Source organism: Gavia stellata, chromosome 15 (genome assembly GCF_030936135.1).
Source record: "Gavia stellata isolate bGavSte3 chromosome 15, bGavSte3.hap2, whole genome shotgun sequence".
Taxonomy (NCBI): Eukaryota; Metazoa; Chordata; class Aves; order Gaviiformes; family Gaviidae; genus Gavia; species Gavia stellata.
In genome coordinates this window covers 9096390-9240568 of record NC_082608.1, presented here as the reverse complement: position 1 = coordinate 9240568, position 144179 = coordinate 9096390, and the positions used below count along the sequence as shown (strand labels likewise).

The window sequence follows — 144179 nt, the reverse complement described above, 5'->3', positions numbered from 1 at the left end:
TGTGCTCCTAAATAATTCACTTAACTCTAATGCAATCACATTTAAAAAAGCAACATGATAAAGTAAGGCCAGACTGCTATTTCTGATAATGACCAATAGCAAACAAAGAAAATAGAATTAGCGATTTTATACAAAGTTTTGTAGAAATAGCATTATTACAGTTGCAAAACTAAGAGTATGATTATTTGTAAGACGATACAGCTTAAATTAAACTGGCTAGCCAACCTACAATGAAATTATATTCTAAGAAGAATCCAGACACCACATGAAACATAATAAAAGGTGGATTCTGAGAATGTTTTCCACATTAGCTGTTTCTGGAATTAGGTTGGGAAGAGAAATGGTGAATTTCACCATAACAAAGAGCCCTTATACATATTATTGGTTTCACCAAGATTCTATCACAGTATTGTATGTACTATAATATGTATTTATCAGAGTGAAAGATAATTTCCTCTATGCCTTTACTATCATTTCCCCATACCATTAGAGTAGTCTTAGATGAGTTTTCCCACTAATACAGCAATACAGACAAAGAAAATTTTATACAGCGCTAACAAAATAATTATTGGTTTGTTCAAATTACTCACAGTCAGTAAAGGAAGATAAACACAGATGATGTTTAATTGAAAACAGAAAAGTAACATCCTCAAACAGTAGGAATGATCCAAGTTACCTTGCATTAAAATTGATTTGTTATTAGGAGTAAAAATACAAGTACCTCACATACCTAATGAGAAAAAACAAAATCAATGGTCATCTGTGTGGGGTTTTATGGCAAATTCTTTATTGATTTGAAATAAATTGAAATTTAAGAAGTCAAAGAGATTAATTTACTGTATTACTTAACTACTATTCAGCAAACAGCAAGAGTAAGACTAGTGTACATGGCCAAAGAGACAGAATAAAAATTATCCTAACAGAATGTCCATGTATAAATGGATACACTGAAATAACAACCTAAATCTGGTTAATTCAGCAGCTCTCTCTGAATTTAATTATTCTAATTAAAATCATCAAGCATCTACCTGCCATGAGACAATTACAGGCTTGCCTCTTCATATCCAAAAGAAAATGCAAAGCTTCACAACTGAAAAGCAATCTATTACTACAGGATACAAAACCAAAAAGAAAAACATTATTGTCTCTGAAACTATGACACTTCCCCAAGACTGGAAATGGAATATAAGATAGATGTATTTGAACAGGTATATACTTGACGCAGTCGTGTGTTTTACAGTATGTTTCCATTTAATCAGGTAGCACAAAGGAAAGACTTTAAAGACCAAAAAAGTAGTGAGAGGTAAGACCTTTCACACCTCCTGTCATCCCATTTTAAGGGAAAAGGTTCTTGCTTTTTATCCCTATATCTCAAGTCTAAAAAGGAAATGCTTAAAAAAACAGACAAAAATAATCAGGAGTTCTGTCTGCCCCCAGAGTCAAATACCAACACCCAAAACCAGGGAAAGGATGGCACACTCTCCTAGGCTGCTTTGTAATTGAAGATGCAGTCTTGCAATACCTTATTCTTTTTCCACATGTTCTGTCTTGCTTTCTGTGTCTCGTATCATCACGAGCACGAGGCAGACTTTTTGAATTCAAAAAGAGTAACATAATACAAAAGCTATAGCTGTGAGGGAGTCATGAAACCCAGTGATGCATGAACATGAGTTTGTAAACAAGCATCAAGAGCTGTGAACATCATTAGAAGCACAATCCAAAAAGAATTACACAACCACTGGTATAACCCCTCAGAGAACTTAAATAGGAAGCAAGTCCTATGTCACCATCATGCCTCTAAGTAAATCATCCACATTTTCATGTTACCTTCCTCTGTCTATATATGAACGCAAATGCAAGTGAAGTATGAAGATGTATTATGTCCCCTATATAGAACATTCACTTGGTACAACCAGTAGCAAACATTAATTGCAGATGGGCTCAAAGAATGTGTTTGAGACATCCTGAAGACAAAAACAGAACCTGAATCTCATTTTAGGAGGTATTTCTAGAAGGACTTGTCTCAAAATAACCAAGTCCAAAAATCCAGAGGGTTTTAGATAGAGGAATGTTAACTACAGGAAAAGCGGAGATGCTAGTGCTGCAACATCTTGCACCCCACACAGAAAAAAGTATATCAAGCTTCCTTTTTATGTAAGTGCATTACACTTTGAAATATTAATTTCTACATTTATATAATCTGCTCCCAGGCCCTAATGACAATAAAAATTATTGTATGCTACTATAATAAAGTGTAGAAACTAGGATAAACTGAAAACCATTGTTGAACAGCTGAATAAGGCAACACCACTACAAGGAGGTTCCAGTAAAAAGGAAAAGTATTTGCAGGCTGCAAAGAGCCTGAAGACAGACAGCTTGACATGCAGTTATGCACAAGTCTACATTGACAGAGATGTAGATAGGAGTTAAATAGACTCAGGTATTGGAAGTACCTTCCTAGAGTCATGAAACATTATTTATCATTTAAATACCATTATGTAACCAATATTCCAGCCATGATCTCATTTCTGTTTCAGAATAACAAGAAAGGGATTGGAAAGCTTTAGAAGCACTGATCATTTCAGAGAAAAGGTACACTGCCAGCCGAACACGAACTTTAACCCACAGTACTTCTCTCCCAAACTGCAGTAGGCTCATCAGTGAACAGCATTTCCTTTAAAAATAGCTGCACAGCGTGACTTTGTGAGGACTAAGAATGTGCTAATGCGATAAATACCTGTGACAAACATGTTTCACACTATTAAACAAGCACACCAAACCTGGAGAAAAGTGTTTGAACAAAAGGGCATGTTTTAAAATAAGCTTTTGAAGGAAAGATCTGAAAGACTCTTTGAGGACTCTCAAGTGGTACTTCTGTTATACTACTGCTTTCAAGTTTTAATTTTCTGCTGAGATAAGGCATTACTAGAGTGGGTTAAGACCACCCAGTCATCTACCAAAAATTCAAGTGCATCATACAGTGCTGAGTGACTCAAAAACTGCAGTCTGCAGACTATGAAACATGCCAGTGGCCCTACAGAGCAGTAATCAATCACAAGAGTCTGTCAAGAGCAACTAGAAACAAGCCTGATGAAGAAGCTGAAATCAGTCTAAACACTTCGCTGATGTTTCTGTATGAGCTACAGGGATGAAAGCATTTTTAAAAAGCAGGAAAGGGTAACTATTCCTGCTAGAATTGGATGGTCAATTCACTAAGTAAACTAAGAAATCTACTTGTCTGTGCATAAGGAAGAACTCTGAGTTGAGGAGCTTTTCAGAAAGTTAATCTCTCACTGCTGAGCACTGAGAAGTCCAACACCTCCAGCCTATTATCCTGAACATGTGACATTGAGAAGTGCATTGTTGAGTTGCCTCGATATCTATCAAGATCCGGCCTGTTACACATTTCAGTGATGTGAGCTTTGTCTTCAGAGGCATTTGTAATATTATAAGTATTTGGACAGAGATATTAGGATCTGCATTGAAATGATATCTACTGGACACATACATTAATTTTCATTTCCTCCATTTCTTTTTTCCCCCCCAATGGATCAATGAGGTGTTTAATTTATATGCTATCCTCTAACCCACGAAAATTACTACCCTTCTCCATCTTCCCTCTTCCGTCCCCTTTCTTTTTAACAAAAAAGAATAAAACGTGAAAACCAACAGGTGCCATCTAAACTGAGACTACACAATCACAGGGGTTTGTTTTGTTTTTTTCCATAAATTGGGCCAGGGCAATCACATTTTGTAATTGTTTCAGATGCAGCTCTGGCTGAAGCTTTGGCGTTTTATTACAAAATCCCAATTTGGAATAATTATCCTCTCTGATAATTTTTTTTAATAAAAATGGAAGGTTGAAGTTAGAGATGCTATTAAAAGTGCAGTTTGGAGCCACATAGCACTAAAATGCCAAAGCAAAATATTTTTTGCAGATCCTGCCTTAGCAGAGGCAGAAGTGCATCTAGAAACAGCTCTAACATCTTCGGCCGTGACATTCACTTTTAATGGCAACAATTACCTCTATTTACAGTCAGTATCATTTTGACATCTTCCCACAGAGCACATCTGCAGCTTTAGAATTGCTAGCTCAGATACCTATGACAACGTAGCCACGCAGCATGGAGATCTCTGCAGCCTAACAAGATCAATCTAGGGCATTGCGTATTGAAGCAGTTAATAGCTGAACTGCTGCAGCTACCCTAATATCCCCTACAGGGATATTAGAAAGTGAAAATAATACTCCATCAGCCAATTCACCAGGAGTTGTAATTGCACATTTGATTGCCCACAGCCATCACCCAAGGAACCTTCCTACATCCGGGCTGTCACCATTTTCTGCTTGCAGTGAGACTCAAGCTCACAGGAATGGGGCAGCCCATTCCCTAGGCCAGCTCCTCAGCCCTCCGCTCAGATTCCCAGGTTTTCAGTCTTTGCAACAGCAATTGCAGGCTATAAAATTCCTTCTCACATCACCGCACTTGCACCTAACCAGAAATGAGGCTAGGATGGGATGTGCTGCTAGCTTTCTAGCAGAAGATGACACACAACTACTAACTGGCATAAGAATGAGCTCAGCTAAGTCTTGCCCTCCTTACCTTCCTGTAGGCATTGATCAATACCTTTTGTCTGTTATTACTCCTTATCCTGCCTTAACGAGTTCTAATATGACTCTAAAAAGTGGACTTCCAGATACACCAAAAAGGTTTTAAGAAGCTATAATCCATCCTTGAAAGCAAGGCAGCTCTCCTCTTAGAAAATAGCTAGGTCACCCAGAACAGTATTCACTTTAAAATGTAACACTTTGGAACATTGACCTCTCAACTCCACTTGCTACCAGCATGATAAATACAATGATTTATATTATTACTAAAAAACTTTTAAAAACCTTATCAGACAACACTTTCAAAGCAAGCACATTGAAAAATTTAATCTCAGAAATTCTGTAAACAATGCTTCTGCTTTATTAGTAAATAGATGAAGCAAAACAAAAAAAATTGCATGACCTTCCTTCCAATTGCCCTATACAGAAGCTATATCCAGCCTACAAGACATGAAAACCTGCCAGTTTCCTTTCGATTCCTGTGTTTTAACCCTCATTGTTTTGCATATTACCCACAAAATCTATGCTTGCAAACAAAAGCCTTCATTAAGTAGTTTCAGCAGAAGATGAGGCAAAACATTACTCGAAAAAACCCTCCAGCCAGCTGGCCAAATTTCTTTGCAATGGAAAAAAAAACCTTTTGACACACAGTAACATGCTGCTGCTGGCAAGCCTGGTGCAGTGTAGTACCAAATTACCACTTTGACAAAATAGATAGATGTCATATTATCTAAAGGACAAAGGCTAGATTTATTTCAGCCCTCCTTTATTTTAGAATAAGAAACAGGCACCTTACAGCATTGATTGCTCCTCTAATTGAGCCTTAGATTAGTGTTGGTTATGCAGTAACTTTTTTCTTTGTTCCAAAAGTTAATTTTGTTGAGCTGAGTTTTATCCCCTTTTTTTCTCCATAAAGCAGGTATGAAGTCTGGGCCCATGCTCTACTCTGACTGATGAAAACAGCATGAAAGAAACTTTAAGGACAAAAACATAAATTCTCAGAGGCATTCCAGAAATGATCTTTTAGATCCTAATTTCTTTTATGAAAAGCATTTCCAGATTACTTGCAGATTAAGTGCTGAGATAAAGCATACTTACGTGAGCGTATTCCAACTAGGATATTTGTGAAGTAATGGCAATTTAAGTGTGAAATTCCAGAGAAACAGCTTAGGGAAAAGAAAAAAAGTATTCTCTGTTCCTGCATAGATCCCCCCTGCCCCCAAGGGTGGGATGGGTGGAACAGGAGCAGAGGAGATGACATACAAAAGCAGAGAACAAGACAGACCTCAGACCAGTCAGTGGCACTAGGAACAAACCACTCACATTAGATGTACTTACCTTTTACTTACCTTTAGATTCTTGCTCTGTTCAAACCAGACCTCTCCTGTGACCAGCCAATTGCCAAACCCCTTAGCTACTCACTCCAAGGTTAAGATTTCAGTCTCTTGCTTAAGGATTCTATTTTGTATAAATAATTAAATATTTATTGGAACAGAGCTGAATGTGATTCTCACACATTGCAGGTGAATGTAGTAACCACTGTTTGGACCATTTTGGAGGCAGTCTCTTTAATTTTATACTTCTGGTTTACTAAAACAGGCTTGTGATTTAATCACATTATCTGCAGGAAAATGTGACTGCTACAAGGCATAGATAAACACAAAAAAAACCTCCTGTGAGGATGAAGGTAATAGGGAAAGATTGTTAGCATTAAAAAAGTTTATCTCTCTAGCAGTCCAAGTGTATAAAACTGCAAGTATTCTTCAGACTAGGAACACGGTGTTCTGTACAATAGCTGGCTGGGTAATTCCTGATACTTTTGAAACCAGCCTGAAGAGTGAGAAATAAGGCAGTGTGGTTATCTGTAGCAAATGTAGAGCTTACCTGAAGCTCTGCAGTTCCCCTCCTTATCTGAAGTGCTGCAAGGGGCACACTGATTGATTACAGGGAAAGGAGGTAGTTATGTCAGACTTGGCTTTGCACCCCCTAATTAACGCTGAGGGGTTTCCTCCTGTTGTAACTCTCCACAAGCTCCAGGCACTGCCTCATCTCAGGGAGGAGGGGACTGCCTCTGCTACATCAGCGGCTGGTTGTGCCACAAAGGGAGGAAGATTTAAAATTAAAAGAATAATGCTGTTGAACAATGATGTAATTTTCTGACTTGTTAGGAGATGACTTCGCAAACAACCTAGCTGCTACACAAGACAGCACTTCAGACATGCCTCCCTGCTCCCTGGCACCAGGGCCTTCATCTTCTTGCCTGACTACAAGCATCTGCCTGTAATCTAGTCATCAAGGCAAAAGCTTGCTCACCACAAAAGCCCACAGGAGTCCAGCCAAGTGGCCAGGCACACCAGCAGGTCCCTGGGCCTGTAGCATCACAGCCACAGAACAACTCATTGCACCTATGCAAGGTGCCAAGAGCACCACGACAGGTGAAAGGCATGGCTAAACCCCGTCCCTGTGGGCTTCTCAGGTAACCTGAGACAGCCCTTTGTCTACATGTACTGCAGCAATATATTCCCATTTGGCAGGTACAGGAGTGGGGCATGGAGCCATTGTATGCCATTCCCAGAGAAAAATCATGGGAAAGTCTAGTACTATAGCAAAGAACATTTTCAGTTGCTCTACTGCTTATGAAGTATTCTAGGTCTTTTTCCTCCACTGATGCAAATTCAGAGTTCACAGTCTGGTGTATCTTCCCTTACACCAATAAAGTTTATCCCAATATTAAAGAATTTGTACTGGAGCAGCTCTGCAGTTTAACATAGCTAATAATTATTTTATGAAAAAAAAGGAGGTGGGTGGTGAGCTAAGAGTAATGACAAAGCTTGCACCACTTTAGCTTTACCTCCCATGTGTTTTTTCATGAAAACAAATTAATTTAAATATTGTTTAAAGTTAAGATAATATATAACCAGTTATTAATCTCTCTTTGTCTAATTAATCATTTAGTGAGTTTTAAACTAGAATCTCCAACTCAATTGATTTGCCTCAAAAGCCATTTTATATACTCTAGGCTCACAGCTACAGTTGTAAAATCTTTTGCATAGAATGTATAATTTTTATTAACCTAGATGAAGACATGAAAATATCAATGCTTAATTACCAGAATCTGTGTTGTCTAGGAATCCTTTGGGAAAAGTGGATTCAGAAAACAGGAATATAAATTCAATCTGCTGTCAGAAAGGTCAGATTAATACAATTTGTCATACATTACTGTCCAGGGTTCAGGTATGATAAGCAGGGACAAGACATGCTGCATGCAGTTTATTCCTCCTGGAAATATTTGTATGGCAGTAATTTATCTACTCAGTAAAGACATGAAGAGACAGGGAAAAGGTTAAAGACAAAGCTCAAGGTTGCCGAGCTTTGAGAAAGAAATAAATAGCAGAAAGGCTAAACAATAAAATGGGGCCAAGGCCAACTAGGTAAACCATGGGGTAAACTTAATTGCACATCCAATAAGCATAAAATGTAGTACAACAGACTAGATGCATAGGGAGAATTATTTTGCACCTGCTTAAACATTTCTTGAAACAAAGTGTTTTTACCAGCTTTTCTTTGACAGCTATGCAAGAAAGCATTCTGGAATTAGTTTCTCATTTAGGAGGCAGGGAATCAGAATTATTTAGGTTGGAAAAGACCTTTAAGATCATCAAGTCCAACCATAAACCCAACCCTGCAGAGTCCACCACTAAACCATGTCCCTATGCGCCTCAGCCACACGTCTTTTAAACACCTCCAGGGATGGCGACTCAACCGCCTCCCTGGGCAGCCTGTTCCAGTGTCTGACAGCCCTTTCAGTGAAGAAATTTTTCCTAATATCCCATCTAAACCTCCCCTGGTGCAACCTGAGGCCATTTCCTCTTGTCTGATCACTTGCAACTTGGGAGAAGAGACCAGCACCCACCTCACCACAACCCCCTTTCAGGTAGTTGTAGAGAGTGATAAGGTCTCCCCTCAGCCTCCTCTCCTCCAGACTGAACAACCCCAGCTCTCTCAACCGCTCCTCATGAGACTTGTGTTACAATGTTCACAGAGAGGCAAGTAGATCATTAGTCATCACTATAACATCAAATACCTTTAAGAAAAAATTAAGAAATTTAAGAAAATTCAAAAATGTAAGAAAAATTAAAATTTAAGAAAAATATTTAGAAAGGACAAACTGAATCTAATTTCAAACATATAATCTGCTAACAAAATGCATCACTCCGAGTTGAGTGCACAAACCTTGTGTTAGTCAACAGTTATTTCCCTTTGTATTTAAACATTTCTCCTTCTGCACTTCAAAGGGGAATTAAAGCTGCAAAATAAACTTACATTTGTCAATGACGTAAGTGATTGGAAGGACAAAACTCTGAGATGAGAAGGGTCCATTCAAAGCTTAGTCCCTTGAGGCTCAAGTGTCATCAAGACTTTAAGCACAATTTTATAATACAATTCCTGCACAAAGGAGATGACTGGAAGTTGTGCTAGCAGCCTCATCTTTTCACATTTTGCTCCTTAACCTACTGACAACCTGCACAATAGAATCACCGTTGGCGTCTGGCACAGGAACAGGCAAAACTGTGCTGGTATTGAAAGCAGAAGAGTTACATTTTTATTGGTATCTTCATAAATGTAAAGCTGAATTTTAAAAAAGGGAAGTAAGAGGCTGTCAAGAGATAAGCTAGCCTTAAAATGAAGTGCAAGAGAAAAATGCTAACTAACTACACATCATGAAGGCAGCTCGCTCAGAATTACAGTTTTGCAAAGATGACAGAGAAGAACCAAAAAATTACTTTTTAGCCCCAGTCCTTTAATAAGGATTACACTCAGGAAATAAAGGCATAACATCAAAGAATGAAATATGGCATGTGACCTGATGAACAGCTTAGGGATACTAAACTACTGCCAGTCTTAGCATTAGGCTTTCAACTTGACTCAAGTATTTCTTTATAGTCACTAAGTAGCAAACATTTATGGGTTTGTGCATGTGGAGATACTGCAATGGCATTTATGTTCATCAAAACGCAAAGGTTTGTCCTGAAGTCAAGTGTCCTGAGCAGAATAAAACGGAAGCAGAGGGCTAGGAAAGCTGCAATGAATTCTGTGGTTCACATAATGGAAAGAAATGCTTGTAAATTTCACCTTCCTCTTTCTTTCTATCAGCTGCTCACACTAAAACAAATCATGTAGTGAAGTGGATTTTCATTGTCATCTTAATGTAAGAATGGCTAGAGTGAAAAAATCTGGAGCAGACTATTCACATCCACTTCTAGGCAACGCACTCATTTCCAGTGAAGGCATACACCTGCCAAGCTACTTTCAAAAATTATTCCAAAATCAAATGGCTGTCAACACGCTTCCCTTCTTAACACCATATTTGATCCCGTTTCATAGGATGTCCCGAATCACTTAGGAGTTAGTATTTTCCTACGTACATTTCACACAACAGTTCAAAAACTGACCTACAACTCTTGAAGACAGTTTGAAGAAGGCATCTGGATTTGTAATTAAAAATCAGAGAGGCACTGAGAAGGAAGAGTCCTCAATCAGACAGTCCTTCCAATTTTTCCCTCAAAAACTAAAAATGTGCAACAGTGAGCCACTGAAGTGCCTTTGTTTTACTGAATGTTCCACAGCTGTGGGCTGGTAAGACTGCAGTGGAAAGTAATTTATTACATTTTCCATTAATTTCCAAAACTTCAGCTACCACAAGTGGCATACAGTTTTAAAAACTTTAGAATAATGCACTGAAAGGTACAGTACGAATACCACTAATAGACAGAGAGACATCTATTTTGATTTCTCTTTATTCAGATTAATGAGTTTAGTTAGATGCTGTCCTCCCTAAGGAAAAGGTGCACAGGCACTGGTAGCTGTTGGAAGTAAACAGCTGGGGACAGAAAGACACAGAAGACTGAGTGATGCTACCCTTCCAAATGCTAAGTTTTCTAGAAAATCCTTCAAGTATGAAACATGGCAGCCAACCACTACATTCCTAAGGAGAAGCATTTCACTAGCTTCTGTTCAATGTGAAAAATTAAAAAGTATGTCAATCTCTTATAGCAGTCAGCTGCAGACTAATGACACTTAAAAATATGGAGGAAAATGTACCACTAATTGCTGCACATTTGTTGTCCACTCTTTCATGACGAACCCTATCTATATTTTCTTTCTTTGAAGATTTTTTTTTTTACAATGAGTAGTTAAATAAATACACTAAAAACATGAATCAGAGAGCTAGCAAAAAAGCAGCACGTAAATTAGTAGAATACATGCACAGTCTCCATGCTAGACTTCTGTATTCTACCGTGTTATCCATACTTGCAGCAAGGAAGCAAGGTTTCCGCATGCAGTATATATCCTATTAATAAATATTTATCACATTTTAGTAACATTATGGAAGGCTAATGGAACAGGTTAACTCCTTGGAAAGCAGCAGGGAAAATAACAGCTTGTGCAAATCTCTTATTGCAATGCCATTAGGAGTCAGAACAGTCAGAAAAGAAAGGTACCAAAACTTCCTTTCCCATTCCATTTGAACTGATTGCCCACAATAGAAACAAACATTTCCTGTGACATTAAGTTGTCATCAGCTTCTGTGATTCCCAGTTCACTCAGTCTTTTCTTGTGCATCTGGCTCTTCTTTGCAGAAGTAGCCCCAAGTTCATTTGCAATTTCATAATTGCCTTCAGTTTGTTCAGAAATATCAGCTTGCTCATAAAGCTCCAACTCATCAGTTACACATTCAGGTAGTTCTTCTTGAAGGAAGTCCTCTACACAGGCTGTCCCATCACCTGACCGGGTAGGCTGTGTATTCCCTAAGTCAGGAAACAATAAGAATATCATCAAGTGTCACGCAAAACAGCCAAATCATTTAAGTCCTGGAATTAAATTTTCTTCAGGCTTAACATTTTCACCACATCCGACGCACTTTTTGGATAACTACTTAGCAACAGCCACATATTCCAAATACAGTGTAAGATGCTTAAGGAAAAGGTTTCTTCTTGAGCTGACTTCAAGTTGCCAAGCGATAGTGATAGCAGAGAAAATTACAGTGGGTTTACACATTGCACTTAGTGACAGTTCTTGAATAAGACATAATATGAGAAATACAGTTGTCACATTTTATTTACTGCACAGAAAAAATGCTGTACTGGGAGCATGTCTCAGCTGTAATGCATGAAAAAAAATGAGCAAAGAATTATCATGAACTAGAAGAGCTGTAAGAAAAGCCATATCTGCTTTCTTGCTGGTCACACTCCTGTTTCTGTATGACCCAAAGAGGCCATCAGTCATACAACTCTGTTTAGTAGGGAGCACAGATCAGATATGTAAGGACTTTACAGTGAAAGTGCACACACACCATGAAGCACAGACATTCACACTATTTCACTACTTCTCTGCAGTAAGTTCATCCGTTCGGAAATTCCAGTGTTCTGAGAGTTATGAAGATTTATTTCAGTTAAATCAAACTAGACATTAGAAAATTTAAGAGACTTGATTGTGAATTATGCAATCCAAAAACCTGGGTATACTACATTTACTAGTTTTAGAAATTTCTTATAGGAAGAGGAAAATACCTTTTGTTCTCTCTGCTGAAGCATCCTTTACATCACAGGGCATTGTTGGTCTAACCAGGACCACACCATATCCTTCGTTATTATGGATCATATTATTGACCATGGTTATCTTGGGGATGTCATAATGTTCATCTAAAAAGTTCTACAGCAAAGAAATGGAAATCCAACATATTATCTCCAGCTAAAGGGATGCAAAATATTCCAGTTTTAGGTAGAATCAGTTCTATGTATTGGCTAGAATTTTATTATTTGCCTATGCAAGTGACATCGCAAAAGGCATTTTCTTTCTGGCAGATAAGAAAACAAGTATACTGCTTTGGTGGACCAACCCAAGGCAAACAAGTACCATCATCATCATATGTGACATGTAAGAGTTCTAACATAAGGCAGCAAGGTTATAAGCCAATCTAAATGCAAATTATTTGCATTAATTCTAGCAGCTATAAGCTTTTGAAAAACAAGTACATTCTGCCTTGAACTGACCTTTATAAGTATTCCCTCCTTGCAGTGGTGTATGCCGTTGTCTAACAGCGTGCATGTACTACCTGGATATATTTCCACACCAGCACCCTACAAGATAAAATTGATGGCAGTTCACAAATAGTTCGGGCACATTTCCAATTTATCTTGACAACTCCATTGCAGATCTTTGTGTTCATCTGCCAGTTTGCACAATGCAAAATTGTGTTTACACTCCAGCTCCATGGCTTTGTTAGCCAACTTAAGCAGCAATATCCAAGGTTGAGGCCCCATGGATAATATTATTGCTGCCAGTCCATAAAAGCTCTGGTAAAGAGTAACTGCACAGCCTTGCATTACTTCCTTGTTCTTTAGTCATCCACCTCAGCACTCAAAGCCCCAATATTCTTCAACATGTCCTAATCAGAGTTCAGTTCTGTGTTTATCATCTTTCTGTAAGAATCAATGCACAAGGTGTCCAAAAAGGGCATTTCATTTGCAGAACAAATGCAAGGTTTAATAAGAAAATTATTTATGGGCAGAGAAAACAGAAAATCTCTTTAAAAGTATTGCAGAACATGAATCAGTCCAGCAATGCAATAACAATTATTTCACAGATGTTCCCTGTTACTACATCATTTTCATATCGACACACACAAATCACCATGAGACACTTCACTGGATACTACTGGAGGCTACAAGACCCCTGGGACCAATTTCTTAAACTCAGTAACATGCAGCTGTCCAAAATGAATTTGTAAACGTTCTCTCAAGAGCGACAGAAGTCACCCTGTTACTGACTGTATTATTTCCAAGCAGAAACCTTACCTTGGCACCATACAGATCTGAGTTCTTCATTAGTAGCTCAGCTGATGTTCGTATTGTTATGCCTGTAGTTTCACATTGTAACACACAATTCTCCAGGGTGGTTTTCCCATGATGGACATCTACGTACACGGAAAACAAATATTGTTAAATGAACCAGTTATGCAAAGGCAAACCCCTCCTACAGACAGATGGACTTGTAGCATTTTTGCAGTGTGATAAAATTACTATTTTAATTTTATCCACTTCAGGTTAATTTTACTGATTTGTTCATGCATGGTTTGAACTCGTGCTATTTTTCTAGTACAAGCAGGAACACTGCTGCAAAGGAGCACTAGGCAAAGATTTGTCTTAGAGGTTTTTTGGCTTTTTTTTTTTTGAAAGTGACAGCAACTATTCTTTTCATTGCATTCCTAAGAGACTTTTGAATTAATAAGATATTAAATACATATATACAGGTGTTAATAAGCATTTTAACATGTTCAAAACCAGATGTCTGTTGAGGCAAAGTATTAATTAGCCCCTTCTGCAAAGACAGAAGGCCATGGCCAATAAACTCGTTGGATACAACTTAGGATTATTTGAGCCTCAATTTGAACGTGCTGTAAGCAAAGTTCTGCACTACTTCTACAGCCCATGCCATTTCTCAGTGGAGAGCTGGCTGGGTTCAACTACAACTGAATATTGCCATGGGGGTTCTTTTGTGGAAAGAGGAATTATTTCCTTTTCCAGGTAGCCTGACACAGGCTGTGCAGCAATCAGAGTCAGGTTGCCTTAACAGCAGAAAAATGATCAAGTCAAATGATCTTACCCAAGTATAAGAATAATATACAAGAGCTACAATAGCTTGAAAGTACAAGGAGTAGAAGTTAGTTTGATGTCCACATTATAAGCAAGTAAAAAAAAAGGGGGAAGCCTTCATATTTATACCTGTAGGCCTCCTCTCTACAACATTTTGTTAAAACTAGTAAACTCTAACACTGGGTCCCAGCTTTAATTCTAACAGTAAATTATGAAAGAGTCACAAAAAGGTCAAGATGCTTTCATACTTACTTAAAATACCCTCCACAGCATCATGTTGCACTAACTTCAAACTGGAGATCCTTATATCGGCTCCTGCACAGTCAACAAAGTTGTCTCCTTTCCCTTGTTTTTCTATCACAATATCATCTGGCAGGCCATAGCCTTAAAGCAGAGGTGAAAGATGCAAGTTTCATCAATAACTGGTAACAGTCAGGTGGTCAGTACATAACAGACATTTAAATTAAATATGGAGGTTTAAAACTCGAGGTCTAATATCTTGAATAGGATTTTCCACTCAGTGGCCAGGCTACACCTTACATCCCCTCTGTACAAAGGTACAGGCACTCAAAACCAAACTCAAAAGTTACCTTACTTGAATGACACACAACAAAATGGAAAGTTATTTTAGACAGTTGAACAAAAGGGTAACTGAGCTCACATTTGCCAAGGCCAAAGTTCTCACTCCCAAAAGTTACAACAGAGCACGGAGATGCAGTAACCAAGGACACAGAGGCACCTGCAGTCTGCTTTCAAAGTACAGAATTTCACTAGAGCAGGCAGAGGTTCCAAAGAGGAAGGAAAAAGCAGTCACCACCACAATACAAGGAAGCAAGTGCAAAGCACTTCATGTTGTTAGTAAGCTTCACTCAACTTCCCTATTTAGATGAAACTTGGGTCAAATTTTAATGTTCCTGTGTTACATGGGCTTCCAGATTAATTCAGATTAAAACTTTCACAAGTATATGCCAACATTGATTTACTAAGCCATCCACAGTTGTCAGCATTCGACCACTTACAGGGAAATTTATGAGCATGTAAAGCTTTTATTGGTTGTCACTGACAAGAATCATGATAACGAAAGCAATAATGCAACGTCTATTAAAGCAGCATGAGTCCTATCGTTTTCTGAAAGCACACACAAACTCAGATAAGTGCCTGAGCAAGATTTTTAAAAGCAACCTTTTAACCAAGTACATAAATAAATACTATAAAGTGCAAGTAGAAAGGTTAAAAAGGAAAAAAAAAATCTTTGAACAAGAGTTGGCAGAAATTTTTAAAGACAGCAGATTTAATGCAAAGTTAAGTGATTGATACTTCAACACACTATACTATATAGAAATCCTTTCCCACTGCTACTGATTTATAGCCACCCCTGGAGAGGAGGTGGCATGGGGCAATTTACTTCCAGTACACAAAAAGAGAGCACGATGGGACAGCAAGTGGCTGATCTAGTTTAACTTCACACCATTACAGAAAGAGGTTGTTATCCAAGGCAAGAATTTTAGGAATAATTGTCCCACAGACTACCTGTAGTTTTTCTAACCATGGTTTTAGCTTGCTTTACACTTCACCTCTGAAGCAGCAGCTCTAGTAGTAAGAAGGAAGCCGGTGACAAGACAAAGAACAGAGAAGGAAAGAGTCACCTGCTATCAAGTGGTGTTCAATACACAACGTGGTCACGGCTGCATACCCTGCCTGTAAGCTAAGTGACTCCACAGGAGCTAAAGGCAATTGGCATCCAGTAACACTGATCACAGATTTTTAGATGGGCTGATGCTACAGGCTCCCATCCAGCTTGAACAGCTACTGTACAAGGAGAAGGGAAGTTCTTAGGTGCCTTTACTACACATTTTTGTAAAGTGTTAAAGTTATCCTTACCACGATTTCCTGCAGCTGCTACTGCTTTAACCTTATTTAGTTCTTGTAAATTTTTATTTATTCCCAACTTACTAATCCTTATACTTTCAACCTTAGTACTGACTGGCACAGCGGCTGGAAAAAAATAAAAGCTCTACTAAGCACAGTGACATTATATCTTTGATGGGTCACCCCTTCATCCCACGGAAGCCACCAAAACGGCCAGCTGCTCACATTAGTGCCAGCAAAATTTTTCTTGACGCTCCTACTTCAAAAGTTTTTGGCTGCTACGATGACACTGAAAACTTCGCTAACAGGAGTCAATAGAAGAAAATTAAATACCCTGACACGTACTCATTATTCAGAGAGTGGTTTGTACTGAAGATACATTTTTATATGCCTTGCTCCTTGAAATACAGCAAGTCATCCTTTAATAGGTGTGCTATTGCACCATTTGTATCACTGTTTCCTCAAAGCTAGTAAAGCAATAAATACCACCACACACAATTTTAGAACAATGTCATTCTTGCAGATAAATAAAGCACTTGATTGTGGTCCTTTATCCTGCAGGTGCATTGTCTATCAGCATGCATATCTATATAAATCAAACATACACAAGAGAAGGGTGAGAAAGAAAATGACACTCAAAACAAGAAGGGTAAGAAAAATAAAGTCCAGTACAACAGGAAATTAAACTCCCAGCCTTCTTCCCATTAGGAAGTTTTAACAAGATAAAAATGCAGCTAAGTAAGTATCTGAACAGCTGCACAAACCCCAGTGATATACAGATGATTACACTGCAACAGAGTGCACGCCTAAAGCATAAGAATTACACTGAGAAATGAAGACTTGTGAGGAAGAGATAACAATATATCCTAGACAAAGCAGAATTATTTCAAATATTTTGCAAGAAAAATGGGATCACATATGCTGTGTCTGTTTCTACAGAATAAATACACGTTAAATCAACAGCTCCCTCCTCTACCCATGCGCTTCACATAATGCTGATTCACATTGGTAGCCCCCACATACATCGCCGACATGCAGTAAGTGCCATACACTAAGTTCTAAGAGCACTTGGCTCTTTCCCTCTGTATTCACCAGTGCTGTACTGGCAGTGAGTCTCAGAAGATACCTCTGAAGTAGGTTAAGACATGCAAAGAAGAACAAGGACATCTCTCAAGTACTCTTAAGTTACTGGCTCTAAAAACTGAAGCCTCTCAGAATTACTTTTTTGCTTCCTAGATGAAAAAAAAAACCAAGTCCCTCATATTTCTGTTGAATCCTCTCTATTATCTATGTAATGAGGATTTATCCAGACAAATAGTTAGGAGGAAATGATGAATTTGCTATTAAATCAGCAAAATTTGCAGTTTATTGGCAGAAGTAACAATGGCTAATGAAACAGCTTACTCCATCCTTCATTAGACATGGCTCTACAAGCAGAAATAAGAACACTTTAAGGAAAAAAGCAAATGCTCCTGCCAAATTCTGCAAAAAGTAAATCCTTATGCAGAGCTAGTTTAAGACATTCAGTTTACTTTGGTTTAAGGACCTTTACGCTAGCAAACCTTCTACCTTCTAGTTCAACTGAATCAGCAATGCAGAACACGCCATCTACAACATAATGACCAGGACAGATGATGACTGTGTCTCCTTCATAACAGGCATTTACAGCTGCCAGTGGATCACTGTGAAACTGTAAAAGACAAGCAATATAATCAGCTCCTGAAGAATGCTATAAAAATGGATGCATCTATGCCCTTAAAGCTTGCTTTTCAATTAAATGTTGCTGCTTTTACTTAAAAGAAGCCCTTTTTAATGGCACCTGTAATACACAATTTCTACTTTGAATTCAAGAATCATAGCACTCTGGACAAAAACAGCCTTAAAACATTCCTTTGATGTTTGTATCCTGCCCATTCCCCCATGAGAAAACTAGGCCAGAGACACAGATTGAAGAGCATATGCACCAAAAAGCAAACCTCAATATGGCCTTGGTTTCAGGCCAACATCTGAATTGTGCCTCATGTGACTTGCCATGAATTACTGAAGAAATAGGTGACAGAAAGTAGAGAAAATGAAAACCACAAACAACTCAGCAACTAGATTTGAGCTGGTCTGAACACCCACATAACCCTTCGCTCCTGGTGCAAGTCACCCCAAAATAGAGTTCAGATATTACAGTGGCAAGTATGGGGCCCACATGGTCCTTTTACTTGCCCAAAGAGGTCAGGCTAATATCCTTCACAAATATTACTGGTGGATTCTGTCCTGACAAATAGTTCAGAAAAATTGCACATTTATTGCTTCCCATCAAATTCCAGGGTAAGCATAGTGAGAGCATTTTTCAATTGCCAAGTCAGAAAATCTGATTTATAGCTCAAAAGTTAATCCAGGACCTTCCCTGTGGCTCCATTTCGGCCATCTGTAATTCATGAACTTGATCAGAATACAGCAAGCAATTTCATTTGGGCCCAAAGAATCTAGACTATTCTTAACTGCTCAAGTGGTAAGTCCTGTCTGAATTCACTAAAACTAAACATAACTGCTCTAAAATAAATGTATCTCCTACGCAGAACTAAAGCAACAGAATGACATTTCTTTCTTCAAACTCTAGATCATTATCAGTAGCATCAAAAGACATAGATATTTCAAAACTAAATATAAATATTATGCCTTACCACGTTTCATTATAGAATTATTACAGAAGGTTTATCTCATTACTTCACACACAGGAATGAAACTGCTTGTATAGAGTACTCAGCAGACACAAATGAATTAAAAGAAATTTGTATAATCCAGTCTTAGCACCTATTGTTTAAATTACAGTGCTTTTTTTGAACTGACAAAAAATAACACTGTGCAAATATATCTTGCACATGATAAATTAACTTATTCCTCCACACTGTTTCTTGAGGAGAAAAAAGCATTAGCAGACAGACAATTGCTGTTACTGTACCTGTATTTCTAGTTCTTCACCACAAGAATCAGGGCAAAGTTTGTCCCTTATCAATGACTGCAGCAGACCTGCCATCATGGTTGAGGATACAACATGAGTGATCTTGGTACCCGTTGGTCTCAGTCCTTTAGCTTGGAGACCACTGTATTTTTGGTAGCCAAACACATACCTGAAACAAGAGCAATAAAGCCACCAGTTCTTTCTTCAGTAAAGAACATCCATGTATAGTTTTCCATATGTCCCTCCCTCCTTGCACAAACCCACAAGTACCTCAGCAGAGGATTCTCAATTAGTTTTAGCTTTTGTTTTAAGTGCTCTACTTTCTCATACAATTTTAGTCCTTCCACCATGGAGACGTTTTCTACTTCTGAGTCCGAATCACTGCTTGATATGCTGTTCCTCACATTTAAAAACTTCCTGTAAAGCTCTTCACATTGAGACAACAAGTTCTGGTAATCAGCTACAAGCCCAGAAGGCACACGGTGTTCAAGGATGTCATAATGCCTGTAATTCAGAGCAAGGGGTCAATATATTTCACATTTACAATTTTGAAAGATCAACTACAAACCCAGAGAGAACCTGAGGAGTTCTGCATCAGTACTTTAGTCAAGATTCTCTGCAGTCTGTATCAACACTGCTCAATTGTTTTTAAAAGCAGCAAAACCAAAAAACTGAAGACACAAACATATTACTTTCTAAATAGTTGCCCATCCACATTGAAAAGTTATACACAATTATCACAAACTCATTCTAAAAAAGGCATAAGCACAGCTGTAAAAAAAATAGTAAGACTTTAGAAAGTAATTAGATATAAAAATTAGCCTATTTTTAAGTGTTTATTAGCAAAACTGAAAAAATCATGTCTGAAATACAAAAATCCTATAATGTGAAGTCTCTATTAGCAACAATCTAAACAACTACCTGGACAAAAACAACAGAATGACCGAGAAAGGCATTATCAGCACGAGACGAAGATGTGAAGGCACCACATAGTAAATTTTGCATCATCCCAAGAGTATCCTCTACAAATGAAATTGGAGGCCAGAAAATGCTAGCCCAAAGTTGCATTGCCAAAGTCAGAAAGATGAGGACATCTGCCAGCTAGGTAGTGCCAAGAACTCCAGGGCCAATGATGTAGGACCAATCATGGTCGCTACAAAAAAGCTGGACAGCAATTAATGATACAAATAAAACAAGATTTAATTATTTTGCACCATTTTTGTAGGGCACCAATTGAACACAGTATAAACAGCTCCATTCAAGAGGCTACATGAAATAAGCGCAAAGACATTCCCTCAACTTTCAGAGGTTCTTTAAAGGGTGCACTTAAAGCATACTGCAAAGAGCAAGAAAATTTGTAGTCAGAGCAGTCAATATCTATACTGTTCCAATACACAGGGTGTACAGAAACACAAAGAGCTTCACAAAATTTTGGCAATGGGGTTATCAGAGGCAGAGTAAGTCAATGCAGTGTGATTAACAGCAAAAGAATTTATAGCAATATAGAAATATAAAATATTTGAAGGAAACTGAGTGTTGTACATAGTTTCGCCCTGAATGAATGATCTACATTTTAGAGCTGGTCACTATGAAAACGCATAAAACTATCTTGTTTTCTGAAGCTTTAGTTAAACAGTTCTTACAGCTTTACTTGCCTCGGAAGACTAGCACAACTTAATGTGCAGTGTAAAGATACCGTCTGTTCTCATTAAAATAGTGCACATCAGACACCTGAGAAGTTTAAAGCATCGTATGTTTCCATGCATTGAAGATTAATGTTATTTCTGAACTCACACATCAGTGCTTAGATCACAACACAGGATAGCACCAACATCCGTGTAGCTTGGAGGACAGACTTTGTATCAAGCATGGTATGGAAGAATAAGGATAACATTTACTTTTCTGCTTGAAGACATTGTTTAAGCATTTTGGATTCTCGCTAAAATGGCTGTAAGGCCATGCACAACGTTAAAAAAATAAAAACATTATCCCATGGCACATGATTGCATTCTGGTTTCACTCCATGCAAAGTCTCCATAAGGCTCCGAAAACTCAACAACAGAATACCCATTTGCTGGAGCATACAAGTATAAACAATTCAGAAACATGTACAATTTCCATATATAACATTTCCTTCTAAGTTGTATGATATCAGAAAAATACAGGCATATCAGAATCCTCAAATGTCACATTGCATCCTCTTTGAAAGAGAGGCCCGCTGCTACTTTTATAGTGTGGATAATTACACTCTTTTTGTAAAGCACATGTAACATGCTACATTCTAGCACATGTAATGCTGTATTCTAAATAGCATTTCAGGGTAGGTTATAAATATTCACTGATGTAGTACCCCAGCATCACAGCAGTATCAAACCTGGATCTGAATGACACACAAACTTGAGGATACTCATGAGGCTAAGTTAGAGTAAGTAAAGAAAAGGAATTGAAAAATAACTCTCATGGAAGACTTAAGAAAAAACATAGTGTGTCAAATCTCAGGGGAAAACCTACAGTAAAAATCACTCTTCAATTATTTGTTCCAGGTGTGTCTTACAGTGTGCTTTGGTTATTTAGCACTCTCAAAAATATAATCAGATTGTGTCCTTGTGCACTGCTTCAGTTCCATATGGCAGGAGGGCATTAAAAACCCACCTTCAGAAAACCTAATGCTGACTAAACCCACTACAGAAAGAAATACATACATTCCTCCTTCAGCATGACCAACTTACAAGTTTTTGTTTACATTCAGTTCCATTCTGGTTCTTATTCTATGCCCAGAGGTATGAGAGCATCCCACACTATCTTTAACCAGGATTACAATTCCCATGCCCGCCCTTTGAAGGAGGCTATAGCTGGGTTTGGAGCGCCATCTGATGGAAGGTCAAGGATTACAGGGAAAAACTGAGGGTTCAGACAACAAGAGGCAACCTCAGTTGCAGCCTCTTTCCATACAAAATTTTGACCATCAGACAGTAAATGCTGTTAGAATAAACTTGCTTCGATTTACTAGTGAACAGGGTTTTTTTCAAATCTAGGTGTGTGTCACTATTCCCACATCACCCTTTCCTGTGGTTCTACCCTAATAATATCAAAGGTGTTGCACTTACAGTCTCAGTCGAGGCTCAACACATCGCACAAAGTAATCAAAATCATCCTCCTCCTCCTCATCCCAGGTCCTCCAGATGCACTGGTAGAAGAACCTTTTGAAGCAAAGTACGCATTTAATCACACAAAGGAGGCCACATTTACCTGAGCAGAGACAACAGCACTGGAAACACAAATGTAACCAGTTCGAGAATGCATCTCAAAGCATCACCTCTCTCCAATTCCATGTTACTGTCCTGTAAACTATTTAGTATATACTGAAGTTATCTTTCTTGTCTGTTGTTTACCTGCATAAAGAGTTTTATTTTGTGTATCTAAGTTCAAAATTCATAATAGCCTGAGTCCCACTTTCATCAAAACAGGGTGAACAGCTAAAAGCTGGATTTGAAAACAAGACTTACACTCTGAAGATCCTAAGGCTTTTTGGTGATTTGGTTTTGGCCAGGCATCCTTCAGCTAAGCTTTGTTTATGACAACGAGTCTGTCACCTCAATCATTCAAGCTTACATCTCTACTACTGACTAATTCTCAACAGAATGCCTCTCTTCTCCCTTTTTCCTCCCACACCCATCACTTCTGAAACAGCCCATTTTCTAGATGGGAAGGTCATTCCTCGTATTTTAGCTTTTTCATCCAGTTCTACTGCCTATTTGTGGACAGCTTTCAACCAGCATGTAGTATTGAAAGCAAAGGAGATGGAAAAGAGACAGAAATGGAAAAGAAAAGACACCTGAAGAATGAAGAGCAAATTTAGGGGAGGAGGCAAAATGCAGAAAAAAGAAGAATGGGACAAAAAAAGGAAAAAATCCACCAAAATGTTATAGAAGAGCAAAGAACACTGCACTAGAGCCAGCAAGGTGATACAGCCCAAGGAAATCTGGGGTGGAGAAGAGAGGGAAAACAACACAATTCCCCCCTTCCTCTCTTTTGACACAGAAAGCAGACTGACAAGCTGCAGCTAAATGTACCTTGTGACTGTGTGATTACCTGTAGCTACAGAGGACACCACAGATTTTCTTTGTGAGCAGTCTCCTCATAGTACCAGTCATCAGATCTGCTTTGGAAAGCTTGGCTTGTGGAGCTGCCAGCATGACCACAAGAACTCAGGGCACCACTCTTTGGATACTACCAGAGTGTAATTGTTCAAGACAAAAATTAAACCTTGAGCATTTTCCTACCTGACATGCTCTACAGCTAGTGCTGTCTGGTCAAACTCTCCTGACTCATCATACACAACCCACAGCTCCTGCAGTGGTATCTGACGCTCCTTCAGCTCCAAGAGTTCCTGCATGCACTCCAAGGTAAATGTGCTATCCTGTGACTCGCACAGGAAAGGCTTGCTGAGTTGCACAACTGCTTTCAGAGCCGAGTAATCCACATCAACAACCTGTCAGAACAAATAGTTCGTAAGATTTCTCAGAATGCTAGATACAGCTGAGGAAAGCTAACATGATATGCATAAGTCAGCAAGCCATACCGCAAGTGACAGCTGACCCACACAAACCAACGCACATTGCATAGTACAGCGAAGGCAATCTATTCAGCTGAAGTGATAACCCCAGAATTCAGCTTCTTGGAGCCACGCATCTAGAGCCTTTTCCACATTGAAAACTTCATTCAAGTCCCTCATAATACTCATACAAGGCCAGTAAGCTGCTTCCCTATTTTGTTTTTTTTTAAAAAAAACAGGCAAAGGCAGTATCCTCTGACTCAAATCAATACATTACAGTTCTTAGGGACTCCTTTGGGGCTCGTTTTTCAAAGTGCCTACAAGACACAAACAATCCAAAGAGTTAGTCTGGGACAGTGAAAGCCATTTTGTCACTAATTGGGCTGAAAACCTGAGGGGGTGCAAAGTTTTTCCCTCTTCAAACATGTAATGGAACTGCAAGTTTGAACATCCAAGGTTTGAACAAAGATGTACAACTTGGACATTGAGAAAAGGAGTATCCCAAACCAGCAATCCTCAGTGGGTTTATGACAGGAGTATGCAATGTGGAAGTGCTACTGCCAGTAGCAAGGTGGGTTAAAAGGAAGAATTTTACTGACAAAAACTGACAAATGATCAGAGCCTGATATTTGAAAAGACTACATTACAACAGCCAGCTCTGGGCTAAGTACTTATCCCCTCTGTGCCCACAGAGTTCTACGTCACGGCTCACTCACACTGACTTGGTGTTCCCCCTTCCAGTTTCAAGCAAGGAGCCCTTTGAAAAAATTCCTATTGCTCTAGCCATCACTGGCTATTAGATATGAAAACATTACTATTTTCTACCAGCTCATAAACTTCATAGATAAATCATCTGTCTGTTACAGAGGTAATTTATGCTAATTGGAGACAAATGCCTGAGCAACTGCATTCCATTTACCTCAACAAGGACCTGAAACACATTAGTGCGCCAGACTGCCTGCCATCCAGATGGTTCAAGGACCTTCTCCAGGTACTCAGCTGTGAATTCTTTCACCTCAGAAGCTTTGCAGTCAGCTAAAAAGAAATTGAAGACAGTACATTTATGCAAGGAAAGAAAGACAAGTCCTCCAGATCATTGGAAAATGAAAGTCAACACAGTTGAAATGTTCCTTTACCACATCTAAAAATCAGACTTTGTTCTGTTTTGCTCATGATAACTGTCAGCATTTTGCTGTCTCTCTCAGTACTGAGCAAGCTGGAGAGTCATCTGTTTTGTGCTTCTCTGGAAGAAGAGATCCAGTGCCAGTGGTATTAAATAGCTAGCCTGTGGCTTATGTTAAACAGTCTTACCACACACAAAAAAGTTCTAGTAAGATCAGTTAAAACAAGGCACAGATTCCACTATTAGCACCTTTTCCTTTCAATTATTCAGGTTTTACTTACTTATATTAAAACCATTGCCTCCTGGTCCACCAGCTAGAGCAGCTGAGGTTACAGCGTAAGTGATGGTAGTACACTGCATCTTTTCTAGTCCCCGTTATTAAGAGCATCTCACAGTTTAATATGGAATTGACTCCATTTAAACTGGATCATTTAAACAGTCACTACAAGAAACCTGAATACACGTTCTTTTTCTACGAAGAAATTACTTACCCAAGATGTAGTCCTGGTAAGCTTTAAATCGCTCGTAAAACAAAAGGTGATCGGTGTGAAAAATATCTGGAAAAAACACGTTCCCATCTGGCACAGTCCTTCCTAAAGCAGTCCCTGGCTTGTCACGACTGCCATAATCACTACAAGAATCATCATCTTCCTGGAGCAGATCTGGGGAGAGGAGTAGGAACAAAGCTAACCCCACAAACTGTCAGTTCAGTGCAATCATCACTCACTTTTCTATTCACAAAGAATCCCTGTTCAGCCCAAGATTATCATGAACCTGCTTTCTACAACACATCTTAAATTATCCTTGGTGAAGAGACTATCTTACTTGGTTATTTGTTCTCTTCTTCAGAATATTTACCCTGTCCCAAAAGAGGATCTCCCTGTTTGTTGCCACCTGCCCTGAGCTGCAGTTACATGCTAATTTACTTTGTTCTATATGTAAGATCTAAAATCCTTTAGGTATTACATTACCATTCATGTACATATTATGCCTTGTTAGTACACTGTCTGCATCACCCAGACGTGATATCAAGCAATAATACAAATTATTTTGGAACATGTATAAAACCAGCTGATCCCACACACAACTGATCAAAATTAATGCATAGGATCACTGTGAGCAAAGAGCAAAATATCAGTAAGCTGCATAAAAAACCTGCAGATACTAGTCTCGGCTAAAGATGTGTTTTCACAGTTGCCCTTTCGTTCTCTTAAGTTTTTTTCTTGTTCTTCAGTACAAGCATTCTTTTTGTATTTTAATAAACTAACAAATAATGATTTCTCCACACCTGAAGTCTCCACAGAAATTCTAAGCAACATATTTAGACAGAAGGGTTGTAATTTTTAGCCTGCTTAAACGGACATTGGCTGAATCTTTTCTTTGAAGGGCTCGATGCAATGATAGAAGTCTCAAAAAAGTGTCTCTACCCGTGTTCTCATTACAAACTCAGTGAACTCAGTCACTGTTGGTCTTACAGTATCTCTCAGGCCTGGTCATCGATAAGTTCAGCAAATGTTAGAGATGACTGCAGTAAACCAAGGGTGATGATTATTCAGGTCTTTTTTTTAATTAATGTAACAGCTCAAGACACCCTCATTGTCCATAACTTGATTCTTTAACAATCTATAGGCCTCTGCATTTTCATTAGACTGCAGTCTGACCTTTACTATATACCTAAAAAAAGAAAAAAATCACATTCTATTTCTAACACATCCCTTACATTTCAGGATGTGTTACGAAAGCTAGCAGTTTTGCCCTCAAATTTGTTAAAGTTCTCACATATCTGGGGCCAAACTCAACCAACAAAACAAAAATCACAACCAGTGTATAAGCCAATTACAAGTGCTTAGACAATATAACTTTCCTTTGTAGCAGAACCACTGTAATATCATGTAAAGAAAGGAAATGAAAAGGTAATTTTAATCAAGTATGATTTATGAATTATTTTAAGATTCCTGTAAAACTGTAGCTATGCTACATGTACACTGTAAATAAGAATTTTTTTCCTACACACCCATAATCAAATCCAGCAACTATGATAGCAATACCCTGTACAAGCCACACTATGAATTCCAGAGCACAGCATATGTTCCAAAACAAGCCATTTAATTTAGCTTGCTCTTTGTTTACAAGCTGCAAGCCTATAACCACTTATCAATAATGACCTGGCACTGAGCAACGATACTCAGTAGATATTAAAAGCACCAATATTCCAATATTGCGCTATTAAAGCAGAGGGCAGGGGAGTCACTTCAGGGAAAGCATTTTTCTTGTCAGTGTTTCAAACACGTACATGTTCCTGGACGCTGATTTAAATGCCTGTGGTGTGCACCTGAGACACACACCGTAAGTCCATAATCAAAAGAAAAAAAAAATTTCACTTCACTGTGTTTATTTCCAAAGACACCCCTACGTCCCGTCGCAGGGCACCACTGCTAGCCCGGTTCCCACTGCATGCACCAGCAGCCTTACGAACCGTGCCCGCTGCCTGGGGAAGGCCCTGGCCACCGCAAGCCCCCGTACCGGCACCTGCACGGGGGCTGACTGGACACAAGAAACTTCTTCCCCGTTCGGGCGGCCAAGCAGCAGTGCAGGTTGCCCGCGGGGTTGTGCAATCTGTCCGTGGCGGTATTCAAGCCGCGGCCGGAGCAGCTCGGAGCGGCCTGCTCTGGCCTCACAGCCTCTCAGCCGCAGCGCAGCCTCCAGCGTCGGCTTCCGCAGCCGCCGAGCCGCCGCAGGCAAACCGCGCCTCCCTGCCTGCGCTGCCCTGAGGCGGGGCGGACGGTGCCCGCGGTGCCCGCGGCCCTCCTTTCCCTTTCCGAGCGGCGGCGGAACCGGGGCGCGCCCGGCCGTAGGCGGCCCCGCGCCCTTGCTCCCCGCGGGCCGCCGCCCGAGACAGGGAGCCCCTACCTGGCTTCGCCTCCTCGGCGCGCTCCTGTGGGCCAGCGCTGCTCACGGCCGGCAGCGGGGCCTGACCTCCTCCCTGCGGTCCCGCCGCCTGCGCGCCCTCCGGCAGCCGCAGCTCCAGCGCCGGCTCGGCCATGCTGCCCGCCCGCCCCGCGCGGCGCCGCCCGCTGAAATTTCAAACTTCCCCGGCAGCTAACCCGCTGTGACGTCACCGGCAGCGCCCGCTCTGATTGGCTAGCGGCAGCCGCGGGCGAGTCCGGCCGCCACGGGAGGGCGGCAGCGCTGGAACCGTTGCGCGGCGGGGCCGGGTCGGGGCGCGCCGCCTCCGCGCGGCCGTTTCTGCCGGGGTGGGCGGTGCGAGAGTGCCCGCGGGCGCGTCCCCGCTGGTCGGGCGTGAGGCCGCGGCGCTGCCCCGCTGGGTGTTTCTGTTACCCGCAGTTGTGCCCGGCGGCGGGGATGACCGTTGACCGGTACTCTCCCGGTTTCCAGAAGGCCGGCCGTGCTTCCTCTGGAGCAGGGTAGCAGCCGGAGAGGTCGGAAACGGAAAAGAACGCTTAAAAACTTCCCCCTGTCAGTCATAACCAAACCGATAAATTGGGTCCGTGCTTAGGCAAAACACACAAGTGCCGGCGAGGGTGGGCAGCGCCTCTCCAAAACAGAGGTTTGCTTCCAGAGGGGTCTCTGTCCCTACGGAGAGGCGCTGCCGCAGCGCACTGAGAGAAGGATCAGTCAAGCACGGGCGCAGAAATGTTAAAAAAAAAACAAAACAATCCCCCCCACCCCCCCAAAAAAAACCCCCACGTAATTCACTGAGCCACTTCTTCACATAACTCCAGGGAGACACGCTCTGCTCTTAGCTCTGACCAGTTGCTACACAAAAAGCACCTCATCAAAACTGAAAGCACAGGTTTTTTCCCCCTCTCAATTTCTCAGTGCTTTCGACTTTGTGTCTCATCATCTTAGCATCAGCATCTCCCATTTCTGTCTTGACATCCCTTCACAACCTGTTTCACGACCCAGCTCTTGTCTCCAAGCCACTGCTTGTGTTTTGAGCTCTTACCACAAGTGCCCCTAAGGATTAAAGTCAAAACGATGTAAGTAAGGTTGAGCTAAGCAGTTGGAGGACATTAATATTTAACTGAGCAGATATTTAGCAAAGATGAGGTGACTGCAGGTCATTACAGGATCTGGGGACAGGCAAGAACTGAAGAAAGAAAAAAAAAAAAAATCCAGGATGCTCCAGGAAGAATAAGCAGCTCTCTGTGCAATGTAGTTCAAAAGAAACAGAGGATCAGCGTCCTGTGACAGAAGACAACCCCGCAGATCTGGGTAGCACAGACCCTGTTCATGGAGCATACCTCTGGCAATGCTGAAGCCAGGTATGTAGGATTGCCACTGCAGGCCTGACTTTAGAGAGCTGCTCCTGGCAATTCAATCATTTCAGATCAATACCACACAAAAACCGGGTTTGACCTGTATTAGCACCACGGGTTGTTGGTGTTATCAACACCTTTAGCAACTGTAACAGTACACAGTAGAAATTTTAAATCGGGAAGCATTCATTTCTCCTCCAAACAACGGCTATTGTTAAATGGGTTTTGAAACAACAATCGCTTCAAAACATAAGTGGCCACGAGGGGGCTGCCTTAGATTTCTCACAACATGATTAAACAGCTACCAGGGTAGAGTTTCTTCATGTTTCCTTTCCAAATATTAATTGCTTTTGCAGCAGCAGCGCAATGCCTACAGCAGTTTACACATTTACAGTAAGCCAACAGCTCTATTCATCCTGACATGACACGAGTCTGAGTTGCTGTAGGTCCACTGAAATCAACCCTTGCCCATCATAGCCCCAGAAGAAAAGAGAGTATCTTAGTCCTCAAGGCTTTTCTGCAGTATGCTATCAGAATTTAACCATTATACTGGGCATGCATGTTTAACCATACTTACGTAGTTTTCATCTAATTAGTTACAAAATTACACTAAAACACCTAAATGTCCCTCAAAAGCTTATTTTTTTGGTAAAAGCAGAGTGTGTTTGTAAATGAAGTTTCTGTAAATCGATTAAGTTTTAAGTAATTAAGAATTGGGAGTTCGTCTCTACTAAACCTGCAATACCATTGAATATGGCATTGTATTTGAAATGGGATCGCCCACATTTAAAGAATAAAGTGACACAGTTATTCACATCAATTCTTTGCTATAAATCCACAGCACTGAGATTCTGCAGTAGGCAACAAACATTTGTTATATTCAGACAGAAGAATGTCTCTGATATGAAGGAAACTTCACTGAATGAATAAGGGTTTTGAATCCAACCTCGGCAACCCATACTAGCAAAATTGTATTCAGGCTGTACACTGAGTCAGGAGGAGTAGAGTAATGGTCAAAAAGAGAAAAAAAAAGAGTGAGAAATAGTCTAACAGAGAGGAAAGATAATGGAGGAAACAGTAATAGAATCACAGAATCACAGAATCACTACGGTTGGAAAAGACCTGTAAGATCATCAAGTCCAACGGAAAAGGGATATTTTACCAAGATGAAGAAGGTCCTCTTTTGGCACTTAGGTCTAAGTTACCCTGGTGGGATGTTTCTTCTCTTGTACTTTTTTTCAGCACCCAGAATGAAAAGAGACTATCAGCATGAAAGGACAGAAATAGCAAACACAACAGGAGAAAAAAAAAACAATGAGAAAAGCCAAATAAAAGGGAGGAAAAGCAGAATGCCAAAGATAGCCTGGAATATACATGAGAAGCCAGACTGAGTCCTAGAAAAAAAATCAGAAAATGTTTTTGTGACTACAGGAGCACATGAACAAGCTTTTTTCCTGAACACAGGAGCTAAGTAAAGGATTCAATAAAAAGCATGAGGTGGATACAAAAGGAAAGAAAAGGGGTAGCAAGTGAAGAACAAGCAAAAAACCTAATTCCATTATATATTTTAGATATCTGCTGTTAAATCTCCACTATTACATATTTATTTATATAACCTTAGGCCCACAGTCTTGCCTGTATGTATAACTTTATGCATAGAGTAACTGTATAGCCATAGTAACTATGTAACTGTAAAGTTATGAGTATGTAGGTTCCTATATGATTTAAATGTTTAGGTTATTTTTTCTCTAAATAGGTACAATGAATTCAGGGACTCATCAGGGCTCACGATGGGAAGGTCAGTTCTTTCACACCTAGGTGAAACACTGGCACAACATTGTGAACGGGACAATCCATTTACCCCTATTTGTTCAGTTTTCAGCATAGCTGGGGCAGAATGTGTTCTACTATGTAAGACACTTCCACAATGTTCAGTTAATTAATCCCAATCTTGCAACAGAGCTGTTTTACTTCAAAGAAACACAGTCCTGGCAGGGATTGCTGCTGCAGGCAACTAAGTCATGGACTGATCAGGCTCCATTGTGTTCAAAAAACTCCACCCCAGTTGGTTTCTTTCCCCTCATACTGGAAATAGAAACTCAAGCTTCTTATTGGAAATCTTCCACTTTCCAGCTTGAATGTGCAAACGCAATGCAGACCATCAGTTATTTTCTTGACCTTAAACAGTTCTTTTTCTCCCTACAGTGTTTATCCACACAATTTACTCTTGAGCATGAATTGGCGCTTTCCTGAACCTCTTTCGGTAAGTCACAATCTCTCTCTCCTTTTTCAGGGCAGGCTCTGCTCTCCGTTCCCCTCATCTCACTAGCTGCCCTTCTTTGCAGTTTTATCCAAGCTTATTTTTTTCTTGAGTAAGGTCTGTGTGAAGTGCAGAGGACTGGTAAGACTTTACATGGAACATTAACACTCCTGAGTTTGAAAGGAGGAAGAGAAAGTGGTTGCCCTCACACTCTGTACTCAGCTTTCACACTTTTGAATGAAATCTCATTGCTATTGCTCCTGTCAATGAGATGTGTGCACTTCAGTCACCTAGATACTTCTAAAACCCCTAGACTTATCTTAAGCCCCAAATATATTTGCTCAGCTGTCTTTCCCTTGAAATATTAAAACAGTGAGGAGTGCTACTATGCAGAACTCTGACTTCTGAAATCTGAAATAAACCTCCACTCAAAAACATGACACAGCAAATACAGTTTGTAAATCACAGAAGGTCATTAATTGCTTTACAGAAATTAATGCAAGTGCAGCTATATAAACCTAAGGAAATGCAGAGAGGAACTAGTGTCTTAGTATTAAAAGATAATTTTCTTTTGGTATTTAACTAGTTTTAACTGAAGGAACACAATGGTAAAACAGATCCCACATGTGGGATTTGGCCAGTCTGGGTGTCCTGGCAACACGCACATCACAAGCAGTTGAATTACAGTAGCTCCAATGCAGGTGCCATGTAGGCATCGATAGGACTGTGTTGGCTTAAAGGCTGGTGGCTAAGAGAAGCAGCAAGCCAGAAGGGCTGCTGAAGCTGACACATGCAAGCCAGCCTACAACCCCTTGTGGAGCAGGACTGATGGGCAATGGAAAATTACTGCTGTGTAAAATTATGCTGAGCTGTTCTTTCAGCTCTCCACAGTGCAAGGCTGATGGCTGCCAGTTATTAAAGATAAGAGCATGCAGTTCACAGGGTCAGGATAGCCCTTCCATTTATATGTGGGCTTACGAAGAAAAACCACCCAGCTGCAGAAATATATGTAGGATAACAAACTTACTTGGTTACTCTGGGCCAGAACTTCATTATGTGCCACTGATTTCACTGGAGCAATGTCTGTTCATGCCAACTGAAAATTTGATTCCAAAGTTAAAAACCTGAAGAAAAATAGCAGAGTGTTTTACCCAGTGTTCCTATCCAAAGAAAAAATATCTTAATTCTAATTCACTGCTGGAAGATAAACCCCTTGATACTAGTTCTGTTTTGTGGACATACATATATCTCAGTCGAGAGCATAGGCTATTTCTGCTTTAAGATGTCTTAAAATAATACCTTCTTTGTCATATTTCATTACAAGACAACCTTAAAATACAACTAGATCAAATTATTTTATTACATATAATGAAAAAATTTGTTAGTTAATATAAGGCTTGCAAATCAGAAAACATCTATCAAATGTGTGGAATAAGCAGTTGAGATAAGCCTGCAGAGATGTGATAGTGATGGGAAAGAAATGACAGATATGCAAAACAGAAAAAAAAAATCTAAAAAGAGACTGCTACATAAGACAGTAAAAAAAATTCTGTGTACTTTTCCTCATCTTGACACAAATTTTCTTTGTTGCCATGGCAATCACTTTAGTCTCTCTAGGCCTCCATTTGCCCACTATAAAACAGAGATAATATTTTTTACTGCATATGCTTCATTAATTCATTTGCAAACCACTTTTATGTCTGGGGATGAATGGTGTCACATAACTGTAGACTGCTGTTAATTAACTGGGTTATTAGCTGTAACTGATGTTCTTTGACAGGTATTTCATCAGTCTTCAGACTTCTTTTTATAGCTGTATAAACTTAAACCATTGTAAACCTAAATAAATTCAATCTAACCAGAAAAGCAATTAAACCTTTAAAAAACTGTATAGTTTCATTCCCACAAAAAGTCATATCCCGTTGTTTTTTATTAACTATTTTGGAGCTTCACATATGAGTTCTCATCCAAATGTCTACATTTATCAAAGATGGAACCATATCACTGAGATCAAGATACGTGACTTCCAGAAGTCGGGAAAATTAGAGCTGGAAATCACCTGCTTGTATCACTGCTTCTCTCTTTATTAACAGAGAATGCTTTCTTAAGTGTTTTCTCTAGTGTGATTTGAGTAGTTTTCAGAATCTTCTCAATATTGGCTTCTTCAGAAAGGTACTTAGAATTGGTCTAACAGCCACCTTATATTTTAAAATCCTAATAACAGCATTGCTTATTTGGATTTTCCTGTTTATAGACCCTTCTTTTCTTGGTATTCACATTAACAGCTTCCAAGATTCTTACTGCTTTGCCTGCTGAGTGTTGAGTTTTTCTTAACCACAAATACCATGCCTGGTATTGCTAACTCCTTAATTTTCAGAAATGCAAGTTTCAGCTGTCTGACCTTGCAAACTAAACCTTTGCTTTTCTTATCAAGGAGTTGGTAAAACAGCTTTTAGTCTTTTTGCTCATTGAAGAGGATACTGCAGTTCTGTTTTCACTCACCCCTCCACATGTTTTCAAGCTCCACTGAGGAGCAGGCAAGGTGCTTCAGTAAGAGTAGAACTGGGTCCAACTGAGGACTGATCTAATTTAGGTGGGTTTTTCTCCCCCCCCCCCCCCCATTATTTCACATATATTGAGACGTATCTGCCTCTCAGCCATGCTTTCATCTCAGGGGACATTCAATCTACATACTGACTTACAGAGGGAATCTAAATAATAATGGAAAAATCAAGTCTATGCAGCTTACTTGACTAAGGCTCATCTACAGCAGAAGTGCTATTGATCATGCTCCCTTACTATTGGGTAGGCCCCTTCTCCAGATACTCAGCTCTCTGGAGGAAGGTCTGAAAAGAGCTAAGAGGCAGTCCTTTTCCAGATGTTTCAAAGTTGTCAAGAGTCCCAAAGAATAGACCGAGCCTTACACAAGGTATTCCTCAACTGACTGCAGAGATACAACAGGAACACAGCCCATAACAAAATGTTTTCTTTGGAGATAAACAATAGGCAGGCAGATTTTCCAACAGATGTTAAAATTGATGGGAATAAATAGAGACTTTGGGAAATTGTAAACAGTCTTCAGCTTTATGACTAACACTGTGAGATTTATTTATCAGGCATTTAACGTTGTATAACAGAGTGAATGCTGTATTTTGCCCTATTACGGTCAAAACTTTCATTGGCATTAGTAAGAATAGGCATCATTGCCATCACTGACCCCTTAACTTTCTGCTCCTCTAGAGCTGCTGACCACATCTTTGAAAGAATAGCAAAGATGCAGTGATTAAAGATAAGGATGAAATCATCATTACTGCAGATGCAGAATGCAACAAATTAGGTATAATTATGTCAGGAAGAAGGCATGCTTGAAAAGAATGAAAATCGCTTGCACTAGTGATTTCACATGATCACTGCACCTCTTCATTCACTGTAAACAAAACAAAATTAAATTTACTAATGATGCAAAAGAATGCAGCTGTCGGTGATGGGATATGTTGTTTTGATCAACGCTTCCTTTCGTTTCAGTTAAAATTTTGAACGTGGCTGTTTAAAAGCGATTGTCCTATAATTTTGTGATAGTTCAAGCACTTTAGGTTCTCTTTTCCAAAGGACAGCTGTGTCGTTATCTTGGCAACTAATGTGTAGTAATGATGGCTCTCCGGTCTTAAAAATTAGCTACTAAAGTGTGTCAGAAAAGAGATCAATTATCATGAAGTGATTTCTGACAAACACTTGTCAGAGGGTTTATGATTATGTCTTAACAGATGGTAGCTTGAAAGGTTGGAACTATGTGAAGTGTGCTACTTCGACCAATAGTCAGAACAGTGATAGGCAGCCAGCTCATTTTGGGCATTATAAACCAGAATAAAGTATGTACAGGCACACTGGACTTTTCTAGTTGCTTTTCTGTTGTTGACTTGGTTTTCTGTACTCTGCAATCTGCTTAGCAATTTGTGCATAATCACAATAATTTTACTACATACTACATAAATGTGTATATATAATAACGATGGAACATATAACTACATATACACTCAAATGATAAAGTCAACTCTTTCTAATGGAATTCTTAAAATATTTTTGAATTTTAAAAATATGTTTAAGGCCTTTCAGGAAAAAATGTTTCAGACAAAATAGAGGTTTTCTGCTCAATACAGCAGATACTGGAGTACATTCTAAGTTCCGTGCTTATAAAACAATAAAATATGTGACCCAGTGATCCCTAACGACTGCAATCTATTAATCTAGATAAAATTTGTATGAATCTTACTTTCTATAGGTCGAATAGCACATATGTTTGCATTCATAGGTGTACACATTTCTAGATTCCCCAAAAATGTTAGCAACAAATGACCAGGATGAAAGTTATTGTTTTGTGTGGTTACCATAGTTTGTTGAGGCAGGGTTGTTTTGGGGTTTTTTTAAGTAAATAAAATATAATATGGAGCTTCTGGGAGACCAAAACCATTCATAAATTGGATCAAATTCAATTAACAGAACAGCTTGTATCAAAAAAGGAGCTTTTTTCCCAAAATATCAAAACATATTTTGGTTATTTAGTGAAATGTTTTAATTCAAATATGACAACGAAAAGATGCATTTCAACCGGTATATACTATCTTTAAATTATACCCAAATTAATAAATAAAAGAATGATTAAGTAGTGTAAAATAAAATATTATTTTTCTTTTGAATGAACTCTTTAGTTTTATCCAAACCAATTTCCCCTCTGGTGGCCCTTTAGGTAGTGCAAATCTTACCCTTCAAAACCAGGGTCTTATTTATTTAAAAAATAAAAATCATAAATTTAGAAGTATCTGAAGCCACTGTATTGCTTTCCTTTGTACACATCACCACCCTGTAATAGTGTCTATAATGTAGGACAGATTTCCACTGAAATAGAAAATATATCTTCTCCATCTAAAAAAAAATAAAATAAATTCCAAGTTCTTGATTTGTTTGTATGCTCTTTTTTTAGATATGCCTTTTTTAGATACACCTATTTTGTTTGTAGAAAAGCAGAACACTGTGTGCTGATGAGAATCCGTTGCTATGTCTCTACAGTCAGGCTTCTTCACAAAATAACTAAAGATTGTCCTTAAAATAAGACTACTACTAATGAACTGTTAGCTTTCCTCCTAGATTTCCCACACAGGAAAAACATATAGAAAATATCCATCATTGCAAGCAAACATGTATAAGTAAAAATCCCCAATGTGAAAAACAGTCTTAACTATTTCAAAAGTGTGCAAAGCCAGTAATTTTGCAAGTTGCCCTCAAACATAACATTCTGTAGGTAACACTGTACTGGATAGCAGGACCTGCCCAGGCTCAGTCCAGTTCACAGCTTTACCTACTCTGTGCAGCCACTATCACTATGCAACAATGCTTACAGGAAATGCACAAGCATCTCAAAACAATGGTGGATCAATCCTTACCACACCCTTGTGGGGCCTAGGACATCTTATTTGCACAGAAGACCTAATTTCCCAGGTCATCAAACACTCATGCTCCACTGTTTCAGCTAACAGGGGCTGTGCTCAGGTAACCCCTGAGCAGCATTACAAGAAAACCAAACAATTTAAAATAGAGCAGTCAAAGTTTACTCTTCAAGTTCTGTGTACTTTATGTGACCATTTGCAACTAAAAAGGAGACAGCTTCTAAACTTCTGCATTCCTCAAACTGGAGGGACGTGTGAATTGAGTACTTTGGATTATACCCAAGGAGAATGGACACCAAAATGGCAGATTAAATGCCCTGGTGGCAAATACAATGTAATGTTAATGGAAAGAAAACTGAGAAACTCAGATGCATCAGTGGTTTTTGAATGAAATGTAGCCACTGAGCAAACCAGCCTCAAAGAACAACATTTCACCAAAAACAATGTGTCTGCAAGGAACAGGACAGAAGACAACAGGCAACTTAGCATGTTCTTAGATACTTGGAGGAGCGGACACTGAAATATTTGTGGCTTGCTCACCACATTTTTAAAAAATGAAAGGGGAAACAGAAGGGATTCTTTCAGTGTGTGAATTAAAGTCTGGAAAGACTTTGTACCAAAAGAGATTGAAATTGAGCCTGTTAATTCAAGCATTAAATTGTTTTTTAATGTTAAAATGAATAGCTTTTTCACACAGATAATAGTGCACACTGTTCTGTGAGGAGCTGGTCCTCTCTTCTGAGAGGAGACAGATAACTGTGATGAAAAATATACTATGGAAGAATTTACAGCCAGCTCCTGAGCTACAGAATGTCACATTACTATTCTAATAGGAAGAGTTATCATTCAAATTGTTTGGCTTTGTATTTCTTTTTCTATTATTATTGCACTTCCATTTAGAAACAGAGACTGCTAAGTTAGAAGAACTTGTTCTCCCACCTCTTCTCACCAGTATAAACCACAATTGCTAGCCTTCAACATCAGTTGCTTTTGCATATTCCTGCAGAAAATACTGCATTTGGTATTTCTCTACTGAGAGGACAGATACAGAGGACGCCCAGGGTCACACCAATCTAATTCTCCAGCTGCTGACCAGTGTCCTCAGTGTACCAGATAGCATGTGCCAGCTGTGCTGCAGCACCTGAGTCACATCACAGCAGCTTACTAGTACAAAAGGAACATTAATAAATAACGGCAGCACAGCAGGTTTGATGGAAGGACAGCACTAAAGCAGTCAGTTTGGTTCAAATGCTTGTTATGCCACAAACCAATATCCTCTCAGACAATGTGACGCATGCTTTGTATCAGGGTTACAGCTCAGAGTACCTGTTTGTACACCTTTCTGTCTGTGGGAACTCACAGTCTGGAGGCTGTTAATAGAGTGAATCAGGCCCATTAATTAACTAATTCTTAGAGCTTTCAAGGAGGCATATCCTGAATATTTCTGTGAAGTGAAAAAGCCTGCAGCAGAATCAGCACAAGAGTCTGCACCCAGAGCTCCACAGTTCTTACTTGCAAAATGAGTGGTCAAAAGGATGCTCCCAGTGTCTTCTAATCTTTCAGAAAGTGAAAAGCAAAGGAAGAGTGAGTGGATTTTCTCCCATTCAGTCCCATTTTTTTAGCCAAATCATTATTCTCATCTCTGAATAAGGGACCCAATATTCAGGTGTTGTAAGCTACCGCATCCCTTCCAACATTACTGAGACGATACTGACATAAACAAGCTGAACCCCTCCGTATCTGTCCAGCCTTCTAGGTCAGTATAAGGCCTCCCCTTCAGGTAAGAAACAAACATTTTATGGTCTTTATTATCTTTGTGCTAAAAGTACTGAGCCTTTATACAGCTTACGCAGTGGAAAAGTGCAGGGAACACAGCAGTATTGCATACCACCATTCAGTACCATGATTTCACAAGCTGGGTGATGACTGGGACACTGCTGTGGCCTTATAGCTATGACTTCTGGAGGTACAGCAGAGTAATAGAACACCAACATGAGTGACAGTATCCCTGCTGGCTACCACTCTAAGCTGTAGGAGGCCTGACAGTACAATTGGACCTTTGAGTTCCTGTCAAAGTTTTTCCAAAAGGAAACAAGTGACAGGACAGAGCTGGAGGTATCTTCAGCCTGGTAGCATCTAGAGACGTCAGCAGCAAAGAGCAGTTAACAACAGAAAATAGTGGCACAGAGTAAATGGCAAATGCTATCATTGTTTTGCATAGTACTTTGAGACACCCAAACAACATTTTCCATAGCAGGATTGCTTCTTTTAAAGTATTTCCCTTATGTTATAATCCAGAGCACCAAAATACTGGTTTAAACCAGCTGTGAAGAAGTGAATGGACTGAGCTTTTCAAGTTAGGCATTAGCAAAAAGGATACTGACATCCTTTTGGAAATTGCCTGGGAAGGTGTGAGAAGTTTCCAGTGTTAGATGTTTTTAAGACGAAATAGACAAGCATCTGTCAGGAAGTAGTTACAGTGAGCTTGTCTTTCAGTAGACAGCTGATGAGGCACAGCCCTACTTCCCACGATTCAGTGTGCTATTTGGTAAACTGACTTTTGAACAATATTTCCAACATACTAATGCTTTTTCATCCTCTAAAAGGAGATGAAGGTACACTTCAGCTGTAATCTGCAGGCATCTGAAAGGAAAAATAAGGTCATATCTGCTTGATGCATTGTGTAAGAGATCCCAGATTTGCTTGAGCTTGCTTTTCATTGAACCAGCTTGTGATATTAGGATTCCTTTTCAAAGATCAATTTTCCCCCTCTTTTCCCATCTGCTACTATGCACACAGAGCTGTCTGTTTCTCTATCAATGCTGAACTTAAGGAGGGAACTGCAGGCCAGTCAGCTTCCCTTGATGTCTAGGAAGGTGATAGAGCAAATAATTCTGGAAGACATTTTCAAACATATGAAATGCAAGAAAGTGATTGGGAATAGTCAGCATTAGGAACAGGAAATCATGCTTGACCAACCTGAAACAACAATGAAATGACTAGCTCAGTGGATGAGGAGACAGCAGTGGATGCTGTTTACCCTGACTTTAGCAAGGCTTTCAAGCACTGTCTTTTATTACATCCTTGTAGACAAACTGATGAAGTATGAACTAGATACAAGGACTGTGGATCAAAACCTGATTGAACTTCCTGGGTCAAAGGGTTACTGACAGCAGTATGAAGTCCCGCTGGAGGCAGTCACTAGTGATGTACCCCAGGGGTCAACAGTGGGGCCAACAATGTTTAACCTCTTCATTAATGACCTGGATGATGGGACAGAGTGCACCTCAGCAAGTCTGCAGATGATACAAAACCAGGAGAAGTGGCTGATAGATGGAAATGCCCATCCCATTATGTGCTTTAAACAAAATTTTTTCTCTTGCTGACACAAGGGCAACTCCATTTAAACTAATACCAATATAAGAAAAAATTACTTGTTTTGTTAAAGTTCTATGAAAATAACAATATTAATAATTATTAGATAGCTAAAGCTCTTAATTATTATATTTTAGCTCTTTTTATTTTACTACTTCCTTTCAGTCCCCCCTCCTCTGGTATCAGTGTTCTCTGAATAGGATAGATGTCATGCTATTTGCAATAAAGGGCAACTTAAAAGCAAAGATTGTTCCTTAGATAAAAAGCTCAGCCCCATACATGGTAGGACAGTGGTCCCATCTGTTGTTGGAACAAAGCTTTGGGGAAGCAAACAATAAAAATCCAACTAAAGCTGCATTAAAACACATGCAGTAGAGGGTGGGCTAATTCCCACAGCTCCCAGGCAGTATTGCTCTGGTGTACTCAGCACCTGTTCAAAGAGCTGGTGTCACTGGGAATTGTGGATGTGCTCAGCTGGGTGGGAAGTGGCTGGCAGCATGGTGTTCTCAGTGGATGAAAAAATTTCTTTGTGTTCATGATGGTGCTGATGAATAAAGGCTGACTGGCTAACAGCATGCCCATCTCCTATCTCATCTTTAACATACTAAATATGCAGCTTCCTGCTAGACAGATAAAACTTCAACACTCCCAATCTTGTTTATAAAAAGCATCTTTTACTAACTTCTCTCTATTGGTATTAAGCATTCTGCAACACTCATAACCACACCGCTAGCATGTGCTTGTCACTGATGTTTTTATTCCCATATTATCTAACTCTATTCAAAGTAATACAGAGGTTCATATGTTGTCAGTGGCAACAGTATGTTAGTCATCAGTACCATGGTGCCCTGCATGGCACACTATCTCCTGTTTTCCTGCTGAAGTCTGGAGGAGTGAACCTCTTTCAGCAGGCACTGAAATACTGCAGAATACCTGAAAAGCCTTTGCAGATACATCATTAATATACTTCCAATAAACGTGCTCAGTGAGAGATCACACTTTTGACAAGACTGCAGACAGACTCTTCTCAAAGAATTCCAAGAAATGGCACAGTCCTAAGTCCCTATATGTGGCTTCATAAAAAGGTGGTGTTGTCCAGGGCTTAACACTGGTATCTAGCCAGACCTTTTATGTCTTAGAGGATAAGGCAGGGAGAGGCAGAGGGAGAGGCAGGGAGAGACAGTACTTTTGTTCAGAGCTCTGTTACTGAAAACAGGAAGAGGTTTTCTCTAACTGTATCAAACAAACCTGGTCCAAAATGGAATATCCAGTATTTATTTATACATTTGCTTCTTTATGCCTCATCCATCCTGATCTTTAGCTATTTCCTTGAGTCCATCAAACATTATTCTGTATGGAACTCTGCACAGTATCAATATACAGCCAAGCTTTTCAAAACATGTAATAGGACAAAATGAAATGTCCCAAATATTCTACTGGTAAGATTGAAATAAGATACGGTAGTCATCACTTGCCAATTAGCCTGGTAAAAACAACTTGTCACAGCCCCTTGCCAGAATTGATATATACTTGAGAATGATAAAAAACAGTAGCTCTTAATAAAAGGCCAGGGCTGAATCTGGTTATTTTCAACGTTAATTGTGCTGCAATGCCACTTACACTGAGCTGTTGTACTGGATGGGAACCAAACAATCCTGCAGGAAGTTGCATACCCAGGACAAACAACTCAAGGATAAAGCAAACAAGTGGGGGCTGAAAGACCAAAACAGTATCATAAATCCAAGCACAAGCAGAGAGTTTTAAGGGAGGACAGAAAAGTAGTTTTGTGTGTGTGTGTATATGCATATAAATATGCATGGAGAGACCTTACTTAATCTAGGAAAAGACAACACAAAATCAGTAATAGAACACACTATAGCTGCACCCAAAAAAGCAGAAGTGCTACAAACCCACTTCTTTCTTAGGTACTATAAAGAAAAGTATAGCAAATATTATACCTGCGAATAGAAGAAGAGGCTTCTGGGGAAGTCAGGTTAGCCTCAACACCGTAGATACGTGATAGTTTTTTATGCTCTACTCATAGTGTTAATTCAATCTTTCTGAGGCCTTGGACTTCTCCACAAATAACTTACAAAGTAAGAAGGCTCAGTCTGGCACCACTTCTCTCTTCTAAAGCGTCTCCCTTCAAAATAGCTAGTTAGCATGGTTCCTTGTTGTAGGCATAACAACAAGCTTAACAGTTATTTCAGAGCCATAAACTCTGCATATAACTGAGAACTTAAAAGTACAAATACCTGCTCAGAAACAGGAAACCATGCCCAAATTATTGCTTTGCATAGTCTGGTCATCTCATTTAATTATAATCAACAGGTACCTCATGATTCAAATTTTTAAAGTCAGTCTAATGCATCCTGTATGGTAACTCACTAGCTTCGTCTGCAGTGATGTGTCATAACATTTTAAAACCATATTAACTTACTAGTTAATGTCAAATGCCAGTGCACTGCATTAGTTCATGTCTGAGATGTTACTACCTAAAACTGACTTCATGTTACCTATATAACTACATAACTTACCCAATTTCTATCCAATGAGCTAAAGTAGCCGACAGCTCCAGAGAGTACACAGTAAACAATTCAACAACTGTTAGAACATACCACAAGCTCTTCAGCACTAGTTTATGATGATACATAATTAATCACAAGAACACTAAAAAAAAAAAATTTAATGAAAGACACAATGAATGCAGTGTACTACAGAAGAACACTAAGAGGTTGTGCTTCCAATACAACCTAAGTTCTTTATCCCAAACCTCATTACTTATATTATCAGTCACAGCAGGAGAAAGTTTCAGTTAATACCTAGACCTTGCCTTTTACTTTAGTGACGAATGTCCTCTTGCCCATGATGTTCAAATACTCTTTATTTATACATACATATATATATTTATTAAAAATGCCGGCTGGTACTGTACCTTTGCTTGTGGCCTGTGCAGAAAGCAGCATGCCTGAACGCTGCATTTAACACTTACTGCCTTTTACACTTGCCTGACCTTCTTCTATTCAGTTCTTTGACTAGTCCACTTGATACATAAAGTCCTGAAAAAAACACTGCATGATTTCTTGTTTTATTTGGAGTGATAGTTGTTGTCCAGTTTTTTTGGAAGTGACTGTGATTGGGTTTTAGGTGATTGGCCCTGGAGTTCTTGGCACCACCTAGCTGGCAGATGTCTTAATCTTTCTGAGTTGGCAACACAACTTTGGGGCTGGTGTTTCTGGCCTGCAGTTTCCTTTGTGCAAGATACTCCTGGGTAATGGTGCAAAATATATCATGCGGAGAATCCAACTATGTCCAGCAGTGTGACTATTCCTGGAGTGAAGCAGATTAAGAAGACAGCCTGGAAGAGGGAACCTCTGTGGGAAACAGCCGTTTACTGAGAAATGAGACATGTTTTTCAAATTTATACTTAAAATAATAAAGAAATTGTGGCCACATATAGATAAATACTAACAGGCTTTGTCATCCAAGTCACTCAATGTGAGAAAAAAAGAGTAGCCAGGACAGAAATTCACTAGTAAGTCATACACCACGTCACACACAGCTTCTTCAGCTATGAGATGAAGGGTATGTCTGTGCTGCACATGAGACTGCATTGCTGAGAAATTGCATCGCTGAAACACCGCACTGCTGAAACACCCAATGCAGGTTGGTAGTTGGCTACTGGAAGCTGCACAGAAATGAAAGGATGGAGCTCTATAGCTTAAAGAAGTCCATCACTATACCTAGACTGCTTCTCAACTAATGTGCTTGCAGTACAGACATGCATACAGTCACCTTTTATTTTTCTTTTCTTCTTTTCCCCAGATCAAATCCTTTATTATAGAGTGTTCCATGCAGGTTAGAAACAAACAGCACTAGAGGCAACACTTGTTTTTAAAGTGGATTCTGATCTTATTAGCTTATCTGGGGATAGAAGTAGATCTTTCAAAACATGAACGTTTTGTTGGAACCAAAACAGATGGGAGACACATAGACTACTGAAGTAGCAGCTGGAAAAGGCAGCTGGTTTATTTAAAGCAGGCAGCAGCTCTGCTTGTTTTTAGGGAGTCTTGTTAGCAAACTGGAACTAGAAAGGAGCCTGCTCAGGATTTGGTGATGAATATGCTATTCTGCTGCCTCTGTGGCTGAGAAAAGCACAGGCGGTTCAGGGAGCATCGCTCCTGACACTAGCTTAGGAGCAAAGTTCGTACAAGATTTTGAATAAGAAAATTAAACTGCTATCAACATATCAAATGATGAGAGCAAATTAAAAGCAAAGCCTATGGCCATAGGGAACAAAACAACCCTGATTTTTCTCAATTTCATGTCACAGATGACTAAGAGGAAAAATATTTTAAGATGACACCCTCTCATTGGTTTTATTACCACTCCAGATTGCCAAGAATCCCAGCCATTGTGCATCTCTGCTTCTATGAAAAGTTCTCTTGCAGACACAACCTTTGTATGATGACTAAGAGGGGGAAAAAAAAAAAGGTGCTGAACAGTCACACAGGCAGCTTCCACAGATGTTGATGTATTTCATAGAAAGGTGATGAGAGCTTTTTCTTATGGAGTAGACTCTGCTTATCTTATAATCTCTTACTGTTTAAGCATTCCTGTTAAGGCTGAACTCAAAAAGGTGGTCCACAGCCTGAACAGATGCATCACAGTTTGACTTTAACTGTAAGGAGCCCTTGAAAACCTACCCAGATGACGAAGAGAATCTAACACAGGAAAAATTGCCAATAATAACTATTATTAACAATTGCAGTATCATTCATCATCTACCAAAGTGTTACCTCTCAAAAAAACCAGCATGGTCTTAATCATGATCAGTGTAGGGGCAAAAATCTTTTGAGTATTTTTTCTCAGGTTAGGTCCTCACTGAATTCACTGGTGAAAAGTTTACTAGTAAGATAGAGCAGACAAGGGACATTGGAAATTGGTAGTGGAATACTTAAAAATAGCATATTCTAATAGACAACTGGGGAGAGAAAAGGAGAACATTTTAAGTAAAGAGAGAATTATTATACCCTTTTCACCTTGAAATTTTCCAAAAAATTGTTCACCCTGTCCATGGAATAAATAAGGCTATTGCTGTGTCAGACAAATGCTTCTGAAGGGATATCTGATGGAAGAAACCCATTAATCTCTATGATGAGATGACAAGTTCATCACATAGCTAGAAGTGCAGCACCTGTATTTCCACTCCATTTCAATTTTATTCTTTGTACAAATAATAAAAGCTGAACTCATCATTAAAGGAGAGTAGTAATACTTTCTTCAGTCTACCATAAAAGGTAGTTTTCTTACAGTGCTATAAGAAAAAGACTGTAGAAGCAGAGAAAATAAGGCAGATGCCTGAAAAACATCAAGACATACGTTATCTTCAGTGTTAAATTATCCTTCCAGACCTAGACTGTATTTAAGTATAAATTCAGCACAGCATGGATGCATGGCTGATTGTTATTTAACTCCATTATCTCCATGTAAATCAATGTATTCCAAAAGTATTTTGTCAAAGAGGGCATAAACAATTTATTGAACTGTGACCTGAGCATGACTACAGGAAGTCCAGATAGGCTTTCACCCTAAATATTTCAATAATCAATAGATTTTGCAGAGAAACAAGGTATAGAAAATGTCATCCTATTACTGAAGAGATGTGTCTGCAAATAAAAAAAGTGTATGTCAGGAATTAATTCAGGTTTTTTTTGAATAGAAGTGCAGGAAAGGTCATCCTGAATGTGGAATACTGGAAAAAAAAATAAGGAACTGGGAAAAGAACACAGATCAAAAGGAAAAAGGGCTTGCTAAGTTTTTATTAATGTTGTGAGCGACATTCACATTTTTACCAGAAAAACACTCTTCTGCAGAGTGTACAATTGTGCCATCCCTCTATGTGGCTGACACTTCATCTTTCATGCTTCTGTACCAGACGCTGCATTTATGTGGATGTGCCCATTATCTGTGTTACAGCAAGCTCCAGAATTTGTCATATCAGTGCACTGGCCATCTAATCTGAACAAGTGTGGTTTTTAACCTTCTTCATAATGAAGAATTCAGTAGTTTCTAATCATACTGAACTGGTAAGATTTGTTCAGAATTTTGTTAAGTTTTTTCTATGTAATTTTAAACAATGGTTTAACTGTGGTAGGGTAATTTGGAAAAACTGTGAGGCAGATATGTCTCCATTTCTCTGCTACTATAAATTGCACATTTCAAGTGTCCTATTATTTTTCTGGTGATTTGTTTTATTTACAAAATATTTATATAGCTACAGAAATGTAAACAGAACAATAAAATACCTTACCTGCTTGATTTCTATTTATTTTGCCCTTAACTTAAAATGAGGTTGATTACTGGAATAAGTGTGAATGTTATCTTAAGAGACCTTATAACATGCAGCAGAGAACGCTAAGTGCAGGAATTTCATCTATGACTAAACTAGATGCTAATGAGTTTCCCATTATTTAATACACCTAGTAATGACAGTGGGCTATTGCACTTCTTGTTCCTAGTCATCATGAACCTTATCAAGACAGGTCACACTTTGAAAAGAAAACTCAGTATAGATTTCACTTTTGTATGGCTCTGGATACAAAAACAGCCAAAAGAAAACCAGCCTTGCAACAACCAGAACCCTGAGATCATATACCCAGGCAAATCAAAAACCCTGTTCCACATTTGCAGACTAGGAATTCAAGCCTACAGTTGGATATGCACAGACAGGTTCCCATTCCTACTCAGAGCCTGCTACATCAGTGGGAGTGTCTGTCCAACACAGTAGCACGAAATCCGTGGAACATTATCCCCCAGTCTCCTGAAAGGCATTTCCTTGTTCCCCCAGTTATACTTAAGGCCTAGTGTGTTTTCACCTTCTCCTCTGCTCTTCAGATTCCTTCTAGCTACCAGAGAGACTGCCAGTGTCCCTCTTCCCGGTAAACAGCGCTAGCGACGGCAACAGTCAGGGCCTACCCTGCTTTGACTGAAGGCCATATAATTTCCTCACACTACAAATAGCTGAGAAGATGTCTATCAAGTTTAAAGACCAAAAATCTGCACTGCACCGAGATAGGAAACTCAGAGATGGCTGCTGCAAACCACAGATTAATTTGTTGTCCTGTGTTAAGACAAGAGGTCGTTAAGCTTCTCATTACCACCATGGCCATGCACCAGTCACTTCAAGTGCTTAACAAATTATAGCAGATGACAACACAAGATAGACAACAAAAACAGTGTAAATCTCTGGTCATCAGGCATCTTGGTCCATCTGAAAGTGAGACTGTGGTTTTCTAAAGACTTGAACATAGAACCAGAGAGAAGACTTAAAATCCAAGCACTTTTTTCCTCCAGCTAGATGTATCCTCCTATAAATTATATTCCTTCTGTTCTCCACTCCAGTATGCCATAACCTGACCCATCTGGGATATCACCTGAACACCCTAAGTGCCATTGCCTAATTGCACTCCCCAGTACCTTGGAAGAACCATCAATGGAAAGGCACCATCCAGGGGCTGGCCTCGGAACACAGTACTGCAAAGGGCTCAGGTCATAGAATAGTCCCTCCAGATTTCATAGGTAACTGTAATGTATATGCCCCAACCATGACTGTGCATAATACTCCATGAAATTCTCTCTTTTAGCAACACACAAGCTGGCAGAAGAGGAAGCAACACTTTCAAACTCTGGTTGCTAAATTCCCAGGTTTGAATTTTCATTGCTAAGTAATTTGTGTTGCCTGGATTGTACATCACTGAGGGGCAGCCTGAAGAAATGTTGCATTCCCACTGTGCCCAATTAGCAAGTCGGCACTTGAACTTTGTTTGGCTCAGATGCAACTGAATAGGATGGAGTTTAAGGAGGTACGAACCCAAAGCATATGTTCGTATCTTAGTTTTATGTATTTTATTTTCCCAAGAACATATGCTCAACTTTTAGTTATCCTTTCAACTTCAAAAGCTTATCTCAACAGGCAAAATGGAAGCAGTGCTATTTCAACCATGTAATTTTGTCTGAGGATATTAAAACAGATGTCCACTAAGTTGGTATAATTATGTAAATTGTCCAGGAAACGGGAAATATAGAACTACATTGCCAAGGAGACAGAGATACATTAAATTGCTGTGCATTCTATTAATACTCAAGACCTCATTCTGCAGAAGTTGCTTAAGTGCATACAGTACATAAATAAAAATAATAATCTTATTTTTATTCTTATTTTTAAAAGATAAAAACTTACTAAACATATGAACAGGTAAATAATATATGTGTTCATTCCAAAGAATTTATTCTGTTTCCCATGAGCATTCTTTTTCATTTTATTACACTGGAATTATGTTATTAACCTACTACAATCTAGTAGGTAAAGATTTTACTACATTGTTAGGGAGCTGCTTCTTAGACTAAGAGTAATAAAGGATTATTTGTATCCTGTTCTAGAGGAGTTAAGCTCCAAAATTTAGTACAGCAGATTTCTCATCATCCTTCTTACAAGCAAGATTAAAAATTAAATTTCATGAATCTACACCATGTCAATAGTCCCATATGATAGACATGGATGAATGAGTATTCACAGTAACATCAGGCATCTAATTGAAGTTCCAATGTTCAAAGCCTAGGTCACTGTATAGGCCTTTGGGAAGCACAGTCCCGAAACGTTGATGTCTTGATTAACCTTGGGAGGCACCTGATTTATAAACTCAGTCAGCAGAATGTGGTAATTTACAGCAATGACCTTGCAGAGCAACAAATGAAACGACATATGTATTTCACTTACAGTTTAGACTGGGATGTGAAGCTGTGTGAAGAAAACAGAAAATTTACATTGATTTCTATAAATCCTAGATCACTTTCTTCTTCTGACCATCTCTTAAATATTTAATGATCAGCAGCAGACAAATATTCCACTCAAATCTGGATTTTGACTCTCACAGGCTGTGTACACAGGTTCTTGTGATGATGATTTGAAGGCTATGAATATGCAAAGCAATGTCACAAGCTGTTTTTTATGAGTCAGACACAATAAATGCATGCACATTAAAAGGTCAGTCCTTGAATTTCTTGGTTGAAAGGTCAAAACTTTCGTGAAGAGCTTAGGAAAAAAAAAGTTGTGGTTTTTTTTTTTAATAAACAGGATGAGGTTGGCACATGGAAAGAAGTGTAAATGAAATCAAGAGTTAAAACAAAATGTTAATATTAACAGCTGAAGGAAGACAAAAGGAGATGGAATTCCCATTTTTGAATTGGCACTGAAGACTGGTTCAACGATTATAAAATTCAGTGCAAATCTGAGAACAAGATAATCCCCCCCGACAATAATTACCAGGTCCTGGTATTAGCAAGAAAAGGGCATTTTTATTATTACAGATGTGTGTAGCAGAAATGTTATGACCCATTAAAGTACCCTATTATTCTGCTGTCAGTTACCCTCTGTTAGCGAAGTCTTCATGATTTGACAACTCGTTCTTTAATTGTCACCCCATGCTAGCCTCTAGTTCGCAGCTACATTGTGAGCTGAGTTCTCATATATTATACATATTATGTACTGAGTTTTCCAAGCTTTCACCTTTGATATGATCTTTATCTCTTTAAACGACATTCTCCTACGCAGCCAGCACATGGTTTCAGAGAATGCTTTGTGAAGTGATAAATTACACTCTGTGTTCTTTTGACAATGGAAGAGTATCCTTATGATCAAGCATTTCTTTGGTGTATAAACCTGAAGTTTGCAAGTCTCCTGTGAGAGACATGTCAACTCTAACATTTCGCCTTAAGAGGTCTTTAATGCTAATTATCCTGGCATTCCTCAACACTTTCTCTCAAGAGTTTTTTTAAGAGTTCATAGATACCAGTTCTGTAGTTCTGTTTATTTTTTCCCCTTCAGAAAATTATATGATATCTATTCCCTCAAGAAGAGACTGCTTATACCTAGAAACCTGTACAACTACATTTATGTATTGGAATGCCTCTTATGCACTGTAATGCCTCTTAGATGCTAGGCTCCCTGCGTGATATTCACGCCACTTAAATTAGGCATTTCAGTTGTTATATTCTGTGTGTGGCATTCAGCACACTAAGAGGGAAGCCACAAAAAATAGCCAAATGGAAACACTGAAAGAAACATATTTTAATTACTTCTTTTCTCAATTTTAGATGGTAAATTCTTGTTTACAAGGAGTCATGTATATGCTGCAATTCTACAACTATAGCATTCTCCTGGGAAAAAAAAATGGGCAGGGGTTATACTTCAAAAAACAAAGCACATGTCCAAATAAGCAGGTTGCAATGCACATTCCCCTCTTCCCCCACTCTTCGTGCAATAGCTGTCATTAGAGCACTTCTGTAGTGATGTGGAGAACTCAAGTTCAGTTTTCTCCCCAGTCTTTCAGCTTCTATCCTCAAACACATATGCATGAAGAGATGGCTAAATGGTTCTATCTCTGTCACATGACAGACAAGTAAAATGTAAGAAACACCAACCTAAAACCCTTTGTGATATAATCAAGTTTCACCTCTGTAAAGATCTTAGTACAGTAACATAAAGATCCTTCAGAAGTTAAGATACAGATACAGTCCAAAGTGACAAAAGAGTAAGGGAGAGCTATTGAATACATATGTCTGTTGTCTGAGGTCAAAGTCTCACAGAACTAGCATGCTATTAAATATCTTCCTCAAACACTTCGCTTTTTCAACTTTGAACGGTCATTTTAGCCAAGGTCTGACATCAGTCCAGATCTGCACACTGCCTTTCAACACAAATGGCTAATTCTGATACTCTCTTTCAAATTTTACAAAATGCTTCTGATATCCCTTCCTCCAACATCCCAGGTATCTCAGTTTACTACCTTTTATGAATGTGTGTTTTCAGAACTGAAGAAATTGATTTATTATTTAATCTTGCATCATCCTGCTAGATGAGGCTGCTATCAACAATGAGCCGCTAATTATGTTTCCCTTTGATGCAAGTATTCATCGTCTGGCTCTGGTTATGATCAAGGCTGAGATTTTGAAAACCAAGGGCTAACATAAGAATATCCAAACCAGATCAGGCCCAAGGACTTAAATCCTGTCTCCCACAGAAACTTTTGCTGGGAAAAGAGCATGAAAACAAAGCAATCATATAATGAAACTTCCCCAGAACACTCTCCCAGTCTCCAAGGATTTGCAGCACAGGGAATTCTTGAGAATGAAGTTGCATCTTTGTGTTTGATTACCCTCAATGGCTAAATTAATGGATAGAAAACCCAAATGCTTTTTGAATTTATGTGAACTTTCAGTGTCCACTACGCCCAGTGACAAGAGGCTCCATAATCTCTATGTTGTGTGAGGAAATGCCAACTTGTGCGTGAGGATATACCAATATATTGGTATATCCTTAACTTAATATATTGATAAACTTCATCATACTTTTCACCCTTTTATTTCATGCTGCTGAACACAACCTGAACATCACAGGACATACCACTAACCGAAGAGTTCATTAATTTCTGCACTATGTATGGCTCAAAGGGCTAACCTGTGTGTTTGTGTCAGTATGAACCAGTGGTTTATGCTTGGCTTTGATAAAAACATTGGCCCACTTTCTATGATTATAGCAAAGGTAAAAGCTAAAAGTTCAGGAAAATAAGAGCTCTATGATCAGTCAATTGCTGAATCTTCTAGGACTCCAGTACAAGGTTGAGCCAGATGCTTGGCAAGGAGCAAAGGCTTAGCCTTTGTAAAAATATATTAGCCATCTTGCCTACATTTAAGGTTAGGAAGAAGGAGGCCTAAGATGCTCCGTGCAGGTCTGTATTCTGCGTGTTTCACAAGTCTAGGACAAGCTGCGCAGGTATCAGCAAGCACGTGCCCAGGGCTGAAGTTTGGTTTTGGTGGGGGATTTTTACTTTTTTTTTAATCAATAAGGACAAACCTATGCTTTGGTAAACAAAGGGTTGAAAAATGTGGTTTATTCATGGCTCTTGCATGGCCCTTCTAGCTAGATTAAGGTCAAAAACTGGATAGGGCCAATAGGATAAGTCATCTCACTATGGATTAGGCTACAGAAGAGACTGAAGTTAGGAGCAAGTTTTAGGAAGAGGAAAGAAGAGAAAAGTCTTTCTAGCTTGATGACCTTGCAAGATCAAGGCATAGTTTACTGCTAGAATTTTCCTGTCTGAAAATGAGAGAATGAACGCTGACATATGCCACTATTTCCTGCTGACATTTAGTTCTAATGCATATATTGCTTATCAAGATCAAATAAATTTAGGACAAAGTCTGCATATGGACACTGGGTGTCATTCATTTGGAGTAGGCTTTATGCTATGGCAAAAATTGGGGGGGAAAAAAAAAGGATCAAGGACTTCAGGGTATTGCTGACACCCATACAACTCTTAGGGCAGAGATAAAGTCTGACATTATCACAAAAAGCAGTTTACCGTTGGCAGCAGTGCAGGATTTGGTCTCCTACAATTTTTGGTGAGGATTAGGGTTCACAGACAGAGGAAACAAGATGGACTGGTCTACGTGGCCCATAAGACTTGCACAAAGGCTTACATCAGAGGCTTCCACACCTCAAGTAAGGGCATCAGCTGGATATTAGTGGTTTGCTCAAGGGCACAGTCTCTCTCATTTTGCTTGCCCTGCAGATAGAACAAAACACAGTCATGCCTTGAAGAAAAAAAGAATTCAAAAAAGTCTGTTTTCAATTCTAAAAAATAATAGCAGGCTTTTTGAAAACCTAAGTTTACTGGAATAGAAAGGCCACTTACCATTCAGTTTTATTCTTTGTCTCTTACCCACTAAAATTTGAAGTCATACATTTAGAGGCAGACAGGGAAGAAATATCAAGAGACAGGGATCAAGATTCATCTCCTACAGCAGGAACCAAATTCAGGAGAAAGCCAAAGTCAAAACAGGAGACAAGAATTCACAGTAGACTTTGATGTAAGCCTCAGTAAGTGAAGCCTTTAGCCATTTACATAGAACCAGTTATACAAAACTGCTTTTGCCCAGGGCTCATGCCACCAAAAAGCTCACGTCAGCACATACCACACCCTTCAAAAGGGGCTTGTGCTGCAGAAGTGTTGGCTTGCTAGGTTTAGCTGTTTCATGGAGTTGAAAGCATCTCTGAGAGATCCTGCTCAAGCTTATTCCTTGGCTTGCAATACAAATCAACTGTGTTAGCAACAGCCTCTTCAACCTGCTGCTGACTCAGGACAGGTTAAAGCCTCTACTGAGGAAAAGCTAGTATCTCTCTGAGTCTGGTGGGAGGTTTGTTTTAGTGACCTGGCTGTGCTGTATGTTAGCAGATAATACCTAAAGGCTCTATCTCTATATGGCTGTGTTACCTTTTACAGGGGTAACATGGCATGTTCTGCAGTGTGCTGCTGACAGTGAGCCTTGGGCAGTCAGAATACGTGCTCACTGCTCTCTTCCCTGCACTCTCTTCTACAGAGCTGTTAGCCACTCTGATAAGCAAAGCTGCTTCTCTTTTTAGTGGTTAAGAATGACATTGTTTTCCAAAGCTGCAAGTACGAACAGAATGCCTGATTCCATTAGTGTTTCCATGCAGTTAGTGTGGGTGGACTTTGACAGCTCAATGCACCATACTGATTCCCCCCTTTGAACGTGCACAGGGAGCGACAGGGTGCTGCAGAGTGTCAGGTAACTGCTGCTTTTTTGCAGCAAACCACTTTTATTTGATTCGATAATGGGAAGAATACAAATAGCCCCTGTAACAAAAGCAGAAAACCAGTCTGAATCTGTGCTGTATTTTTTATCAGACAAATGAATTCCCTAGAAATTCCATTTCAAAGCAATACTAGATTATCTTCTCTAATAAGTAAAAAATTAAATGAGTTCACACTGGCAAGATGACATTGATTTTACTGAAAGGAAGTGCATTAGTACCTACAAATCAATTCCTTGCAAGATGCAGGCCCTGAACAAACAGCTCCTCAGATATTCACAGCAATGAATGTACTGTTTTGTAAGCACCAGACCAGGCATCTGAAGCCTACCTTGTAGCTTCCCCTCTGTTCTGATTAAAATACAGTCACACTCAAATGTAAGAACTGGTTCCCTATTTGAGTGTGGGGACTGTGAGGATATTTGTACATGTACTGCGCTCTCCTGCGTTCCTCTGTCTTTCTGTATGCTGCTTGTCAGCATACAAGATGCACAGGTGACAATCCTGCGTCTATACAAGACAGGAGGAGTCTAACTGGAGAGTCCAGAGTTGAATGGTCCTTTAGGCTATTCGCTGAGGAAAGCAGAGTTTTGGAGACTATAGGAGCAACATCCACCAGCTAGTAGCTTTTAAAAATTAATCCCTCCTTTTGCTCTCTCCCCTGTCTGAAGAGAATTTCCAAAGATGGCATTCAGATCAGAGATGGCATTCAGGTGAGAGATGGCATACAGGTGCAAGAATTTTTCTGCAGAAAACTCTTCTTTCTTTCCTTCCTTAGTCCCATGCTTGAGACTTAGTAACAACCTTATCCCACCTCTTTTTTTCTTTAAAGTACTTATAACAATTTTGAAATGAAAACTCCCTTTCAAATTGAAAAGCTTAAACATTTCATTAAGAAATAATGCTCTCTAAACATAACATTCCAACATAGAAAACAATTCCCTACTGTTTTGGTCAAAACTGTATGTCAAATATTGACAGACTCTGTTCTGAACAAGTCTATTCTGCCCTTATCTCAACCAAATTTTTAATGAAATTCACATTTACCAAAATATATTCAGCCAATTGTGCCCAACACACAGATTTCCTGGTATGGGGAATCATTGGAAAAACAAATTCAATTTGCTTATCTTTTTAACTATAATATACAGAACCAATGGTTTTAATGTCTGCTACGTTGAGCTTTAGATAGGAATGTGATACTTCGCTAGCACGTAAATGAGCAAAAAACTTCAAGCATATGAGGAGTGTCAGTGACTTATTTAAAAAGAAATAAATGTTTGTTGGGTTTTTGGCTGCTTTTTTTTAAGAATTATTAAAGGCTATCATTTCCTCTTAATGTTCCATAATTGGTTATTTAACTCCCAATGACACTAATAGGAACAGCCTGCTTAATCACGCATGCAAAGATGAATATATTTGAACATGTGGTGGGTGGAAGCTGACTTGCCTACTGAATTTAACTATAAACAGAAAAAGGATATGAAAGCTATTGTTCTGCTGACATTGTTTTACGAATCTCTCTGACAATGTGAATTTTTAAAGCTTTTGCTTCTAGAATATGTTTTCAAAAGAAGACTTTTAAGTACCCTGTCCCATGCAAGACTATTGAGACACACAAAATCTGAATGATTGTCTATGACCCCAAGTTTCCAAGTTTACAGCAGAATCAAGAACAGGTTTCTGCCTCCCACTTCTGTGCTGTAGTGTTCCCTCTGCAATTAGTTAAAGCTGATCCTTCTGTGCTTTCCATCAAAATGCACAATTAGGGGCTGACTCAAGTACACTGAAGTCAATGGAATTCCATTTAGCTCAGTGGCTTTTGGACCACTTCATACCTATTTCATGTAGCGACATCTCTTTCATAGATTGTTGATTTACAGCTACAAAGACTGCCTGCATGCATGCCATTGGGGGAGATACAACTGCGTGCATACTGCTGAGGTTTTTTTTCTCTCAGATAGACTACAGAATCTTCATGCTTGGAGCCATTCAAAACTCAGCTGGACTGGACCCATAGCAACTTGATCTAACTCCAAAACTGACCCTGTTTTGTGGTCCATAGACCAGATGACCTCCAGAGGTCTCTTCCAACTTAAATCATTCTATGATAGTGTTTGTCTTCAATTTTCTGAGTTTTTCAATGTGCTTTAACATTTGGTTGCCTCAACAATGGGCTAAACACATCCCTGTCGGTTCTGTAAAGAAGCACACGAACTTTACCAATCCAAGAAAAGTTCTGGATCCCTTCACTATCTTCTTTTAAAACTTGTGAAAACTAAAGCCCAAATAACCAACTGATTGCCTCCTGTATGCAAGCTGAAATTTAAAAAAATTAACTAGAACTGTCATGCTGCTATAGCCCTTTAAGTCAAACTGCTTTTACAAATCTATTGACCAACTACTTCTGTATATGGGTACATAAATGTTACAGCATCACAGGTGACACTGAGAAAACTAGTGACAGCAAAACTGTATTACAAACCAAATTCTCTACCAACAGTCTAACTGACATTGATATATTGGTAGTAGTATTTGCTCTTTGGTTTTTGTCATTCAGCCTCTAAACACTTCTACGTGCCTCTAACAGACAAGATGCAGGACCATTGCAGAACTGTAGAATTACAGGAAATAAGGCTGGAAGGGAGTCTGGGAGACTATTTAACACACTTCCCTCTCCAAGGCTTGTTCAGTCAGTTCTACATCATTCTTAATAGATTTCTGCTGCAACTATTCTTTGGCTCTCTAATGATGGAGAGTCCACAGTAGTTTCAGGCAGTCTGTTTCAATGTTTCACTACCATTAGACTATTGTTTTCCTAATTTCCTCTGCTGATATTTAAGACCACTATTTCTGTCCTGTAAACTACAGACATGAAGAACAGTCATCTCTTCTTCTTCCCAGGAATCACTTTTTATTTAAAGACTACGAAGTATGTCTTTGACCAATAAAGTTGTAGATGTGAAAATACAAACCAAGTCATACAGACTTGTATGCTTTACTAAACTGAGAAAGGCTCTGACAAAATTCTGCAGTTTTCCACCTTTTCTCCAATCCAAAATGAAAATAAATCTTGAAAACATAAAATTTCATTCCAAAAAGACATTCAAGTTCCTACCTACTCCTATTAAGCATTGTGTAACAAAGACACAATCCTAAATAATAAAATCCCCATGCAAGTCCAAAAATGATGCATAACTATTCCCTAGACCATCTAAATGCATAACAGAAGGATGAGCTACACTTTGCATGCATGTCAACTCCGGTGTACTGTAAATTTCCAATATAACACTGACCATGACACAACTACAGTAAGATCCTAACAAATATATCCTGATAAAGAAACTCTGTAATATTCAAAGGTAGGAAGAAGACAAATAAGCCTAAATATAGTACAGCAGACATTTGTTGAGTTTCTGCATAAAGTAAGAAAATAGATATGAGAGAACGCATAAAAGTGCATAGAAGTTTGAAATAAAGGAAATTTGAGTTCCTCCCCTTTTTCTCTGTAAGAATTTATACCCCACCAATGACATGAGGAAACAAAAGTTATCTGCTAGTATCAGAACGATCTAAGTCTGTCTTATTACAAAGCCTACATTACAGTAACTGGGTCACTGATTACTAACAATGATGAGCCATGCTCCCTAACACCCCTAAATTAATCTTCTGCTGGCAACACATTCATATTTGCTTGAAATTTCACATCCTGCCATTGAAGCAAATAGGCATTAACTTCCCAAAGAGGTATAGGCATTCAGGCCACAGTGTTGGGGACTGCTAGTCCAGCTAAGAATGAAAAATGGACAGCCCTGAGGAAAAAAATGAACCCTAACTCATTCTCAAAGCTGTAAAAACTACAACAGATACTGACGCAGCTTCAACTACTACTGATACAGGTAAGATGCAAGTTTAGAGATGCTGAGGAGAATATTCTAAATCTGTGCTTATTATCAGCTTGCCATGAAAATACTCTCCTGGCTTGGGTCAGAGGAAGATCCAGAAAGCAGATATGCTTCCAGCTTATTCCTGGGGAATGCCATCTACTGGTAGAAAAGAGAGTATTGAGCAAATGCATCCAAATGCCAGAAACACTCTTTTCCTAGGACTTCAGTATGACTCTGGCTAGAAATATTGTCGCAGATTGGCAAGATTATGTATCTGGACATTATCAGTGCAAATGAAAGAGGTGACAGGTCAGGGGGAAAAGGAACTTTTCCAAGGATTAAGGAAGAAGGAACCAAGAATGAGAAATAAACCACAGTCTGGGTACCTATGATTTTTGCAATGTCCTTGTCATCAGTACATTGGTAAGAGATATTTTTTGGAAGTCTGTCCAGCTCTCACTGAGTGCAACCAAAAAACATTCAGTCCTCTGTAATGTAGTTGCAGCCAAGAGACAAAATTATGATGACATCCTTTGATGCCGGCAACATAAGTGAAACTGCGTAAATGCAACACTGATGCGTCAAATAGCCAGGATGGGAAGGATACGAATGCCAAGTATGTTGCATTGCTGAACTGGTAATACAGGCTACTAGTAATAATAGGTGAAACTGATGAATGTATCCAGAAGGAGCAAAAGGAAATAAAACTATTTCTAGTGCCTATAATATATTTCATTATGATGCTTCGCATTGCTAATATAATTTTAGTGTAACTTTAAGGAAATTGCCTATGGGATAACTATTTCTGGTACATTATGCAGTCTAATTACCCAAGTCCGTTAGTTAAATCATATTTCAAATCTCTCATCTATATCCATCAAAATCACAAGTCTTACTTCTTGACAAATGGTTATTAAAACAATACAGCCAGATGTAGAGGGGATCTCAGGCTTGTGGTATTTGGATGAATTAATATAGAGTGTAACATGGCAATCATGACATCACCTGAAGTGCAGAACACGGTGCAGAACTGAATCATCCTGGCCTGGCCCCTATTACCTCCCTGATACTGCATTTGTGTTTACATGTAAGCACAACAGGACTTCATTAGGCAGCAAATCACACTTGAAGTGGATGAAAACCAGTTTATTGATGTCTGAACAGGTGACAATATGGCTCATCAAGAACTGAGGGGATAGCAGTCTGCTTTTTTATGCTATTAAGGAAGCAGTACATCACCTTTAAGCTCTAGCCATGCCTTTACAAGTGCCTTAAAAACCAGTCTGGGATAACTATAGTCAGCTGTTGGTACTGATACCTACACCAAACCTTCCTATCCCACAAGCCTCATTATGCACAGGACTGAATTATACCGAATGTTTCTTCAATGAAGAAAAGAAAATGCATAATCTGTAAATAGTAGGTAACACTGTGTACTCTGAAGTAGATGCCTTTCCACTGGCACAGATCAAATAGAAGTTTTTTTCACTACGTGTGCGGGAACAAGAAGAATTATTTTAAAATATGAATGGCATCATACACATGGAGGCATCTACAGAACATTAAACAAAACAAAGGAAATCAGTATGCAAGCAAAACCAGCTGGCAAAGGGTATAAGGTTAATAGGAAATGATCATAGCAGAATTGAGTTCTCCCCATTCATTTAACTAGGATCAGCTCCGTCTGACAGCAGAATTTGATTTACTGGTTGATAAAGCCGTGTATACATTCTCTCACACAGTCTAAAAATCATTCCTCTTTTCCTGCTCGAGGAAGCTTTTTCTCTGTCAAATACCAATCACTCATAGCAAAAGAACAGTTGGCAACAACTTACAAATATTAAATGGGACTATTAACAAGTAAATATTTTGTCAAAAATTTGTAAAACCACTAGTGAATAGTTGCCTTTGTGTAACTGAAGGTTCCAGCTATGGTATGCTTTCATACACTTCACTGAAATGTGCAACAATTGCCCTTCAGTTCACTAGGGAGCAAAGCTTAAGTAAAGCTTTGGTACCAGACAGCTTGTGGCATACCAAGAGAGAGTTATCCTGTATGTGAAATTCTAGGACTAAACGTAAGTATCTTTAAAAGGAACAAGCAAAGGAAGAAACATTATGTACAGTAGGTTATTTGGTAAAAGACACAATGATTTAGCTTTAAGTTCAGATTCAGGCAAAGATCCAATGTAAGTGTGTTTACTACCTTACTTAATTATACTTCAAAGAAGATACTAGCTGGCAAGGTCTTCTGCATCTTCTGAACCAATAGGCTATACAGCCAGCTGAAGTTTACCCCCTCTCAATGTGGTTGCCCAAGTCTATCTGGAAGCTGAATTTGGGCTGTTCTGGGAAAAGTGTCATCTGTTGGTGGTGTGGGGAAAACATTCTGTTTTTCTATCACTTCTGTCGATACACTCACCCACATATGCTAGAGTCATGGGAAACTGCATGATTCAGACAGCTCTCTATTTCAAAAATCAGTGAAGGAAGTCTTATGGAAATGAAAACAATTACCACTAAAGACATCACAAGAAACAAAAATTAAAATTTCAGAACACGTCAGTATTGATACGCCTTGGAAAACATTGCATTTTTCATTATTTCCTTGGGCTACTGTCATTCCTCTTTATGAATTCTAATCAATTATGTCTCTTGCTCCAAGGATTAGATAAAGATCAGGAACAAAATATGTTTTCAGAAGTCTACAATTCAGTCTTAAAGACATTTTATAAAGATTTCTTCATCTACTTTTACTTCATCCTGCCAGGATTCATTAATCAGAGTGTTCTCCCTCCAGGACAGACTGCTCGGACAATGGAGCCGATGAGGTATAGATCTCTTCTCTCTCCTGCGCTCAAAGTTTTAAGATTTTTTTTTCCCAGTGTGTGCATATATCTACACCACCATAACATATATTTTGAAATAAAGTGAAGCTCTTCTCCCAAGAATTAATGTTCTTAAAAGAAAAATCAACATAACTCCGTAAAAAAGACAGTAACTCATGGGACATGAAAAAATCCTTCTTCAGGGAAAAAGGAAGTGCTCGAAGTCTGGATTTGTAAAACCTGCTGTTCTGAGAGTGCTGGCCACCTAGTGCACACTTGGATTTGCTGTCTGCAAGGGTCTCCAGACAGCACTAGTACAGTCTTCAACAAAGTGCAGAATTATGGACTGATGGTTCATGCTTTTAGGAACAGAATTTTGTTAAAAGTTGCAGTCATCACGCCTTGCCAAAGCAGCAGTAATAAAGGAGCATCAGAAGACCGTAAAGGTTGTTATTATGAGGCTTACCGAGAATCTCAAAATCTGCCAGGAGGTAATACACTACAAAAGCTACTTCAAATACAGTACACAAGCATACATACTGCAAACTCACTGAGCTGCTGTAAAATTACCGTATATTAGAGGAGTTAAAGAATATAGTAATTATTCGTGAAAGAATAAATGAATTCTCCCATGTTTTCCTGGTGTTTATTTATTTTTTTCTTCGTGTTTCTTGGCTGCCTCTTTTATCTTTTATATTCTGCAGCACAATCAGATAGCACTAATTATCAACAAGCTTGATCCTGCCCAAACTGAAGTGAATGGAAAACTGCCAATTGGGCTCAAAGGAAAGTGAAAATGAGTGCCCAAATTAGGGAATAATAATAATAACTGTGGTAATAAGCTAAGGCTTCAGTGTTCCTGTCACTTTTGCTTTGTGTGGTTTTACTTATTTGCTTTAGGGAGATAATTATATGGGGGCATGTAAAAAGAGTATCTTGCTCATACTCATTAGACATGCAGCTGCCATTTCTGTCTCTGGACTGACATAAATAGAAAGGCCGTATCATAAGCAGTGTAAATTGCAAAATCCCCCCTGTGGAGCTACTGATTTGTAGGGATTACCTGGCCTGGAATTTGTACTTCCAACATTGACAAAGGCTTGATGCTTCTCTCTGGGGAAAAGACCAGTCCACCGTTACCCTAAGAATACATGCTCAACCTCAGACAAATAACAGACAAATTATTAAGCTGTTCTTGCTTGTCTTACCTGATGTCCATTTGAATAGTTCTCTCTTTAGAAAGCTGCTGTAAGTGCTTTTAAATTTGTTATTTCAAACTGCAGATTTATACAAATCTTTTATAGGAGTTTACCACATGTGAAACATTGGCTGAATTACGTGAAGATTATGCGCATCGAATGATTGTTTTTGAGCAAGTTCTGTTTTCTTTTAATGACAAAGGGGCCATACCAAAGGCAGCAAATCCCAAACTGCTTACAGGATCTAGGAAACTCTTAGAGAAAGGAAGGCAAAGCCCTGCAATGGCCACATCTTTTAAGGCAGCTGATAACCCAGTGGGCCAAATCATGACAGTAGAGGTAGGCCGCCATTTCCTCTCTTAAATTAGCCTTCACTTTTGACAGACTTCAGCAGCTTTTGCAGCTCATTCAGGGGTCACTGTGTTCCACTCCTCCTCCCCAGCACCGGGTCAGCCATCTTGCCAGAAGCTGAACAGTCTTAGCCCTTTCCTGGCTGCTCACATTTGGTTTCTGGAATAGATCTGCCTTCTGTGGTAAAAAGGGCTCTCCAACATCATTGTCACAACACGCTTTAAAATACTGTCAAAATCCACTGCCAGTTTCGGAAAGAGAGGTCTCAGAAATACTGCGTTCCTGTTGAGTTTTGTGAAAATGAGTAGCCAGGCGCGGCAGCGAGACCTTCTCAGTGCTCCCACAGATGGAAAGGCTGAGGCGGCCACAGCCTCGCCCGCCCCACGAGGCCTCAGGCAGCGAGCCCACCCAGAGGCACAAAATGGCTGTCCAGGGCATGGCCACGCAGCTCTGCTGGGCCCAAATGCGCAAGTGAAAGGGGGCAGAAAGTCTGTAAGATCATTTGAGGACCCTATGGGCCACAGGTAAGAGCTGCAGATGCGGCGTAGGGCATGAGCCACAGAAACAAGGCAGGCAACTGAGACTACCCCGCCAGCAACAGCACATGAAGAGAACACTGGGCAGCCGCTGAGAGAGGGCGGCTGGCTCTTGCGGAGCCCCTAGGAGGCAGGGCGGCCGTCAGAAGCGTTACTTCACGGCGCTTCACAGACCGGGCTCGTGAGGGAGCCAGCCTGCGGGCAGCGGGAACGGCTGTCTCCCGCCCGCAGCAAGACTCCGCGAAGTTCTGCCACCCCGACGCCCTCCCAGTAGCGGCTCGGAGCCGGGCGGGCGGCGGGCAGCGCCGAACCCCCCCACAGCCCGCCGCGCCCGGCCCCGCCCTCCGCGGGCTGTGGCGGGGCGGTGCCAACGGCAGAGCGGGGCGAGCGCCAGAGCCGGGCTGGGCAGCGGCGGAGCGCGGGCAGCGCCGCGGGGCTCTCCGCCGGGAGCCATGGGCCAGGACTTGCCGTGGCTCAACCACTCCGGCAGCCCACGGGCGGCGGGCAACGCCTGTGCGGGGGACGGGCAGCGCGGCGGGCCCTTCGCCGCCGCCACCGCCGCGCTGCTGGCGGCGCTCATGGGGCTGCTGGTGCTGGCCACGGTGTTGGGCAATGCCCTGGTCATCCTGGCGTTCGTGGTGGACCGGAGCCTCCGAACACAGGGCAACTTCTTCTTCCTCAACCTGGCCATCGCCGACCTCCTGGTGGGTGAGTTCCGGGGCGCCGGGAGGGACGGAGGGTTGCGGTCCGCGGCGCTGCACGTGTCACCGCCGAGCTCTGTCCGCAGGCAGCTTCTGCATCCCCCTCTACATCCCCTACGTGCTGACGGGCGAGTGGAGACTCGGCCGGGGCTTGTGTAAGCTGTGGCTGGTGGTAGACTACCTGGTGTGCACCGCCTCCGTCTTCAACATCGTCCTTATCAGCTTCGACAGGTTCATCTCTGTCACCAAAGCGGTAAGGGCTGGCGAGGTGGTCCTGGGGGGGTGCAGGGGCTCCGAGGCCGCCCTTTCAGGCAGGAGGGTTTGCTGAGGTCACCTGGCTCTCAACCCCACGGCACCTTACTCAGCCCCTGGCTCCTGGGGTGTGGATCTGGGCAGTTCCCCTCAGTCCTGGAAATAGTTCTGGGAATGATCAGCTTTGTAAAAGTGAGAAGCAAATGTCTTTTCTGCCAGTGGAAGAGGTACTCTGTTTTAGCAACAGGCAGAGTTTGTATATGGTGCTCTTCTGGCTAGAAGGGCAGAGGCAACAAGGTGTACTTATTTCCTCCCCAGCCACGCCTTGGATAAGCTTAAAAAGTTATTACACAGCGGAAAGAGACCATCTCCCTCAGAACATGGCAATGCACCTGTAGACAACTGATAGCCCAAGGCAGCCTAGCTGCATCCCACCTGCAGCACAAGGCAGAGAGAGATGTCCTTGCACTGGGTGCCAAACTCAGGGAGAATTAGATATATACAGCTGTGTATGGTTCAAAAGTGGCAGAATATAAATTAACATCTTTCAAAGGATGCAAATGCTATTTCTATGTAACAACCACAGAAATAGCTCGAGCCTTGCCTCTGTCATGCAGCATGTCAGTTATCAAAAAAGGAGTAGAGCAGACTTTGCAAAATCAAAAGCTAACTTCATTTTCGTGACCATACTGCTTCAAAGTATTCTGGATGGTGCCAAAATAACACATTACCTACTAATAGGTTTCACTCTTCTACACACACTCCTTAGTTATTCTTTAGCCTCCTGTTCCACCCATATTTCCTTAAAACATAAATTCAGCTTCATTGCTCATTCTAAATCACACTAAGAGGCAATGATACTTCTTTGGCAAACAGTACAAAGAGAGGCTGCAAGATCACTTTAACAGTTTATATGCAACTTAGTGTTTCAACTACTTCTTTCTGAAGAGGAGAAATGAACAGATTAATTCTTAAAACAGTCAACACTTACAATTTATTTTCTATGTTCTGAATTAGCCATGAATTTTGGTTTCATAAACCAAACCTCTCATGACTATACACATTGTATAAATATATAGACTGGATGGTTTCAGAAACAGAAAGGGAAACTGGTCATAATAAATGAAAAAATTCAGCCACTTTAAAATACTTCAAATTAATCCTCCGTATAAAAATCCCTCCCCAAGCAAGAGTATAGAAGCTGCCTGTTGGGCTAGGGCAGTATGAGAACATATGAACAGGAATAAATGAAGTTCTAAATTATTCTCTATCTCAATGAAAATGGTAATCTTCCTACAAGACTGCTCCTAAAATCATTAGTAACTTTATTAAGGATTGCAAAATCAGACACGATTCAGACAAACTCAGGATTCCTCAGCTGTGTGGGTATTCTACCAGAACAGCATTGGCTTTGGAAATCAAGATCCACAGATTCGGGCAGTAAACATGAATCCTATACAGAATTCACACTTGAGGACTCTATATTCCAAAACACTGTGTGGCCACCGCAGAGATGTGACAATTGAATTCCAATTCACTGTATGAATATTGTCCAGTACACCAGGGGATCAGAGTATTGATAAGTAGAAGATCTTGATTTTAAGATTCTACTGAATTCTATTGCTGATATGGTTTATCAACTTAGTAATACTGAGAAACATACTATTTTTTTTTGCACCTTAGCTTCTCTATTTTATTAGTTACTCTTTCTGTAAAGCACTTCGCAGACCAGAACACTCCATCTATATATCTTAATTGCAGGTAAGAGTTCTGCAAGTACTTCATAAAAGAATGAAATTAAGGATATCAAACAGAAGTAAAAGCTGTTATCCATTAAAATTTTTTGGTGCGATTTTCACATTAAGAAAAAAGCTCTCTCTCTACAAAGCAGAAAGTAAAGAACTTTCATGGGTGTTCAATGAATTCAAATCCTTTCATGTTTAAATTAAATTATTTAAAAATTCTAAGTGAATTTTGAAGGGGCATGTTTTTAGACATTCTGTAAATAGGTGTCACAGCTAATGCAACTGAATATGTAAGCAACTGGTGACAATAAATTCTAGGAATAGCAGTGGCTATTTGTTTGGAAAAGCCTTGGTTTTCTAGCTCTTAAGGTCCGATGCACGTTCTCAGAACATACCCAGTCACCTTGATAATGTTTGTTGGAATGGATATTTCAGAAATAGCTTTTCTGGGGTACCGGGAAGCTTGGTATAACCTTCGTCCCTAAACCAATATATTATCAACGTATCTCACAAGTGACAGAGCAGGTCATACTCCAATATAACCATGTAACTCTTTGATATACTAGTAATGTGTATGTGACTTAACTTTTCTCTCTCTCAGGTCAGTTACAGGGCTCAGAAAGGGAGGACCAGAAATGCAACACTGAAAATGATCACTGTATGGATTGCTGCTTTTCTTCTTTATGGTCCAGCCATTCTCAGCTGGGAGCACATTGCCCAAAAGAGCATCCTCCCTGAAGGAGAATGTCACGCAGAATTCTTCTACAACTGGTATTTCCTAATGATTGCCTCCACTATTGAATTCTTTACACCTTTCATCACTGTTACATACTTTAACTTAAGTATTTACCTCAACATCAGGAAACGCACATCACGCAGAAATGAAAACCTATCACCTGGTCAAGAGGACTGTGAAATGAGTTTCCAGGGGAAAAAAAGGGAACACACGATATTTTTTGTAAAACCTGCTAACAGACACAAACATGAGAAGAGAGCAAGCAGCCTTTCTCCCCCAAAAAAGGCTTCAAGGCTCAGCCTACATAAGCTTGACAATCGGTCATTAAATTTGGATGTCAATCAAGACCTTCCACCACTTCAGGTGGAAGTTGAGACTAAGCCTCACAGGAACAGTTTTTACAAAACTACAGAAAGCATATGCAACGCCACCAGCAGAGTGGACATTGCTAACACTATGGCAAATAGATTTAGACTTTCCCGGGATAAAAGAGTAGCAAAGTCTTTAGCAATTATTGTCTGTGTGTTTGGTTTGTGCTGGGCTCCATATACACTTCTGATGATCATCAGAGCAGCTTGTCACGGGCACTGTGTGCAGTATTCACTCTATGAGACTTCATTTTGGCTTCTGTGGGTGAATTCAGCCATTAACCCTGTTCTATACCCATTATGTCACATGAGCTTTAGGAAAGCCTTTATGAAACTCCTGTGTCCAGGAAAAGCCAAAATTCATCCTCATATTTTTATGTGAAAAAAAGTGTGAAGGCTGACAGTATATCTTGCTTTCAGTGGGAGCATAAACTGGCCAATATTCATCTGCAAGTATTAAGTGCGATGTGCACTAGGTATTTTATGGAATATTGTTAAGTAGGTACAAGTGTAGATATTTATGAATGTATAGAAATACAGTCATCCGTGTAGCTGGAGAAATCACAGCAATGAAAAGGAAGATAATTTCTCAAAGCTCTTTGGAAATTACGCCAACAGAGTATTTTCTGGTAATGGTGCACTAACATTAAGTGCTGAAAAGGGAATACAACACTCATGGCCAATAATTAAGAGTTCAGGCTCTGTCACTTCTAATAACTGTAAATATTGCTGGTAAGTAATTTCATGAAGAGCTTTAGGTAAACTTCCCTTGGAATAATTTTTAAAATAGTTCCAATTAGACTTTTACTACTTCTGGCTAGTTCTGAAAGGAAAAAAACGTTGTCTTCCCCTACCCCATCCATTGGATCTATCCATCCATCAAGTCAGTGGTCAAAAAAAAAGTATTACTTGAAGTGTTTAGACATTTTTCCAAGTCATGCGCCATGAATAGCATGACTCAAAAAAGTATGTGAAAATTTACAGCCTTGCTATGAGTGTGAAAAACAAGAATGTAAGCAACTACACAGTTTCTGCTGTTCTGTCTCTGCCACAAGAGAAGACGACACAAGCTAGATCCTGAGTTTTGACTAGATTTGTCCCACAAGAGGCATTGATTTGAACATCACTAGTGATAAGTTTCCACCATCATAAGCATTGTCTACATAGCTTAACAGACACTTTCCTGTGCTGACAGGAGTGATAGCTATTGAACAGCCATAGTTGTCCATTGCCACAGCAAAAACGCATGTTAGTACAGTTGTTCTTAAAAGTTTACAGACAGTATTTTGAAATATACTTTCTAAAATTTCAATAAAAATAATTAAGAACTGTGGAAGAGTCATAACTTTGTAGCCTTAACAAGCGGTACACAGGAAAAAGCATCTGCCTACAACATTTGGCTAACTGCAGTTGAAACCGCAAAACCATTATTCAAAGACAATTCCTAAGTTACAAGGACTGACCTTGAGGATTAAACATGGTTAGCAAATATTGTAAACTGGGAGGGCATATCCCTACTATATGAATGCATCTATATGAACATGATCATCATGTTCTGCTATGGATGTTTTATAACAAAACAATCAGCTTAACAGCTCTCTTAAGAGGAACAGCATCAACAGATACAGAGCAACATTCAAGATTTCTGAATAGCATTAATTATATCACCGGGCAAGTAAAGCTGTTAGATTCAGACTTACACATCAGTAGAGCAATGATCTGTTGTCTACTCCATAATTCTTGTTCCCTAGGATCTTACTTGCCTTTTTCAGAAAACATGTAGCACTAAGTTACTGGACACTCCCACCAAGGTCTCATCCACTATCCAATCAAGTAGGGACAATTTTCACAACAGTAGTCACTTGAAGCAGTAAGGCAGTTCAATCAGCTTTAAAACATTACATTCAGTTAAGGTAAAACAGACATTAAGTTTTCAGCAACTGGCATTAACCTACAGACTAGACTAGTTTTCACAGGAGTTGCCACTGGCAATTGCTCTACTGCTCAATTTCCTACAGCTTTGTCATTTAATTGCCACTTGTCTCTAGCACAGACCTAGAATCCAGTAAGATTCTCTACCACTCTCTCAAGATACATCATAAAAGCATTCTGAAATGTGAACACACATTGTCTCAGCATCATTTGGAAAAATACTGGGTTTGAATGATAAAATTCTGCAGTATAAATGCTAGCAGCCTCCCGGCTTGTCCAGGTTAACTATGCCTGGATTTTTCTGTCCCTAAAAAACAGAAGTTCCTTTGCTTTTATCAGGTTCAACATTAGCATTGGGTTCAACAGTGGGCTCTGAAGAGACATGAAACAACAGGTGTTAATAGCAACTTTATTGTTTCACTGGTGCAAAATCATGATACTGAATAAACTTGTGTAATGCATTTTCCCCTAAATTTACAGTAATGAAGGTTATACATATCTATATAGATTGCAATTTCTCTATTTTTATACTATTTGGAACAAAATTATCTTGATAAATATGCCCTGTGCACAGTACTGGCCCTCACTGAATGTCACAGAACCTTAATATGCAAAATATAACTTCTGTTTTTGAACATGGTACTTTAAAACTCTCCAAACATGCATTAATATATTCTAGTTTTTAGGGAAAAATATTACACTTAGTCTTAACTTGCATTAAAAGAAAAGCACAAGCAGAATCTGACATACAAGAATCCCAAAAATCTGATGCTCTGTAAGGATCAGACACAGTTTCAGATGACGGTCACTGCCAGTTTAGAATTCTAGTGCTACAGAAGTAACAGTGAACAGACAGAAGAGAAATCAGAACCGGAAGAGCCCTACCATGTCACATGGATTTCAAAGAAAGTTTCAGCCATGCTAACTGATGAAACCTGTAGTTGCTGGTCCAACCTTTCAAATTTGTTAGAGTACTCAACACAAGTGTCTGAAGTGCCAGACTGAACATGTGAATGTTAACTTGACATTTCTGAAAGGCACAACCTATGAATCTATCTTAAAAAAAACACACAGTATGTAAATGAAAAGAAATGAGTACAGCGTGTATCTTCCTAAAGAACAAGACCTTCATAAATTGGCCCCTCAGATTCTGGTGATTCCCTCCTCAGACGCAAGTGCTCCAGTGTGTTGTGAAAGTGTTTGTTAATTTGTTCTGTTTCTTCAGTAGACTCAAGGTTTGGCAGATCTTCTCTTATCTTCTGTATAAGCTGATTTAAAACCTGAATTGTCACCTACAGGAGAATGTAAACAGAAGTCATCAACAAGACCCGTGTATAAGTGGATAGACATTAAGAGACAAGTCTGTTAAAACTACTGGTATTTGGACAGTTCTTAGAAATATTAAGACTGTATGCAGACAGACATGTTGGAGACTGCCTTCTCTTGCTCCTCATAGGACCATTCTGATTTCAGAGTTTGGTGGAAATTCCCCCATCCAAGCAAATGTGAAGAACTTCTTAAGTCATTAACCTGATAGCTTTGTAACTTTTACCACAGTATTTCTCTCGAGTTTATTCAATACAGGTTTTAAAAGCTTTAAACAAATAAAGCACATAATCAGATTGTCCATGCACTCTAACATAAACTCTTTCTCGTAAAAGTCAGTCAGGACAGTAATACCAGATTTAAAGTTATTCTTAGTGACCAAGGCATTACCTAGGAAAGTACAGCTGCCTATGGTGTTAAGTCCAGCACTACACAGAACACCACAGCACAAAATGCACTGCAGACCACCACTATATCCGGAGACTATTTTTATATCTGCCAAGTGCTTTGAAATTCAAAGTTTTATTTTCATCTCCATCAGATACAGCATCTCCTATAGTAGAGCACTATCTTGGGAAGCCAGTTCAGTTTCTGGAAAGTCAGCAGATCCTTAAAATATCTGTAGACGTTCTCTCAGAACTACAGGGTATCCATTAACATCTGCTCTTGATCAAATGATGACATCAAATGTGATGTCGATCTCTACTTGACCAAGCAGCTTTTTTTCAAACTGGGTAAGTTTACTAGTTATCTGCTAACAGAAAATGTATGAGGTAACTATCTCAGATTTCAGATGCAGAATTTAAGCTGGTACACGAGAAGTTGTATCTATTTCTTGAAATTAAAGCTTACATCAACTATCTGTAGCACACTCAGCAGTGACCTTGAACAGCTGTAAGACTTTTCTTCCCCTTATGCACATATTAAGTTAGGTACCTCTAAAGTTAGAATATTATTACTTTGTCATCTAAGTCCTAGTAAGTTTTGATCTAATAAATATTTCTGGTATCCAAGTCTCTCACAATATTTAAGTTCATAACTAAAAACTGCAAACGTTTGGTGTTCCCCACTCCATGTAAGAAGAATGAAGTTTTATCCACAATTCTACTAGCGCATCAAGAATTGAACACTCTGTTATTGCCAGAACTTGTGCCTCTCCTGAGGGACTACAGAGCAAGTTGAAGAGACATAATTCAGGGTGTAAGTGTGAATGAAGAGCTTAAAGAAATGCTCTTTAAAAAAGAAGCAATAGAGAGAATGCATTTCCACTCACCGCCTCATTTTCCTTTTCATAAAAATAGATGTATCTATTCAGAATTTCTATGAAAAGTTGGACTTGCAGAGAAGGGTCCATGCACTGATTTGCTATCTTCAGAGCCTTCTTTAGGCATTCCATCACTCTTTTTCCTCCATGAAGCTAGAAGGAAAAAACAAAAGTTACAAGAAATAAAAGAACCTTGGGGAGCTCCAGTATCTCTTCCCTTGGCACATATACGGCATTTCCTGGTAGTCTACCACAGAAAGACAGAACTATACAAACTGTGCAGAACGAGCTGTCACTGAAAGCTTACCTTGCCTGACTGCCACCAATTTTAAGTTTAAATCAGGCAATAACATGAACAGTTGTTGAAAGCCTTCAATTATGAGATCAATGAACTAAATTTTGTAATATGTACACTAATGCATACTTTGAGAAACAGATTTCCAACACTGCTCTTTATAATTACAACAGCTTACGTGACCAGCCCTGAAGAACACACAATTATTTATTTTACCTTAAACTTCAACAACTTGTATCTTTAATTTGGAAGTTCAGTAGTTCATGTGCAAACACAGGTACTATAATAGACATACGCAAAATGCAGGCTGTACTTTGACAGCCAGTCTTAAACTAGTTGACACTCAAAAGCTTGCTTGGTACTTCCACCCTTAAATTTTGAGTTTTCTCCTTTTTGTATTTATGCAGCTTACACTGCAGTGAGATTTAGAAGCTTCATATAGTAGAATACATTCCAACCAAATCTACATCACTAAGCGATATATCTACTTTAGAAGTAAGTGCCTTCAGAAGAAAGGCAGAACTATGTTACTGAGGTAGGATGTGTTAACGCTGCTGTCACTTCATTCTTACTTCCTCTCCATTCTTGTCAGTATTTCGGCCAGACCAAAACAGATGGGCACAAGTGCTCACAGCCCGGCATTGGTCTGGCTTCTTAAGGAGCTTAGAGGCTGCCAGCGCACACTGAGTCCTCAAAGGCTCATGGTTCTCCTCACTGAAGCACTTCATCCTCTCAAATGTCCCAATTATCAAGGTGATTGCAGCCAGCTGTGCTTTTGAATCACTGATTTCATCTTCATATAGAGAGAAGGCCTAGTCAAGGGAGAAAGCAAGACTCTTAATCACTGCTTTAGAACACATCAGAAAAAACCCAAATCACACCTGCTAGTGACATGGCAGTGAAGTGTCCAGTTTTACATTTTTTAAAAGCTTCAGGCAGGAAAAAAGATCTTTCATTAGAAGTGTCAAAAACAAGTTAAATCCACAGACTGGAAAAAAAGCCTTGCAAGAAATACTTAAGTGGTCATAATAAACAAATGTGATCTGACATAATCTGAAGATTGATTTTTTCCCCTCATTTCAAGCATCTGTTCAAATACAGAACTTCAGTAGCAGAAATAGTCCCTGAAGAGAATGTAGTTCTTTGAAAACACACAAAACAGTAGAGAAGTTGAGTGGTAAGTCAGTGACCACACAGTGGGCAAGAAAAGCATTTGCACTGCTGCTATGTGGATAAAGAGCCTCAAGAGAACACACAAGAGTAAAAATCTTGAACCGTATCTCTAATAGAAGGTACATAATTTTCATGCTGATCTCATCTTCAGAATTGTGCTACAATGGCAACTGATACAAGACAGTGAGGAAAGGCTGAGGTTATCAGCAACTCAATTTAAGAACGTGCACTAGTAGCAGTATTAGAGGAAAGATTAGGACAAAGCTTGCAACATGGATAACTTTAAATACATTGGTTCTTTATCTGATGGGGAAGATGGGAAGGTTTTTGCAACAAGTAAGGCTTAAGACCAAGTAACAGGTTTAAGTGGATTTTCAGAGTAGCTCATAATAGGTTTCAATACAAGGTTTTTAATTAGCAAAGCCCAGCATGGCAGTTGTGAACACTGCAAATTTTAGAGAACTTCTAAAGAGTGCTTGTGGTCAGGGTAACACTAGCTAGATGACAGGAGCTGGGAGACAGTCTTAGAAGCAGTGAAGGAACATTTTATGTTGAGAAAGCTACACTCCTCCAGTGAACCAACTATGTGAGTAGGAGGCAGCACTACAACATACCACATGTTGTGAAACTGAGTATTGAAATCGGTAGCAATGGAGCCTAATTCCACAGCAGCCTGGGAAGCAAGAATGAAGATGAGGAGTTTCAATCACACTAGATAGTCCAATGTTCAGGAAACCTACCCAAGCCAAATTTAAGGTAGCACAGGACAGTGACTGTAATAGTTGGACACTCACCTGGGACATGAATTCATAGGCCACAGTTTCATGATTCTCAAAGCCAATCTCTCCTGCAGCCAGTGCCCCTTGTAGGAAGAGACGGAGAGGCAGCTCTGCCAGTTCTGCTTTGATCAGAGCACTGATGGTCTGATGAGCAAACGAGAAGATCTTCTGGCACTTCTTTTCCCATTTATCATCCTAGAGAAGTGAAACAAGTTAAAGCATGAACAAGACTTGCTACAAGGAAAAGAGCATCTAAATTGTACTAAGATCTGTTAAGTGTTCCAGTCTGCTGTCTTCTGCATGCCACTCCAGCCACTTATTTACTGAAGCAGTAGTGAGTGCCCTAGCAGTACTGTGTTGACCTCAGTGGGTCTTCACAAAGTATTTCTTCCATTTACAAAAATTTTACACCTATTTTTCCTGCCAGCTCATAGAAACCTTCCTCATAAGTCTATGGTGAATTGCAGTTACCACAACTATGCTTAGAACATAACTGAGCAAAAGCCTAATTAGCTAAGTGGAGAAAAATTCTATTCAGTCTGGAGCATCAATCAGACATGGAAGAGAATTCATTTTGAGGAGTGTTTTAACAAACAGCATTTTAACTTATTTCCCCACAATAAGGGAAAAATGCATATTTAAGCTAACTATCTCAGTCAGAAAGCATTAAAGGGCCAGAATGGATCAGTGATTGTTTTAGTATACACTTTTGCAACTACCATATAAGTTAACCTACAAAGAAGCACTTGCTTTTAGAAACATTAAAATAGTATAGCTACAGATTTAGAAGGTGATGAATTTCAACATACAGATTTAAATCAGTTTCATACCATCACTTGCAGTGTCGTCGTTCTCTGGTCTCCATGTAAAACACACATAATCAGTCACCTTCATGAAAAAACACAACTAGCCAATTTTGCTTCACCATTCCTCAAGTGCTGAGGTTATTTAATAGGAATTGATAAAAATCCTCCTTAAATTAGAAAGCATTCACACCTCAAGTAAAAAATCTGCTTCGAGCAAAAAAAAAACCAAAAAACCCCTAGCATTCTGTATCAAGTCTTAGCATACTGTAGCCAGACAAAATGCATTTTTAAGAAAGCCAAAAAGAAGCAACTATACAAGAGTAACCTAGAGGTCAACTTACCACTTTGGAGTTCTCTTTGTAGCGAAAAGCAAGCTGGTATGCAGCAAAAACCAGTGGTGGCAGTGTAAAACGAATACGTTGGTTCCCACCCGCACCAAAGTGTTTCCGGGCAGTGTTTAGGATCTAAAACAGAAGCACTGTAAGCTCAGAAAATTCTTGAGAGGTGTGTTATTTGCATCTATAACTTAATCTGCACTCTATAGAACAAGAGCATCAGAAAGACATGGTGTTAGCATCAGATAACTATGTACAAGTTGCTTTACTTGAATTAAATTTGTGCAGTCTCTGCAGCTTTTTGTGGTATCTGCCCAAACTTTCCCTACAGCTGCTTAATAAGTGTTAGACAACATTTGTTGTACTATATTAACTGCAGATACATTTTGGATTGTGCAACAATATGGAAGTTGCCTGAGCTTGCATTTAGTAAAGACATCAGATATATTCTGTCCTCAACTCAATGGAAGCTACAAAAAGGACTAATCTTTCTTACAGTAGCCTGTAAGAAAGTAAAAGAAACCAAGTTTCATGAAACTAAACACATAAGTCAATAAGGCTTCTCATACACTGAGAAAAAGACTATAGTGCCACAGTAGCCACACCTGCAATTTTTGCAATTTTCCCGTTTTTAGTTTTTCATTATGCTCATTAATGACCGCCTCTTTTATTGCCTTTCTGAGTTTTGAGTACAAGCTGCACACAAAACATGAACGTGATACTTTTCTGCCTATTACCCTTGTTCTTAACCTGTGGAGAGGGACTAAGGAGCTCTACTTGTTTGTACTGTTAGCTTCTCCCCTTCCCCTTATTTTGGGATTATTTCTATCTACTGATATAGTTAGTCATGTGTTCTCATAACGAGAATTCTCAGGAATAGCAAGAACTCCAGGTATCAGAAGAGAACTTAATCAATCTGTTCCAAGCAAGCTAAACATTTGTTGTTTGTAATAACCTGACTCCCTTTCAAAAAGGACAAAACTCAGACACATCATATTTTACACTAAAACTTCTGAAGACAAATTTCAGAAAACATCTACTAGAGATCAGAGTTAAAAAGCGGGGGTTTTAAGCGTCAGAACAAAGATGTCCAGTTACTACAGCCAGGTATTACCTTGCTTTCTGGTCATAGCAGTCCCATTACCGCCTTGAAACAAGCACTAGAAGTGAAGCTCAGTGTCCAACTCTACATATATTTTTAGATTACACATAGAATTCATGTAAATAACATGAATAAATAGAAATCTGTCATCATCTTTTCTAAACTGTATCAGCCACTTTGGCTTGTAATGCACTAAGGTGTTTGAATTTGCATTTCAGATCTCTTCCATACAGAACACGTAATTTAAAGTGAGATACTGTGGAGAGAGCTGTGAAAAATCTCATCATCTCAGATATTTCCCTACTGTTCCTGTAACGTAAGAAAATTTGATACAAGCATTTGTGATGCTCATCAAGAAGCTATTAAGCATTTTTACTAAAAGGTGTAAAGTAGCTTCAATCCAAAAGGTAATTTGACAAGTCCTATGATGGCATTTAAAGGTGGTCAATCTGATTAAAGCTAAGCATTGCTAGAGAAAAATGACAGCCTGACATTCAGAAGCTTTGCAAAAACAGCTTCAACATCTCTAGCTGTGAAAGCTCTTTTGGGGTAAAAGATACATCAACTCACTTAGTGCCAGCATCCCTTTGAGGGAAGCTTTGTTCTCTATTAGCAAAAAAAACCCCAAACAACCACATAGTTATCTTGGCTTTTCCTATATGAATATGGTACTTGCTAGCTGTAATCAACCCATACAGTTCTTGAAATGAATGAAGACCTGGTTGACCCTCCTGCCTTACTCCAGCAATACTCAGAAATAATGCCGTCATTGAAGAGTAGGTCCTGAAACACAACTGTCTCCTCCAATCCTTGTACAGGCCTTAAAGCTATGCTTCTCCCCATTACAGAAGTTGCAGCACAGCTTTACATTTCCAGCAAGAAATTTTTTTACAATATTTTAAACCCAATCTAAATGAGTGCCAGTAGTGTTATGCATAGCCTCTGCTGGATTATGTTGGTCTATTCTCACTGCTTATACAGTATAATACTGCTGCAACTTTAAGACAGAGTCAGCTAATTGTATTTCAGGCACACTAACTGTAACTTCACAGCAGTCCCTACTCTGGCCTGAACTCTGACTAGAGCTAACTCTAGCTGCTTCAATCTGTAACAGCATCCAACTTTAGCACAATTTCTGCCAGCTTCTCCAAGGGATTTTGCTTAGACAGAATATCCCCATCCCTCTGCCCCAACACACACTTGTCAATGCAGGGAGATCATTTAAACTGGAAATAAACTAAAGCCAGAAATAGCAGATCAACAGAGAGCTACATAAAGCTTTGATGGATCAACTCAAACTGTCTGAGTAACATAATGCATAAGTTTCAAGGCCATATCAAATCTGCTCTTAAGGATGGACCAAGCAGAGAGGAAAAACACTTGTAACCTCTACGCAGCAGTATACTACATGCTATATGAAGACCATATACTTATACTAATTAAAATCCCTGAGGCCAAACATATTAGCTGTATTTTCTGAGTTTTGTTGTGTATTTTGATACCAAGAGAATGCAAATGGCACAGTGCTCCAAATTTCACTTGCTGCTTTTTAGATAGGTGGTCATATGAAGTCGTCAGAATGTTAATTAAGAGCTACCACAAACTAACATAGTTGCATCCAAACCACCACCTGATGGCATGAAAAGTTTAAATCCATAAATGCTTTTAAGTCCTCACCTTCTTTTTCCAAATAAACAACATTCCATACAACCATTAAAGGTATCATACATATTGTTTTCTACTGAGTTTGTAGTGCCAGAGCAGTGATAACCCAGCTCCCAGGTACACTAAATTCTTGTATAGTACATAATACAAGAACTGACAGTTCAGAGAGCACAAGCTCCGATTGCCATACCAGATACTGTTGGTCAGGGTCATCTGAACGCAAAAGATGAATAAATCTTCCCACAAGACTCTGCTCATCAGCAAAGTCCTCAGGGTCAGGATCTTCAGCAGGCTGATCTGGCTGATCCTGTATCAGCGTGGATACCAAATTCATGATAGCATCAACCTGTTAAAGGCAATATAAGGTCTGTTTAAACCAGAGTAGTCTATAAGCATAAGATGACAGCAACTGGGAACATCTTTACAGCCATTCATAGTGCTGACAAAGCACTAGTAAAGTCTATTAGTTGGTGATGCTTTAGGACATATTTGCCTTACTCCCTGAAGAAGGGTTCCTCTTAGCACAAGCGGGACAGCACAGCAGTACAGAGGAAATTCAGATTCCGGAAGTACTATCCAGCCTTCTTTAGGTAAAAGGCCCAGTTTTAAGGGGATTTGGGGTCTTTGTCCAAACCTAACAGAAGTAGTCTCTAGGATAAGGTTAGGCAAGATGTGCAAAGACAGATGTTTAAGAACATGGATGGAAGAATTATCAAGTAGGATAAAGCCTGCACTACTAAGATGGGGAGGCAGCGGCATGAAGGCTAGGAAACAAAGCATGCCCTGCATGAAGTCACTTAGTATGTGTTTTCAAGTCTTCAAACAGTAGTTTAAATACCTAGAATTTCAAGTTAACTTATGTCATACCTGTTCTTGGGACACAATTTCTGTGTTATAATCCAATACATTGCTAAGCACGTAACAACTCATGCTCTTCCTGGACTCGTAATCAAAGTATTCAAAGAGTGGGTGAAAATGTTTTAGTTTCAGAACTGTCAGGATATTGTTGTAAGTATCAACAGGGATTTTCAAAAGTCTAGTCAGCTCCTTTGAAACAGCACTGCTTGTTGCAATACTAAAAGAAAATATATGCAAAAACCACAATTAATAAATAGTTCACACATGTAGACAGATTTAAAGTCTGCCTCAATACCAATTCTAATGTATACCATAACATCTAAGCAACTTGCTGCTAGGGAGATAAGAAATAAAGTATCAAAACAAGTCATATCTTGTTCTTTAGGATGTACAGTGGAAACTGCATGTTTTAAGCTGCTGATAGCAGAAGCGGAGACTGTGACTGCAAATTCAGCAAGATACCTCTAGAGTACTGTAAGGGATGAATAGATAATGACCACATACAGCTTGGCATACACATTGTATAGCTGTACAGCTGCACAGTAGGATTTATGCACAGGTGAGCAAGTCCTGGTTACTCAGTAGTTTATCATGATCCTCTATAGCTTGGCCCAAAAGCATGTCTCTCTGCTATCTTGCCAAATGTGGTGAAATGTAGCAGTCAAGATTTTAAAGTATTAATTGCCACTCCAGAGAGAATGCAACAGACAGACACTTACTGTTCCAGATTAAGTTTATTGAATATTTCCACGGTTGTCTCCAACACCTTATCAACATAGTCAACACGGTCCGGGTAGCATTTCATAGCCAAGTTAATGAGAGAAACTTGCAAAGATACCACATCCTCTGAGGGCATGTCCTGGCGAGACTGAAATTTAAGACAGAACTGAGTTGATAAAAACCCACATAACTTTGCAAAAAAACCCCAAAAACTGCATGCATGAATACCCAGCATACCTGTATAACAGTAGCAACCTGCTGTGAAAAGATGTCAAACAGTTTGATATCTGCTGGGATACCAGGTCCATCTTCACGATGTGCAAATAAAGCTAACCTGGTAACAGAAAGGAAAGCAGGTTGGTCAGCATAGTTTTTCCACTTCTCAGATATAGGCCAGAAAAAAGATACTGGCAGAAAAAGCAAGTCCTTTAGGTGTATTTGCAAGCTCTATTACAAGCAAAAAGGTAATAAATGGAAGTCAGAAGCCTTAAGAGCAACTGAGCCTGGTAAATATCAGTCCTGGAAAACAGTGCTGACAGAGATGGCAAGATGAAGAAAGAATCATAGAGTCATTTAGGCTGGAAAAGACCAAGAGCAAGAAGGATGTTTTATAATCCATGTTCCTCAGCTAGCAGCAAGTGTTCTGTTTGTTCCAGCAGGGAAAGAGGCATAGAGTAGGCTGCTGGAAGAGCAGGTATCCTGCATCCATTCAGTGACATTACTGAAGTTAGACATCCAGTAGCATTCTCTGCAAAACAGTCTCCAGAGAAAAAAACAGAAGAAATATGCTGACTTAACTATGCTTTGTCTCCAAAGACAGACCAACATGTTTGGGACTTCCACTGTTTGCAAAGAGAAGAATACTTTTCCACTGTTTGCAAAGAGAAGAATACTTTTTCGGGGGGGGGGGGGGGGGGGGGGGGGGAAGCAAGAGACTGCTATCCAGCAAGCATCCAAAAGATGTTGTAGAGCTATCTCTATCTGTAACAGAAGAAAGTCATGCCAACCACCATTTCTGCAGAAGTCAGATACAAGATAAGAAAAATCACTACAGCAAGGCTCAGCATTGCTGTCTTTGCTTTCTAATTGTTAAGGGATTATTCTATTTTGAATTAGAGAAGGACCTATGAAAATACTTAGGAAAAGGGTTTCTAAACTTTGATTTTAAATGAACTTTGGGTCTGAAACAAAGGCAGGTAAGAAAAGGCTGAAGTGCCAAAAACTTCACTGCCAGGAAAAAAAAGACATTGAACTACTCTTATATTTCATTAGGGTGGTAACAAACAGACTTTCTAAAGCCAGGAACAATCACTGCCTTTTCTCAAAGGCACAATGCAGCTTTTCTTGGCAACAGCTCAGACGGCAAGGCCAGCATGCTACAAAGTATGATCAAGTTGCAGGTAGATGGCAGCGTAATTAAGAGCTATGAATGGTTTAGTAAGGCAAGAAAGATCCCAAAGCAGCAAGACTATTTGCAGAAAGATTCATTTAACAGGAAAGCCCCATGGGAATAGGGACTAAAGCTTCACAAGCTTCCTCAGCAGTCACTGATGTTCAGTTTCAATTATCCCATGCCAGCTGAAATAAAAATGAGAAATGCTAACAGGCACTACCTGTATGGGGCAGATTCACATCTTAACTACACAATACTGAAACACATACCAATTGCTCCTAAAAACTCCAATCCCAACGCAAGAGCAACATCTTCCCTACGTGCACGGATTTCACTCATATCCTCCAACACTTGCAGTAACATTACAATCAAAAGCACAAGTTGCCATACCGCAAAGAAGATAATCATCACACTGCCACCTTTCTACCCTTGTCCTATAGCCAAATAAGGCAGCCCTGGAAGACACTATTAGTGGCCCAACAAGACACAGTAGCAGTAAGTCTAGGAGTGCAGCTGGTTCACTGCTAGTCAGTGGCTTACTGTTTGTTGTTCGTAACAGTAAGAATAGAAAACTTAACTGTGGAGGTAATACCAAAGCTGTTTAAGTCATCTAAGTAGACATGACAGCAAAAGCTCCATGAGGAAAGCCTTCTTGCAAAAGTTACGTTGCTACACACTAATTTAAGAACCTAGCAAAAGATCCTGTGACCTCTGTTGAAACTAGTCTCAAGATAGTCTCAGAAATTAAATTGTTATAGGCAATGCTTCTTGGGATTTTGGGTTTTTGTGGGTTTTTTTTAAAGCTAACAAAATTATGAAAAAAATAATCTCAGCCACGGCAGCAAAGTGTAAGAAACCAATGAATTCCTGTGAACATCTCTGGATGAAGGCAGAGCTGCTTCTCTACCAAATGCACAAATACTGAAAGATACTCCAATAAGACCAAAGTCCTGAACAAATAGACCTGATGTAACCTGGAGAAAACAAACTACAGATTTGTTAAGTAAAAAATTCAAGATCCTAAGTTATACCAGTCGTGCATAATACACATGCTCCATCTCCAGGCATTAGAGAAGATAAAGAAACAAATCCACAACAACCCTACTCATTGCTGAACGCCAGTGGGACTCCAGATCCCTACAGTAACTGAAGTCTATACATTGGTACATGGACCAGATACACAAAGGTACGTATCTTTGTGTGCAAATGCAAGGACAAGGCTTTTTTGAGGCTTCAAAAATCCACATAAACGCACTTCCTTTCCGCCGTAAGAAAGTACAGGTAGTCACTGATAATCTGTTGTTTGCTTTCAGGATACAAATCAAAACTTCAGTTCTGATTTCTCTCCCATATCTGAATTCAGTGCAACCAGTTTTAAGCAGTACCTCCACAGGAAAAACACAGTTTCGGGAAAACAGGCAGGAAGCTAGTGGTAAACTAAGAATTCAAAAGGTAGTTCCATTTCCTACTAGCTCTTTTCTGAAAAGGCACATGTTATGTTCTCTGATCATAACTGCAAGGTAAAGTATCCTTGATATATGATTTAGCCATTAGAATCTTCAAGTTTTCAAGAGGTACCTATGAGCAATAGGGCTGCCAAAGCAGAACACTGCTGCCACTTTAGTTCAGAAACATTAAATTGGTCAATGCTAAATGGGTTGGTTTCTGCTTAATCTGTTTACAAGTTTTAATCAGTCCTTAAAGCAGGTTTCATTGGAAGCCGTAAAAGCAGAATCCAGATAGCAGAAGCTATAGAAATAATATTCTTCACAGCCTTAATTACAGCTGATAGAAAGACACAGAAACAGTGAATTAAGTGCTATCAAAAATTGAAAGCTTTCAAATGCTAGAAGAATTATCATCTGCTTGTGCACAACACAAACTTAATTTTGAGCCAATTTCCACCCCCTTGGTCACTCACCTGTCAATTAAAGCAATAATTATATTTTTCACATTCACATTTTGGTGCAGCTCAGCACAGGCTCTGAGAAATGGGTTCAGGGTTTGAAGGTGAAATTCATCTGGGAAAACCTGAAGTTTTAGATCAATAGTCATCAAGTTATAAACTGAATTTGCCCATTGTTACACAGCAGTAAAATGCAACAGAGTAATTCTAAAGCAGATAGTCACATAGTAAATATGGTCTGGCCTACAAATGCTTTAGGGTTCCCCAAGCAGACCTTGTCTGGGCAAATGCATGAAGGAAGAGATGCAAGACAAATGGGTAACTTGAGGGCCCAGCTACCTATTACAATTCATACTGCAAGCACTGCTGCTCAGATACTTACAAGCTTCTGCAACAGAAGGAGCACAAAATGGATTCATCTCCACTCTGCCCATCTGGTAAAAAATTTGGGACAAGTCACTATGTAAGAGTCCCAGTGATGAAGTTCGCCAGTTTGTGAGGAAGAGGCAAAAGTAGCCTGAATCTGACTAAAAGTATAGGAGTAGCATCCCTGTGTCCCATCACTGCAATTGAATTTAGGCAGCTCACCTGTATGATGCACTCCATGAGGTACTCCTGAGCTAAAGCATCTCTACAGTTTACAACTTGCTCCAATATTCCAGGCAGAACAATCTGGAATAGGAAAAAAAGTCTTGCAGTGATTTCACAATTACTTTCTAAGTTTATATTCACACCTATGCATTTAATCCAAGCACAGCAGTACTTCTAATATTTCTCAGCTTATTTTTTACATAAAGGCTTTCTGATAAGAAGTCCCAGTTTTCAGCAGTTCCATCCATCAGAGAAAAAAAATTTACCAGTCTTCAATATCTGTCCCTTTCATACCTTATACAACCTGCAAGCTTTGATTTAGTAAGTCAGTACTACTAGCTTTGCTGGCACATATCACTACTCAGGCTCTCAGCAGTACCACTCAAAATAGTTTTCAGCAGCTATACGGTAGAACTTACAAGGGACAGACTTCTAAATAATATATTTGCTTGACTATCATTTCATGCAATAACAGTTCTCTTGAATGCTTTGGGAGGCACAGCTTCATTTAACTTGTAAAGTCTATCACAGAATGCTGTATGCATACACATCCCTTAAACCAACTCATTATTCTGTAAGTGAAATGGGAATCAGGAAGGAAAGTTAATATTTCTCATCAACATTACAAACAGGCTTATAGGAAAAACACGAGTCATGTCCTTAGCCTCACAACACATTATACAGCTTCATTAGCATTTAGAACTTTTCCTCAGGTGAAGAGTTCAAGAAGCATCAGGATTATTGAACCTTTAGCATGGCTGTAACACTTCAAGCTGCTCATCTGAAAGTCCAAACTGGTTTCATTTGGAAAAAGTAACAGAAGTCGTAAAGGATGGACAGACATCCCACCTGCTTATATCGCTCCACATTAACACCTTCCAACTGACTGAGGCGAACCAGGTTTGTTCCTACTAGGATTCTCAGTTCCTGCCTTTCTCGCTCCCTTTTCTCTCTGTCCCGACTATGGCCCTGGTGTTGCATTCGCACCCAAAGTTTGTTCATCTCAGCAAAGTTCAGCAGCACAAAATCCATCGAATCGCTGATGTCTCCAGTGGTTTCTTCACTGCAATTGAGAACAGGTTAGGAACAGGAAAAGCTTGTCAGAGGTATTCATCCTTCCATCCACTGGTGAACATCCAATTTTTAAGAAGGCAGGAAGGTGGGGAAGTGTGTGGTGGGATATCTGGGTTCATAAGAAAGGCTCATATCCTCACTTGTGAGAAACCTTAGTTCTGGAAGGGAATTCTTAATAGACAAAACACCTGTCAAGTCTAGAGTTCTAACACATCTACTTCTCTCAAATCTGAACAAAGTAATACAGAAAAATTTAAATAAGTTCTGTTAAAAACAGTAGTTTTTTAAAGTTATAGCCCATCTTTCTTACTCTGCTTGCTCGCCTTCATCTGGTAAGATATTCCTGGTACACTGCAGGAGATAGTTTCTAAGAAAGAGGCCTCTAAGAGGATGCTGTACTCCACGGCACATCTCCACCAGGTCTTTCAAAATATCTTTCCTGGACTGTGGAAATGACTTGACATAGACAACACCTACTGTTATCAGGAGATACCTGCAAAAGGCACAGAATCAAAGAACAAATTGTAAAGTAACAATATCACATTTAAAGGCAACAGTTCCTTTCTTCCATCCTGGCAGTATTACCACAGCACAGAAAGCAATAAAATATCATCTAGGTCCCATAATGTTGGGTATTTAGTCAGCTTTCAACTCCTATTCTCCTCTGCTACAGAGCACAGCAAGTCTGAACAGCCACTTGACCTCATTACGATGCTTTATACATTGAATGTGTAAATGCTTAGTATGCATGAAGTTCTGAATGCTCTCAGACTATCTTGTCTATACTTTTAGCACCCCACTAAGCTGGAAAATACAGCTCTGGCACATATAGATAAGCAATATATTATGGTGAAGCAGTTAAGCCTCTTTCACAGTGTAGTTTAGCAGGATAGGTATTATGCTCTTCGGAAATCCCCAGGCCTGTACTCATTCCTTCAGCATCTCTACATTAAGCAACAGGTAGAAGGAACATGCAAGATACAAAGGACTGGTGCTCCAGTATACTTGGACTCCTCCCTTCCGCTTAAGAGAAAAAACATACAATGCTCAGAACCTTATTTGGTTTAGAGGCCTCAACCCTCTCTGCATTCTTCTCTGCCTCATGCATGGATGGGCACAGAACCTCCATGAAAGCACCAGAAGTGTTCATCAGGGAGAACTAGAGTCTACATCAAGCAGTCAGGAAGACAACTCAAGTGATCATACAGAGGGGTAAAGACTTTATGATAGTCATTAGCCAAACTCCAGAAACGACATGAGGATGCAGCCTGGTGTCTCCAAAGCCTCTTCCTGGCACGAACATAAGGTCAGGAATTAAAAACTGCAGTACCAAGCAAAATCTGAGTCCTAAGTCTGCATATCTAGAAGATCTACTCCAGCCCAATGGTCACATGTTTAAAGATAAGCCTTCCAGCATCAGCTCTAGCATGCTAACACATATCCAAAAAACATACTCGAACATAAAGCTTTTAAGAATTGCTACAGAAATTTTCAGCTTTCTTCTCGCACTTCTTACTCTCCTAAGAGATAGATGGTTACAAAGCATCTTCTGTGTGTGAGGATCTAAGACCTAGATCCTCAGGTACAAGTACATTAACAGGTAACAGAAAAAGTTAGTATATGTGTAGTCAATCTCACTAATCAGAATGGGGTACTTGGTTAATCTTCCACTGACCAGCTCTTTACCCCAAAGCCAACTTTATTCCAAGATCAAAGTCTTGGTCATGTGCAAAACCAACACACTGGCAGGAGGAACTGACCTTCTGCACCTGCACGCTAGCCTAAATCTCAGAAGTCTCATAGCAATCCACTCTTAAGACATGCAGAAATACTATTCACCATTGCAAACTGAATTCTTGCTGTCAAGCAGGAATGCAGAGTCAATCATTAGCTGAACCCAAAGTCTGACCACAATTCACCTGTTTAAAAAACCCAACGCCAACATACACACACTTACAGTCTTGGAATAATATTTCCAGCGTACTGTACTAGCTCATAAAGGTCTGCCACTTTCCTTCCTTTGGCAAATTCATCTGTCAGGTAGACTTCCAAGTAGTGTAGCTCATCAGAAATTGCCATGTCTTTTTCTCATAGTTAAGGATTTTAAGTTAGAATGTCTACAACAGATTTACATAGTACTTTGCTCATTCACACCAATGAGGAAAGATGGTGTACAAAATACAATCATGCCCAAGTAGGTAGTACTTCCGAAACAATAATCACTATTGGGATAAATGTGCAAAATTAACCCCAAGCCTTCAATTGTCATTTTTAGCATATTAGGAAAGGGAAAAAGCCCTAAAATCAAAATAGCAAGCAAATTAATGTGATTGAACACAGTATCTAAACTAAAGGTGTGCTATGTGTCACATAAGAATATCATCCATACTTGGAGAAAGTAGTATTTGAATATATTCACATTCTATTCCCAAGTGTCATGAAAAGGCTCCCCTTCTTCATATACCACAGTATGCACAAGTAAATACATAGAGGCACTGACTTATGGTTAGAAGCTAAGATAATAACGAAGGGCAAAAAAGATTTTGGGGTAGCATACTGCAAGCAAAGTTGTTTTACAGAGCTGATATTTTTATAGAACTAGACTCCTGAAACCTCCCAAAAGAAGATATGAAAGACACTGAAGACCTGCTTTATACCAAAGTGAGAAGATGAACTTACCCAGTGAGCAAATAAGTGTATATTCTCCTCCAATATATCCAGATAACTAAATACTGAGGAGAAAAGTGCTAGTAAATATCTGAGACCTATAATATACCATTGTACCAAAAAAGATGATGAACATTTCATTCCAAATTCAGCACTTCAACTATTTGTTTCCTCTTCAAAGGATACAGAGCTCATAATAGCTCTTCGGAGATAACATAGAAGTCCGCAGCTCACCAAGCATGTTGGAAGCGTGTTTCAGAGCATCCATAAGCTTGTTTTTGTCCTTTAGAGGAAGAAAGGGAGAAGAGTCCATAAGAAATAATACCAGGCAACTGCAGCATTTTAGAAAGCTACACTTTTAGCTTTTCAAAAAAGCATGCAAAGATTAAGTAAATATCAGGAAAGCAATAATTTAATTAAATCAAGTGACTGAGTATCTAGCTTGTACTATGTTGTCCGTCCTAGTTAAGTGGAACATTATACCTGAAGGTGGTAAGAAGACGTATCTGAAGACAAAGCTACAGTAATAAACTGCAATACTAATGGTACAAAAAAGAAAATTTTGCTTGTGCAGAAATCACCCACCACTCAGATTCTACCCAGCAAGCAAAACAGAACAGATTCCCCCCCACCTTAATTCAGCCTGTTGTTTTGCTCAGATCTCATGAAGAAACCTCTAGCAGACAGAGGATACACACTGCCAGCAGACCACTGTTATAATTAGATTCCTCTTCCCCTACTTCTCACCCAAGAACACCACTTTACTGAAAAGCTACAGTTTGTTAGGCTGCATATAACTTACACTTACGATGCCTATAATCACCTGGCATCACACAATACAAGACAAACTTCTAATCTACCACCTATACATACTTGTTCAACCCATCATAAGAAGCAGCACTAAGTTTTGGGGGAGAACTGAAGGAATTGCTAGTGTGATCCACTTTGTATATTGTCACTCAGTCACAGACAGCAGTGAAAAGCTCAGCTGCAGCTACTTCAAAGGTTTCAAAAGCATTCCACAGAGTAGAAAACTGGAAGAGGTGTTACCTTTCTTACTACTGTCATTTGTCTGCAAACAAAGTTAGCTTGGCTAACCACGTGAAAATATATGGGAATATTTAAGTTTTCATTGCAACTTTAAGCAGTTTCTTGAATTAAAAATAGGCTTCTCAACCCCAAGAAAGTTACGCATGATGACATCATCTGCCTGCATTGGCTACAATTTCAAGATAAAGATCTCAGCACAACCCTAGCCAATGGTATTTTCCAGTCACAGAAGAATTCATGCATCAGTCTACAATTAATCACTACAAAATTTATCCTATGCAGCAGGTAATTAATTATTTGCCTCACAGTCTGTGGTTCATACCAAGAAAAGACTACAGGGAAAAAACCAACAGCATGTTGAACATAAATAAGAATAGTTTCTCATCATATAATTCCATATAAAATGAATTTGAGCAATAACCTTCTGATGTCAAATGGCAGGCTTATTTTCAGTTTAGGTTTATTTAAATGTAAGCACATAAATTATAAAGGTGCATCTCTAATTTATCTTGTCAAATACTGGAGTAAAATCAGGAAGACACATTCAAAGAATACTCAAGGCTTGCTCTCATTGAGTAGCTGCCTCATTTATTTACAAAGCCTCTGCCAGAAAGATACATAAAGGGTTAATTTTCCTCACAGCAGTAGAGATTAGTATTGATTTATGTTTTACTCCTAGCAAACAAGAAGCTTCATTGCATTTTAAAGTCACATTCTTACCAAGCATCTCTTCATCTGGAAAGACTGCACCTTCACAGCCTGAATGGCTTCATCCAGGAGTTTTTCCTGTTCATCCTGAGGAGATTGCTGTGTTGTTGGCTGGAAGAAAAAAAAACAGAACTCATTTATTTTTATGAAGCTGTTTATGATTTGATTCAAACCAGGTCCCCGTAGTTTAGAACACAGTGCAAGTTACACTGCAGTGTGACCACTTAAGAGCTGTCAGAAATAGCTGTGTGATATATAAGGGAGAAAGTTCCCAGTACTCTGCAAAAACCTGAGGGCAGGGAAGATAAGTTATGGATAGCCTGTGAGCACCATTGCTTCTTGGAGTGCAAAGCCATGGGGACAGAACAGGGTCAACTTTTCCCTCCTAACATTTAGAGGTCAAGAATCCAGTGCAAATATCTGACAAGAAAAAGCTTCAAGAGAATGCAAAGACATCCCTACGCTGAGAGGAAGCGTTGTTACTTCTTTCCACGGAGCTTCAAAGCGATGCCCAGACCACACACGCTGCAACTGTACAGATGCTTTCCTATACTCACAAGTTCTCAGTTAACTGCTATCTCAGCCATACAACTCTATTAAGGACAAGTTCAGATAAGTAAAGGATAAAGTACAGTCAGTGCTTTCCAGAAGGTAGAAGTGACTTGCAGAAGGCAAGAGAATACTGAAGAGAAGCAGTAACTCTTCATGTCCTGTACTTGTCACAGTGACCCTCTTCCTCTTACCCCTCCTTAAAGAGGCACATTCCAGACCTTCAACTTAAACTTTCAATATCTTTCACCTTTCCAAGGATCATACTGCATTTTCTTATATTAAATCCATTGCTTACAGCCTTAGATTTCCCCCCAACCCAGCTATAACAGGCCTTTTCCTACTGAAGCTGCTCCCTGCCCTCTACCAGATTGATATTAGTTTCTACGAGCATCTTTAAGTTATCCTCTAAGATGTCCAGATTTACTTAAATCAGAACCCCTAATGCTCTCTCCACCTTCAACCAGCCTTCCTCCCAACACCTTACAAGGAAACACCACCATCCACCTATTGTTTAGGCCCAGTCTTCCACATCTCATTAGAGCCTCCCAGCATCTACTAATCTTGCAGTTTGTTTTCAGATGGCCTCTCTGAAATATTGTGTCCCAATTACATCTTCTCTAGTCTCGACAAATACCATGTACACAGTGATTTGCACAGCAGGTTCTCCGAGCCTGCAGCTTCAGTAATTTCTCAACTATTTATACTTGTTCCCCTCATCCACTGCATTCAAAAGGTTCCCTAAATCTCAGTAACAAGCTAGCAGACCATGAACTACATCATCCTAATGTTCTTAAAAACAGTATCTTCAGTACCAACTTGTCCCACACACCCCATGCTTGGAGTCCCCATAAGTATCTTTTGAAGGCAGACTAAAATTGAGGTCTTCATTAAAATAGAGATGTTTTATTTTAACAGCAACCTAAGGTTATAGAGCATTGCAGCCTTGGCACACCCCTGTTTTCTCCCATATTTAATTGGGTTTTGTTCTGCAATTGGAATCTCCCTATTCAGTCGCAGACAGTATCTCCTCCTTCTTCTCCCCACTATCCTTTTCTACATACAGAAATCAGACAGTGCCATGCAATACTGTTCTTGCCTTGATCATGCCCAAATAGGCAGTGAATCTCTGCCCTTAAGGTTTTCAACCAGCCAGCAAGACAAAACCAAGGCTGATCTGACCTAACATTGGTGACAATCCTGCTTCAAGCAGGAGGTTATATGAAATAAAGGTTCCTTCCAACCAACGCTTTATGACTCAGTGTGCCTCAGTAATATTCAAACCATGCACAATAACTATTTAACAAGTCTATTTTATCAACAGAAAAAAACTACCTCTTCTAATTAGAATAACTGCACCTTTTACAAAGTTCTCTCTATATTTAATCACATAAAGTGCAGGTCTTCCAAAAAAGGATTTACACATAAGGCGAAAGTGGTATCCATGGCTAGACGACCCTATTTCCCCAGCAATTCAATAGCTACAAACTCTAGAAAACCTCCAACTGTGAAGCAAGCATGTTCTGCCCACAGAACTTTGCTGTAATTGGTAAGCTTTATTTACTCCATACAGATCATACTCTCAAGGAACAGAAAATAACAGTGTTGGGACTAGTGTGCAACAATCAATATCAAAACATCATGTAACAGACTTGCTGAGTTACGTCTATGCCAGCACATTTGTCACACCCTACAGTCCCCTGAACCCATATTAGTGCTTTAGAGAAGATACATCACTACTGAGCTGAATGCCATATGCTCTAACCACACCAGATATCTCTATATTAAAGCACAGCTAGAAACAGCGGAGTAACATTAACACTAACCACAACTTCCTAAGCCCCCTTCTAATGGGCATTAAGCTTAAACAGCTACCAGTCCTGCTCTTCTATCCCCAGCGGTTGACAGGGCCACGTAGTGCTGGGAGAGCTGTTTAGGCTGTTAAGCATCAAATAAGCTAGAAGACTAGCCCAGCTGATTAATAGTTTACTGTTCACCTAGTTCATCCTACAACCACACAAAACCTTGCAAGTCGGGGTGTGAAAAGAAGGCCTTTGACAGCAGCACCAAAGTAAAGCACTTACTGAAACACACAGTATTTGCTACAGCCCCAAGAAGTGGTTGGCAGAGTGCACCTACATCAGTTTCCTTACTTCTGGTGTGAAAACCACTGCTTAAAGCAAAATGGCTACTACAAGTTTGACTACACTTTAGATGATACAAACAATGATCTCATCAGAAATATCTAATTGAAGGTATACACTTTCTTATGCAACTTTAACCACTGCCTTTTAGCAGCAGTTCGGAAAATAATGGAATTTTGGAGCCTTGCTCTGTCATACCTAGCTTTCCCGTTTATAATGAACCGGAGTCAGCTTTACATCAAATTCTGTCTGCATCAACCGAAGGCAGTGACAGTATTTCCATTTCTGCTCTAAATTTGAGCAGCAGGGCCCCACACTGTACTCAACATTGGGCTGCAATAAATACATGACTGAATTCACCAACAGAAGCATTTCCATGTTACCACTTGAGATTCACTTTTTTCTTCAAGGTCAAGAGTAAAATTACATTCATATCTGTTCTGATTTAAAGACTGAGAAGGTGATTGGTCTAAACAAAGATGTCTTTACTACAAGGGTACTGCACTTCATGTCTAAAGAAAAAACAATCTCCGCATTTTACAGTTGCGCAGGCAGTGAGATAGCCTACCACTGATTGTAACAAGCATACAACCAAAGCAGTCTGAGGTGTTGTTTGTAGCAGCTTCACTTCTACATGAAGAGAAAACATCTTAACAGCAGCACCACTGAACAAGTTCCAAGTCTTTCTTACTTTTCAGTTTTCAAAGTCTGAATATTTAGCAGCTTACCCTTTTCTTTCTACTTCAGCAAGCAAGCTACTTTCAGCTTCAGAACTGTAAAGCATTTCTGCACATAACCTGGTTATTATCAAGGGATACACAAGACCACATCAAGATATGCATATCCTGACACATATGCCTGATGTTTGAGGAAGCTGTAGCAAAAAGCAACTGAACTAAAGAGAACATACAGCAAAAGCCTACCATCGACAGTTAGCAGGGCACACACCAAAACAGAAACCGGTTCTTCTGTCAGATACAATGTGGAATAAAGCTGTTTATTTTCTGTATCTTCCACTTCAACTCAGGAACCTAGTAACACCTGAAAATACCATCTTGTGTTATTTTATCAAAAAAAAAAAATGCAACTGTGCTGTGGAGTCCTATGCCAATCTACAAACAAGAATCTTAAACATAAGCTTTTGAGGTGGAAGATACTTTGACACTGGAGAAAAGCAGCTGTACTCCATAACTAAGGCACAGAACGTCCTGCCTTGTCAACAGCACACACAAGAAGGTATAAACTCCTGCATGAACACAAGATAAGCAATTTATAGCAATGATGCAGCCATTTAGACTTTAGAAATGCCTGAGCCTTACCGCCATTAGATATGCAGCAAATGTTGAGGAAGAAAGGAGAATTGATGTGAACACAGTTTTCTGCTTTACTTGTTCCCTAATCTTTTTTCCTCTGAAGCCACAAGGAAGCAAGTGAGCAGTGGAGAAGGGACAGAGAACTGCCTCTTTCAGCAGCACTATCAGTTTCTGTACATGAGACTATAGCCTCTTTCCAGCTTTGAAGAAAGGACTGTCATAAGTTACCACATGCAAGTCATGGAACTCGCAACACACAGCAGCTGAATTCGGCAGGGGGTGAGGAGACCTGGCTTTTGGTGGGGGTTTTTTGGTGCATGGTTTTCTCTTTCTTTGTGTCAGGGTTTGTTTCTTTGGTTTTTTTTAAATAAAGGCTAATGAACTGTAAAGTTGCCTTGGAAAACAAGAATTTTTTTAAACCCTGAACTAGCTTGGAAGAAGTCTACTGCCTGGCTGACCAGAGTGGGTAATACAAGTTACCCTGCAGATAACAATTAGAAAAGTGTATTATCACAGCAGCAAACATTATTCTGGGCCATACCTATCCTTGTAATAGCAACTATTCTTGAGCATACAAAGTGAATATTATACCTATAGCATATGATTTACTTGTTTTCCAACACTCATCCCCATTGGAAGACTTCATAAGATTCATACTTAGTTCCATACTTGAGACTTAGCTGCACTCTGGAGATGGCTATTATTTTGGGTAGATATGTTGACTAGTCAAGATGCTCGTTCCACTTAAAAATCTGGTAAATTGCAGTACTCAAGAATTACGTAGTATTGAAATACAGCAGAATTCAAGGCAAGCTTGTGGAGCCTATGAAATAGCTTGTATTCTGGCAATATAGGTATTTTAAGCTAGATGGAGAGCATAAATTATACAAAGTAGAAGGTTTTGCTTCTGTTCCATTCTGAAGTGCATTTTCTCCTAATCTCCAAACGATTAAGTACTTCTCTTTAGATAACTGACATGCTAACAGCCTATTCCAGACATGACTTTTCGTTCTGTCCGCTCAGATGCTTGTGTGTAGTACCACAAGGAATGAGATTTACCCAAGGAAGAAGCTTTTCTGCCTCCTCCTAGTTGGATTTCATTAGGACTACCTACCAATCAGTCACCACTGAGACATTTAAAACAACTGCTACCCAAGACAGAAGATGGGTTAGCTCCAGATGCCTGGCAGGACAACTGCCAGCCTACGGATGAAGCCTGGGTGCACACAATGCATTGCTGTAAAAGTGACAGAGCTACCTGGAATTAACAAAAAAATGCATACGCATTTTGTACCATATAGGAAGCATTACTCTGCAATCTGAAGCCAACTCCAGACCTTCTATTATATCTCACATTATAGGAGCTCAAAGATGAACCAGAGAGAAGAAAGTATTTTTCACATGTTTAAACTGGTACTTACTGCCACAGGAAGCCACAAGACATTAACAACAATTAAGGGGCTGACTTTTTATTCATGGGATGATCAAGAACAGCCAGAGTCCTCTTATAATCAGTCTTGTTAAAGGTACTTAAACATTCAGCTTCAAGGTTTAACCCAAACTTGCCGATAGGAAATGGCAGTGGAGCCTAGTTTGGTAGAGGGGACTATCCCATGTTTAACACCTGTAAGTTTACTTTTTCTGAATCACCCGATATCAGTTCCCACAGAAGTGACAGGCAGAGGAAAGTTGTGTCATTCTTGAATTAACGACCACCACAAAGTATTTATGTGGGGGACAGAGACTGCCATCTATATAGATGTAGGATTTCTCATCAGCCAATTAAGTATTTTCCATTCATCTTTCAAGTAACATTACAGGTTTAGCCACCACACACACATCTATAGTATTAAAACTTATACCAACATACACATAACTTTAAAAACAAAGCGTGTCCCAAAAGCCTAGGAACTGTGCAATCCCTGCTTTATAAAGCACTCAGCTTTTGCATCACTGTCTAGATACCATTAGCACTGTTTATACTCCACTGTGACTGTTATATCAAGTGTTGCTTAAAATCTTATTGAATATTAAATACCACAGAAGACACTAATGGGGTAGACTTTTCAGTTTTACTAGGCAACTTGAGTGTCCCCTTATTTTTATAGAAAATTGAAAAGCATTTCTCAATAAGAGCTATTTCCATGCTGAAATTTCAGGTTTGTCTCTCTAACGAACACCAACTTTTGTTCCAAAGCAGCTCTATCGAGCTGGGCCCACCAGTGCAAAACCACCTCTTCTGCAGGAAGAGAAAGGACGTTCACTAGGAAAGTCTGAAACAGCAGTCCTGGAGGGTCAGGAGTAACTGAAGAGCAGACTGCAGCGTGGACAACAAGAGCACACACGCACAGCACTAGAAATGACACAGCCTCGGGTTTATGGCAGGAGCAGCACGCTAAAATACACTGAAACTCTGACCGCGAGTGCAGCAGCGGCTCCCCAATAAACACACCCACCTCCCCTGCGCCCCCACAAGCGGACTGGGTTGATCCCAGTAAAGCAGTGACTTGCACTGACCGGCCGCAGCGGCGGACCGCGGGCAGCGTCCACCACAGCCCGAACCGTTACCACGAACACAACGGGCACAGCCCTCACCTCAGCCCCGCCCGGGCCCGGCCGGGCGGCGGCCTCCGGGCCCGGCTCCGGCCCCCGCCAGGCCCGCCCCCACCGCCGGCCGAGCGCAGCCGCCGGCGGCGCTCCCGAACGGCTGCGGGCAGGAGCCCCCGGGCCCAGGCCGGCCCTGGGCGGCCGAGCCTGCCCCTCGGCCACCGGCGGGCGCGGGCCGGACCCCTCCCACCTGCACACACGGCAGCGGCGAGGCCGGCGCTGGCTGCTGCGGGCCGCACCCCGCCGCACCCCGCGGCCCCAAGCGCCGCGGCCCGGCCCGGCCCGCCCTCCCCCGCCGCCCCTCACCATGGTCGCGCCGCCGCCACAAGCCGCCCCCAACAGCAACACCCAGCAGCGTCGCGGACCGTCATGTGACTGCGCCGCCCGCGCCGCCCCGCCCCGCCGCGGCCTTCCCATTGGTCCGTTCCGAGGAAGTGGCCTGCTCCAGGTCGATTGGCGTAGAGGGCGGTGATTGGCGGCGGGGCCGGCCAGTCCACTGCCGAACCTGGCTGCGCGCTGGGGCGCCGCGCGCTGCAGAGAGTCCGGGCGGGAGCGGCGGCGGTTGGGCGGCCGCATGGAGCGGGGCGCGGTGCGGCGCTTCGCCGCCCGGCTGGGCCTCACCGAGCCCGGCGTCATCAGGTACCGCGGGCCGCCCGGCGGGGCGTACGGTAATGCGGGGCAGCTTCCCCTCGGGCGGCCCGGCTCCGGTCGAGCCCCCAGAGCGGCGTCTTCCTTCGCCGACAGTTGTCGCGGGCGGGGGGCGTAGCTGCCGGGAGCCGGTGCCGTCCCCTCGCGCTGTGAGGGGGCCGCGGGGCACGCAGCGCTCCTGGTTACTGCTCCCGCTCTCGGGAGCGTTATTCCCGTCCGGATAAGCGGGTCCAGCCGTGCTGTGCTGGCCCGGCCCGCGCCCCTCCAGCCGCCTGAGCGTGCTTGGCCGCCGGGCCTGCCCGGGCTCCTCCCGGGGGCCGCGCGGCCCGGTTGGCTCTGCCGGCACAGCCGCGGCAGCCGAGGCCTGCCCCGCCGCCCCGCGCTGCCGGCCGGCCATCCGGTTCCTTCCTGGGTTCTGGCCGATGCGAACAAGGCACAGAGCCTAAGGCACAGGCGGTTAACGGAACAGCCCTTGCAGGCTGTGAAGTGCAAAGCCCCTGCTGCCAGGTGTTGGAGAAGGGGCGGTGCCGCACTGGTGCACCCCTTTCCCTCCGCGTGCGCTGCAGCCGCTGCTGCAGCCGGGGCGGTGGACGAGGTAAACCTTGGGTCAGTTCCTGTCCCGCCGTTCCTGCTGTCTCGTAACTGCGGTTTTGTTAACGAGGGCTTTGCACGCTGGGTGTTTTGCAGAAAAGCCGAAGAGTATCTGCGGCTGTCCCAGGTGAAGTGCACGGGATTAATGGCTCAAATGACAGCGACAAGTGGTGCTGTGATGTGCCTGGACCTAGCAGCTAGTTTCATGAAACAACCAGTTGACAAAGTAAGATACAGCGTATGACTTGGCTGGCTGGTGCTTTCTCCGTGAGTCCACTAAAGTCATTGTTCTGTGTAGTGTATGTTGGGAGCAGGAAAGGGATAGTAAGAACTGACATTACCCTTGACCCAGTAGCGTGCTGCTAGACACAGTGTTACAGCTTTCACTACCTGGAGTTTGAAACAGGGCAAATTGAGATCAGTGTCATAGTCACTTCACAAGTTGAGCTTGCTTTGCTATAGTTTCAGCTCTTTTAGTAACAAACTACTAGCAAGGATGTTACATTTAAGATCTGTCCCGTTTATTGTGGGAGGGAAGCAGTGGCTCCAAGGAATCCCTCTTTATAGTGGTACCTGCAAACCTGCATCTGCAAACCTGCCAGGTCAATGGCACTGAGCTGCCAAAATAATGTCTGGTTCAAGATGTTCGTGATTGTCCATTCACAGACGGAGGAGAATTTAATTGGACCTGACCCCATGAGGAGCAGCATGAAAGTATTGCTCATCTCTTCAAGTTACCCAGATCTTGGTTACTTTTGTTTTTAACCACCTTGTGATAAAAGGGCCATGTCATGTTATATGGAAAAGACAAACCTCATTTCGAGTGAAATTGTCTAAAAATAACACTGCATTAAAAGACATGGCATTCCTAGGTGGTTAATCTTTCTGACAGCATTCATTGCACAAATTTGTTTAATATAGCAATTGAACTTTATTTTATGATGTTGTGTAGTTTCTCCCTAATCTATTTGGTTGCCTGAATAAGACGTCAGGAAGGAATCTTGCTAATTCTTCGGGTTTATCTTTGTCTTCTTGAAAGAGCTATTTTGTTAAACTCTCCGGTTTGAACAAGACTACCTATCAGAGCTCCATGAAGTCTTTGGAGTGTTTGCTAGAGGTGAACCCCAGACTGGGAATGCGAGACTTGGCTGTGCAATTCTGCTGCACAGAGGCAGTGAACACCGCTTCAAAAATACTGCAGAGGTGAGGAAGCTCTCGTGAGCAGACTGGTAACCACTAGTAAGATTCTTTGTTTGTTAGATGTGTAAAGAGCTTGATGGTTGGAAGGGCCAGGTATCTCCCACTGACTGGAGTGGTGAGGTGAGTTCTTAGCACTGACAATCCAGCCATTTATCTAGGCCACTTTTTATAATACATGTTAGAAAGACTTAGTCTGCGAATCTCAGTAAGTCATTGTCTGAGTCCCAGTTCTTCAACTAGGAATAGCATAATACATACAGGACTCTTAGTCCCTGCATTTGTCCATAGCATCACACTGTCTTCCATTTAACTGCTGATCATGTCACAGTTCACAAGTGATGCGCACTAGAAATAAATCCTCCCTCCTGCAGAAGCAGATCTCTTAAAATGCACATTACTATACCTTTAAAAGAATAGGTGGAACACTTCAATGGAGATTCAACAGATTTAACTAAAATTTTGCACTCTGTAACGTCTACTTTAACAAGAGCCATCACTGAAGAGCTCTGCTCTGGAGTGCTGTCACCCTGATAGCAGGTGTTCAAATGCTGTTAGGTCAGTGAACAAAGGTTGTGTATGCTTGTCAGTGCTTAATACAAACAAAAAAAATAGCCCGGGGACAGGTCAACAACAAAAAATTAAATTCTTTAGTGCTGCACATCCACCATGTCATTTTCCATATTTAAGCCTTCATCTGTGTAATATACATATTAGAGGAATCAAAGAAACTTTAATTTTACTCTGTATTATAGGATGGATTTATGCAAAGCATCTCATTGTAACTTTTAGATGTAATGTAGAGATAAAAGTGTGGTGTGTGGATGGGGACCACAAGAAATAGATTTTACTGACATGCCTTGATCCAGATCCCTAATTTAAAATACCTTTAATTCAAAAAGAGGAGGAATCCCAATCCCCTTGTTTTCCCTAGTCTCTTTTGCTCTTCTCAGCCAGTAGCAGCTGTTTCTGCTTGACCGGTTACGAAGGACCAAGTGATCCAACAGGAGGCCTGTTCAACTGCTGAGTACTGTGTGACAAATTAATTTCAATAGCTTCATTTGAGGCAAATGCACTATGCAATTATCACTCTTACTGTTGTTCTTTAGGTATGAATCCAGCCTCTCTGAAGCACAGCAAATGGACCTTGATTTCTCAAAACCACTTTTTATAACAGCTGCTCTATTCACTGCATGCAGGTGAGTATAGCTTGAGAGATCTTATAAGGGCTTAAATGCCTAGTGAGACACCAAACAGAAATAGCGCTTACAATGTAAGCAGCTGATTCGTTCAGTATGTCTGAAGGGTCTTACTTAGCACATCCTGCTGCCCTGCTCCTGGAAACGGAGACAGCTGTAGCAAACCAGGCGTTTCCTTACAGTGAAGTCTCCAACCTACACTGCATTTGCCTTCAGGAGAAAGCAGAAGATTTTATCAAATATACAGAAAAGGATCTTGAGTTACTTATCCTAAAATAAATGAAACCTGTTTTCCTTGGTGTGCAATCGGATGCTGTGGGTAGTTCCATTAGGACATATCCATGGCAGTGGCTGAAAAACTTCGGTTAGTGTTTTGCACTTCACCCTCCTTCCTCTCAGCCTAACCAGCATAACATAATCCCTTAGTAACATTTTCAGATTTAGTGGGAATTTTTTTCCGTTGTCAGGATAGATTTGAGCTGGGCACAAATTAAAAAGTGGCATGGCTTTTGGTGAGATGCTGCTCAAGGTGCAAGAATGGCTGATAGCTTACTTCTGAGCACCAAGAAGCAGCCATTCTGAAGAAGGAAAAGCCCTAAGCCCTACACCATCACATCCTGAGCGTGCTCTAACCTTCGGGAGATGTATCTGATAGCTGTAGGCCTGTATCAGCTTGGAAGAGAGGTGTCAGGAGCACCTGACTCAGCCAACCCTTTGAAAGAATTTGCTTGCATGCAAATATCTTCCCTTTCAGTATTGCCTTGTAACAATCTTATGAAGCAATTCAGGTGCTGTGTATTTGCACAGCTCCTGACAAATGTTCTCTTGACACAGGGGTCCCATTCAGCTTTTTGCAGTAGTGGGATTTTGTCCTGGTTCCCTCAAAATCTGAAAAGTACCTTTTCCTAATAGAATTTCCTTATGTAATTTGAACTAACCCTGAGTTTCAATTCCTGAGCTGTATTTACTAAGTAGTGTAGAGATCTATTTTTTTTAAAATAAATTTGTTTCTGAGTGAGACAAGGATTAGACAGGACAAAAACTCAGGCCTACCTTCCTCATTCTCACAGGCGGTGTTGGTCCAGTAAATGTCACCGCACCTGAGTGATAGTTGCTGGAGTGTCGCTTTGTACATAGGTAACCTAACTTTCTCTTGTAGGCGTTTGAAGCTAAAAGTGGACAAAACTAAAATGCTGGCTACATCTGGGGTGAAAAAAGCAATATTTGATCGGCTGTGCAATCAGCTGGAGAAGATGAGCCAGCAACTCAGCAGTAAGTTTTTGGTTTTATCCCTGTAAGACAGCATGCCCATTGCCTGGCCTCACAATGCCCCATCCTTTTCCACTGGTGATTTCATTTTGATCACTTTCAGCTGTCCCTTTCCAGCCAAACCTTCCCATCCATTCCAACGTTTCCTGCAGCCCAGTTCCCAGTCACTGTTTCTGGGGAAGTCGCAACAGCTTAGCATGCAGCAAGGCCAAAAATAAATAATTTCCTCTCTTCTCAAATGCTCGCTGCTCCTTACATTCTCTGCTGCTGCAATTTATTCCCTGCTTCTCCCATACTACCTGACCTACCTTGGATTCCTTCTTCTTGCTTGCTTTCTGCATTCTGTTAACACAGCAACATGACGCACAAATTAACATAAACATCTTGCTACCTCTCTTACTTTGACTGACTTCTGAGTTTTCCTTTCCCCCACTGCAGGATTAACAAGCCTAAGCCTTGCTCTTCTGGTAGTAATTCAGTCATTACCTGACACCATTCCTCCACATACAGTGGGCAGACATGAGGAATCTTTCTCATCCATTGTTGAACCTACAGCGCTCTCCACTCCTTTTTGTGGAGGAGAAAGATTGAAATACCATAGACACCTTCCTGGTCTTATATCTCTGTTCCTTCCTACTTACGTCCTTTTTCCTTTCCTAGGCTTTTATTCTTACTCTCCCACTGACAGTACCCCTGCTTCACCCTGTCTTTATGTTTCATATCAAGAAGTTTTCTGGAATGTGCTGCCTGAACCCAAACCAAAAGCTGCTGCTGTCTCCCTAAGGCATGGACCTCCCTGCAGTGCAGTGCCCTATAAAAAACCCAAAACCTTACCCCACCACTAAAGCAGCTAAAGGCAGCTAGGAGTTTCTGTATCAGTTCAGGGAAGCGTGTGCATCTGTATACATGGACAGCCCCCTGCATGTTGTGGGCATCTATAATACAAAGTGTGGAAATGGGATAGGATGGGAAGAAGTAACAGATAATCCTGCCTGAGTAATCAAGAAGGGTAGGCAGTATGTTTTTGGGGCATGAACATGGTGGATCATTGTGGTTACAAATGCAGCAGCAGTGCTAGCTAAAGCAGCCAACCAGTCTGTGCCACCCTTGAAGTGTGCTGGCACCTCTGCATGTGCAGCTTGAGTATCAGTCTGGACGAGGGAACTGGTCTGACTGGAAGACAATACTTTTGGAAGGTGGCACTGGTGTCAAAGAATTGCATGTAGAACACCACCCCTGGGGGCCCAAACACCATTCAGAAGTAAAGCAACTTATTTTTTTTAGAAGATGATGTTCCACTGGCTACAGAGACACCTGAAAGCTTACAGACCAGCCTGGAGCACTGTGAGAAGGAAGATGGTAAGTTGTGTTTGTGAACTAAAAATCATCTCACCAGAGCAGTTCTGAGCTTTATTGCTGCTTAATATTTCAGTTGTGTAATATGCCATAATATTCAGTTCACAGCAGCTAACTCCACTCTGCAAACCACTGGCTAATGAAAGGACAAAGAGAACCTAACAGAAGGACAATAGTGTTTATAACTGAGTAGTCCTAGTATAATTAAGGACAACTGTTCCATTCAGATACAAAGGTGAAGAGGTGACTGTTGCAGCAGGTGAGGGGAGCAGGAAACCACAGGATTAGAGAACACGGTGACAGACCATGTGCTTGTGTCTCTGTATTTGCTCACTGCCATGATTATTCCCAGCAACATAGTGCCCATGATGGCCTGTCGTGGACTTTCTCCTTCTCTCATAGGATCTGAAGATGATGATGAGATGCCATGTAAACGGCCAAAGACTGAAACAAAGCAAGACTATGAAGAATGGAAAAAGAAAATCCTGGAAAACGCTGCTAAGGCACAAGAGACAAGTAGGAGTACTGTCTCTGTAGTGCCACCTAGTAATACAACTGCTGCTTGCTCGTAATTTTAACTCTCCCTCTGTTCTAACAACAGTTCCAGTCGTGTATGAGTGATGGCTGTCTGGTAGCTAGCTGATTTTGGTTATTAGCTAGTTTTTAAGTATTTAAGAATGTTATTTTTAGTAAATAACAGCAGAATCAAGGTGATTTTACAAGAAGCCTGACTGCTTGCCTGGCTTGTAGCTGAGCAGCTATGGCATCAGGTGATTGAGTAGCTTCATTCTCTTGCTGCAGGAAGCAGATAACATTCTAATGCTGTGTTAAGTGTAAATAAGTTATATGCCCTTAGGCCCCTGGCTGGAAGTAGTCAGTGAAAAAAGAGGGATGGGACTAACAGTGCCTTGTTAAACTGCAAAACCAGCAGAGGAATTAAAACTGATTTTTTTTTTTTTTTTTTAACTGTTGAAGAAATATTGTTTAGTCACTGAATTTGACTTATTTTTTATGACCTGTATGGGACTAAAGTCTCTTGTGATTGTGAGGTGTCCCAAATGTTCCAAGAAACAATAAAAATACTGGAAGGAAAAGCTTTGTATTATGACATCAGGTTCTTGGCACTTGTCATATATAAAACCCTTAGAACGCAAAATAAGACATACAGGAGATGTCTGTGGTTTAAGAAGGAAGATACGCAGGGGAGAATGATCTTGTCTGGGTAATACAGGGTTTTTTGCATCTCACAATCATAAACTTAGGGAAGAGGAGAGAGTGCCCTGCCCTGTAGTTCTTAGAGGCAACTTCTGCATCCTACACTTTCATCCCAGCTACTCAAAACTACACTCTGTGTTAACTACTTTTTGAAGGAAAATCATTACTTTTAGCAGTGCAGGGCTGGTGTAACTATAATAAAACCAATCCAACTCTTTGGCGCATTTCTCTTGCATGTTTTCTGCCTGGCATGTGCAAAGAGAAGTTAACTTCCATCAACGCTCATTTCAAAACAGCCCAAGAAAACTCCAAGTATCCATATGAAGCAAGGTAAATGATCTCATGTTTGACCATTTAGATTTGAAACATTGCCCCCACCTGAGCTTCTTCTCAACAGTATTTTAATGGCTTGCCAAATGCCTCACTGCTGTGCAGACTCCCTGCTTACCTGGGTGACACTGTGCACCAGGATTACAATAGTCGGTATCATTAACTGCTTTAGGTATCAGTGTATGGGGCCAGTTCTTTTTGTCATACTTGCTGTTCCAGTGACTCCCAGGGCACCTGTGGTTCATCCTTTTAGCTTTTTGTAGACCCCAAAGCAAAATGCACGGGACATGATGAAACATCCCATAAGGCTGCAGAGCTGGGTTACACTGTACTGCAGAACCATGTGATGGCTGCCAAATCTAAAGGGATTTCTTTCTATTAGAAATGAAATAGTAATCCTGCTGGCCAGATGCACCCTCTCTTTGTAGAAAATGGGGAGGAAATACGTAGACAGCAGAGAGCATCCGTGTGTTACCCTCTTACAAAAGTAGAGGAAAAAGCACACAGTAATTGGAAAATTAAAACTTACTGGCCCTTTTCCTTTCACTTCTCTTCCCAATGCATAAAAAAGGAAATCAGTTGAAGCCAACTTTATTTTAATTAGCAAGAGAGAATTTCATTCCAGATGAGAGTTCTGAAATGTAACAGTAACTATTGGGGAATGGACTCCAAACAAATGCCTGATGTGCAGAGAAAATACTGGATAATTAACCCACATTGAGCAAGAGCTGTAACAAAATGTCTGCCATTTAAAGTCCGATCTAATATGTAGCAGAGGGTCCTCAGGATGGGAGAGAATCCAACCTAGTACATTAGCATTCTGTTGTTACGACCTACTCAGAGATGCTTTCAGGTTTGTTTTGTTAAACCAAAATTAAGGAATAAGCTTGTTCCACTTCAATGGAATTTATTAGTATTAATTCAGAAATATACAGACCAATTAATATAACCACATTTAGCATGCAGAACCACTGTGGAAGGAAAACGTGAACAGAAGTGGGCCTTCACAGAAGGTGATACATTATCAAGATTATTTCACTTGATTTTAATAATTCTTCTCTGTCTCAATTCTGGAAATGCTGCAGAAGTCCAGAATTCAGGACTATGCAAAGTAAGAAGCACTAGAGTGGAAAAGATAACTAGACAAGGTTAAACCAGTCTTACAAACCTCTTTATTAGCAACCAACACTCTTGCTAATTCAAGGGATGTGAAAGTCCCTAAAGTTAAAGGGAGCTTTACAGTGGTTTGTTTGATGCCTTTGCTGGAAAGCTAGTTTTAGTAGTATTAGTTTCTTTTTTCCCTAAGAGCCCATCCAGCTCACAATGAGTTTTGCAGAATCTCAAACAGGAATAAAGGAAACCACAGGTTTAATAAATAATGTTATACTTCTAGCTGAGAGATTGTAAGTGGCTCCAATTCTTTATACATGAGGAAAAACGTTTAAAATCCAAAAGAAGTTAGTATTGTGAAGAAAATGTTTAATGTTCAAGAGCAAAGTGGGGGGGAAAAGGGCTTCAGCCTCCTAACTGGGCTAAAGGCAGAGTCTGGCAACATGCCATTTCCTTGCCACTGAACAGTAATAAAACCTATTTTGCATATCACACAATATCAGCTCCTCAGACTTCATTAAAATTGTCAGAGAGGAGAAAAAATCCTCAAACTAAAACTTACCAAATTAAGGGCTGCAGTCACAGCCAATGAGAAACAGTTACGAGTTTTAAATACATAAAACAATGTCTGGAAATCTTTTCTGGACAACATGAGATGTTTTTGCATAGACCAACAGTCATTAAGCAATTTTTATTTGTGGCAGTTTCACCTATCTCCTTGCAAAAGTTAAATCAATTCAGCTCCATTCACCTCACCATAAGAAAAAGCAGCAATGGACCGACTGACTTAAGTTGCTTCAAACCAGGATTCCTCATATTTCCTAACTATGCAGTGACTACTTTTTAAAGGGGAGAGTAGAATAAAAAACAAAACAAAACAACAAACCCAAACCATTCAACTCTGAGTAGTTGCACTGAATCATCATCATGTTTGGGGAAAAAAAATTAATCCTTTTGAAAAAATTACAGAAGGAAAAGGATATCTGATATCTTTTGTTCTAAGTAACAAACACCTGAGCAAAAAATTGTGCTACTGTTGTGGCAGCGCTCTAAAACTGATGACATCAGTCATGAAGAAAGTCTTTAGAGATCCCACGCTTAGTGTAAGAAACCAGAAAACTGACAAGGTGTTTTCTGGTGTAAACACAGCAACAATACTCTGCAGAATCAAAGCCTTCAGCAAGAAGTCAGCCCCAATAACAGCCATGTTTTTTCATCACTATGTACAAGAACTAAAAACTTGTAAAAACAAACAAGGTAGCTTCTCCTTTTAGAAATTATTCCAGTGCCTCTTCCTCGAGACACTTCTGGAACTTTCGCACTAACACACATAATATTTGAGGACAACAGACCCAAAACCTTACGTTATAAAACAAAGGGGTAGAAATTATTGAAGATACTGAGTCCTTCTTCCATGGCTTCATCTCCACCTCCAAGAGTGGTAGATGGTTCATGCAAGCTTATGTAAGCTTGACAGACATACTCTGAAATCTCTTCAGCCTGTTAGCAGCAGCCACCACATAAAAATGTTTCTGTGAACAAAACAGAAAAGTCCAAGTGTTAGTGCAACTGAGGTAAAGGACCTTTTCTGTGGCTGACATGGATTTTTCTTCTTGGTAAATCCATTTACCTCTAGTGACCCACACCTTGTGTGGACTGCAGTGCAGAACAGATTTGTATTGGGGAACCACTGATTACTGCAGAACAGGGTGCTAGTACCGTGAACTGCAGCATTGTTACGAGTTGTGTAGCGATACATCTTTAGATTATGTATTTTTAAAAATGCAAGTGCAGAAGTCTGTGACAAAACTGCTGGAGTGCAGGAGTAGAAAAAGCGTAAGCCTCTGGTTTAACTCCTTGGTGAGGAATTACAACTCTCCAGTGACAAAAGAAAAGGAAATGGTCCTCGCTGAGTCTTCCTCACATTTCCACAGGCTTATTTGTACCAAGATCACTGTTCACCTTTCAGGATCGATTATCTACAATCCAATAGACACTCCAATAGAAATTCTTATCTATCACTTCTTCATATAAAATTTAGTTCTGAAGGAGTATGGGGTTATCAGAAAGGTCGTGTTCTCTGGATGGATTTTAGCCTCATTTTTTCTCTCTCCCACACTTCTGCTCTCTGCAATGGGAGGCACAAAACTGCTTTATGTTGTATCTCTACTCCATAGTGACAACAGAACAATGCAACTGTTGTCAATGGAAAAAAATCTCTCCAATATGAAGAACATTTAATATAAGCTAAGTAGCATCTGAAGTCTCTGAACTTGTAAAGAAAAAAAATGTAAGACTGCTAAACACCAATCAGAAGGAGTAAAAATTGAAAACGAACTTGCTAAAAATAGAAGCAATATCATTCTGCAGGGGGAAAAACCTAGAACTTAAAACTGAAAATAGACTTCCCAAACTCATATTTACAAGAAAGAAGCCTGTGGGCAAAAGTGAGCCAACATACAAAAAAGGAGGGAATGGCTCTGCCTGTGCTAAGCTGATCTTCCCTCGGGAAGTAGATTTGCCAGACTTCGTCTATTTACCTTCCATTTTCTGTGAGCCATGTAACTCTGCAGCAACAACTGGGACTTCAGGCGAAGCTTGGACTTCTTGGCTTTGGCAGGTAGATTGTTTAACCACTCGTGCTTCAGACACTGTGTTGCACTCATCCGGCAGCTGTGGGAGAGGAAATCTGCCATGTAAATCCAGCTACCCTCGTCGCCATTTTCTCAGTGCCCTGTGCTCCTCAGTATTACTGATAAAGAAACTGCCTTAAATTGCCTCAACGCAAGCAGAGATGCTTCCTGAGACGCTGTCCATCCCAGTGCATAGGATCCTAATGACATCCTGCACTCTCCAGTGTAAGGGTCAGTGGTGTGAAAAGCTGCTGGTGGGTCTGACTGAGCTGTGGATAAATACTATATTTTGCCTTTTTAGGGTTTGGGTGTGTTTTTTTTCTTTGAAGAAGCAGCTGTGCAGGTTCATCAGTTTATATATCATTTTTATGTGAATACAGAACTTTGCTGAGAGAATCAGTGCATACAGAAGAATAATATTTGTGGTGTTACCTGTCTGTCCTGATAGTGCAGGCTTATTCTGTGCCTCCTATTTAAAAAGCACAGTTGCCTATTCACCCCAAACTTGGATCAAGCTAAGCATACATTATAGCCTGACATTCAACAATGGGCCCAAATGTGAAGGCCTTTGAGAAATATATGGTAATAGAGGAAATCTTGAGGGAGAAGTGTTGAGGAAAAAAGTTTAATTTGCCTTTTTTCAAAACAAAAGCCTATGCCTAACTCCTGAGCTTTTTCTGAGCTGTCACTGAGAAGATGATGAAGAGATGATTGCTGCCTGCTTGCGCCTGATTTCAGTAGTCAGGGGAGGTAGGTACAGATCTTGCACAAGGCCAGACCTACTGTCCCAGCACGGCAAAGGTGCCTGGTCTGCAGGGGAGTGGAGGCTGTCCATATACCTTGTGAACAACGGGGTCAACTTATTATTGCTCTTCGCATCTCACTGACAACACTCTTTTCTTGCATAGTCACTTCATTCACAGCTTCTAGCCAGACTTTGCAGAGTGTCCCTCTGGAGTCCCTATTCCCATTGCACAGAAAAACGGAAGACTCCAAAAGCAAAGTTTACAGTCTCATAGCAAATCATCATCACAGTCTGAGAAAAAACCCTTTGTTGTCTCCTACTGGCAATATACTAAAGTTCAGTTTATTTTTAGCTTTTCATATGACTTATTGTTCAAAATTTAATTAGTACTAGAACTGATTTGTCTGATTTAGGTAATGATCTGGAAGTTGTTAATATTCTAAGCACACCTTTGAATTCCCCTTGAACACACAATCTGGTTTACTGCATGCATCATTTCCTGTTTTGATTAGTTTTGTATCACTACTCAGCAAGAGAAAAAATTTCTCTACTCAATTACCCAACCTCATAGCCATGGTCTGACATCAATATCATCCTCATTCTCTCCTGTTTTCTATGTTTTATTTCAGTGAAGCCAAGACCAAGAAGCCACATGCAGAGTTAAGCCCCAAATGCTCCTTAATATCTACCAAATGCATGTAGACCACTTTAGAAGAGAACAATGCACATTTTCACAGCTGCAGCTTCCATTTATCCTTCATGGCATTCAAGAGACATTTTTGCAATTTGTGTCAGGGCTTGTGAGAATCCAAAGTAACAATAGAAATAGCTTTTGCTCAGCGAGGGAATACTAAAGACAGATTCCTACACAGCAAATCCTTCCAGATTTCCTCTGTTCTGCCTGTATTGATGCTACTGTGAAAAGCAACTTCTTTCAGTCAAGGTACACAGACATTTTCCTTGTAAATAGGGGGTTTTGAATCACCGAGGAGCTGCCCAGCAAGCACAGATACAGCATACAAAAATGTCACGTAACAAGTTCTCATTGTTGGCGGCAATCCAAACAGTCAGCTAGGAGGAACTTAATGTCATTAGGTGCTACTGTCCTCACGATCAAAGAGGTACCTTTTCTCCTTCACAAGTAGTCTGGAAATAAAGTCCTTAGCTTCCTCCGATAGCTGTTCAAATGCTTCTGCATCAAAATCCCAGCTGCAATTAACTACATAATTCATTGTCTCTGCATCAGTTTCTCCCAGGAATGGGGACAGGCCACTAAGCCTTAAAAAACAGAAAGAATGGGAGGGAGATGAGTAGTTATATGCAAGATGCTTTTTTCCTTCTACGAATCCTCTGCTTTGTAATCATTGTTAGCTTATGGAGAGGCAAGACTCTGAGCTATGGGGGTGTTCCACTTCTCAGTCCCCGCCAAGATAAGCCAACAGTTTGGAGCAATAAGGAGTTGTAATGTTAGTGTTACTCTCTGGCAGTTCACTCAGCTACGTCAGGGAGCACTTTTAATAGATCCCCAAGGAAATTAATTCAGTGGGGATCTAGGTACATACTTCAGTGCCTTCCCAGCTAGGAAAGCTAGAGGGACTCAAGAGCTTTCCTAAATGAAGGCCCATATCCATATTTGGCTTGAATTAAACAGAATTCTGAACAATAGCATACTTTTTTCAATTAGTCTCTAAGCCCAGATTTATTGCTTCAGTTGTTTATTACTTCATTCAGCTGAGTTTTGGCTAACATACAAATTTAAACCAGAAATGTATCCAGTTCACAGAAAGCATCTGTGAAAGATTCTGGGATGCAAAGTCAGCTCATCAGAAGGCAGAGACTTTGGACAGACAAGCTGCCCACAGCCACCATCAGGGCAAAGTTCTAGCCTTGTTTGTGACATGACATTTTTTAGACCCATGGCCTAACACCCAACGTTAATTCCTCTGTGCAGATGCACACCAAGTCCAAGCTGCTAAAATGATCAGATCTCAAATTTGAAAATTAATTTTCTGAGTTTAAAAAAAAAAGACCTGACCCATTTTACCTTGCTAAAATAAGGTGGTAAGGGAGAAGAACATTTACATATTTATCAAAAGGATTATTTGTTGTTTAGAGACTTTGTATGCACAGCGAGGTGCCTTTGCATTAAAGACTGTTTTTTTTAACAGAATGAATTAGGAGGAATCACAGCCAGATGGGCTCAGTGGTTGCTGCATTCCTGCTCTGCAGATACCCTCCCCTGGCGTGCCTTCGCAGAGCCTTTGGTGCCATCGCCGTGACCCCTCACAGGGTTACTCACAACATATACGTGATGACGCCTACACTCCACATGTCTGTTGGGAAGGAAACAAAGTCATAGTTCACCACTTCAGGAGCCAAGAACTCTGGAGTTCCAAAATTAACCTTCAGTTTCTCACGAGGTTTGTACCTTTAGGGGAAAGAGAGAGACATTGCCGCTGAGAGCAGGCTGGGGAACACATCCCACATTTGTAAAAATCAAGGCATGGCATTTTGCCATAGGAGCATGGCAGAGCGAGCACAGCAGACTCACCCAGGCAATCAGGACAGCATTAAGGTCTATAAAAAAATTAACTGGTGAATTTTGCTGTGACTTCAGGTGAATACACCATCAGCTAGCCCTTTGCCAGAGCAAACCCAGAAGGAAGACCAAGGAGAATAAAACCTGCAAAGGCCTGCCCCACAGAGCGACTGCAGCTTTGCTCTCTGCCAGGCTCCACAGGATGCTTTCCAGCAGATCTTGTCCAACATAAAATAAATAAAGCAGCTTTCATTAAAACAGGTTTGGAGAGCATTTGCTTAGTGGGATGTACCCAGCTACAGCTCAGTGTAAAGGTGTGGATAACAGATATGAGCACAATATAACTGCTAAGGTGGGACTCTAAAGAGGATTATTTGGGCTTGGTAACAAGTTAAACAGTGATCCCATAGAGGGAGAAAACAATTCTGTTCTATTGCTTAAAAGGGAAAGATTACAAAACTCAACCAGTAATAATTGTCACTGATGGCAGCTGGAGTTACATCTGTGTACGGACATCTTTACCCTCCCAACTTAAAAAAACCCCAAACCAAAAACTCAATGTATCCATTTCTGTTTTCATAAAATACTTCTAAAAGAAAAAAAAAAAAATCCTTGGACAGATACTTACATACACACGTCGGTAAATACATGCATGAATGTACCAAGGTTTTGGCTTAAGAAAAGCCTCAAAGGGTTTAGAAAAGAAACAGAGAAATGTTGTTGTTCTTACTGTTACAGTAACAGGACTCATTCCTTTTTATTCTAGGGGAATTGACACATGCTCTCACAGCTTTCCTTTAACAAACTCATGTGAGCAAAGTAAAAGAATGGAGAAAAGTGCATATTTCTCTGAGGGTTTCCTGTTTCACATAGGATGCCTCAAACATGCTTCCCCCCTCCCCCCCCCCCCTTCAATCAACTTATTTACGTAAAGAGTTTAGCAGGTAATTGCCACAACTAGAACCTGCACAATAAAACCCAGCAGTCAAGAAGTCTCTGAGAGCCTTCATGGAGTCCCTAGAGTAAAAGCTCTCATGGGGAATCATTTTGAGATAGTTAGAACAGCAGTATAGCTTTATCCAATAAAAACATTATTTGAAAAAGTAATTAGATAATTAATGCACACAGCAGAAAACTCATGCCTGCAGCAGCATACTGCTTAGCTCATTCACATAGCAGAATTTCTTTAGAGCCACGAAAATGTATAAAAAAAACCCCCAAGAACTACCAAAAACACGTCAGAGGTTTGTGGGGTTTTGTTTTTTAAAATAAATTCATAACTGAACTCTCTTACCTCCTCGCTAATCCAAAGTCAATAATTTTAATCTGGTTTCCTGTATGATTTACACATAGTATGTTTTCAGGCTACAAAAAGAGAAGAGGGTATTTTGAGTTAAATGTATGACTGTTTGAGAGAGAGATCCAGCAAAAGAGTATACAAATCTCAGATTTTAATTATAATTTTTAGTATAATACTTTTCCTTCTATTTCTATCATGGAAGAGAAGGATTTGATTAGCATACCGAGTTAGTGAAAGGTTTGGTTTTGGACCTCCCATAAAGAAGGTTAACTTCTGTTCCTGTACAACAATAGTCCTGTATTTCACCATAGATGACAAACAGATTTTGAAACGGTAGAGTCAGTTTGATGGTTGAGGCTTACCCACTGGATTTACTCCTTAAGCAAAAAAGTAAGTCCATAAAAAGCCACAAGAAACATGCCAAATGCATCCTTCGGTTTGCCCACTAAGGCAAAAATTTGTTTTTTTCAAGGTGGGGATGGGGGGGATGATGGTATCCAAACTTATTCCAACTGCAAAACTGTCTACAGGCCAGTCAAGTCTAGTATCATTTGTGTAAGGCGCTGTATAAACAAGCAAAAAAAAAAAATCAGTTGGTATTTCTGTTCAAAAAGATCAGTTGTTGAGGGGTCATTAGGAAAACATTGTCATTTTACTGCAATTCCAGGCAGTGAAAAGTAAAAACAATAGGAAGATGACTGAATAGGTTTCTGAACACAGTTACAAGGGGGTAGAGGGAAGTGGAGGGAAGACTGCAGGCATTTTTAGTCAAAGAAGTTTTTGGGTGTATTTTTTTCATTGATGACAAAAGGGCATTGTTTAATTCCACACAGAATGAAAACCTTCTGATTTATGAGAGGCAAAAAGCACAGAATCCTGTTTATTTCACTATTCTGAGCAAGATACCAAATAGACATTGAAAAAAAAGTAATGAATCTCTAGAGCTCCATTCATCGTGGCTATTGAATTAAGTAAGTCTATTTCTTTATGACATAAGTCCGTGAAATGAGAAATGACTCTTGTAATTAGAGACTCTGTGGTGGTCCAAACCATAGCATCGCTAAAGAGGGGAGAGTATGAACTACTGACCTTCAGATCTAAATGAAGAATATAATGCTGGTGCAAGTAGTGGACTCCTTCACAAATCTGTTTGGTAAATAGGATCGCATCCAACTCAGTTAGATTGTAGTTTTCATCTGTAATCCGGTCAAATAATTCACCACCATCAAGACTAAAATTTTGACACAGAAAAGCATTAAAAACCCTAAAATTCCTCATTAGCTCAATTTATTTCCAAGTTGGGAATTTAAGCTCTCTAATTTAGCAAGGGTCCTAACAACACATCCAATATAAAGCGTATCAGTAGTCTCAATGCCTTCAAGAGATTTATTTCTGAGAGTGAAATTAAGTATCAATCTAAATTCAAAAATGGAAAAAAATTATCACTAATATTTGGGGGGGATATATGTCAAACCCAAACCCACATGACCTAGTGATCTGATGGGGACCTGGAGAACCTAGAGGGAGTATCAAGGTATCTATTCTTCGCTCATTTTATTAGTCTAGAGAAAATAAGTCTTCAACCTATAAAATTTGCTAAATGAAACTTCTCAAACTGAAAGTTATTTTACATGAGCTGATAATTGGACTTAATTCTGCACAAAAATTAAGAGAAAATTACATCAGGCATATAGCTCTGACAAGGTTCTGCAAGCTAAAAACTTCAGGTATTAATTTCAATATACACATTTTAAATGCCTTACCATAATTTATATTTGCTATTTCATTTTGTATTCTTTTTTCCTTCATGTCATTAACAATTAATTCTGTAGCAGAAACTCAGTTTTTAGATAATAAAACTTCAGGTTTTTGTACAGCAATATGCCACTACACAGGAAAGGCAGCAAGTGCACATCACGAAATCTCCCTTTTGTGAATTCCATATTTGATACAGATCAAAATTCTTATTTAGCTTCAAACAGGGAGGCTTTTTTACTAATCCTAAAATTATTCAAAGGAGGCAGACCATGCATATAATTAATCACCTTCCTACCTTCTCCATGTCTTTTCTAATTCTACTTAAAACACCTCACTCCTCCTCTTGTCTGGGTCTCTCACCTTCACTCGCTCCCTAATATGAGCTTTTATTTACCCACAACACTTTTATGTAATTTGGTAGCTAGGGACAATGTTGGGGCCTGTAAGTTAAATGAAAGATGAACCATAGTGAGGTTCTGTTCATTAATAATCTTGTCATTTCATTCATACACTTGAAGATAGCTGCCTTTCTTACCACTTGTTTAAAAGGTAATCTTGCCAAGTATATAATTTTTAACCTGAAGAAATTACCTTTAAAACATTTTTTTTTTTTTCCTTCTGAAAGTGAAATCAACTCTCTCTTTAGGCTGGGAAATCACCCAAGTCTTGTTCACACCTCAGAATTATCACTCCCTATTCCCTTTAGTGACCTGAGAAAACCCAAACATCTGACAATTCCCGAGATTGTTTAAACTTACTATTCCATGATTAGAGTGATACTATTTTTGGCTTCAAAAGCATCATAAAGCTGGATCAGATTCACGTGATTTAATTGGTTCATGACATTAATTTCATTTTTTACTTCCTCCTGGAAAAATAATAAGTTAACAAAAAATGAGCAAAATACGCTCCTTAAATTCCAATATATTCAAATACAATTATTTGTAAAACGCAACAACAGCTACACCACAGGTCTCATGTGGACAGAAGGTTTAATCACAAACACGGGAGATGATAAACGCTCACAGTAAGTAGCAGCTTGGACTTTGTAAGACAGATTTTACAGCAGTTGATACTACCCAACAACAAGTTGCCTCTTACGGGCTGATTCAGGGAAGTGGTGTTAAGGTGCTTGCAGTAAGGCCAGGTTTAGAGTGTGTGCACTTGGGTTCACAGCAACATAGTTACCCTCTCTTTTGCTCCTTTCACTTTTATGATTTTGGCTGCCAGGCTGAGACCGGTGGATATCTCCGTGCACTTGTGAACTTGCCCAAAGCGCCCCCTGTCGATACCAAACAGAAGACGGGAAAGCGGCTTAACACAGCTCACCGCAGAAACTTCTCATACCGCTCTTCTTACCGTTGATTAAAAATAGCACAGTACAAAGCGAACAGAATCAGGTGGCCAGCAGCATGAATCTCTTCTTTCTCTCAGCTTATGAAGGATTAGTTTTATCTTTCCAGCCAGTTGTTCAATGCTTACATTAAAATACTATGCCCCCTTCGTATTACTACATTTCACTGCGGTATGATGACCTGAGGATATTCTTTTTCGGTTCTGTAACTATACCCGCTTGCTGTCCTTCAGTGATGCGTTAGTGGGTATATTAACAAGGATATTTCTGTCCTGATCTCATAACTTTTTAAACGACTATAAGACCAGTAACTGTAGCCACTCCACAGACTGCATTTCTGACATGTTGTAAATTCTCTCCCATGTCACCCAGATACGTTAATGCCCCTTGGGATGATTTCTAAACACCATCTTTCTGCTATTGCATCATCAGGCTTATACTTATTAAGCCATATTTGTGCTTGGATCAGCCTGTAAATCAAGCCTTCTTGTCAGATAAGTAAAGATACAAGAATACAAAGGCTGAAGCAGCTGCAGACTTCCTGTGAGTGAAAACTAAACGTAAGGTCAAAATAATTCTAACTTCTCCCTTAGTTTTCTTTAACGTGCAGTTCAGCACGGAAAAAAGATTTTGGAAGCTGCCTGACCTAATGGGCCTTGCTGACTTCAAACGCTCTGAATCCGTCTGCCTGAAGGTTCCAGGTTTTTCTCATGACACCAGCTGTGGCCGGGATTATTGTAACAAATGCAAAAACCAGTCATCCGAGATCACAGCCAGGTGTCTGAGAATGGAACTGGGGCAGAAACCAGTCATCTAAGGGCCACCCCACACACGCCCCCCAAAATCAACAGAAGGTTGATACAAGGAGCCCAGCAACTGCGATAGCCCAAAAGGTCGCAAGGATGAACCTGCTCACTCTGGCTGCAGTGAGTTTGTAGATGCCTCACCCATGCACAGCCTGGAGCCATCTGAAGACAGCTCTAGCTCTCCAGCTAACTGCATTTCTCCATGCCTTAGCCACCACCAGCAGTACAGCATTAGGGACAAGGAGACTTACCCTCCCAGTACTTCGTGACGACACACCGAGTAGCACGTTGTCACCTCTGTTTGCTTGACACTCACTATGCGATGTTCGAAAGGAGCCGGAGGAGAAGGGCTGTCATCTAAAGAGGAGACAAGCTGGTCATTGAGCCGTTTCTGCACGCATCACTGCACTCAATTTCACTTCCCTCACACCAATGATTTCAATCCACAGGAGATGCACATCACCTTGCGTTTGCTACATGTAATGAGAAGTCTCAACTGCCTTCTGCGCGCCCAATATCCACCGCTCCACAAAACCCTAGTCTTGTGCACCCCGCACCTTCAGCATCGTGTTCCTCAAGGGATGAGCCCGCTTTCTCAGACGGGCATTGCCGACGCAGAGCTGGGACCACAAACGCGCACACACAGCTCCTCCCCTACCTCAGCCCTCAGCGCTTCTGTGGCTGTGGGGTTCCAAGGGAGAAACACCGGGGGCCAACACAAACGCCTGGACAACCCAGCCTCCGACTGCTGCCGATGAGCTGCTCAAAACTCTCAAAACAGAACTTTATACTGAAGTGCACTACCGTCTCTCCCGTCTTTTCTCTTTGCTTTGTGTTCCTCTACCACGCCATCATTTTTTCTTCTACTGGAATTCAGACAAGCACTGAAGTATCTGGATAACATTAAGCATTGCGATTCCTTCACTATTTTTAGAGTGGCATGCAAGTAAAATAACCTTTGCATTTGCAGCTAGCCTTAAGAAGGGAGGTGCTGAAAATATCAAAAACCTCTCTGCTACTTCAAGTGAGGGACTTTTACTGCTAACACCCTTTCACAGATGAAGAATAACAGCCCAGAACTGAGAATAAGATCCAACCTTCTGAATCTCAACCCTGTTTTTTTAACACAGTAAACCCAGTGGACACCTTTAGAAGATCAACATCTTAGTTTATGCATTAGCAGAAGAGATCACCAGCAAAAAAAAATCTGGAAGTTTGAAAAAATTACACTGCATCTTCTTTTAATCATTATATGGCAGCTGGAAAGCCCAGCACAAATACACAGCACCAATAAACGATGACAGTTACTGGTACAATCAGGAAGTTTCTCCTAGCAGCAAGATTTTTGCAGACAACGGCCAAGTTAAAGCTGCAAACATTAATGTTACAACCATTAGGTTTAACCTATCTATGGGAAGCTAAATCAGTTAACCATGACACATTTAACGCCCAAGTTTTTCTAGGGTAAAGCTTCCATAAACCCATTTTTGGTGTTCCCCATTCAAAGCACTTTTACAGTTAATCTCCAGATATCTTGGGCTGCAATTTAACATGTATTCAACTTATCTCCAGCCACGGCTGAGAAAGCCAGATCCAGGTCGGGACATCTACTCATGTATGTACATTCTGGAACATACACATATTTATGCTGCCAGGAGAGATTACTCCCTGAAACAATGCAATCAAGTGTTCACACAGTAACTGAGAAGAGATTTATGGCCAACAACACAACAAAGACCACAGCAAGATACTCTTCCTGCAATATTTTGCTGCTCTCTGGATCTCCAGTCCATAGTTGCTAAAGCATACCTGGTTTGCATACTCTATCTTAAGGAATAAATGCGTCATCTAAAGAAAATGGATTTTTTTCAAAATTACTTTTACTTCCAATCACGCATATACTTCACCCGATTTTATTTTAAAGGAACTTTTTTCCCCGAACACACTTTAAAAGGAAAATCACTATTAAAAGAACTTGTACAAATGTTAATTCACTTGTTATTTGCATAGGCAAAGGTACCCATGACAAAATGCTCTTGAACTGTAAGACGCAGGTGGTCTACTGAGCATTGCTCCAGCTATTGTTGCATATATTGTTATATATATACACACATATAACACGAGTAGCACAAAATCCTCAACGTAAAAGTTTCCGAGAGCAACTGCGAGCAACTTACCGAGGATCATTTCATCCTGTGTGGGAAGCTCTTTGCTAGCTGTCAATGACTTAGTCTTCTCTAGTGCCATTCCTGTACACTGACCAGCATCATTTTCACTTCCCCCTGAAGGTGCAGACTCAGATTCTCTCCTCTCAGAGTTGCTACCTGTCGGGCATTCTTCTGCTTTTGCTGTTTCTTGATGGATTTTCACTTCTACCCCCACATCTTTCGTAGGCTCCTTTGCAGAGGTATTCTGTGAGGTTATGGGCTTGCATTTTAATTCTGATTTCTCTTCAACCTTTTTACCTGTTTTGGGCTTGCTCAGTAATGGCTGTTGCTTCGCTGTTTGAGGTGCAAGTTCATTTTGCTTATTGTCCCCTTTCACTTCTTGATTTGGCTCAGTGCTGAAGTTTTTCGGATTCTGTTGAAGTTTTAATTTGTCAGGCAGCTGTTCAACTCCTTCCACTTCTGCTGGTGTGGAGGATGCAGATTTTACTTTGGGACTTTTACCTCTGTGATCATTTAAGTTTCCTTCCTTGGTGATCTCAATCTTTTCTTTCATTTCAGTCATATGTACATTGATGGATATCCTGCAGAGCAACCAGTTGACATTTTATGCAGATGACTAGCCTTCCTTTTGTAACTTTGTGGGGAAGAAAAATCTATAAGCTTCTGAAACCACAGATTTCTACAGTATTAAAGAAATTTAACCATATCAATCCTCTTAGGAAATAATCACAACACTAAGGGAAGAGCACCAAAAAGCATGCTGATGCTTTTTCTGTGTCCTTGTCTGTGTATACGCCTGCCTTCTGCTGAACACACTGTCTCACACTGCGAAGAGTTAATCCCACATTTGAAAGCTTACCCACCTTTTGCAACTATTACAGTTGGTCTAATAAAATACCACTCATCTTGGCAGAGAGGGGGTAGAGATTGCCTTCACAAATTACAGGCTGATTATCTAAATGACTGACTGCTCATACGGCTCTACAAATCCAAAGGTTTGCATCCATCCCAGTCCCCTTCCAGCTGACTGACTTGCACACTCAAACATCTGTGTTTGTCTTCTGATGGGATAGCATTCTTTCCACAGCTTTCTGTTAAAAATGTAACTTTCACCAACTCTCACTCCATCAATACTATTTTCCTTGGCATTCTAGCTACCAGAAAAGTTTAATATTTTTTTTTCCTCTTGTGTTGCCTAAAAATAGTATGGATTAAAACCAATTCTCTACGCTCCTAAAATCCACCAAAGACATGCATGTCGTAATTTTTGAGTCAACTGTTACTGCTCCAACTGTCATGAGCACACAGTCTGATTTCAGTGAGGCTGAATTGAAATTTGTGAAGTTGTAAAGATTTTATACAACAGGAAGTAAAGAAAATTTCTCATGTCTAGGAGAGAATGTACCTCATTTTCACAAAAGTTTTTGCCTCTTTCAGTGGAGCGACCTTATTACAAAAGATGTTATAAAAGAAAATGTTTCTGCTTTTGCATAACAAGAGTCTGAAGTTTCTCATTTTCAGCACCTTTAACACCCTTGCGTTGTGCTATGAATCTAAGCTGCAGCAGAGTGAGCTATCACAGCAGCTGAACACAGCTCTGAGCAAACACTTCCACTGCTATCTAGACAAGCCTGAACTCGGCAGGACTCTTGGGCATTTCTCCAAGCAGGGGAACACAATGTTCTTTTGACGCTTCTGCGTGGGCTTACAGACTTTGTTAAAAGTTGCGTTCGTTTTAGAGAGGCGTTTACCACCCTCATGTGACTTCACGCACAAAAGCATAATAGGTAGCCTGTGCAGGAAGGCTGCAGCTTCCCCTGGGGTTTACTCTAGGTTCTGCCCTCCAGTTATCTGTCGGCCTTCCTCCTCCCCAAACCAAAGTCTTTGGGGCTCAGACACCCCCCTGTCCAAATCAGCCAGCTGCTCCAGAAGCTGCTGCCTATCTCCAAGTTCATCATGATCAACCAGCACTGACTTCCAAGGGGTAACGCCAACTGTTCCTCCACTGCTTCACAAACACCTTGAGCCATCCTCTAAAGCACAGTACAGGCAGAGCCACCGAGGCAGCGCTCCGGCGGGCAGCTGGGACCGACCCGCTCCAGCTGTTGAAGCACAGTGCCTATGGCTCACCAAGCAGAGACTAAAACCCACAGGCAAAATACAGGGAGGTCCCTCTTTTCTTGGTGTTATTACAGCAAGCGATTTGGAGGTAACAATGTCTATAAACTGTACACAAAGTTGTTATTGAATGTTTGAAAAGAGGCCACAGTAGTGAAATCTTCTACTTTCTCCTGCCACATCCTTACACTCACCCTCTTAGGAGAAAAATATCCTAGTGTGCCAGCCTTCGCAACGAGCCCTTTCCCTCGTGACGCCTATGTGCTGACATCAGGAAAACTTTCATTCATTTTGGTAACTTATTCTTCATTCACTTTTTTTTTTTTAAGGGTCCTGGAATTCCAGTAGACACTTACCCATTGCACAGGAAGAATTAAGTGTTCACCCTATATTCACAAGTACCACTGCAAATTCAAAGTTTTCAAACTGAAGTACACATACACAGAAGTAGTGTCATGTTCTTGTCTGGGCTTCAGACACCAATTTGTACACACAAGCAATGGGGAAGTTTCACACACAAAGTAACACACACACACATATATATGTGTGTATGTATGTGTGAGTGTGTCTATCACCCATACATACACACATAGCCATATATAAACAATTTTATATCCACCAGCCCAGACAGAGAAGGCATGGCAGTTAAAATTTGCCACAGAATTTCCATCTGTTGAGGTCTGGTTGGTAGGGTTTTTTGGTTGTGGTTTTTTTTTGTTGTGTGGGGTTTTTTAATTTAAATAAATGGAATTAAAATAAAATCCTAAATAAATAATTCTAAAGGAAATGGATTATGAAAGACATATTACAAAACACCTATATGAGGAAAAGATTAGGCTAATAGAGATTAATAAATGAACAATCTGGTCGTATCTTTAGGTGACCAAGGCATTAAAAAAAAATTCACAGAAACATCAAGGACAGCAAAAAAACCAAGTTTGGTTTTGTCATATACTAGTAAATATCTCAAATTCCTTTCACCCCCACGGTTATAGAAACAGAGGAGTTGGAAAGGAGCGAGTGGTTTATAAATGCCCAACTACTTGAGCTATACTAGAGCAGTCATCTTTCTATCTCCAATACACAGAAGCCCCTGATCATATAAAAAAATCTCCCGTACATCTTGCCCTCTGACTCCTTGGCTTCATAAAAATTTACACAGGGCCCTTGCTGCTTTTGAGTTTTTTGCCTTAACCATTTATAAGGTCTCACCACTCCTATCCCAGCATGGCTGTTTTTCCCCTGGATCATGTCTTAGCAGGAGCTGCCTCCTTTAATGACCCGGCTTTCCTTTTATTCCTTCTAACACATGAAATGGTTTCAGATCACACAGAAAGCTACCAACAAGGCCATTACCTGGTATGTGTCACTTCACACCCTGTGCCAGATATAGCCTGGGATGTGGAGGGCACAGCTTCCTGGGATGCCGCTCTCGACGATGGAGGTTTGTTTTCATTCTCTCTGAGCTTCTGATGAACAAGCTGCCTGTGACACTCATCTAGGTGTGGGGCTCTGTCCATATCGTGTGCTTTAGCAGGAACATTTTGGTTGCCTACACGATCTTGATTTACAAAGGGAAGACCGTTGTGTTGATTCAAAGCTTTGACACCAACGTCCTTTTGCTGTTGACAGCTCTTAGAGCTATATGTTTTGCCAGCACCTTCTACTGCTTGCTGCTGCGCTGTCCTCTCTTTAACTTGGGGTTTGGAGTCAGCTTTGTGGGCTACAGCACTAGAAGTGTTCACCTTCTCACATGCGCCCTTGTTTTCATCCAGTTTTTTCCCACTTTTTGTCTCTGAATAAAAGAAACCATTAATAAACCATCCTTGACAAACGCAACAGCAAAACAGAGAGGGAGTAAAGTAACCCACCATTCAAAATAACCTACGCAGTTACATGCATCTGAAAAGTAGCAAGAAACCCCCTGAAAGGTTTAAAATCCTTACACCAGCAGGCTTGAGACAGCATTATTAATGCTCATGGCTTAATCAGAGGTTTAACTGCTCTGCTGGCTTTCCAGCAGTGTTACAGATTGAACTTGGATTTCCATAAAGCAAACAAGAAAACTGCAAGGCTCAGCTCACTGCTTTTCAAATCTGAAATCACTCTGTAGGCAAATGTAACAGGGAGTTCAGGCACTGCAGACCCATCCAGGACCCTCCTAAACCCGATACACCCTCTACCCGATCAGAGCAGCAGAAATGCATGGAGCAAGACTCCAAGGGATTCTGGGGCTTCAGACAGTGCCTCTTGCATTTTCCACAAAAGGACAAGAAGGTTCTTCAGCCCCTTCTCATGACAGTGGTTGTAAATACTAACACTGGAAATTTCTAGGTTAACTTCTTTCGGGGTTCAGCATACACAGGTCACCAGCTATCGACATTAGATCACAGCCCTAAGTTGCTTTTGAATCAGAATTGTGACCAATTGTCTACTTTATGTTTGTCACTTCCTAAATGATGAAGCTAAAAAGGGGATCATCCATAATTTAAAGGATTCGCTGGCAATTTGTGAAGACAACAGCATGACAGGGACTGCTCAACATCACGTTCACCCCTGTTGCAACTCCACAGGCATTAATAATGGATGCAATAAGGCAATGCCCTGACAGATGCACCCTAAATAGAAATCTAGCCCTGACATGGCAATGAAACTTGCCGTTCAAAAAAGATATTCCCAATGTCAACATGTCCCTGTTTCAAGAGAGGGGGAGGAGGGAGGGCTAGTTCAGATGTGTTAAGGGAAAAGAATTTTTTAGGTTTGCTATGTGATATTGCCACTACCTTTGTGGTATCTCCAAACAAGTACTGCCCTCTCAATTAAGCTCACTGTCATTTCAAAGCAAAAAAATAATCTGTGCAGCCAAACAGAGGTGCTGCTTTTATTTTCTTTATCTTCTAGGGTTTTGTTGGGCTGGATCTGGGGAACAGATGTTCTTGCGGAGGAGGTGAGAACATCTCTATTTTCCCAGTACTGCTGGACAAAATTACTCAGTTACATTTGAGTAATTCAGGTAGTGGGAAATAGCAGGCTATTAATTTCCAGTTTGTCTGCTGTACATTCTAGAGTCAAAGCTTGTAGCATGCCTGGAGTGATACATACCTTCCAGACGCTTCTTGCTTTCAGTTTGGGTTCCTCTGTTACTAAGCACATGCTTAGGTTTTGCACCACTCTCCTCAGGCTTATCTTTGGCCTAAAAATGACAGGAGAACACAAAAATAACAGTTATGGCCAAGAATGTTTATTTCCCACTAGGTTCCTCCTACTATGTAGGTATTCAGACTCTGTAAAATGGACACTAACACCTCTGATCTTCTAATTTTTTTTTAGTTACTACTGTGTTTACTCCCTCCTTCCACTCTCTCCCCGCTTTTGCAGACAGGCATACTTCTAAACCAAGATGACACAGAATAATACATTAGCTCACTGCTTTCCAAGATTTTGACCGTCAGAGATTTTGCCTCCTGTGATCTTTACTCATATTGATTAAAAACCTTAACATGTGAAGCATAATAGAGAAATTAGAAGAAGAAATGGTAATGTGTTTCTGTTGCATTTTGGCTGGTGGCTGAAAGATAAGTAATGTCTCTGAAGATATTGTTAACATATTTGTCTCAAGGCATCTGAAGAGTCATGATTTGAGCTATGATAGAGGTGAAACCAAAAAAGAACCTCTAGCTTTATGGTAACTCTTGTGTATCTACTTGACATTACGCATGTCACCTTTGGCATGGTTAAAAACAGACTTCTTGTCTTTTAGTAGCAGATTTTACTTTTAAGCAAATTTTTTCCTCCAATTAAGAAAGGACAGAGGAGGGATATTTTGTAATAGCACCACTAAACACTTTACACAGCAATACATTTGTCATCAATTAACACTAAGTAACTAATATTTAGCAAAAAGCATGACACAAAAATAAGAAAAGGCATAACATATTTCTTTGTTAGTGTATAGTTAAAACCTAGTGATGAGCAGCTTCCTATCCTTATTTGTACAAGCAAATAAGCAACATATAAAATATTTCTGCAGATAACTCTGATTATAAGACTGCTGCAAATCACCCCCTTCATCTGTTAGTAAAAGCAGTAAAGGATTAAGTTTTTCATGCTCCAACCATATGGATTCCAAAACAGAGCTCCCCTCACCCCCAGTTCCCAAAAACCAAAACATCCAAAGAGTAGAAGTAGTAAAAAATTCATTACCATTTTTATTACAGCTCTAAGCAAACCTGCAACAATGACCAGGGGGAACATTATTCTTGCAAAATCCTATGTGCAAAGAAAGCCTTGGATAAGTGACAGTTTAATGCTGGTGAGTTTTTTCTGTCTGTTTGTTTTTTAAATAAGAAGTTAGAGGTTTGGATCCTATGAAGCTCGATTCATAGTCTTTTATTGATTTGACTCCAACCCTGCAAAACTTCTTCCATAAGCATTCCCATGGCATCCCTGGAATGCTGCCGTACCATCAACAAACAGCTTCACCCAGAAATGAAAACATGACCTCCCCATTCCCATCCCCATACTGAGTAACCTTGCACTAAGCCAGCTCCACGATAAGCAGCACACTGTTACAAAACAGCCAAGGGGGGAAAACAGAAACAAGCAGGTAGCAAATTATTTTTGTGTGCAACCCCTGTACAACTGTGGAGCTCTTTGGACATGTCTATACCACTATCACAAAACAGGCTGCAAAAACTAGACCAAAGTTAGCACATGGCTCAGCACAAGCCAATTTGTTTTTAAATTCACCCATGCTTTGCTCCACGTTACCTCAGCTAGGTCACGTACATACGCTACCTCACTAATTCAAGCCTAGTTCAAATATCACTCAGCAGCCTGTGATCAGAGTATAGACATATCTTAAGGTCTTATAACTGACCTTATGCTCCAAGTTCAAAAACTGTTCATGACCGGAAACAAAGAGAACAATGACAGTCATATTGCAAAACTGGAGTTAGCCATAAAACTCTCTGCTTGCCCAATACACGTTGCCTGGTTAGAGCCTGGGACACAGACCTCCACCCCATCCTAGTCCATCAGGTCACCAGCAGCAGGTCATTTCACCTCTCAGTCTCTATCCACCTATCCATAAAACCTGGATCAAGTTCTGACCTCCTTCAATCCCTTCTTTTGCAAACACTGATGAGGAGGCAGTGCATAGTGGCTAGTGACAACTAATCCCAACAGTATGCTAGAAGTCCGTGTGAAACATTCCTCCAGCATCCCTCACATCACCTCCCTTTATTTACATCCCTCCTTACTGCTCTTTTCACTTGGAAACTGGTAATCCGGAAATGAAGTTAGTTTATCATCTTTATACTCATCTTCACCTGGCCATCGATACACTGTGCACTGTCAGTTCTGTTCAAGGTGTAAACCCTGCAAAGGACTGCATCTGCCTCCAGGCATTTTGCCGTGACTGCAGGCCGTAACTTGTTACAGTGCAGCCTTAACCTAAACGTATCAAACTTCTCAATTTCTCCAAAAATCTGTAGAACTGAAATTGGAACTGCAAGCAAGTACAAGCTTCATCTCTATCCAGAATTGAGACCGATACCTAATGTACGATTTGTTGTTCTCAACACTAACGGAAACTCTCTATAAATTCTTCTGTCTCCTAACAGTCTAGCTCACTTGTCAGCCTCTGGCACTTAAAAATGAACATCTGCATTTGAGCTAAGTTCTCTTTACTGTACATACAAGGAGATTCTTGGAACAAACAAACCTATTCCTAACAATCAAAACTCTTGCAGTTTTCCCTCCCTTCTTTCCCACTGTGGGATACAAGCCATAGTGAAAACTGAAAACTCCCATTAGCTAAAACTAACTCCAGATGTCTGTAACTTTTAAAAACAAGGTTAATCGATTCCAAAACACCATATCAACTACGTACCAGTCTTGCCTGTTCCTCCCTCACTGTCCTCAATAATTAAGAAATGCTTAGGAATTGATGTCTAGGAACTTACAAACACGAGAACTACTTGATTTGAGGAGTGAACAATCTCGATGGAGTTGATAAAGTCACAGTTCATCATAAAGATGTAGCTAAAGACAATTTAGATGCTTAAGGACATATAAATCTGCTCAGTAATATGACCATAAGTCAGCACAGGTTTTAGTAACTGGCACTGTGTTCAGAATTCATGATCAAGCAAGAAAATAGAAGCTTCTTCCAACACAAAATGCTTCCAGTATGTTACTCATACCTTTCACTGGGGCCTCAATTCAGCCACTAATTTGAATAACATTGCTAGAAATTGAATTTTCCTTTACAGTAGCAATCTACTCCTCATATTTGTTACGGAATTGCCTGGCACACTTTGGGAACCTCAGACATAAGACTGTAAGGCATGTTTTGAGCCTTGGTCTCTGCCTTAAGAGGCTTGCAATTCAAAGGTCACAGCAGTAACCTGTAACAGCAATACTGAAAGGAAAACCTGAATTATACGTTATGCAAGAAATCGGCAGGAGAGCCTAAAGCCCTGCTACGTCATAAAGAAAAATATGAAGAATAGTAAAACAAAACCAACCTCAACAAGGATTTCCAGCAGACTCCCCTTCTTCCAGGGCACAATGCCTTTGAGAATGAAATCCACTACTTTAGAATTTTTTAATACTTCTCCCACAAATGTAATAACTTTATCCAGTGTATCAACCCTTTTCTCTATCTTTGCCAGCCTCTCCTTATGCTTTGAGGCATCTAGCTGGGCAGCTTTCATCAATTTCAACACTTCTGAGCATATGCTCTGGACATCAGTCTGGTGAGTACTGTCCGATACCTTTAGGCCTTTTTTCATTGCATCTGTCTCATCAGGAGCTGCACGGGATGCTGTTAGCTTGTTAATGCCTTTTTCTACATCATCAATGCCTTTGTTAACTCGCTGCAGTTTGCCTGTCAGATCTTCTTGGAAATGCAACAGTTTGTCCAACTTTTCATTCAAGAGATTCAGTTTTTTGTCCATCATACTTAAACTGTTCACTTTTGTAGGCTGTAACTTTGTCAGGGCATTTTCCTCTGCAAGGTCCAAGCTACCCGCAGACATTCTGTCCAGACAGCAGGATGTCAGATAGATTAGGCTGGCTTTTCATTAATCATAAATTAGAAAAGGAGGGTCTGAAAGTTCATCTTCCTCAGCTATTCCTACACCAGACAACCTCACTTACTGGAGTCGCTAGAGCATATCATGAGATAGCTTCTGCACAAAAGATTTATTTCTCTGTTATCTATTTCTTACTGTGTGCTTTCAATGATGGAGGTAATTTGGCACCAGACTGTATTTTCTTGGGCCTCCTTGACGTCACAAAACCATTTAAAAATTCTCTCTCGAGTGGCTGTTGATAGGCAAGCATCTTAACAATTGCCAATGCCTGAGCAGACCTCTGAAGGAAGAAGGATTGTTTTTATGACCAGTTTTAGTTCTGTGATAATGAGAAGAACTTGCTAGAGCATTTCTCTTCATTAAATAGGAAAAATATAAAAGTAAATTGGGTAGCCTTGTGCTAAGGCTTGGAAAAATTCAGCTTTGTAGCACAGATGCAGAGCACCCAGCATAGACACAGGGTGTGCTCTTTAGGTTGGCTGGCACTCAAATTTAAAAATAGAGTACAATGACAAGGATCTGAAATACTTATCTAGCACCAGCATGTCTTTGTCAACTGAAACTTCTAAAATTAAATCTTTCTCCCAGGCTATGAAAGTGAACTGAGTGGAAAAAAATAATCTTCATGAAGGCACAGCAGAATTAGTCCAACTACTAGCAACAAAATTATTAAATCATAAATCTTATTTAAAAGATTTGTTACTGACTTGCTTTCACTTCTGAATCACAGCATGTCTACTACAAAAATTACGGGCAGTCACTAGAGAACAGAAAGGTAGTCACTTTATACTCGCACAGCCCCCACTGCCACAGTTCTGAATGCTTTAGAAACATTAATGAATGTATCCTTACAATACAACACAGAACAAGAGTCAGTCCTCTTCCACAGAGGATGAATTGCGGCATCAAGAGATAAAGCAGTTTGTCCCACGCCAGACATGAGACTGTGTCAAATGACTGCACCTAGTTCTCCCAGGTCCCTTTTCACTGCTGTATGTATGTAGAGCAGGGGAAGATAGCAGTGGGGAAATCCTGCTGCCACAGGAGTCCTGGTGCGACAGAACAATGGAACCACATCAAAACCATGGACTCTGGGACACTGAGCATCCCTTTGCCTCTCGAGAAGATGTTAAGTCCTTGCCACTTCTGTAAGACAAGATTTTTTACCTTTACAATAAAAAAATATTTTATGTCTACCAAGGCCACCAAACAATAATAGCCAACCTGGTGGTTGTGTGACATTTAGAGGCCAACAACTGGCTTTACAAAAGATAGCAAAAGCTTTAATACTTGGACTGTTCATCACCTTCAAGGGAGAGTTTGAATACCAAGCAATGACTTTATAACAAAACTTGGCCTGTGAAAGCTGATGGGAATCAGCATTTCATGTCATGTCACGTCTCCTGATCAAAAAAATAAGTCACTAGTGTTTTCACAGTGGTCTGGGATAGTATGCCATAAGTTTTATGATACCCCATATAATCTCATTTTGATAATCAAGCATACAATGCAGTAAAATATACAGCTCTATCGTAAAAATATAGGACATTGGCAATAAAAGCTTTGCAGCTCTACTACTGCATTTAAAGAATCAGAGTTTTCAGCCAAATGCCTTTATGTAATTAATTCTTCCAAGCCTACAAACATATTTGATGACAAATAATCAAAACAGTAAACATTTTTACTAAATCAAGAGTATCAGCTGAATGTTGTCCTCTTAGGGACAAAAAGAAAAAGGTAGAGTATTTGATTGTTATATTTAAAGTTAGACAACTTGCAGCAAATATTTCAATAAGGAAACCTAGCCACAGAAAGTCATCCACAGTTGCATACTTAAATTGCCACCAGCAGTGTGTTATTACAGGCACAGCATGCACGGTCGTGAAACAATGCAAGTACAATAAAAGTGCACAACTGGCCTCTGCGTGCGTTTGTGGGCAAATGGGAGTCTTTTGAAATCTTGAACCTTCTTAATTATTTAACAATTGAGAGCCAAAAGCATTAACGCTGCCCCATTGTTATTTACTAGTGTTACTATTCATATAACTGATTATTTAATCCTCCTCACATACAATGGACTCTAATGGTAAATGCTGTGTAAAACAAGAAAAGGGGACTTCAAAAAACAAAAAGGAAATCTCTGAATTTCTATTAGCTTACACAAGCAGACTTGTCTGACTGCAACTCAAGGCACAAACACCATCTCTTGCTCCTCCAGATTCAGCCACATGCACTGTGTATTCCAGCTCTATGGAACAGTTTTCACCACCTGATACCTACTCATACAGTGCACTGTGAGATGTGTAAGATAATGCATTATGGAGAGTTCTTGCCACATGCAGCAAATATTCTTTGCTAGTGTTGTCTGAGGTACATACAGGGAAGAAACGGCCAAAGCTGCCTCCTATCAGATATGGTTGTTTGACTTATAAGACTACTTACATCGTACTGTGTATCCGTAAGCAACTGCAAAATTATGGGTGGGATGAAGGATAGAAAAGAAGGAAGCATCATTTGGCCCATAGTGAGAAGTTTTGAACATCTGTCACAAAGTTATAAAGGTCAGCTTTTCTTTCTTCTTTTAATTTCCTTCCCCCCTCTCTCCCCTTTTAAACTTGTGGTAAACACACAAAAAGAAAAAATGGCTCCAACAGATCTGACTGTTTTGTCTTCAGGATGATAATATGCTCAAATTCTGGCAAAAAAAATCTTTTATTCCTTTTGCTTTGAATTACAATAGAAGGCAATTTTTGTTCAGAACATTGATTTAGTGCCCAATGTTTGCATCTTGCTTGAGCAGCCTGAAGAGAGCATTCAGTTCCATTGCAGTCTCAAGCTTTTCAGTACTTACCAAAAAAGAGTAAAATCCTAAATTGCCTGACTCCATATTGCAGAACATAGTATACCCATCTTCAGACATCACAAAAAAGTACAGCTATTGTAACAAATGTAAAAGCCTATTAAACTCACTTTTTCTTTGTGAGGAGCTATTGCTTATAATGACATTTTGCACTTACATATTGCAACACACGTTGCTTCATCTTCAATACTCCTCAAATTACATCTGAAGAACTTAGAGTGTTGTATGAGCAACGAATACCAGTGAGTCTTGCAGGACCTCTGTAGACTGCAGAGCTGTGCTCAGTCACCCCATGTTGTCACTGGCAAAACGAACTGGTGAGCCACAAGACTCCATCACGGTCTGGATGTAACCTGAACAAAGCTTCTGATGATAATCGGTCTCCTGGGGATTTCTGCTTGTTTCTTCCAGGTAATAAAAAATGACCACTGTGATCTGGAGTGTGTAGGCAACTGCTTCCATTCCATTAAGAGCTGAACTGAAATGAACTTCTAGGACATTTGATAGCTTGGAGATATTTTAAAGGTATCTCAGGAGTGCCAGAGAAAAGGAACATAAATGCTGGAGAACCAGAACTGCAAGTGACCTTGAACTGATGATGCCAAAGACACTTCTATTCTCAAGGGGGAAATGAGAGTTTATTCTTCTTTGGCTTCAACCCTACGCACACTCTCCCAGTTGGGAAAGAGAGATGTCAGAAAACAAGAGAAAAATTCATATTCAACACAAAGAATCTATGATATGGCAGTTCAGTTATGATCCCTCCTTGCTAGCTCTGACCCAAAGGAAGGAAGGAAAAAAAAAACCCCACAAAAAGACAGGGTGAAGAGGAAAAAAAAAGTTTAAAAAAAATCTACAGTATGTACTAAAGTGACAGCAGAGGCTTATATCCCAAACAAGAAATGTCACACAGGTTAAACCAGCTGCTCAAACAGATCATCTCATTAGATAATTGCATTGCTTCCAACAACATAGTAAAACTGGAGATGGCTGAAAACATGTAGGTAAATGAAAAAATAACCTTTTAAAAGGCCAAAACAAAGCCAAAGTTTTATAGAGAACTTGGGGGCTTTGGGAGAAGTTTGCAATGGTTGCAATGTGACAGAGTTCTAAGGAGATGAAGAACTCAATGTAGTAAAACATCAAGACCCTACAAAAAGAAAAAACCAAACAGCAGATATGCTCAAAACAATCTGGCTACATCTGCTAAACACTAATCAGGCAAAAAAATACTAACAAATATCTTTCACATATTTAGAAACCAGCTGCCAGCTTTTTCAAGTGACACTGAAAATCTACATCTAGTTGCTGCACGTCATTAACATCACTTCTTAGTCTTCCCCCCAGCAAATGAAAGGGTAACTAAACTTTTCTAGGGTACCTAAACTTTTGAAAAATTAAGCCCTACACCAGTAAGTAATTCCTCATGAACAGCATGTTTCCTAGACACATGAAAGGTAATAAATCACGTCCACAGAGTAATGGTGCAGCAAGAGACCAATTCTCACGACAAATGGCAAGCACTGAAATGGGCATTGGCTCTAATTTAGAGAAATAACTTCCAAGGGCAAAATAAGCCACACAGTCTGGATAAGTCTATCTAATCAAATAGTTGTGTTTCCTGCTGAGATCAGACAAAAGATGTCCATCTGCCATATTTGGTGGTGTACTAGGAACTGGCCCACACCTGCTTTAGAAGGCCAAGAACCTGACATTTAGCACATTAGTAGTGTCAGCTGTTGGTTGAAATCCACCTGCACAGTAAAAGGGTCTATAAAGCACTATCAGTCTCCCCAAGTGACCCTGCCATGATACATTTCCCTATTGCCTAGCTAACAAGAGTACAATGTTACTGTAGGACTAGATCAACTAAATCTTAACAATCACTATATAAACTCTTTTTTTTTTCTTTCTGTATGTGCTTAATGACAGAAAACTGTTAACACAGTAAGTAGGTTATGCAATACTCTCTTGCAAGTCTTGACTTCTTCCCCCCTTCTTTTTTTATTCCATTGCGAACAACTGAATCTAAGTATAATGCTCCCAGGCTGTGGCACAGCTAAGGACAGGTTAATGAATCTGAGATCATGCGTAGTATTGTAATGCATCTCTGTCAAGCAGCTGACAGCGGATAGCTGAACAGATCGATTATGACATTTCATTTACAAAGTGACAAGATTACTAGATAACACTGTTTACCATTTGCCCACATGGCTTAACAAGAACCTTTAAGTCCTTCCTCCAGGTTACTTTGCCTCTCAGGGTGCCAAGAGAGCACTTGCTGCCCATCCCCATTCACTCACTTGACCCCCAGAGCTTATTCTCACCACTAAGTAACAACCCACAGAAATCACATTAAGAAGCTGTCTCATTACTTTTAATTCTCATTCTTTCAAACTTTTTTTTTTTTAAAAAAAAAAAACAAACAAGCAGCTACTAAACTATTTTACCAACTTGGACCAGAAGGCTGGTCATCAGTGATGTTTCCCTGATGTGGTGGTAATGATTCACCCTCCCATGCCTCCACACCCTTCAACAAAGAGCTCTTCTCTGGAAACTGAACAGAAAAGTCATGCTGCTCATTCTGCTTTCCCTGAATTTCAGTGATTTTATATCTCATGCAGTCAGTTCCTCATAAAGCCTGCTGATTCTAATGGTCAGCCACAAAAACTACCCTTGGATTCAAGAAGCCTTTCATTTGCAAGATTCTTTCTCACTACTACTAGGAACTCAGCACAAAACCCTAAGGCACCTTTTACACCTGCCAAAAGCTCTTCTGTCTACAGCAGTTTGCTCAGGTACAAATAGCTGTAAGTCAGTAGGGATCTAATGTAATGTAGAAGAGTAGCCTTGGCTGTGCAGTAATGCTAATAGGAATAAAACCAGTAAAAGACAATTCTTGTCACTGGAAGTGATGTGACACTCTCTCGGTATAAATATATAGGGAACATATCTGTTGCATATGAAAGGGTTATTTCTAGACAGTCAACTTTTTGGAAAAAAAACTTACATAATCCAGAGTTCACTCCAAAACACATCGAAACCAGCACAATTGTTCTCGTTGACTTGAAATTTGACTGGCTTCAAATCAAATCCCTCAGAAAAGTCTCTGCTTTGCCAGCAACATGCTTTTGTTTGAGGAGATGAAAATCACCAAATTGCACTGTGCTTTGTGTTGTCTTCTGTCCCCTTCCTACTTCAGAAGATCTTTTCAGCTTCAAGTTTGAAAAATTACCACAAAAATGCACACGCAGAGCTGTACTACCTTGCTAATTTGTAAGCATCGTTTCCAACTTCACCTTTCTCAACACAAAACTGACAATTGCTGTAAGAATATATCCAATTATTTTCTTGGCTCCTCCACTCATATTTCCAAAGTTAAAAGGCAGTAATACTGTTCCCCCAACTACCCTTCCACCCTTCATAGTTACTGACTGAAGTATGATCACCTCCAGCACAATTTTACATTGCATAGATTTAAGTGTTTGAACGCTAAAACACACAAACACCTCAAATCATGTCAGACTGCACTGGAATTAAGTGAACGAAGTGTTCATGGACGGCCACATGAGGGGCAGCCTCCAGCCACTCACAAAGCACTTGACAGTATTTGAGCGTGCCTTGGCTACTGACACACGCTTGTGGAAACTTTTCCCAAGCACTTGCAAAAGCAGTTAATGCCATCGTTTCAGGCCTTGTGCAAGCTGCAGTCTCAGTTACTGATTTTTTCTCTTTCACATTTCCATCCAACAGTTATCATTGCGGTACAACAAACACCAAGTACTGTGCTCAGTGTTCCTTGCTAATAATGGTCTTTACAGGAACCTAACAATGAGGGGATTTTTTATTTTTTATAAGTAAGAACACTCCTTGATATTGCTATTCCCCAGTAATAACCAGAACACCATATTAAAGAAATTCTAGATCAAGTAAATAGTCATCTATCCTATAATGAAGTCTGTTATGTTCTATATTCACCTGCTGATTTAGACCCCTCTGACATTTTGCTTTGACGTCATTCACAAACACAGGAATAACTTCATCAGTTCAGGATTAGTCTCAACACAAACTCTGCTTTGAAAAGGATTCAGAGTAAGAGAGTTTAGGTACAAAAGCTGGTGGTTTTGCCATCTCTTCTCAGTAATCAAATACTCGGAGAGAAGCTACTTGCACTCCTTTAGGTGAATGTTTCAACATCTGGCAAAAACCACAGAAAATGCTTTATTAATTTCAGATGTGCAAAAGAGCTCCAGCTAAATTTATAAGAGCTTTCATCAAGTTGGAAGAAAGAGAGGAAACAAACAAAAGAACGTCATCTACAGAAAAGCTTGTCTAAAAGAGAATTATACTGCATGCAAGTGGAACTGCAGAAAGCAGCTAACAACAGGCATCAAGTTTCCCAGAGCAAGGAATGAGAAGGCATTTTTTTTTAAGTTTATCTCTCTAAAGCAGATAGTTTAAGAACAGTTGGGTGTGAATTAGAAGCCTTGAGTTATGGCCCCAGTGGTATGACTAAGCACAGTGATCCATTTTTCCATCTTAAGTTGGTATCTCAGTACAAACATCTAGTAAAACCAGAAATCCACAGCACATTTGGTGCAGGCATTTTCACTCCCAGAGCAATAAGTACCCGCCCTGTGCTTCTATCAGAACTCAGGAAGTTTTGCTTCTGAACCACCTTGCTACCTTAAATCAACAGCCAACAGACTCCAGAATATTAATTTTAAGCAACCACATTCAAGGTTCTCTGGACTCATAAGAAGCTCATGAATTAAAACTACTAAACCATCAATTTTGCAATTCTGCTATTAGATCAGTGAGAAATTCATCTCCAGATGCATTGCAGAGACAGCTGTAGTGTAAACACAGATACGCTGATAAGCAGCATTAGATTAAAAAACAGCACCAAGTGCTGGCACCATAAAGCAAAATCAGAGGAAAGCAAGCAAATAACACTGTTGATAAAAGATCCAGGATATAAGTGGTTTGGATTTCGTATTAGTTGATATCAGGAGTAGCTGTCACTAAAGGGCAGTAGGGCAGTGCCAGCCACACGTCTAGTAACAGTACATCAAGATCTTCTCAGTGTGAGAAATTAGGAGAGGAGTTAAAATTCTGGGCAAGATGCTGGAAAAAACTGCAGAATATTCTGCAGGGAGGTGAGAACTGGGACAGCAAGTTACACCTGGCAAAAGTCTCTGTACAGTCCATGAAAATGGTGGCATACAGAGCTCTCTGGCTCTTGTTCAGCCACAACAGGAGGGACAGGAAAATTTTGCAAAAGTTTCTCTAAACTGAATCTAGTGAAGAGTGGATCTTGTGAAATTCTCCAGTGACCATAACCCAGTGGCTAGTGCACTGAAACGAACTCAATGCCCCACAGCAACAACTGACAGCTTTCTACCTGTCTTCCCAAGACAAACGATCCCTGACAGCCATGGTAAGAACTGTCTTGCAGAGCAGGGTGACCCAGTCAGCCATCTGATAACTTGCACCCATGTTTTCTGGCCCTAAGACTGATACTTCTGTATAAAACAAACCCAGAAATAAGAAGGTCAGTCAATCATCAACTTTGTAGCAAACTATTTTCTTTTTATAGCAAGAGAGGTCAAGGAAGATGCAATTAAAGTTGTGTCAATTCCTAAAGAGGTGCTGAGAATTAACCAGGACCCTGAAGCTGAAGCTCCCCACACTGGGCTTCTGGGGGACTTCAGCTGACACTGGGAACAGGAACCCACCAAGAAAATATCCAGAACAGAGCTATTTATAGAAAAAGGGCATTTCTTCTTAATTCTGCCCAGCCTCATACAATACCAGTGAGCATGCAATGACAGTGCTGGAAGGGATCAGGTCTCTGAACAGAAGCATTCAGGACAGTACATACCTGAAGTCAGAGGCATGCGTAAATATGTTGGATGAGCCAGAAAGCACGTGTACTGCTCAGGCCTGAACACCAAAACGAGGACGCAAATGACAGAATGAAAGGTGAACCACAAACACCGAAGACAACAGCAGGAGGACCTGCTAGCTCCTGCTACTTCAATTCAGCCATGGGAGAAGGTGAAAATGAACCTGGTTTGTAATGTCAGAGACTATATATAGTTTACTACTCTAGTTTCTGGGATATGAACTGTCTGAAAGGATACTCAATAGAGTATATTTAGACTGCAAACCACTATACACTGGTGCAAAATTCAAATTGGATCATATGACGTCTTTCTTTTGAGTTCCCACAAAACCTGGGAAGACAGTGTTAACAACTGAGATGCTCAGAAATTTTCCAGCCAATTTTGTATTTTTCTAAAAGTCCCAAGCCTTCAAAATGGCTTACTACTTCCATTGATTCTTTTTTTTTTTCCCCAGTCTGTCCACCTTTCTGCTAGCTCTCCGTAGCAGTCTGCACGTAGCCTGCCAAGACTCTGGACCCAAGGATGGTAGTTTCAAGGCCTCTGCAGCAACACACTGCCCCAGAGCCTGGAATCCCAGGCCTGGTCTGCTGAGTAAAGGAGCGACTCCCCAGGTAAACAGGAGCCTGAACTGCAGATGTCAAGGCCTGGTCTCCATCAGGCCTATCCCCCAGCAGCTCTGTAATCCAAGCATCAAGTAACTACACAAAACGGGAGACAACTGTTCAAAGAGACAGTAAAACAAAAGGTAATTGTTGTGCAGTGCAAGACATTCAAAAACGAATACACAAAGGTCAAGATGTGAACCAAGAGTACCTGAGGAGTTTCAAATAACTCTACACAGGACTCCCAGAAGAAGTAAGTCTGAGCAGCAAAATCAGCAAGATGTTACCCAAAGAAATGACAGTGGAATGCACACCCCCTACCACAAACAAGAAGCAGGAGACGAGCATCAAGATTAGCTTCTGTGAAGGATTAGGTGACTTCAGATATCTCCTTAAGTGGCCATGTCCTAAAATAAAAGTCAGCTCCAGCAAGTCAGCAGAACCACCAAGGTTAAAAGGATTGATGCAGCTGAACATCGAAGCTGTTCAGCTCATGGGAAGGAAAAGCTTGAAGGAAGTATAAGCAACTTAGTCTTCAGGCACATGTTAGAACACTCCTGTCACTGCCCCTCCTAACGAAAAGTCCAATTAACTTCAGAAACAGAAAATGCCTCATCTTATTGCTTGAGCATGAACTACACCCTCCACTGTACCTCTGAGCAGTAACACAAACTTCCAAGCAATCTGCGAACACACTCAGACCACTGCTTACAGAGCTGCCTAGTGTTATAAGTCCTTCCATAACACCAGGATCAGCTGAGCCAGCCACTTACTTGAGCACAAGCAGGCAGGTCATCAAGTACTATGCTGCAAAGACTACAGTCAACAAACATGCAAACCGGTTCCACGCTGCAACCACGGGAATCAGACGTGTACAAACACTAATCAGCTCCTGCCGGAACAGGCTCAAACCCAACTTACGGGCTGCCATTCTACATGGGAGAAGAGAGCTCTCACTAGGATTAATATTAAGCTTACAGATTAGAGCCGTTCTCACCAACTTTAGCAAGAACTGCACGCATGATCCAAGACACTATTTATCCTTATATGCTTCGCTGCTGGTCATATCCTCCAAAAATGTATTTGAGTGCTAACTTTGTGAATAAAACAAAGAATGATTTTCCAAGCAATAAACAATGAGTTTGGTAAGCTGGCTGGAGTGATGTAATCCAATGTAAGACATCCAAAACAAAGTTATTTTTGATTCTTAACTCACTGAGGACTAGGAAAACCAATAAATCAAACTAAACCTAAGATAGCTTTTACCTGTGGACCTTAACGTGTTTTCGGAAGAGAAGTATCATTATCATTAGTTTTACAGAAAGGGAAATTGAAGCAACGAATACAAAAGAACTACTCAGTCACCCAACAGATCAATTACAGAGAAACAAGATATTCTGAATCTCATTATAGCGTTCATATTATTGCGAAATGCTAACTCTGCTCTGTACAGACCCAAGCCACAGAATGCCAAGTAGACAGAGAACTGCAGTACTAACTTTCTTCCCCAAGACTTTCCCCCCAAATGACCCGATCATTTGCTTTGATGGTTCTAAAGCCACCTTCTGCAGTCCTTCCTGAAATATCTTTCATTTGCATTCCTCCGGCAACAAGCAAAAGAAAATTGCATGTATTTCAGGCTCTTTAATATCTTTCTTTAACAAAAAGTTGAACAACAATTTAAATAGATCATTATCTTTTCAGCATGAAGAACAGTTGAGTAGTATATTCAATTAAATTAATAGACCAAATTTTTTTTCTGCTATGTTGTCATAAATAGACAATAAATCATGTGGCCAGAGGGGTATTAAATGTATCTAGTCTTCTGAGCCACTCTGTTTCTTATGTAATAAATGATATCCAGAAAATCATATTGTACTGTTTGCTATATTAAATCCACTACATGATACTTCATTAGATTAATTTGAGGCTTTGGAACAAGATCCTGCTTGTTAAAATTAGTAGAAATTTTCTTATTTTCTTCAACTGGGCTAGAATTTGGTTTATGACTGTTGATTTAGTTCATGACTATTGATTTAGTTCATTTACTCCACTGGCTCTTTAAAGAACTAAACGATTATAAATATAAACTCTTTAAGAAAGCCCATTAGCGTTAGCATTGAGCAAAATTCATGAGGAAATACTTTCTTCAAAATTTTGTAAGAAAACAGCCCTAAAAAACCCCACAACAATCTGATCCATTCTCATTTAAAATGCAACTCCTACAACTTTTTTTTTTTTTTTTAATTTCTTGAACTGTATTATATGTACATGGTATTCTTTTTAAGGTTGCTTAAGCCCATTTTCTGCTTCTGCATGGATGGTAATGGTCTTTTCAGCAACTCAAAGAGGCAAATGCAAGCAAACTGAAGAAAACAGAAACAGTGTCTCCCTAGACTTCCTACCACTGCAGCAACTGAAACTTAACTCCACAGATAGCATTAAACCAGTGTAGTTTGATGAATAGCTTATAATGGTAGAAAAGTAGATTCCTATTCTCTCTTCCACCAGTGACGTCTCTACATCTCTCTCCTCTTGCAGGGTTTGTGGCCTGTCGATCAGTGGTTAAGCTTTCACAGACAGAATCTCTTTCACTTTGTTTCCTCAGACCGTTGCACAATGGGGTTCCAATCTCACAACTTTTACGTACTGCCGCAGAGCACACATTTGAGGTATTGAGCGCCTGGCATTCAAGTTGATTGCACTGCTTTTACCACAGGTCACTGCAGAATTTGGGTCCTCATTAAAGCGCCTCAGTGTGAGCCTGCCCGACAGATTTATTGTCTTAAAATTCTCAGACTTATGACAACTAAAGCAAAAAGCTGTAACAACTGACCACATAATTTGAATGGCATCCTATTCCACAGATCCACCACTTGGAATAAAAGTTTTAATGTGCCAAGGCTCTCACGAAAAATAAGTTTATTTACAAAGGGAATGCCAGCACTCATCATTTCAGAAACACCTCCTTGACATCGGCAGGTGTTTTGCAAGCCAACAGACTGCACAACCTGGCCAAGAATGTCAAACACACGTAGCACTTTACAAAAGGCACAGAAACCAATACTGCGCCATCTAGAAAGCTTTTACTTTCAAACTAGGCTCCCAATAAAACACTAAGGAGTCCCTTACCGTAAATCTCTTTATGTAATCAGAAACACAAAATCCTCTCATGCTCAAACGAAGGGATCTGTGCAGGGAAGATTCTTGATACAAAGTCCCCATCCTTTTTGGCTTGTATGGTGGTCACCCAGGTAGCCTGAAGCCTTTTACTGAATAAAGCTGCACAGCCTCCCTGGATCTTGCTAGAATTCTGCTTGTGAGATAAACTAGGCATTTCATCTTATCTAACACTCCACCAGGCATTTCAATCATTTCACTTCCTTATCAGCAGTACTAAGTTCTATCCGAATCCCAGCAGCTCACTTCCTGAATTACTGATAACAGCTACTGTAAGGCATGGAAACAACAGAAGATGACAGCCAAATCTCTTGAGTCACTAGAGTCCCTTCTTTAATTTCTCTGTTCCTTAGCTTATTTTTGCCCAATTTAACTTTGCTTTAGCTGTAACTTAAAGACATGGACAGCATGTTTGCTTCAGCCAAGCAGTGACAAGACTGTCATTTATCTGACTACTGTTCTTTTTTTCCAGTGACACTGATTACTGCTGCAGGGTATTTGCTTGAACATAACATCATGATTATTATACATGTAAGCATTTCTTTTATTTCCAATTTCTTAAGCGGTAACATAGGAACAGAGGGAACAAAAGAATGGACAAAAAAGGACAAATATTCATCCTTCATCAGAATTCACAGACCTATTTATGCCTTCAAGCACTGTTTATACAGCCATTCACTTCAGTCTGTAAAATACCTTACAATCACAGAAGTACTCGCACAAGTGTATGTTGCCATGAAGTCCATGCAGGCATATTTGTGAACCCCTAGATTTAGAATCTATTTTTTTCTACCTACAGAGTTAGATTAATAAGCAGCCATAATGCACCCAAATGATGTTCCTCCTCAGCGTTTGGTCCTCAACTAATGAATTCCTTTTTATTCTGCCCTATGTAAAACACACATTTTTTAAATTTTTTAATTTTTTTAATTTCTTACCTTAAGATTATGTCAGTGGAGTACAAATATACAAAGACAACAGATACCAAGATGCTGGATGACCTAAGAAGGAAAGTAAGTTCTAGAGAAGTAGAAAAAAAAAATCTGCTTTCAATTTTCATCTGTGCTGTGCCTTCCTTTCCCACTCTGCCAACAAACTGCAGTAGAATTAGCTCTGTTGATTACTAGCTACAAATGATCTAACATTAACCTGAATCACATCAGGCATGGCTATAAAAAAATGACAGCCACTCACGATGGACCAGCGGCCTTTGAGCAGATGGACAAGCATCTCAGGCAGCAATATCTGGGCTTAGCATGGACCATGTCTTCACTGCTTAAATCAAAATAGGTGTGTGTTTTACCACAGGATGAGTACACATGCACTGTCCCCTAAAATAATCAAGCAAGCAATTGAGATAAGATACTGTACCTTTATCATTACGATCTAAGAGATGTCAGGTCCAGAAGTGTGGGTATAGATATGGCTACCCCTCTCACAGCAAAAACAAGTGCTTCGTTTCCACTTGGGTTTGTACAGCAAGATAACCAATATGCTGTTAAAAAACAAAATAAAACCAATGTGAGTACAGACAAAACCAGTGAATTAAGGTGAATGAGGAACTGTCACAGGGCAAAAGCCAGGGAGGAGACGGCCATGCCTACTGTGCTGCAAGTATTTTTTACTGCCTGGCAGGGAATGCTTTTTCGGCCATTCAACAAACACGTGAAAAGGCCAGGGGCCACCTGGGGTACAGGACGATTTGATCGCAGCTTATAGGAGTGAGAGAGTTCTACCAAGAGGTTAGCAGTCTAACATCCTGGTAAAGGGACATAGGCAACATGAGGTTGGCTGAGACACCGGACTTAGATCTCCAGAAATGTGAGGCCAGTCTCAACTGCCAGACTCCTGCATAATTTCTAACCCCATCTCTGTGCCTTGGCTTTTCCACCTGGAAAACTGAGCTACACGCTTCCTGGCTCACAGAATATTTTCAGAGCTTTAGGATCTATTATTACTATTCCCCCTTTTAAAAGGCAAAACCAACCCACAAATCCTAGGCCAAAACTGCCCCAAACATTTTAAGACACATCAGCTAGCTCCATGTAGTGGTACAGGAAAACTGGTGTCTTCTGAGCAGCAAGCAGTGAGACTGCTGCTGAGCCCTGTTGCCTGGAGAGAGTAAGACTGTTGCAGGCTTTGTGGCAGCACCTCCAGCAGTATTCCTGGCTTGTATGAAGACCGCTATTCCAGATCCTAAGAAAACAACAAATACCTCAGCTATTCAAAAAGGTGTAGTACTTAATAAATGAGTCAAGAGATCCCTAGACCCAGGGGAGGAAAAAAAAAGTATTTTTAATACATTTATGACTTATTCCAATAGCACAAATAATCATGTTGTTACTCCAGATTTAATAAAGAGATGCTATTACTTAACGTGGCAGCAGAGGCATGCATAGCATGTAAGCGCCATGCCACAGGGGAAAGCTTGCATGACAAAGAGAATCCTTTAGGAAATTTGGCAAGCAGTCCGGAACAAGCAATGCTCAGCCTGCGACCTTCCACTAGCAGATCTAAATACAGACTTGTAGTGTAAAACAACACCTTCCTGCAGTATTTTCATTAATTAATACTAAGAATATAATTATTATGATGATGAGCTTCACTGACTTGGCTTTTTCTCCATTTTAGCTTCTGAAAAAAATAAATTTGGAGCTTTTCTCTTCCCATTTTCATTTCAGATCTTTTGATGCCAGTTCTGGAGTGTGTTTTCAGAAGAGTATTAAAAGCAACACATCAGTAGCAACTATGTAATACTCAATCCACAACAAGGAAATAGTCCACTTTTCACAAAGGTAGATGTATTGCTGTGGACAGAAAACAGGCAATGGACACAGGACTACATTTTCTTTAGTACTAGGCAAAAGTCTAGTGGATTTTACATACAAGGGAAAACAGAGTTTGGTGCCCTGCCCTAAAATACTAAGAGCTAGAGACAAGGAAAGTGCTTATTTGGAGGACAGGTATTCCAGTATAGGCTTTGTAGATGTCATGAGACATCATTTACTTACAGAATAAATGCAAAGCTTTTCCAAACATAATGCAGGTAACATCCAACAAATGAAATCAAGATCAAGGTTAGTACTTTAACTTTTAGAGCAAGTCTTTGAATCTGCTATACTTATACTCCAAAACTCCTCTTTCAAACCAAGAGAGGTGTTTGACAGCTAAATCAGTGCATTCGGAGCAAAGACCAAGAAAAGGAAAAAGGTAATGTTAAGAAGCTACTATTACTATCTTCGCCAGCCAGCTGCTGACAGATATGCCAATTCCTGCACTAACTACAGAGTAAAATGAAGGGGCTTAGCATTTTTGAGATGACCTCTCATCTCCTAGCATCAGCCTCCGTCAATTAGGAGGAGGTGGATTGCTCCACAAACACATCCCATTTTCAGGGAATTTATAATCTAAACAACATTCCTTAGTTGAAACTGTTAACATGGCAGTTAATACAGAGTATCTTCCTTCTTGAAAATAAATAAGGAGAAGCTTTAGTCCCTTGGCACATTTCTTTCACACACACTTAAGAGTTACTAAATTATTTAAGTATTTTAGAGCCTTTTTGTCATTAACAATCAGGGCAGGGAGCTACTAACACTGATGCCACCCAGTTTAACTCACCATGACTATGCCCAAAACATCTAATTGAAGGTTCACAGTTCTCTTCCAAAAGGGATTTCCAAACTACCAATAACTTACCCTTTCATTACGCTTCCATCCATGCAACAAGCTAGAACTGAATGCCAGCATACAGGAGTGTTCCCAGGGAAACACACACAGAATCAGCGGGCAGAGTATTGATACCAGAAAGTTCAAGTCCCCTTCTGTATCTGATCAGGACAAGTATTCAGGAGTTTGTGAAGACTTTGACTGATGAGGCATTTCTGAGAGCAGTCAATTCCTGGTTGTCTCTGTGCCAGTATCAGCACATTTCTAGAGCTGCTCCACTCACAATGGATTAGTATTAAAGGCCAGGTCTGAAAGCCTCCCCACCTCATTAATATTCATTTTGTATTTAAAATATCATTTACACAAGGACTCATCCCCAAGGCTAGAAGCCTCCTAAGTTATATTCCATTTTTAAACCTGCAGTATTCACTCTCATTGTTTCGGAAGGAAAACACCAGCAGAGACGGCTTTAGGCAGGCTGCTTTCGTTTAAAAGAACAGTATCTAAAGCCCTGCTTTAACTTCATTAGCCCACAAAGATTTGCACTACAATGAATCCTGCCTGCAAAGCACAAACACAAGTGCAACTGTCAGCAGATTTTCATTATTTTGTTATTCTGCTTTTGTTCCAGCTGCCCAAGCGGGTGCGTATAATGTCTGCAGCTGAATAAACTCATGAAAGGCAACTTACCTAGTGAACACTTCAAAAATAGCTACAATCACCATAAAAAGAAATTAAAAGAGACAGTGTGACTCAGTATCTACTTTGTCTCCTTGCAAGCATGGGTAGATGATTTTGCATTTAAAGCATACCACATTACGCAGCAAACCTGGCTTTGAGGGTCATAAAAAAGGTCCAAAGCAGAACAGATTCAAGCCTTCTCTGTAAGGATGGGGGACAATTCTTGGGTGGTAGTCTTTTATTTCTGTATAGCACAGAGCCTTGTTACACAGGTCAACTCTACAGACAGCAACAAACAAGTTTGGGATGCTGAGGCAGACAGCACCTGCACCCTTCTAGTCTCCACTAGTGAAGGAATGAACAGCAAAAGGAAAAAGTAAGATTAATTTTTCTAATTTTAGCTTATTCTCCTTTGCAAAGCATTTGTTCTAACACAGATTCACTGCTCAACAGCCTGTTAGTTTTTACAGTGGAGAGGTAACCTTCTGCAAAAACCTGAAACCAAAAGAATTTGACGTCACTCCTCCGCTTGCCCTCAAAAAAGCCTACAGTACTAAGAAGAGCAGATCAAGTGTGTTTCCCAGAAGATGGGATGAGTAGGCTGTCACTTGCATTGGACTGGATTTTTATCAAGCTCCTACTTTGCACATGCACTATTTTGTACTTTTTATAAAGAATTAACTCATACCCTCTTGCCCACTCTGAGGCACCCACAAAGCATAGTTGGTAATTACAACCTCTCACTTCAATGGTCCATTAACTACAGAAGGTATCATTTCTATGAGTAAGCCCCATAAAGTACACATATATCACGAAAGTTATATGTCCAATGAACATACATGTGGAAATCAGATTTAGAGGATCCTTTACATTTGAGTTTGAAATTCAGAGGTAAGCATTTTATATGTATTTTAACTTTGGCAGCCTAGATTGCTGACCTTTTTTTTTTTTTCTTGAAACCAGCGTCCACTAACTAGGTTTATTCTAGTCCTTAAAAACCTTCTTTACAAGATGTTTCCTCATTTTGAAGCGGCTCTGAAAAAGAAGGATTAACACTCTCAATCCCACTCCCAGTGGTGGTGGGGGGATATCTTGTTCATCTTCCACAGCATGTCTGATTTCGATTTCCCACAAGAAAAGCCCATTAAACTCACAACTAAGGATACAGATGGGGAAGCCCAAACAACAC

General features: G+C 40.2%; 5 protein-coding genes across 9 annotated transcripts; 2 read left to right on the top strand and 3 right to left on the bottom strand.

Moving 5' to 3' along the window:
• Positions 1-9639: 9639 nt before the first annotated feature.
• SHCBP1 (SHC binding and spindle associated 1) lies at positions 9640-27805 on the bottom strand. The gene is made up of 13 exons (XM_059825086.1): positions 27673-27805; positions 25254-25424; positions 24559-24674; positions 23368-23576; positions 22192-22284; positions 19355-19588; positions 19085-19253; positions 17701-17821; positions 14515-14646; positions 13465-13583; positions 12661-12747; positions 12178-12319; positions 9640-11415 (listed from the first exon to the last, which is right to left on the bottom strand). Exons 1-13 carry the CDS (start codon positions 27803-27805, stop codon positions 11093-11095), a joined length of 2049 nt encoding a protein of 682 aa, XP_059681069.1. The 3' UTR covers positions 9640-11092.
• A 35241-nt stretch (positions 27806-63046) lies between these two features.
• Positions 63047-66778, top strand: LOC104264140 (histamine H3 receptor). Its single transcript, XM_059825029.1, has 3 exons — positions 63047-63302; positions 63382-63548; positions 65894-66778. Exons 1-3 carry the CDS (start codon positions 63047-63049, stop codon positions 66776-66778), a joined length of 1308 nt encoding a protein of 435 aa, XP_059681012.1.
• Positions 66779-68736: 1958 nt separating this feature from the next.
• Positions 68737-95007, bottom strand: VPS35 (VPS35 retromer complex component). The gene is made up of 17 exons (XM_059824719.1): positions 94960-95007; positions 88053-88151; positions 86469-86565; positions 85573-85696; positions 83926-84108; positions 83391-83604; positions 82539-82622; positions 81966-82075; positions 78889-78985; positions 78651-78799; positions 77941-78148; positions 77264-77419; positions 74313-74435; positions 73181-73360; positions 71786-72025; positions 70928-71071; positions 68737-69620 (listed from the first exon to the last, which is right to left on the bottom strand). Exons 1-17 carry the CDS (start codon positions 94960-94962, stop codon positions 69441-69443), a joined length of 2391 nt encoding a protein of 796 aa, XP_059680702.1. The 5' UTR covers positions 94963-95007; the 3' UTR covers positions 68737-69440.
• Positions 95008-95227: 220 nt separating this feature from the next.
• Positions 95228-101967, top strand: ORC6 (origin recognition complex subunit 6). 2 transcript variants are annotated; one of them, XM_059824942.1, is made up of 7 exons: positions 95228-95292; positions 95989-96118; positions 96932-97095; positions 98199-98288; positions 99448-99560; positions 100845-100916; positions 101316-101967. In XM_059824942.1, the coding sequence occupies exons 1-7, from the start codon at positions 95228-95230 to the stop codon at positions 101483-101485; spliced, it is 804 nt and encodes a 267-aa protein (XP_059680925.1). In that variant the 3' UTR covers positions 101486-101967. The 2 variants fall into 2 exon arrangements, with proteins under 2 accessions (XP_059680925.1, XP_059680924.1); XM_059824941.1 differs by having other exon boundaries at positions 100842-100916.
• A 1070-nt stretch (positions 101968-103037) lies between these two features.
• On the bottom strand, positions 103038-140043 carry MYLK3 (myosin light chain kinase 3). Of its 4 annotated transcripts, none has more exons than XM_059824664.1 (13): positions 140012-140043; positions 122092-122182; positions 120346-120784; positions 116881-117452; positions 114955-115060; positions 113732-113825; positions 113302-113411; positions 111875-112016; positions 110780-110850; positions 109246-109374; positions 108072-108224; positions 106109-106241; positions 103038-105100 (listed from the first exon to the last, which is right to left on the bottom strand). In XM_059824664.1, the coding sequence occupies exons 1-13, from the start codon at positions 140018-140020 to the stop codon at positions 105029-105031; spliced, it is 2121 nt and encodes a 706-aa protein (XP_059680647.1). In that variant the 5' UTR covers positions 140021-140043; the 3' UTR covers positions 103038-105028. The 4 variants fall into 4 exon arrangements, with proteins under 4 accessions (XP_059680647.1, XP_059680644.1, XP_059680646.1 ...); XM_059824661.1 differs by lacking the exon at positions 140012-140043 and adding an exon at positions 125520-126149; XM_059824663.1 differs by lacking the exon at positions 140012-140043 and adding an exon at positions 123193-123330.
• Positions 140044-144179: the final 4136 nt, after the last annotated feature.

Coding starts and splice junctions, on each gene's coding strand:
- ORC6 (XM_059824941.1), top strand. CDS start 95,228: ATGGAGCGGGGCGCGGTGCGGCGCTTCGCCGCCCGGCTGGGCCTCACC. Junction 96,119..96,931: donor TGAAACAACCAGTTGACAAA/GTAAGATACAGC, acceptor TCTTCTTGAAAG/AGCTATTTTGTTAAACTCTC. Junction 97,096..98,198: donor GCTTCAAAAATACTGCAGAG/GTGAGGAAGCTC, acceptor GTTGTTCTTTAG/GTATGAATCCAGCCTCTCTG.
- LOC104264140 (XM_059825029.1), top strand. CDS start 63,047: ATGGGCCAGGACTTGCCGTGGCTCAACCACTCCGGCAGCCCACGGGCG. Junction 63,303..63,381: donor CATCGCCGACCTCCTGGTGG/GTGAGTTCCGGG, acceptor CTCTGTCCGCAG/GCAGCTTCTGCATCCCCCTC. Junction 63,549..65,893: donor TCATCTCTGTCACCAAAGCG/GTAAGGGCTGGC, acceptor TCTCTCTCTCAG/GTCAGTTACAGGGCTCAGAA.
- MYLK3 (XM_059824661.1), bottom strand. CDS start 126,032: ATGTCTGCGGGTAGCTTGGACCTTGCAGAGGAAAATGCCCTGACAAAG. Junction 122,183..125,519: donor TGCTGGAAATCCTTGTTGAG/GTTGGTTTTGTT, acceptor TGTCATTTTTAG/GCCAAAGATAAGCCTGAGGA. Junction 105,101..106,108: donor TGGCTCACAGAAAATGGAAG/GTAAATAGACGA, acceptor TTTTGTTCACAG/AAACATTTTTATGTGGTGGC.
- VPS35 (XM_059824719.1), bottom strand. Junction 84,109..85,572: donor GGAAATATTATTCCAAGACT/GTAAGTGTGTGT, acceptor TGCCTTTTGCAG/GTATCTCCTGATAACAGTAG. Junction 78,149..78,650: donor AATAAACTTAATCTGGAACA/GTAAGTGTCTGT, acceptor ATTTTCTTTTAG/TATTGCAACAAGCAGTGCTG.
- SHCBP1 (XM_059825086.1), bottom strand. CDS start 27,805: ATGGCCGAGCCGGCGCTGGAGCTGCGGCTGCCGGAGGGCGCGCAGGCG. Junction 19,589..22,191: donor GTTGAGCCTCGACTGAGACT/GTAAGTGCAACA, acceptor TCTGAATTACAG/GCATTATGACATCCTTGAAC. Junction 13,584..14,514: donor TGCTGTGGAGGGTATTTTAA/GTAAGTATGAAA, acceptor CCGTGTACGTAG/ATGTCCATCATGGGAAAACC.